We start from the raw sequence: 144,179 nt of genomic DNA on the forward strand, positions 1-144,179 counted from the left end.
AGCATATTTTGAACTTTAAATAGGCTACTTGTGCCGATAATCGTAGCTTGATTTAGCTAAGTTATATGATATAGATCTACTATAGGCCTATACATATTTAACTTTCTGTAGAATAGGAGTGCGATATATATCGACTTCCAAATAAGATTAGGTTAGGTTATGTTATATTATAATTATTAGGTGTGGTCTGCATAATACCAAAGTGCCAGGATATTAATATTATAGTTAATTGTTTTGAACAAACACTCATACTATTTTTTATATGATGATGTTTATTCTTAAATGTTAATTTTCTGCCTCGGAGTAATCTATCTATCTATACTATTATAAAGAAGAGGTGGTGTCTGTGTGTGTGTTTGTATGAGGTAATCTCAAAAACTACTGAACCGACTGGGCTCAAATTGCACACAAATGAAGCTACAGCTCCGAGGATACATATAGAACTATTCCCGCTTCGATATTTTCCTAGGGCTCTGCCCCGTGGGCTTTCAAAAATTTGAGGTGAGAGATTTAAAAGTAAATATTGATTGATGGTATCCATGGTAACAAAGAACAAACCTACAAAGTTTAAAAATGTAAACAAGCAGAACTAACTGTCAAATGAATGTTGATTTCATATTTCCACACAGCTGGTTCAAACATATTAAATACTGCACGAATATTAGAACAGAGAGGGTAAGGATTATAAATTTAAAATAATGATGTCACTAGCCCGAATGTAAACATTATTTGACATTACTTAAATGGAGCTGTCAAACCATATGTTAATATAATTTGAATTTCATTAGTATATGAATCTTTCAGTTACTTCATTTGTTTATGTTTATGATCTATTATACTGAGTCTGTTCTAATATTTGTGAAATGCTGTAATAATATTTTAGAGGGAATAATTCGCTGTAAAAAAATTGTTCATGGATATAGGAAATAATTAAGATTCTATAATCATTGCCCTATCAATCTAGGCTCTTATTCTGAGTTTTATGAGGTTTATTGTGATAGTTTTTCGTTTACAGTGCAAACCATGAAATACATTCTTTTATTATACCTTAAAATCTATCTTTGGTTTTGTATGGTAGGTAGCATAAATAAGTAATCACAGTAAGATTTAACAAAAACGTACTATTATCAAGTTAAGTAGTACAGTTAAATTTTGTTTCTAAATTTGGCATTTGGAAAACCATTTGGCATGTTTCTAAGAACCAACATTGTCTCTTTTGCATACTGACCCCGATGCAAGGCCCGGGTATAGCTCCTAGCAAATAGAATAGTAGCGCTGATTTGCAGTAGCTGTTCAAATGGCGCTACTAATTGCACCAACGATAACATTAGGTTTAACGAGTACCTAGGTTTTTGCTGCCTACAGGGAGGGCAACGAAGTGTGATTTTAAGGAACATATCATTAGCTTACTATGAAATAAATACATTTGCCAAGTTTGATAAAAATTGATCCATAAACAAGCAATATTACAACAGTTTACTTATCCTACTAATATTATAAGTAAGAAAGTTTGGATGTATGGATGGATGGATGGATGTTTGTGACAAGTAAACGCGAAAAATACTAACGCTAATTTTAACCAACTAGCAACAAAAAGTTGTGGTACACAATGAGAACTTAACTTTTTTTCATGGTTTAGGTGCAGTGGTAGAAAATTAGGGCTATGGTAGATACTGTAGGACACTATAGGATACCGTATAAATTAAAAGACAAAATTTTCTTAAACCTTGTCCTCTCCCATAACTACAATAAGCATTTATACTTATATGCCAACCCCGTACGAAGGACGGGTACTCTGCTAGTCAAAGATATAAGGGTATTGCATTGACCTGGGAGACGAGTTTTGGGCTCCATTTAAATGCGCAATAAATTCACGGGCCTACCGCATTGTTTATAAAATTGTTATATTAGAAGTAATCAGAACCACATATTGTGGAAACGAAATGTATCTTGTTATACCATCCTTAACAATACTGTACTACTTCTAGCATTGGAGAAACAGTTGTAGATATTTTAAAATCAATAAAATATTTACTAAATTAACCTTTTAGGTTAGTAAACCAAAGAAGTTAGCTCTTTGAAAATTATTGCATGATTTATTTAGAGGCAACATAGCTTTTCTCTTTACTACAACAGGTACAGACAATGAGAGTGTCAACTCTGGTGGGTCAAATCTATAACCTTCAGTACATCTACACATTTGTGACAAAATTCCCGTTTAATTGGTTTCAACTACAAGTTTACGTAGGCCAATGGGCTTATAATAACTAAATTATAACCGGCACCGTTAGAACTCCTGTAAATAGTAATTACTCGATAACAGAACAAAGATAGAATATCGCTAAGCCGTCTTTAGCCCAGATTGCAATATTGCATAACAATTACAGCGGGGTGGGGGTGGTGGAGGGAGGGGGAGGTGCCGCGACGCGGAGGACATGGTCAGACAGCGCCGCGGTGCCGGGACATGAGGCTGCCCTGTGTGCGGCCTGTGGCCCTGGTCCTACTGGTCATCCTCAGGTACTCGCCCCACACGCTCACCAATCAGCTTTTGCACTAGCACACGACACACGCAGTCAAGTACTGGCCCGTTGATAAGCACCGCTGTGCGTTAGGCCTGCACAGCGTCAAGGTGGCATGCGTCGGACACTCACAATGAACATTGTAAATTTACATTTATAGCACAAAAAGCTCTGATGAATCATCAATCTCCAAGTAGATGAAGGTCCAGGAAGATTGTTTGTAACGATATACAGTTTCAGCTAAGGTTTTTTTTTCAATTCACTTTTTTAAATCTAAATTTAACGAAATTGGTACACGAGTACTTTCAGCAAAAGCCTGGTTAAACGATACTATAAGAGCCCTAGCCACCTCAAAATATATGGATATCGCCTTAACATTTTGCTTTATATACTTATAACAGATGGTAAAACTGTTATTTTAACATGTACATTTAGTTTGGAAGAAAATAGGCTATTATTAAAAATGAGTCTAGATACGAGATGATTCCAGGAAGTTCCAATTAAGTACAACGCTCGATGTACAAGCAACCTGGATAGGTACACTAGATGTGGCAAGAATTAAACTCAATATTTAACGGTAAAAAATAAATATTGAAATACTATGTCTAAAGATTTAGCATATTAATTTCTACTATAGTCCCAGACTGTACAAAAGAGTTTTATTGTCCGTATTTTTTTACATCAAATCAAATCTACCAATAAACAATGAAAAAAATTATTAATCCCTAGGGCGTAAAGTAACTGTTTTGACACAAGCTCAAGTTTAACACGGACTATGAGCGAGGATTGAAAAGACACATTTCCCGTGTGAGGAACTATATTTCTCGTCATATTGCATCATTAACTAACAAACTGAGATGGAAAAAGAAAATACTTTTCATGTAATGATGGCCTCTCAAAACGACTTCCAGCTTGTTTCCGATTCTTCTAATGTAAATAAGTAGCTGTTTGTGATTCAATCATTTAATCTATGAATGTGTGTGTGTACCTTATACCATCAATATGTCAACACAATTTAAAATAATACAACAATTAGCTAAAACCTTATAACGTAATAAATCAATCGATAAAGAATGTCGATGCATGCGATAGCTTTAAATCGAAATATACAACTGATTACAACAACTGACTTTTGCTTCCTAGGGGACTGAAACTGTTATTAACTCCATAGGGTGTAAAAATGCTACTTTAGACCCGCACGCATGTATATGCCGAAAACATAATAAAGATATTGGAAATTGAATTAATACTGATAAACGTTGTTGAAGCATATAATAAACAAGAATTAGATGAACATGTTTGTACCTAGTTATTTACTGAACAAGCATTTCTAATTTACATTTAAACTACACCCTATAACCCCGTGTTAAATGGAAGGTTAACCAGTGGACTTGTTATGACCGCATAAACAGAATCGTCTAACACTTGGCAAGTTCCTGAGTTAACACGCCACAACTTGCGGTGTTGTCAAACCGAGACTGAGCCGTTACAATCTGCCGTGAACAGGCAGGTGTTCCCTTCACTTTACAGTGCAAAACATACATCAGCATCAGTAGTTATTTTGGGTAAGTTACTTTTCATGATTGAGGACTGAAAGTTCTAAACGAAATCAGAATAAAAACTGTAGAGGAACAACAACAACAACAACAAAAAAAACTAAAATAATATTATCACCAGCACACCATAACATATAGCAAGATACTAAGTTTCAGTTCCTAGTTAAAGCAGTAAGGTTAGGTTTATTTGATAGAATGGTTATCAATTTGCATATTATTTCAAATGTTAATTACACTGCCTTAGCATCGATAAACCCATAAATGTATCGCCTAGCTTAATAATAGCTACAATAAGCCTATAGTACTTAGTTACAACCCTCCATAAAGAAATAAAAATATCCCCTTGTGTAATCGAAGTGCAGTTATACCCGCATGAATCTTGTAAGGGTACTAGCTGAAGCATGTTGCTGCTAACACTGCATTAGTTATTGATAAAATATCTTCACTATGGGTATGGTTGGGATGACTAAGAGTAGACATTATAAATACGTTAATAAAGTCTACAGACTTAAAGAAAAAAAAAATAAAGAAAAAAACGTCATTCCCGTGTAGCTAAACAGGCCCTATACAGTTATCCAGTATAATCCTATGGCTTTAGATCAGATGGTAATTTCCAGATCAGAACGTACAGGTACACATAGTACTCACATTCAAAAGCAAAACACCACTCAAATTCTGAACTCATCATTTCATGGCAAAAATGTATCAAGGAGTAATAATTAATAAACGTATCGCTGATTCTCGTACAATGAGCGCATACTAGCTTGCAACCGCCCCATAAAGCAGGGTCTAGTTTCCGTCAAAAACTGGGGAAAACACTTATTTGACTATGAAAACATTCTTAAATATTAATATTTTGTCAAATGAAAGAGAAAAGTAATCTCAGCAAGCTTAAAAACATATAAAATGGAAACTTTCAACAGCCAACAATGACAATATTTTCACATAACCATTCTGCCAAAAAAGAAATGAAAATGGGAAAATATAACTATATACACAAAGTTGGAGAAATGCGAGAAGAGTTTTACTGCGTATAACACAGTGTTTACGCTATAATGAGTCAGAGTGGCGCTACACAACTCAAGGTGTTTGTCGTGTGTCCAAGGTTTCTTACTATATTGAAATCAGATATTCAACTGCTCACGCCACCACATCACGCACCCCGCCAAGGAGCCGCCCGACCCTTAACCCTCAAACCTCAACCCTGCACTTAATTAGTATTGTGAAAGCGAGCTAGACATGTTTTTAAACTGTTGTGAAAAGCTATCGTTAACTTACAAGTGCTTTCTAAATATTATGTTTTGCAGTTAATGCTAAAATTGATTAATTTGAAAGTTATATAAAGAAATGAAGATGAATGTAAGCCAGTAGATATAATAGGACAAAGATACCCCACTTTCGGCGTTTTAGAGGCACTTTTAGGGCACTTTTTATAGGGGAAAAATGAGAAAAATGAGTGGCTCATTTTTTTGGCCACTTTTTTAAAGACCCAGCTCTCGACCTATACACCCCTATATAAATTTTCTACTTTTTTAATACTGAAAAACACGTCTGGAATATGGCTCATTTTTTTGGCCACTTTTTTAAAGACCCGGATCTCGACCAATACAAACCCATACAAATGTTCAAACTCCATTAAAATTTTAAATCCACATTCATTCACAAGTATATTCTCAAAATCATGTGAGGTTTGCGCGCGAACTCGGGCACGCTTATGGCTATGCATAAACAATGCCTGACTCAAATGAATGACTGTGAGTGTAACCTAATGACCCCAATCAAAATCAATTGTCAACATTCTCTGCCTGTCTGGCGCCAGACTGTCTGGGGCAGGTTTAGACAATTACCAAATATGTTTGATTGATTGACCTCAATTATTCAATTGTTCAATTTCAGTTTGTTCAATTTCCATTGTTAAGTTCTAAATTAATTTAGACAATTTTGTGGTATATAAGGGGGGCATTCTACGGAATCATCACTAACTCTTCCACCTGGATCTTCTTGTTTTGGTAAGTCTTTGACATCTAAGCTAGACTATTGTAATATGTTGTCGCGTGTCGGGTCATGGGATCAATTGGTGACGTAATTGGTGCTTGTAGTCATACTCTGTATTTCTTTTAACTTAGGAGTGTAGCTAATTTCCCGAGTCCATTTTTAAAAACTTAGCCGAATTGAGTCACTAAGGAACATGTAAAAAATGTATATAAGTCTATTTTTAAACACTTAGAGTATTTTGAACAGTCACCAAGGAACTTAAAATGTATATAAATCTATTTTTAAACACTTAGAGTATTTTGAACAGTCACTAAGGAACTTAAAATGTATATAAGTCTATTTTAAAAAAACTTAGCCAAATTCACTCATGAGGGGGACTTTGAGTCAAAAGTTTGCACAAGTTATTATTTAAAAACTTAGCCAAACTTCACGCACTGGGGGACTTTGAGTCAAAAATGTGTACAAGTTATTATTTAAAAACTTAGCCGAATTATACTCACTATATAATTTTGTCGAGTTCCTTTTAACATAGGTAACATAGTCTTCTCTATAACTAACACTCACCATGTATAAATATAGACTCAGCATTCTGAATTGCTAAAAAGTATTTTTATTTAAGATTTTGGATTTAGTTTTGATTTAAAAAATTACAATTGCCAAATTTTATTGTATGAAATTGTTTTGAATATTAAAATTTAAAATTCTGATTTAAATTATTATTTCCCATTAATTGAAATTGTCTAAAATGTAATTTCCACCATATAGAAGATGCTAACTTTGTTTTTTAGTTACATGTCAACTGTGTGCTGCTTCTCTATCCAAAAAAGTAACTTATTTTGTTATTACTATTTTTAAGTGAGTCAAAAATATATACAAGTTATTATTTAAAAACTTAGCCAAATTCACTCACGGGGGGACTTTGAGTCAAAAGTGTGCACAAGTTATTATTTAAAAACTTAGCCAAATTCACTCACGGGGGGACTTTGAGTCAAAAGTGTGCACAAGTTATCATTTAAAAACTTAGCCAAATTCACGCACCAGGGGACTTTGAGTCAAAAATATATACAAGTTATTATTTAAAAACTTAGCCAAATTCACGCACCAGGGGACTTTGAGTCAAAAGTGTGCACAAGTTATTATTTAAAAACTTAGCCAAACTCACTCACGGGGGGACTTTGAGTCAAAAGTGTGCACAAGTTATTATTTAAAAACTTAGCCAAACTCACTCACGGGGGGACTTTGAGTCAAAAGTGTGCACAAGTTATAATTTAAAAACTTAGCCAAATTCACTCACGGGGGGACTTTGAGTCAAAAGTGTGCACAAGTTATCATTTAAAAACTTAGCCAAATTCACTCACGGGGGGACTTTGAGTCAAAAGTGTGTACAAGTTATTATTTAAAAACTTAGCCGAATTATACTCACTATATAATTTTTTCAAGTCCCTTTTAACATAGGTAACACTCACTCTATATATATGTAGACTCAGCATTCTGCTAAAAAGAGTTTTTATTTAAGATTTAGGATTTTGTTTTGATTTAGAAAATTTCAATTGCCAAATCCTATTGTATGAAATTGTTTTGAATATTAAAATATAAAATTCTGATTCAAATTATTATTTCTCATTAATTGAAATTGTCAAAATGTAATTTCTACTATATAGAAGATGCCAACCTAGTTTTTTAGTTACATATATAAAAATGAAGACTACATGTCAACATTGTTTCGCATCGCTCTCCAAAAAAAGCAACCTTATTCGCCACTACAATTTAAAACATCAAATGAAGGTATGTAAACTGTGTGATTTAATCTGTGATAATAATGTGGCTCTAAAATCTCATATATTACAAAGTCACAAGACTTGTAATTTCTGTAAAAGAAATGTTGTTGGCCATTTTAAAAGACACGTAAATTCTTGTAACAAATGTCCATATACAATGATTAAATTTGTTGGTGAATCGATTAAAACTGAACTTAAAAGTACTCTTCAGTCTTGTCCTCTACCGATAAAATGGACTTTAGTAAGGAGAATCAAATTTATAAAATATACAATAGATCAAAATGGAAAATTAGTTAATGAGAAAGAATGTATTGCAGATTTCAGAAGCCTTACTATCCTAACCATTGAGAAGAGAGATTTAAAGCCTCAAATTGAAAATGCTCTTTTAAAGATTGACGCTTCCACGCACAAATACCAAGCCGAAGGCAGCGGATGGATTTATGACCATACTAAATATTGGCAGTTGCACGTTTACAAGTATAAGCCTCTAACTCCAAAGTCATATATCCCCACACCAAAAAGTATTCAATCAAAACATGCTGTTTTAAATATAAAAAATTCAGATAATAAATGCTTCCTTTGGTCAATTTTAGCAGCTTTACATCCAAGGAATGCTAAACATGCTAATAGAGTCTCTAGCTATGCACCCTATGAAAATCAGTTAAATATGACAAACATAAAGTATCCTGTTAAAATATCTGATATAGATAAATTTGAAAGACAAAATAATATAAGTGTTAATGTATTTGGAGTTGAAGACCGAAAATTTATATATCCATTAAGAAGAACCAAACTGAATAGTAACACTCATATAGATCTATTATTATTACAACAAGGTCGTAAATCACATTACTGTTTAATTCGTGATTTTGATAGGTTAATGCTACGGTCTACAAAACAAGACCACAAGAAGCATTTTTGCAAGTTTTGTTTACAACATTTTTACACAAAAGATAAATTAGAACGTCATATAACATATTGTAAGAACTTTGATGCACAAAGAGTGGAAATGTCTAAACAAAATACATTACAATTTAAAAATTATAAATATCAACTTAAAGCCCCATTTGTAATTTATGCAGATTTTGAATGTTTTATAAACTCTAACAACCATACTCCATCTGGATTTGCATTTGTCGTAGTAAAAGATTCTAAGATTATTTCTGAAGAGTTATATAGTGGTGCAAATGTTATGGACGTGTTTTTCGAAAGGTTATTTGAGACTTATGACTTCATTAAAAGTCAAATGGCGATATATATTCCCCTTGTAATGACTCCTGAGCAAGAGGCATCTTTCCAAAACTCAACACATTGTCACATTTGCGAAAAGCCCCTATATTTTGATAGGGTACGGGAACATTGTCATTCAAATGGCCGATACCGTGGAGCTGCCCATAATGATTGTAATTTAAACTATAAAGTAACAAAGAAAATACCAGTATTCTTCCATAACTTGAAAAATTACGATGGACATTTAATAATGCAACACTTGGGAAAATATAATCGTAAATTAAATTGCATAGCCAAGGATATGGAAAAGTATATTTCATTCTCAGTTGATGATTTAGTATTTTTGGATTCCTATAACTTTCTGTCCCTTCCATTATACAAATTAGCTTCCAATTTAAATAAATTTAGATTCATAGACAATCCACTACTACAACGTAAAGGTGTATTTCCCTATGAATATATGACGGGACCAGATAAGTTTGCAGAGTCTCTACCTCCAATTGAAAAATTTTACAGTACTCTAACTAAAGAACATATCTCTCCCATTGAATATGAACATGCTAAAAATGTATGGTCCCATTTTAATATAAATAATTTACAAGAATATCATGATTTATATCTTAAAACAGATGTATTGCTACTGGCTGATGTCTTTGAGACATTTAGAGACCTGTGTTTAAAGGATTACAAACTTGACCCCGTACATATGTATTCACTCCCTGGACTAACATGGGAGGCCTGTCTTAGAATGACTGGTATAAAATTACAATTATTTCAAGATATTGACATGCATTTGTTCATAGAAAGTGCAATCAGAGGAGGAGTCAGTATGATTTCCACACGTTACGCTAAAGCCAATAATAAATATATGGGCGAACATTATGATCCCAATCAAGAAAGTGTGTATTTAATATATTTAGATTGTAACTCGCTATACTCTACAGCTATGTGTGAGACACTACCCATGGATGGATTTCATTGGACGAAAGAGATAGACTACAAATACAATCAAAATGATGAGTTTGGATACATTTTAGAAGTTGATTTAAAATATGATAAAAGCTTACATGATTTACATAATGATTATCCATTAGCACCTGAGAAAATGAATGGCAAATTAATACCTAATTTAAATGACAAAATTAAATATATTTTACATTATAAAACATTACAAAAATATGAGGAATTGGGTTTGGTTGCTACAAAATACCATAGAATTTTAAAATTTAGACAGTCCAAATGGCTTGCACCCTATATTAATTTTAATATTGAAAAACGCAAATGTGCTAAAAATGATTTTGAAAAAGACTTTTACAAATTGTTAAATAATAGTCTCTTTGGTCGAACAATTATGAACCAACGCAAGTTTCGTGATATATATCTCAAGGATGAATCACTATTAACAAAATATGTCAATAATCCAAGGTTTGACTGTAGCAAAAAGTTCGATAACAATTTACATGCTATACATTTAAATAAATTAGTTGTAAAGTTTAATAAACCTATATATTTGGGAATGACCATTTTGGATATTAGTAAAGTAATAATGTATGATTTCCACTATAATTATATGTCAAAATTTAAGAATAAAAGATTTCTAATGACAGATACAGATTCTTTAATGTATTCTATAGTTACAGAGGATTTTTACAAGGAAATAGAATGTGACTTACACTATTTTGATACCTCTGGATATAGTAAAGACCATTTCTTATACTCTGATAAAAATAAAAAAGTCACAGGCAAGTTTAAAGACGAATTAGATGGTCATATTATGTATGAATATTGTGGTTTAAGACCAAAGTTATATTCTTATATTCCTCTAAAATGGTTATATGAAGAAGACAAACAAGCTTTAGAGGTGAAGAAAGCTAAAGGAGCTGATGGTGCTACAGTTAAACATCTCCTTAGACATCAACATTATTTGAACTGTCTTGCCACTGGGCAAGATTACTATGAGAATGTGACAAGAATTAAATCTACAAATCATCATCTTCAAACCTTAACTATGAATAAGAAAGTACTATCGTTTGACGATGACAAGAGGTTTATTCTGGAAGATGGTATCAATACTCTTGCACTTGGTCATTATAAAATTGATCAAACATAAATCTATATTTGCCATTATTCTTTAACCTTTCTTTGTCTATTACAAAAAAGCCATATTTAGTTTTATCCCAACATTGATGACAGAGATTTCTAAATTGGTTAAATGAAAAATCATTACCAACATGATTGTTATATACATGTTTTAAATTCAAATCATCTTGTTTAAATAATATTAGGAAATTTATATTATCACGTAAATGTTTGTGTACTTTGCTGTAAGATTGACACAAGTAAAAACTGTTAATATTTTTATGTCGACCCATTGAGAAAAATTGTGTAATATTTGGACTATTTATATCATCAAATACAACAACTGACTGTGATTTTACATCATTTGGTGTGATTTCACAGTCAGTAAACGTGTGTAATTTCACTTCGTCACACAAACTAAATATTTCAATTATTTTTTTATATTTTTCTTGTTCTAAAGATTTAGATATTAAATATAGGTTTGTAAATTTTAATCCTTCCTTTCTTACAATTAAATTATAAATTACAACCGTTTTCCCACTTCCACTGGGACCACAAATAACACATCGAATATTGGTAGGAAAAAGACCCAACTTCTTTGGTATATTTTCCTTAGTATGTACTATTTTAAATTTGTGTTTTTGTTGAATAAAAGACATTTTTTATATAATAAAAATGGTAAAAAATAATAAGAAAACATGTAAAAAGGGCAAAGGTTTATTCCTAAAGCCTTACAGGGGTCGAGGGTTATTGAATACTCTTATAAATAACCTTCCATTTCCACTTCACATACCATCATATCGGTACTGTGGACCTGGAACGAATATACGTGAGAATTTAGCTAAAAATGTACTTCCAAAAAATAAACTAGACTCTTATTGTAAAGAGCATGATATATTCTACATGAATAATCCCGATACCGCTGCTCGGAACAAAGCAGACATGAGATTAGCAGACTTAGCTTGGACTAGAGTAACGGCCAAGGATGCAAATCTTGCTGAAAGAGCAGCTGCTTATGCGGTGACAAATTTGATGAAGGCAAAAGCAAAGATGGGAATGGGATTAAAATTTAATAAAAAATATGGACAACTACCAGCTGTTAGAGGCCGCAAAAGACGTGCCTCACTTCCGGGGGGTGTACCTAAAAAACGAGCTAAAAAATCTAACACCAAGAGTAAAAGAGTGCGGAATAGTTAATTTAGACAGTTCATCTGGCACACATTGGACAGCATATCGTAAAAATAAAGATATTGTAATTTATTTTGACCCATTTGGAATCCAACCTCCAAAAGAAGTAATTAAATATTTTGAGGGACATAAAATCTTCTATACTACTGATCAAATACAAGATTTAAATAGTTCCATTTGTGGAATTTTATGTTTATCATTCATAAAAAATTTTTGTTTATAAAAATGGATTCATTTACTATAGCATTTTCGGGTACAGAGCCAGAGCTAAAGTCAGTATTCTTTCCTCCCATTGAATTAAATGATGATTATGTAATTGGATTAGTAGATTTTCAAAGTTATAATTCTATATTTAATGTTAAAAAACCACTAAATACTTTAACATATTACAAAGTAGAGAAAATAACATTACCAAAGGGAGAGATCTTAGTTGATGATTTAAACCAATTATTAAATGGTAAACTTAAAGTTATAATAGATAAAAATGGAGAAGCATTAATTAATACTAAATCCAAACTTTTATTTAAAGGGCTTATTCCAAAATTAAATCAACTTAAAGGCAACAAATTAACCATTGGAGAAGGTGATGATGTTTTCTATTATGACCACAATGCTCCAGTTACAATAGAAATTTCTGAAGGAACATATGAGGTGGTTGAGCTTGCAAAGGAAATTCAAAAGCAAATTCCAAACTTTTTCCTTACAGCTAATAATAAAACTATGAAAGCGACATTACTTTCTAGCCATGTGTTTGATTTTACAAAACCATGTTTAGGGTCTGTTTTATTGGGATTTAAAGGTGTTTCTACTCCTGGTGTTCAGTTTGAATCTACAAATAAAATAAACATTAATAATGTAAATGTGATTAGAGTAAAATGTAATATTGCAAACGGGTCCTATTTAAACGGAAACAAATCACACACCATACATAGCTTTTATCCAGAAGCTCCTCCTGGCTACAAAATTATCGAAGTTCCAAGAAATATTATATATTTTCCTGTAAATAAGAGAAGTTTAGATGTTGTCAGTATTACATTTGCCGATCAGCACGACAAGGCAATTGACTTTAACGGAGAAGAAACTACAATTACTTGTCATATAAAAAAGATATGAGAATTTATAAGAATTTATCTATAAGTGCACAAAATGCTAGGTTCCTAAAGTCAATAGGACTAAAGTTAAAATTTTCTATTAATAAAAATGGAAGATTTTCTAGACGTTACAGGGAAATCCCAATTCGACGATAGTGTGGTTAAAATTACAAATCACTCCTATGTTCCCCACAACACTTTGGCAATAAATAATTCTGATGAAATTCGAATATGTATTAATAATCAAGATTTGCTAACTCTCCCATGTAGGAGTTATCTGTATATTAAGGGAGAAATTGAGAATCATGATAAAGGTCATTTTATAAATAATGCATTTGCGTTCTTATTTGATGAAATTAGATATGAAGTTGCAGGTAAAGAAATAGACATTGTAAGAAACCCAGGAATTTCTAGTCTTATGAAAATATTGAGCTCTTACAATAAAACAACTAAATTGTCAAATGTGGCATTTGATTCTGACACGAATTTAAAAGAGTTCCATAAAGGTGGCAAGTTTAGTACTTGTTTGCCATTAGAACTGTTAATGGGTGTATTTGAGGATTTTAATAAGGTATTAGTAAATGTCAAACAAGAATTGGTGTTAAAAAGATCCAAAAATGATTTGAATTGTATATTAACAACCACTAGTGCTCCAGCCAGTGGTACTGCTGATATGATTCCTAAAATTACACTTAACTCAATTCAATGGGTGATGCCACATGTAATACCATCAGATGGGGAGAAGTTACAATTACAAAAGATGTTACTGCAAAATAAAAATTTGCAAATTGCATTTAGAAGCTTAGAGTTGCATGAACTTCCATCATATCCCAATACTACAAGACATACATGGTCAGTAAAGACATCTTCAAGTTTGGAGAAGCCTAGGTATATTATATTTGGTTTCCAAACAGCTAGGGATAATAGTGCACGAAAAAGAACTGATGAATTTGATCACTGTAAGTTAAAAAATCTCAAAGTATTTCTAAACTCTGAATATTATCCTTATAGTGATTTAAATCTCGACTTTGAAAATGGAGATGTCTCTAAAGCTTATGAGATGTTTATGAGGTTTAGAGAGACTTACTATAATACTATCCCAGATCCTATGATTAGTAGGGCTGAGTTTATGAAGAAATATCCACTAATTGTAATAGACTGTTCTAGACAGAACGAAACAGTGAAGGAAGGAATTGTTGATATTAAATTAGAGATTGAAACTGCAGAAAATGTGCCAGCAAATACATCTGCATATTGTTTGATAATACACGATAAAGTGTTTGAGTACAATCCTTTGTCAAATGAGATAAATAAAATGTAAATAAAAGATGAAAAACATTCAACAAGAATTGGTTGACTCTGCAAATCAAATACGAGAGAAATATAGAGCTTTAAAACGTGGCAAGTTTCTAGAGGCTGAAGAGAGGTTTCAAACATTCCAACCTTTAATAGAGCCATTACAAGAATTAAAAAAAATCGCCAAAACAGAGAGGCCTCGAATGGAGATTCTCCCAATGACTCCATCTAGAATACCAATAATACCAAGATTACAACCATTACAACAATCTACTCCACAGAAATTAGATTTTGGTCTTTTAGCATCAGACTATTTAGGAAATTACCTCAGTAAAAGTAGTATGACAGACACTACATATGGTATTAGACGAGAAGCAAATAAATTTTTTATTGGAAATAAGGAAGTTGACATTGCCAATGATGATGTTACAATTGCAAATAAAACCTACAAGGGGACAAAAGGTTTGTGGCAATTGTTAACTTTAAAAGAACCTGAGGATTATACTCCGGCTGATTTGCAAAAATATAAAGAAATTTTGGAAGCTACAAATGGACATTTAAAGAGTTACAAAGATGGTGCACCAATTTCAAGTAATAGACATACTAAATATCTTAATATAATTAAACCTCTTTTTAAATCTGTTGGTGAAGGTTTGAGACAAGTGACTGGTAATAAAATAGACTATATTTATTGGGATGATCCTAATGAGCTTGTAGATAGGTTAAGACTTCTTTGGCTAAGTCGCCAAGCCGGTAACTCAGGAGTGGATAATGAAATAGATTCCATTATTGAGGAATTGAGAGAAAGTGGAATTATTTATTAAATAAAAATATGTTTATAGATAAATTTTACCGTTTATATAATCCATATAATAAGCCTGTAGAACCCAGGGCTAGCAGTGAACCTACTTTAAATTTACAAGACGATAGTTGGAATGGTTTAAACCGTAAAATTGGTAATGTTAAAGATGGGGAGTTTGTAGATGATGTATCAACTTTGGGACAGACATTAACTAGAAAAGGTGATGTCTTCTTACAAGGTAAAACTAAATATGAGTTTTTAGAATCTAAGAATAAAAATTGGAATGCTAAAAAACAGAAAATTACTAATGTGGAAAAGGGTGAAAGTTTAGATGATGTGCCCACTTTACAACAGACTTTAATACGAACAGATGGTAAATTTGTACAAAACAATAATAATTATGAATTTTTAGAATCAGAGAATGGTGTTTGGAATGCTAAGAAACGGAAAATTACTAATGTGGAAAAGGGTGAAAGTTTAAATGATGTGCCCACTTTACAACAGACTTTAATACGAAAAGAAGATGGTAAATTTGTACAAGACGATAATAATTATGAATTTTTAGAATCTGAGAATGGTGTTTGGAATGCTAAGAAACAGAAACTTAGCAATTTGATGGAAGGTACAGATAGTAAAGATGCTGTGAATGTTTCACAAGTTCCAAAAATGGAAGCAGGCTATTGGGATTTTAATAATAAAAGGTTAGTACGTGTAAAACCCGCCGTTGATGACACTGACTGTGTTACAAAAGAACAGACTATAACTTTTGATAAAAAAGAAAAATGTTGGGATGCCAAAAAACAATTTATAAGGAATCTGCCAAAGGGGGAATATTTAGATGATATTTGTTTAATGTCACAAGCTATGTATTATGATGGATCAAAATTTGTATATGCAGGAAGAAAATTTAATTTGATGGAATACAATCCTGATTTATTAGTTGCCGACCCTACATCTTTGAGTGGATTTAAGTATATAGATAATAGACCTTATATACCAGAAAACTATGTATTTAAAAGAATGGAAGATAATCTATTGATTGGGGCTAATGGTAATATATTTACAGTACAAGGAAAGAGTGATGTTATAAAAAATGAATGAAATTGCATACGAACTTCATAAGCCTGCAAGAAAGAATTTCATTAGAAGATCTTTTAAAGTATTAGGTATAAACGAAACCTTACAAATAGATTTAATTGATATGCAAAACTATGCTAGAGAAAATTCTGGCAATAAATATATTTTAACTTTAATAGATACATTTTCTAAAAAAGCTTATGCTGCTCCACTAAAGAATAAGACAGGGTTAGTGGTTACAGAAGCCATTAAAACCATTCTACCAAAGGGGGTTAAAAACATTCAATCTGACAATGGAAAAGAATTTTTTAATCAATATTTTAACAAACTAATGAAAAAATTAAATATTAATCACTATCACACATTTTCTACAACTAAGGCTGCAATTGTAGAGAGGTTTCAGAGAACTTTAAAGAATTGGTTATATAGGGAATTTAGTGCTCAGGGGAGTTATAAATGGTTGGATTTACTTCCAAAGTTAATTCGAAAATATAATAATAAAGTGCATAGATCTATAGGAATGAAGCCTAACCAAGTGAATGTTAAAAATAGTAAATATGTGCATGAGAGGTTGACTTCTAAAGTAGAGCAAGTTAAAAAGCCAAGATATAAGGTAGGTGATAGCGTAAGGATTTCCAAGTATAAACATGTTTTTAGTAAAGGTTATACTCCAAATTGGACAGGGGAACTATTTACAATAGCAGAAGTTAAGAATACAAAGCCTGTGACTTATATCTTGAAAGATGAAAATGGCAATATAATCAGGGGAGGCTTCTATACAGAGGAGTTGTTAAAGACCAAGTATAAGGACATGTATTTGGTAGAGAAGGTAATTAGGAAAAAGGGTGATTTATTGTATGTCAAATGGCTTGGATTCCCAAGTAGCCAGAACTCATGGATTTCCACTAAGGATGTCCAAGGGAGCGTGTCATGAGCCAGGAGCATGCCCGAGTTCGCACGCAAACCTCACATGATTTTGAGAATATACTTGTGAATGAATGTGGATTTAAAATTTTAATGGAGTTTGAACATTTGTATGGGTTTGTATTGGTCGAGATCCGGGTCTTTAAAAAAGTGGCCAAAAAAATGAGCCATATTCCAGACGTGTTTTTCAGTATTAAAAAAGTAGAAAATTTATATAGGGGTGTATAGGTCGAGAGCTGGGTCTTTAAAAAAGTGGCCAAAAAAATGAGCCACTCATTTTTCTCATTTTTCCCCTATAAAAAGTGCCCTAAAAGTGCCTCTAAAACGCCGAAAGTGGGGTATCTTTGTCCTATTATATCTACTTAAGCCCACTAGTAAGGATACAATCAATTAAAATATTACTATGATTTGAAGACCTATGTTAAAATTTTACGATATTTTCTATACATCTCGAATGAAGAATTGTTTACCATACGAACGAAAGTTCCAAGATCTAAATAATTATAAGTTTATTATTTTTACTTTCACAATATTTGTAGTTTGTGAATGGATAATTTAATCTATTGACCTATGTGTGTGCTCATGATTACGAAATTATGCTAAGCTACACCAATTGTCCAATGCCCGTCAAATAGGTATGTAAAATGTATGTGCGTTAATACTACTTTTCCGATTAGTTTAACTTCCTCCTCCTAGCTATACTGTACTAAGTATTTTGAGTTGGGTTTTGGGTGGAAATATCAATTTTGGGTTTCACTGAACACAAAAAGTGGTTAAAAGTGATGTCTGTAAATTTGTTGGATATTGTCAAAATATTAAAACAATATATAAACGACTAGCTGCTGTAAACGTAGTTTCCATCGGAAAGGAAAAGAAAAAAATACGTGTTCTTTTAATTCGTTGTACAATTCTGCCTTTGGTCCAGTAACAAAATTCAATTGGACTTTTTAATTTTAAAAACATCTTTCTCTAAAGCTCGGCTAAATTATAAGGCTAACTAGTAGCCTACGAAATATATGAGGCACTGATGCATATATGAAAATACTTTACCAGTAGGACTACTATTTCGTTGTCAAATTATACGATTAATTAAACGTTTATATAGTTGTAAAACTTACCTATTAATTCAATTGGTAAAAAAAATCGCATGACATCGGGTTGAACCGTAGTGAAGCAAAACTGTATGGTATGTTTTTATCCTAACCATTCACTTTTGTCAGGAATCTTTACCTGCAGCTGATTATGTAAATATCACAGAGAGCAAAAATTAAAAAATGGAACACTGTTTTAGGTACCTACCTGAAACAAATCTCTAATATTGTTATTCAGAGCCCAAATTCCATTAATTTAAATAGGACATAATCAACATATAATACGTAAGCATTCTTATTTTCACTCGTTCCATAGTTCATTATACAGTATTTACATTCATTTACACGCTAACCATTACCGGTAAATAAAGAAACATAGTAACAAAGCATAGAACAAAGCATATTTCAACAATTTCCAGTTGTGGCATTTTTAATTTACAGTAGCTTACATTAAATCATTGTATTAATAGTCAAAGGTTTAATGTATAATGTTAAATTTACTTAGTAACTTTAGCTATTGCAGTTAACATATGATAAATATAGAATGTGTATGTGATAATTATTGATTTACTAAATCTATCTTGGCTATATACTTGCATGTTAACGTAGGTCTTGTCCGTGCCACCCATTATCAAGTCATTTAAAACTATTGCACGCAAAACCAATTATTTCCTCTGTTTTAACTATGGAATATAGCAAATAGCATAAGGTTGTTTTCTCTCATGGATGAGATGCAGTAGTACTAACAACCATTATTTGTACAATATGTTCTTTCTATTTGATACATTGACTATGCAGTACGGACAGCTGACAGTAGATGTTGAAGATAAGACATTTCTCTGTTTCAGTGTGTCTCGCAATGCCTCCTGCAATCGAAACAAACTGTACATCCTCGACGACGACTACAACAACAATCTCCCCCCGGGTGAGTCTAACAGTCCTTTAGGACAAATATTTTATTTAAAACCTTTACAATGTCTATGCATAGGGATGAAAAGCAACAGTACACTGAATGTTATTGTTTAAACATTCATCGCGATCGTGCATCCTAAAATGTTGAAACTAGGAATCAAGCGTCGATCATGTTTACGCCTGTTTCAACAAATCGTATGGATTTCAATTCTTAAGTTTCCTAACAAAGCCCTAATAGTACGGACATTTAAATAGTTGTTCTAACCTTCAAAAGCTTCGAGCTTGTTCAGAAAAATATTGCTTACTGAGACAGTTGAAAGTTTATGTTTTCATCAAAAATCTTTTTGGGCTGGACAACTTTGAATTGCTTGAGCTTTGACATCAACACCCCTTTGTAAACGACGCTTTTGCACACAAATATCTACTGGTCGTCATACGATTTGTAAAATACAGAGAAATAAGTTTAGGCCGTAAAAATCATTTTGACGTTTAAACATTTAAAATTAAATGTATTAGACATACAAGTTTCAGTCAACAGAAATTGAATTTGTTAATTTTAGTGAAGGAGAACTATGATGAATATTAGATTATTATCAATAAAGAAAAGTGTGGCAAGTAGAATTTGAGTATGTGGTTTTTTCATAAAATGACCTGCAAATTGTTGTGGAAGATGAATGAACCTGTTCAGCATCGGATGTCAAAGCCAAGACGCAGACAGAGGTCGAGCTCTCTTATTAACAGCTCTGATCTGTGCTGGCGGCAACGGCGGGGTTTCCTCTTACCTCAGTTTTGCCTTTTCCAGTATTTTTGCACTTAATTCTACAAAATCATGATGTCATTAAATCAAATGGTTTTCACTTATCAAAGGTTTCTATGAGTTGAGGACAAAAGTACGCACTTAATGAATTATTTGTTGTAAAACAACGTTTACTATATCTAGAAGTGATAAACAAGTTTTGAATGTTGCAGGCCTAAGTAAAAAAAAATATTGATGGATCCTGGGCTAGGTCCTGTTTTTATCCAAAGATTGATGAAGTAGGCCTTCTACAAATTAATATTATATTAACATTAACACTTGGGTGAAGCAACGTATTTATCGATAACGCTACAATGAGCTCCAGAACTGAAGCTAATATTTTAAATTGTACTCAGACTATCATGACTAAATGACAAATTGGTATATGTTGTCTTGAAACACTCCATTTTCACCCCTCTACTAAAAGTGTGTGTTTTTATCCATATTCCATTAGTAATTTGCATTGACTGAGAAGTAAACACTCATTCGTTTACTATTAGTTTAGTAAGGTTTAGTGTGACGACCAAAATGTCTGAATAATGAACCCATACGTAAAATAAGTAAGTACTGATCCACCTCAAAAAAGAAATCCGAGATATATTATTTAAAAAGAAAAATACAATTCGATGAAATACGCTAAAGTGTGTGTTTTAGGGAATATCGCATAATAGGGATTGAGCTATTGCCGTAGATTCTAAGACCTAGACCCAAGGCCAACACAGATTTACTTTTTCGTTTTGATGAGGGCGAGGTCACAAACACCATCTGATCAAATATACTCAGGATATTATGAAATATGTAAATTAGTCTTCATTTATTCATTTGTTTTGGGTTTGTTTTATCCTTATAACTGACAGTAGTAAATTTTAGTATGATTATTTTAAATGAAAATGACACATATCCAACCAACTGTCACTAAGGTTATTTTATGTGGAAGTATATTATAAATAATACTTTAAAAAATCAAGGATTCCTTGGAAATACTATACTAATTAATTATTCTTCGTGTTTATTGTGGTCTTTTTAGCCACTGTTATCTTCAACAGATTAACATCTTAAAAACGTAATGTACCAGAATTATGTGTTGTAAAATATGTAAAATATCAAATTACCAGGTTGAATGAATGTCCACATATAATTTATAAAATATTTTATCACGTCACGTTATAAAGACGCCGATTAATTAATCAAAAGTAGTTCAAAGTGATTAAAGAAATTTCCACGCGGGAATCCAGCGTGAAAGTTTTAAAGCAGTTCAGCGTGTCATTAAGGCTGAGTAATGGGTCTGGTGCTTTGTTATCGACTGACATTTTTCTAGTAACCGAAGTTTGACAAACTCTATTTAAGGTGGTTTCTACGAGTATAAAGTACAGAGTGTTACTCTTTGAAAACAAATTCATTGGTCTATGGAAATGAAATAGCCTTAGTGGAAATATTTTAAAACATTACAGTTGTTCTTAGTGTCCACGGTATTTTTCTTGTATTTACTATAGAACCCGTGCAGGTCCGCATATTATAAAACATAACATCGGGGAAAACGTTATGCTTAAACTCAAGTAATTCTTCTTACATCTTAGTGACGAGTTGTTTGAAAACTTGTTAGAAACTAATTTTAAATTTCTCTATTTGTGTCGTCAAGGTTCGCCTACATTATTTCTGCTCTCAGTTTTGACTGATAACTTCTATTGTATGGTTTAGCTCTGCTTCAATTCAAGTTAACATGTTGCAACAAAGTTTTTTAGCATTGAGAATTGAAGAAACTGTTGACTTACTGATAACCTGTGTTAATTGATTTAAGTTGACTCATTTTATTTCTTTGATTTGAGACATTCCCCTAAACAAACGAGTTTTCTCCGTAGAGAATTCTGAAAAGTGGGGTGACATCAACCATTTCATGTGCTTTATTTTTACCCAAAAACTCTGGATTACCAACTGGACAGTCATAATCTGCTTTGAATAGGCTAAAGCAGCAACACCATTGAAAGTTGGTTAACGTATTTTAACGTGTTGTCTGTCAGTCGCAGTATATGCCCCGCATCAGAACATTCTCACGTTGTTCAGTGGAGTTTCTCTTAATACCTATCCCAAAGTTTTGAAAATATCGATTCATTCGTCGAAATAGGTTGGATAACTCAATACATAAACACTAATTCCTTCACTTATGTTTGGTTTAATATGTCCAATAAAACTTTCCTTGGCAAAGGAGTTTTTCAAAACTTCTGATTTTTTACTTGAAATGTATGGATTGTGTTGATGAATTCAGTAAAAAAACTTTGTATAAGTTTGTCCGAGGAACTGGCAACATAACATAGAATGTACAATCCATTTGAGTTTTTTCTCAATTGAAGTAGAATGAGTAATACAAACGTTTACAATAAAAACATCAGGATCCGACATCAAGAACTGAATACAAAAAATTCTTAATTTCTACTTTCGAGTATACTTTTGAGTCAGGTTATATAATCAACTGATTGCAATGGTATTACCGTTTGACAGAGATTCACCTATATACATTGTAGGTGGACGCTACCGTGACTATTATCACATAGCCAGGGGCAGAGTTGGACAGTTGAAGCGGTTATACAACTGATAACAAGTCTTGACATTTCAGACAAATGCGTTGGTAGGTTGCGTCTAGCCTTGACAACAAAAACCTTCATTCGTTACGTGCATTTTTAAATGTTGTGGTTATTACAACACAAACATTTTTTTACTATGCTCCAGCCCGAGATTGTTTATTAGGCTGCTATACTACTAAACCAGCTCATTTACATTACGTCACATTCCAACAATACTCTTTGGCTAAAAGATTTAAAAGTACAGAGTCAAATTATATAATCACGTTTGAAGATCGATGTTATATTATAAATCTGACGTCAAACAAATCTTTCCGTTATAGGATCATTGAAAACATTTTATTTTAAAGTGTTACCATGCGTTTATTTGTCTGCCATTAATTTTTTTTTGAATTCACATCAAATGCTTTTTATTAGTGTATTTAATTAATGTATTTGTCATCACTAGGGCATAATGTGACTCTTTTTCCCACTGTTTTAGAACCACTATTTTTGTCCTTGTCCTTCAGAAATATTGTCAGTCAAAATTTGTTTCAATAAACGAACTCGCTACCCCAAAAATTCTATTTCGTGAAGTTTCCTTGCATTAGTGTAAGAGAGTTGTTCATCAAGTTTCTTTCAATTCATATTTTCAAGAACTTCGATTATATTTTTAACCATACATCACATTCTTATAGAACCCGATATGCAGAGAATATAGGAATAACTGCCTCATATTTATCAAGGTCTCATTCAATGACTAATATCTCGTATACGGTATATCAGAAGTTTTACATCGTAATATTATATCCCGCTGTTATTCTCATCAAATTTTTCCCTCCATCTATTATTATTTTCAAGAAATGCATCACTAGCTGTTTAGTAGAGTGGGGTGTGGAAGAATCAGAACACCTTATCCAACCAGAGTACAGGCGGACTTGACCCTACTTTGTTTTCCTCCTCAACTATTATTTAACTACCGAACTTAACTACCTGAAACTTAACTCAACTTAACTAATACTTAACTAATAACTACCAACCATTACTTAGTGATAATTAGGTCAATTCCCTCAAAATTGCCTAAATTCAGTCATTACACCTCAGCCATATAAAAATCACATTTTGTTTATAAGTATTTCACTTAACATTCCTATTTTTGTCTTTCCACTACAAAATAATCCACTGATAGCAACTGAGTCTCCATGTATGCTTATTTCCCTATGTTTTATTTTGAACATTGCTTTCCGTGAATTATATCTATACATTTTTACTTTTGTGCACTAGTAAGTAAGTTTCTTTGTATTTTTTGTTCACTGGAAGTGGATGTTCATGATTTCTATTGTTTACCCTTTGTTGGAAATAAACTTTATTTGATTTGATTTTATTTGATTTTTTAACTGAGGTTAAGTTTTACGATCGAGGAGAAGCCGAGGTCGCAAAGTGAGCTAGGGTTAAAGGACACTTTTTGCCCATGTGGGGAACTATATTTTTCGTCATATTGCATCATTAATTATTAACAAACTAAGCTAGAAAACGAAATAACCTCTCAAAACAACTTCCGGCTTGTTTTCAATTCTGCTAATGAAAATAAGCAGTTGTTTAGTAAGTGATTCAGTCATTTTTGTCTAACGATTTTGTTTACCCTTTGTTGGAAATAAACTTTATTTTGATTTGATTTTATTTGATTTTTTAACTGAGGTTAAGTTTTACGATCGAGGAGAAGCCAAGGTCGGAAAGTGAGCTAGGGTTAAAAGACACTTTTTGCCCGCGTGGGGAAATATATTTTTCGTCATATTGCATCATTAGTTATTAACAAACTAAGCTAGAAAACGAAATAACCTCTCAACACAACTTCCGGCTTGTTTTCAATTCTGCTAATGAAAATAAGCAGTTGTTTAGTAAGTGATTCAGTCATTTTTGTCTAACGATTTTGTTATACACGTTACAACATCGATATGTCGAGTGATCGACAAAAACAAATCAATCGATAAACAATTTCGATCGATACGATTGTCGAAATTTACAACTGTTTACAAATGCTGATTTTTACTGTCTAGCGGCTAAAACGATTTGTACTCCATAGAGAGTAAAAACGCTTCTTTAGATCCGCAATGCTTGCATTAAAAATGGCTGTTTTTGCTGCAGTATGACGAAATAGTTATTAGTGCAACTAGTGAGCAAAGGGAGCAATTGACTCACTCGAGAGAAATACTTACTGGTGGTTTCTCGAGTAAGGCAATTTCACTTTGCACTCGAGTTCCACATTATATTTTTCCTACAGTTGCCATAAAACAAATAAATTGGTATTTAAACGTGATATATTTTTACACAAAGTAAACTTTTAATATTACATTTAATGATACAACAGTACATCAGCTAACCAGCTGATGCCAACGTATTTCGCGCGCATACGACCTTTTCTGCATGTTACGCGCTCACTATTTCGTGCCTTCACGTTGCAAATCTGGAGTGGGTGAGACAAAGTAATTAGAGTAAGACAATGTTAACATTGTCTCACTGATGAGCAAACTGGCCACTTTGCTTTCTCAAATAAGTGAGAGAACATGTACATCGTTAGGTAACTGTAGAAAAAGCCATTTATTTTAATATACAGGGTGGCTGAAAAGTAACTTGCACCCCCCCTTTACTTTTCAACCATTTGAGATATTTTAAATCGGTTTGCGGTAACCTTTTTAGATATGAGGGGCTACAATAATTATGGTCAATTTAGAAAATCTTTCCCTTAGGGGTATCGGGGGTAGGGGGTAGCTCAACAATTTTAAATGACAAGTATAGTCGAGTTTGGTATCATTTTACAGGTCTTGACGAAACATAAACATTGACATAAAGAAAACCAAAATCGGTTCACTAATAACAAAATGGCACCCTAAAACGTTTCAAATCCAAATAGCCATGAGGGTGGAAAAAATTAACTTGCACCCTCTTAAAATTTTTAACTATTTTAGATATTTGAAATCGGTTTGCGGCAACTTGTTTGGATATGAAGGGCTACAATAATTATGGTAAATTTTGAAAATTTTTCCCTTAGGGGTATCGGGGGTAGGGGGTAGCTCAAAATGTTCAAATAGCAAGTATAGTCGAGTTTGGTATCATTTTGTAGGTCTTGACGAAACATAACAATTAACATAAATAAAATAAAAATCGGAGCAATAACAACAAAATGGCAGCTAAAAATGATTGAGACAATGGTTATTTAAAATAATTTTGAACTGCCATTTTGTTATTAATTGTCTGATTTCTATTTTATTTATGTTAATTGTTATGTTTTGTCAAGACCTACAAAATGATACCAAACTCGACTGTACTTGTCTTTTAAAAATTTTGAGCTACCCCCTACCCCCACTACCCCTAAGAGCAAAATTTTCAAAATTGACCATAATTATTGTAGCCCCTCATATCTAAGAAGGTTGCCGTAAACCGATTTAAAATATCTCAAATGGTTGAAAAGTTAAGGGGGGGTGCAAGTTACTTTTCAGCCACCCTGTACATGACCAATAAGCTGATTTATCCAGTGTATTGCTAGCGGTTCATGCTCCATGCGGTGTTTCATTTTTAATACTATTGGTTGGTTATAAATACTCTCGAACTTATATCCTTGAGTATCCTATCGTTAATAATATTTTATTAAAGGCGAGAAAATCTAAACGCTTACATTGATAACATTTTGAATTATGTTGTATGTTTTGCTAATTGCGTCAGTAAACTTGAGATTTGTTATGGATAAATAGAGCCGACGTGTGACATGATCTGTTTACAATCTGTTTCTTCCAGGACAGTCTTTTGGTGACATGCGATAAGTTACTTTGTATTCATTTTGGATGATGTTTGCCCATGTGTTTACTCAAGTTAAGTTATACCATAGATAAGGTTATACGTTCGATAAACCAGTGATCCTAGTTATTCAACTCACCTGCTTCGCATGCTACTCGCTATATGTATCCCAATATGGAATGTAGCAAATCGTTATACAAGTTGTTAGGTACAACATAATCGTTTGGTAAAATCTGCCAAGTTGGACAATATACCTAAGATTTAATGTAGAAATACTGAATTAAGAGACATCTAGGGAGAGTTTTTATTGCCTTACCATATATAGACAAAGCCCATTGAATGTGTGGAGTACTTCAAAAAGAAACATACAGTATTGAGTTATCAAATTGTGAAAATATTTACTGTTTTATCAATTCCATTAATTGTATCCAACGAAAGAATATATAAACTATATGTTAACGTTACGAGTCCACCACAAGAAATATCAAGAAATAAAAATACTAAATATGCTAAGTTGAAAATAAAATAATCATGTTACGTTATTTCCTAAGAATTAATTTAAAGGAAATGCTGCTTTGTAGACACAAGCGACGATTGGGCATGCATAGATTCTCATACAGGAGACACATAGTTCGTGACTACATACCTTTTGAAAGCAAAACTTCTCAAATCAATAACCCAAAAGTATTACTCTTATAAGCAGCTCTGACTGACTTACATCCTCAACGATTTTAGCCGCCTCTCTTCAATCCACTTGCATTGATAGATTAGGGAATTAAAAATACTGTATAACAAATAATCTTTTTTTGCAATTCTTTGATTGCTGGTAAAGCAGTGCAGCTAAATTAAGACTATTAGAAAAATTCGTTCGTATTTTTTGTCTATTTTTGTCAACAAAACTCCTTTATTAGTGTCGTGTACTTTTATTAAACGTTGTACCTAGTCAATACGTAATTTTTACGCATACTAAAAATAATCTTTGGTCTTGAAATAAAAACAAGACTAGAGTTAAAATATTTTTCCTATAGTCACCTGGCCAAGTGGCCTTCCTTGCACTTATTATAGCACAGAAAGTTGCTAATTGCTGCATCTACTTACTTTTGCCACACACTTTTTACTTTTGCCGCAAAGTATTTTTACCACACACCAGTATTCCAACCAAAACAACATGATTTTATTAGGCACATAATTCGTGTACGCTTGAAAATAAGTTTGCAGCACTTAATGATATTACGACTACGATCAGCTGGTGTAGCGTTGCCCATTTCGTTTAATGTTTGAATTTAACGTAACCTAAGAACATGTTGTACAGTGTTCGAAAGACGAATTATATATATGCCTTATAGTAAGTGTAGGGAAAATATAATGTGTAACGCGAGTGCAAACTGCCTTTGCTGCACTCTAGAAACTCTCCACACTCGCCTACGGCTCGTGCGTAAACATTTATCTCGTGTGCAGCAAAGTGCCACTTCGCCCATTAGTTACACAAAAAACTATAGAAGAGCACAGAAAATATATTACTGCATACTTAAAATATAAGTCACTAGACACGTTATGAGAACACTGTTATAGGCCTACAGGGTATCCGGTCATTAGTGTTCAACATCATCCTCTTACTACGGTTGTGAACCTCAAATGAGCGTCATACAATCACAATTACCAAGTAGTTTATGTTCAACACTTATAACTGGACATCATCTATTTAAAATTGGACTTCAAAACAAATGCTTCACCTATTCTTCTTTTATATATTGCACTATTTTATAAAATATTTTAATTAAAAAATCTTACCGAACTGACATCTTTTTTAAGTTCATGATGTACTGCGGCGTGCGATGATTCGCGTGTGAAAGAACATAGTTTTAAATAACTTGAGTTGTTTTTTTTTTTTTTTGGGGGGGGGGGAAGGGAGGATAACATATACCGAAGTCAACACGCTGAATTTCCTAGGATTTAGGTTCCACTTTAAAATTATGTCCATCATGAGGCCAAGATTATCTTCATAACATATTTTAATTGGTCGATTATCAAGAGTGAGAAGCCTAGATGCTTGGCCAAGAGCCTTGTTGATAAAGCTAGATATAAGCCAAGTAAGGCATAGGGGTGGTTAAAGGGGGGAGGGGTAGAAAGGTCATAGTATGATACTCCCAAACCACGCAAATCCCCGTGCCATTGCCACAGTGTTAAAAAATAATGTTGTTGTTTTTCCTAAGTTTCTTTTTCTCTAGACAATTCATATAGGCTAATTTGCTTTGTTTCTTTCCATTTTTTTACTGATCTACTTATAATACAAAATAAAATGTCCTTTTAGCAAAATGTATAAACAAAAGTAAACTAAAGATGTATTGTAAAATATGATTTGACAACAACAAAAAAGGACCCTATAACAGCTTCACTTGAACACCTGGCTTTTGTATGTAGATTTGTCTCGTGCTATCACCAGCTACATTAATGTCCTATTCGTTGTTAAACAGATTAAAACCCCCATTAAAAATTGTGGAGTCTTTTAATGATCATTACTTTTATGCTCCTGAACCTGTCACCCTCTATCTCGTGTATATTAATTTTATGAAGCTTATTTGCATAAGATACTTCATTGTACTGAACTTATTTATTAACAAAGTAACTTTATAATTGTAAGAACAACGAAACTACCTGGAAAAAAAATTATTGACAACATTCATATTGCAAAATCTTAACACCATGACATTGAGAACTCTTGGGTAAGAAAAACGTTCAGTGCCTAATTTTTTTTTATTGAACCATGTTTTATAATTTGACATAAAAATGTAGAAGTTTTTGTTAGATTTAAGTAAATCACTATTATTTTTCAGCAGTCATGAAAAGTATTGAGGATGGTAAAACAGTGTTTAGTGGGTTTAAGTTACAAACAAGGACCAGTCCAGGGAGTTACTTGTGTCCAAATACTTGACCAAACAAATACGTTAAAGAACAATTTACAACATCTAAGTTTTATCCACACAGCAAAACACTTGTATAATATAACCTAATAACCAAATAACATATATAAATACTTTAAATGACATCATTACAATAGAGTTTCAAAAGATTATGCCTCATTTACATTGGGGTTAACACAATTACACTCAATTATTAAAATGTGTATTTGTTTAAATAAAATAAGTTCATACTTATAAGTCAAAGAGAATGTTAATTAAAATATAAACGCTGCAAATTCTTAAATAAGGTGATTTAAAAACAAATTTCAACTAATGGTCTTTTTTCAGCATTATCTATTATTTAAACAAGTACATCGGCAAAACCATTCATTCAAACCCTTACCTTGACTTTAAAAATTATGATTTCCGCTAAGCCAGTAGGCCGTTAGGCCAAGCTGTTTCTAGTACCTCTATGTTGGTTGTTACCTACTGTACATGACAAGGCTAGTGTGTTAACCAAACGGATTAACCTTGGGTTACAAGATGCTGACGATACATGTACATCATGTGGGGGATCATAAAACATGACGTCACCGTCAGCCAATCAGCCGTGTCAACAAGTCATCCGTTGTAACAACATACGACAACGTTCAAAATAAACCACCCAAGTGTAATACGGTTTTGAGATGGGAAGGAAATATATCGGATTATTTCAGTGAAAAATATGTTACTCGATAAATCTTTCGGTGGTTAAACGTACGGTATGAGTAAATATTCTCTAGGTATAGTAAAATCCATGTTCATTCCAATGTTACCCAACGAAAAATGGTACTTTGGTATTATACCGACTACACCGTAAAATCAATTTCCAAATAAGATTATAATTTGTTTAAATAACAAAATCTTTCAAACCTAACCGAAAATATAGTCCACTCTTGGGTTGGGTTAGGTTAGGTAATTTTTATTGGGCGTAGTCGGTATAATCCAAAGTACCGAAAAGTACTTGTGGTTGTAGATAGTATTATAGTTTTACCAGCATATAGTTTTATCATATAGTTTACTAACTGGAAAATATTAATAAATTAGTTCCTAATAATTGTTACGGTTGTTACAGGCCGTTTTCTTTAGAATAAACCATCGCGTTGTGCCGGAGCTGTGTAGCCTATGTAGGGCAATGTCTCGTGGCACGCAGCACGCAGCGACCCACGCAATGTTACGCACGTTAGGCTTACGAAAACCATCAGATTGCCTTCGTAACAAACCAATAAAACACTTGGGCTGTGCGTGTGCATTCCACGTTCAGCAATCATTATTGCTTTTTTTCTCATTGAATACTTACTGGAAAATATTAGGGGATACATTTGTTTAGGTTGACTGCCACTTGTTTACGTTGCATTTTCTCTTTCACGTAGGCCTCTGGACTGAGCGTAAAACTTATTAGTTGGGCCAGTACAATGTAACCACAGACAATGGAATAAACATTAAAGTATTATATTGTCTGTGATGTAACTGTATGCCTACTCTTGTAGAATTCAGTCGCGGGCTTCGGGACAGTGTGCTACCTACTGAGGCACCGACTCACCGTGCACCTCTGTGACTGTGCTTCTACTAAACATGGAGTTATAGAATGGATAATTATTAATTTTAACCTCTATGAGTAATGCAATTCCTACGAGTTACGATTGACGACGAAAAATATTATTCGATAACTTATTTGATTATAGAATGGAGTAGGCCTAATCATGGTAAAAGTGCCTTATTGATTGTTTATGTGACAGATACAGACATTAAATAAGAAAACGCTTATATGACTTCCCCTGATCATTCAGGCTTTGATAAATGATTTCTGGCCAACTAACAACCAACGTAATTTTTATTACGCTAACAAATAATTCTTTCATCCATCCTTGATTCTTCTCGCTACTAAAACATCATCTTATAATATTCACCCTGTAATGTAGTTTTAATTGAATGGAATAGCACTGTATAAAACCTGTGTGATATGGGCAATATACGTGTTGACAAATATAACAACCACATTGCTATACACATTGTTGATGAGGATACTCATCATGTAAAAAATATATTAGGTATTACAATATTAACGATATAGTTAATAAGTTAATACTGCCATTTTAGTCTATTACATTTACAATTAATACAAGTTATCAAACAATCAATACAGTACTATGTGCCCCGCACACCCACCATGCATTGCAACTGATAATATTAGATTACATGTTTATCAGTGAGCAATGTGACAGTTTAGTATCAAATTGTAATGTGAAGGTAATTGTTATTGGACATGTGTTATTGAAAATACATGCAGATAACGTACAGTTCTACCCTGTGGTTACCTACATAAATACAACTGCTACAATCAGAGGAATGTTATGTTCAACTGATATTGTGGGATGATAGTTTGATCAATGTACAACAATACGCCTATTGAGTAATGATTGCTATTTCTACGGTGGAATTAATAAACAACCTGTACATGTAAATAACACACATAAATGAAATGATCTAAGCTTCATCATTTGCCGCTAATTCAAGCAGAGTAATTTGCTGTATGCGACTTATAATGTGGAGTTGATAGTGTTATCTGTAAACAACGAGGTTAGTAAGTGTCAAGTTAAGGGTGTCAAATGTGATGACAGGGTCGTATCTGCAGATATCATGGAAACTTTACCTACGTCAAACTTTGTTATCATTTACTTTGACAATAGTGTAAAGGTTATGTTACATGTACTGTATTATGAACATATTAAGTTTTGTATGGTAAAAAGTTAATATTATATATATATATATATATATATATATATATATATATATATATATATATTATCTTTACGTCAAAAGCAGTTCTGGAATAATCTATTTACCAACAACCACTACGGAATACATAAAAAATAGTATAATTATTTAGTTTATGGCAAATTTCACGATTATATTATACTTTGATCCCCAAACATTGAACTAAAGTAAGTACAATAAGGTCTTAACTTTTTACCATACAAAACTTAATATATATATATAAATTATTCAAGTTAGAGATATTCTGGTTTACCTAAATTGAAGGAAAAAAATGATTTAGGTACCAAACTAAGCGGTAGTATTAAGTTTTGTTACTAAAACGAATGATAGATGTCATACCGTATTATTTTTGTCCGTGTACTCTTCCCGTTGTAGCACGGGTATAGCAGGTCGTGCTTACCTAAGTTGTAGTGCGCTGTCTGGATAGAGTCGGTAGGGATGTATTTTTTGTATAACAACAACTGTATAACAATAACTATTATTTATTTAAAATGTAAATTAACTCAGCCCTTAAGAAATAATTAGGACCAAGATGCAATGCCATTCTTAATAATAGTTATCATGACACACTTCCATAGATGTAACTTTTAATTAAACATATACGCAACCAACAAACGCGGCCTAATTTTAAAATTACTTCAAATTCTATGAAAATAATGTTTAGGGTATCATGGTTCACAGTGAGATGTTATGCTCAAGTTTTAACGACCATGCTAAACAATGTCTAACTTCCTCAACAAGCTGTTGGGATCAAAGGAGCCAACAAACTTTGAACATGTCCCATACAGGTGCAAGAGAACACCCAGGATACAAGGAAAGTGCTGGTACTGCTCAGGTACACGCCAGTTGTGTCAGTAGTTACTAAAAACATTTTAATATTCTGTAACCAACGTGTATGTATTACAATTCGTTTTAAAAGAAATGTTTTGACATTGTTTAACTTTAAATTTGAATCTTTTAAAATTTCTGAAACATTTAAAATTTCTTAAATACTTTTAAATCGCCTCTACTTAAGGACGAGTTTCCAATTGGGCCTCTAGTGATAAACTGTTAATACTGTTTGAAATCGACTGTCATTTAAATTTTTTTTATTTATTTTTGATTTACCATCTTGTAAATGTTTCAGTATCTACAAAATTTAAATAACCCTTGGTACCTTGATGAAAATAATCTAAATCTTTATGAGTGTAATCACAAGAATTAAGTAAATTCGCCATTAATTAACCTAAAACCAATAAAAAAAGCTGTTCCACTTGCTCCTCACAAAAAGGCTCTCCTAATTCTCTACTACTTGGGCCAATATTATCAGGCTTTTGTAGTGAATTGAAATTCGATACACAGATTGATAACGCAAAGAGCTATTTTGACGATATAAATGATTTGTTATCATGTTTCCGGTGTACTTAGATATATATTTGCTCTCATTGTTAACAAATAATTACAACAGCTCATTGTTTTAGCTAATTAAAAGTGGTATTATCTAAACGACTACAGCTATTTCTTAACACAGCATCTTATAAATTAGCTGTATCCTGGTAAGCGTTTGCCGCACCATGAAAAGGCTTGTTGAGATGCTTAGCGGGAGGATCTATGTGTCAGATTGATGATACCATTTATTTGCTATAACTATGGTTAAATACTGTCCATTTACCAAATTTTTCGAGAAGATGTTTCAATAATAGTTAACAGCTGAGGTTAAATGTAAATTAATTTTTGTCTCGCCGAAACTATATCATATATCAGCCTAGACCGTTATCATTATCATTTATTCATTTCAGTAGAATTTAATCGAGACTCGTTTAGAATGATTATTCTTCTAAAGTTACGTTTTAAAATGACATACAGTAAAACTTTCTTTAATAGCCGACGCGTTGTTAGGATAAAGCGTGTGGAAATAATCGATGTATATTATACATCGACGGTGGAAATACGTTACCTACAAACGCCTGCTCTTGACTGTATGGTTGATTTACGTTTCAGTCTGTCCACTGGTTACCACATAGCGTGGTACATACAGGGTGGGGGTGAAGCGGTGGTAAAACATCATCGATTATGACGTCATGCAATCACCTCTGTCAACAAACAACAGTGAATCCACTTGCACACGCTGTGGCGCGTCAACACAGCTTTTGGTCTAGTCATCGAGATTGCGTTTTGACAACAAATTAATACAACTCTAAATTTAAAAATTGGATCAAGATACAAAGAGACATTTTACGCCGCAAATTACGCGAGTGCATCACCTCTGTAAACAAACAACAGTGAATCCACATCCACATGTTGTGGCTATACCTTATTGTGGCCTTGCGTCTTCTTATAAAAATAACAAGGTTTATTACTGGGTGATAAGTGGATGTCGTGCTCAACCGGTAGTTATAATGTCTCTTGTGTGATTGATAGGAAAACAGCAGCTGTTTAAGGTTAGAAACCAGACCTGATTGTAAAACTTGTCTCTAAAAGAAGTAATTTTCTAAAAAATATGTAGTATTCAAATGTTTAGTGGGGTTGTCATTGTCTTATTAAATATCAACTACAATGATTGTCACAAACAACAATATTATAATAACCAACTATACTAAAAACATCTGTAGTTTTGTCATTAAAATGTAATTAACATTTAATTTATTGTTTTTTTTCCATCGAGTGTTATGTACTGTGTATTATAACACATGATTTACAATACTCAATATGGCTGGTGATTTATTAATAAATAATTTAGACTGGCCATTAAAATGAAACAATCTAACTATAACTTGAAATATCAATGTGTTTTATTAATAGGTCCCCGTTATGCAACCAAAAAACCTATTAAGCGCTAAAACCTTTGGTTCGTCTCTTGTAAAGTTGTGGTTTAACATTACCAAACTTTATTAAAATCGACTGATAAAATAAAGTGGTTGAAATCACCGCTGAGATATTACAAAGACTTAATGACACCCCAAACGACCTCGAAACTTTAAACCTCACTTTTCTTTCTTAAGTTTTGCGCAGTAAATTCACTACAAAACTGTTTTTGTATTTTTAGCAAAACCCTAAACTTATTTTTGAAATTTTTTTATGTTATAAGAATAATTTACGTGTTTACCTATGGCTCATATTTTAAGGAATGCATAGGTTTGAGGTTTATCTGATTCTCATGACTGCTATTTACACGGGTGGTGTGGTGAGTTTTCCAACAACCCAAGGCCTAGCTCATTAGTTTCTTTCCATTATTGCACAATGTGTAGAATAGACAAATATATAGGTTTTGTTTTTAAATAGAAACATCGCCCTACGATCTTATAGTTGAAATAAGTGACATTATAGGATTTTAATCATTGACATACACTGACCAGTTTTATACTAATTAAACTTATTTTAAAGGTTTGAACCTCCACAATGTTGTAAAGTAGTAGTTGTTTACCCCCTCCCCCCCCCACCAACACATTTACACAGTCGCAAAGTTTAATGTGAAGCCTCTAGGATCCCTTATGCTTAAACTTGAACAATACACTGCACGGACCATAAAACAACTATTGGCTACTTTGGTGTATGGCTAGCTATAGCACGATGTAAAGTTTACGTAGTCCCTTACAACAGCTGCTAACTAGTTTCATGGAGTTAGAGCTTTGAAACAACTTGAATCTACTGTTTAAGGAAGACTTAAACACCACAAAACTCTAAGAGATATAATTTTGTTTTGATTTGTCAGAGTTTACCGAATATAACATAATATAATTTGTTTCGTCATACTGCAGCAAAAACAGCAGTTTTTAATTCCTGCGTTGCGGGTCTAAAGTAGGATTTTTACTCTCTAGGGAGTAAAAATCAGCAGTTGTAAACAGTTCGATTGTGGCAATTGTATCGATCGAAATAATTAATCGATTGATTTATTAGGTATAGGCTATTGTTGTCGATCGTTACATATCGATGGTATAATGTACTGTAACACAATCGTAATAGACGAAATGATTGAATTACTTACTAAACAACTACTTATAGGCATTAGCGGAATTGAAAACAAGCTTGAAGTCGTTTTGAGCGGTTTATCTTTACATAAAAATTATTTCGTTTTCTAGCTTAGTTTTTTAATTTGATGCAATACGACGAAAAATATAGTTCATCGCAAGGGCAAAAAGTCACTTTAGGCCCTAGTGATTAAATACTGTTAAGTCTGAGTCACTAACATTGCTTTTTTTACGTTAAGTCGAAACAAACCTATATCAAACAAAAGAAAATCTTATATAAACTTATATCGTTTATATAAAATGTACACCTCGTAGCTTTTTAAAGACCTCTGCTCAAACTAAGAGGTTAGATATCTATTAGCTCAATGTTGGTTAGAACTGGGGAACGTACCATTTCTCACCCATCTTCATACATATACATACTTTAATTTCCAAACCATTAGCAATAGTAAAATAATATCCATCGTGAATTTAAATAATTATTAGTTTATTCTTAATAAAACAAATTATTATTATCAAATGAATAAACTCGTGTTTCCTATTTGAATAAAACTACCCCCGACGTAGCAAACATGCAGACTAAACGAATTTTCATATGATCTTACTGTTAAATTACCACTCGTGTCGCATTTTCTCCCCTCTTGTCATTGAAACACATTGTTCATAAACAAAATAATAGGTCTTTTACCTCTTCACACAATTGCTTTTATGAAAATTTGGGATTTTTATATGTGTAAAAAATTGAGAAAAAAAATATTTTATAAAAAACATGAAACATTTTTAATTAACTATCCATAAAATCCCATTTTTACTTTCTCCCCCTATACCATAGTATATGGAGAAAGTATTGTTTTCGTCAAAATTTTCGAGTTTGAGTTTTGAGAGGATATATTCGTTTTGGGTCCCCCTGGACCCAAAAAAGTGGTTTTCGAAGTGATGTCTGTGTGTGTGTGTGTGTGTGTCTGTGTGTCTGGATGTGTACAGAGCTAGGGACTACACCTGTGGTCCGATTTCAATGAAATTTGGTATGTAGGTTCTAATCCGTGGTATCTCCAGGCGGTTTTTTCATTTTTTTGAAATTTTGATTTTTTATGGGGATTTTTCCATAAAAACCCATAAAAAACTGGAAAAATCGGATTTTCTCAAAAATGGCCCGAACGATTTTGATAAAAATTTAGTATGTTGTAGCCCTTTAAATTCTGATCAAAATGGTACAAATCCCATTTCTGTAAACATTACGGTTCAAAAGTTAATGTAAATTATGTCATTTTCCCATAAAACCTCCATAAAATAACAGAAAAATCGGATTTTCCCAAAAATGGCCCAAAACGATTTTGATAAAAATTTAGCATGTTATATTCCTTTAAATTCTGAACAAAATTGTACAAATCCCATTTCTGTATATTTACTCTCACCGCTTACACATGATAAAGGTTGTTGACAAACTTATGGGAGAAAGTATGTGTCAGATTGCTGATACCGTTTATTTACTCAATCTTGCTTGTTCGCGAACTTATTGAAGTGACTCCATCCCTACACGTCCAAGCCAAATTTCATTAAAGTTGGACCAAAATTGTAATATGTTCCCAAGTTATCGTGTTCACATACACAAACAGACAGTTATGTATATATTATACATGTACCAACATTTTCGAGCAGGGTTATTGGCACCATTAAAATAACAGTCCCAGTAATATGTCTTTCCATGCCTTAGGTGGTAGTGACTTCATCCCTATAAGGAAATCTGGTAAAAGATACATGAACTGTATGTGAGTTTGTCAACTGGTTACAGAAGACACACTAAGACAGTTAGTAGGGCAGTCTGTCTATCGACTCAGTCGTTCTGTACCAGGCACTCCTAGTGTCACACTGTTGTGTCATGCCCCACTCGTCACTCGTCCACAAATACTTTGACTGTATCTATACAGAGAGAGAGAGAGAGAGAGACATGTGGTGTCTGTGAGTCTATCAACTGATTACCGAGGATACACCAAGACAGTAGGACAGTCTATATATCGACTCAGTTGTTCTGTACCAGGCACTCCTAGTGTCACACTGTTGTGTCATGTCCCACTCGTCACTCGTCCACAAATACTTTGACTGTATCTATACAGAGAGAGAGAGAGAGAGACATGTGGTGTCTGTGAGTCTATCAACTGATTACCGAGGATACACCAAGACAGTAGGACAGTCTATATATCGACTCAGTCGTTCTGTACCTGGCACTCCTAGTGTCACACTGTTGTGTCATGCCCCACTCGTCACTCGTCCACAAATACTTTGACTGTATCTATACAGAGAGAGAGAGAGACATGTGGTGTCTGTGAGTCTATCAACTGATTACCGAGGATACACCAAGACAGTAGGACAGTCTATATATCGACTCAGTCGTTCTGTACCTGGCACTCCTAGTGTCACACTGTTGTGTCATGCCCCACTCGTCACTCGTCCACAAATACTTTGACTGTATCTATACAGAGAGAGAGAGAGACATGTGGTGTCTGTGAATCTATCAACTGATTACCGAGGATACACCACGACAGTTGGACAGTCTATGTATCGACTCAGTCGTTCTGTACCTGGCACTCCTAGTGTCACACTGTTCTGTCATGTCCCACTCGTCACTCGTCCACAAATACTTTGACTGTATCTATACAGATGGAGAGAGAGAGAGACGGTGTCTGTGAGTCTATCAACTGATTACAGAAGATACACCACGACAGTTGGATAGTCTGTCTATCGACTCAGTCGTTCTGTACCTGGCACTCCTAGTGTCACACTGTAGTCATACATTTTTTTTAACTGTCATACAATTTTGTTTCTAATAATTAAGTTAGCAGATCTGAAGAACCATGTTTTTCTATTCCGTTGCGAAGCACAGTTAGTACGGCTAGTTTATAATAGGAATGATTCATTATAAAGTACTAGCTGTTGTACCCGTGCTTTGCAACGGGAAGAGGACACAAAATAGAGACATTTTAATCTTTATCTCTTGTACATAATAGTTACACATCCGCCAACGCTTTTAGAAACAAAATTCAACTTTTATGGCCTTAATAGAAACGTTTAAGTTATGAATTTTAAATCTGGTAAGTAGTGGATACCACCATTTTGGTTTTGATTATTAGCGAATTTCCCTATAGGGAAGTAGCTATTACCGTAGGTGGCACGGTAAGACCTAGACCCGGGACCGATTTACTTTTTCATTTTGATGTCCCCAGAGGCCAAAAACACCATTCGTTCAAATTTTTATATATGTATATATATATATATATATATATACGTCCGTGAACGCGATAACTTGAGTAATTTTTGTCCGATTTTGATGAAATTTGGTTAAAATGTGTAAAGCGGGATAAACTTGAATGAGTTCGTGAACCAGCATGATCGGACCATGGGAACGGGGCTTTACGGGGGGTTTTATGGGGTAAAAATTGGTTTTTCTCACTTTTGACCCTCAAAACACAAAATTTTCCAATTTCTCTTTAGACCCTTTTAAAGAGCTTAAAAAAAACAAATAATTTAGTATATAAAAGTATTTTTGTTCGGTTATAAGTAACGGAGAAAATTTAAAAAATTGTAAATTTAAAATTCCCATGTTATTCTCTTGGAGAATATTATTGTCAAATGTAGTTTGCTTGTTTATAGATATATTTTGATTAAACTGTGCAAATTTATTTATTTTGTACTAAGCTATCAATATTTTACTAAAAAACACACTTTATTAGTTTCCTTGTAGCAGCAAACCTAGGTACTCGTTAAACCTAATGTTATTAAAATATATTTAATTGAAAATCAATTCATACAAATGGAAATTCGCTTAGTCGGCAGGTTTGCTGCGGCAAGGGTATTTTAAATCTTGTGTAGGCTGATATGAGAAAAACTGACCAAATCTTCGAGTAAAACTTTGAGATAGCCTACATGATTTACCAGATTTACCTTCATCTCCCTTTTACACATCTTTTAATTTATTATTGACATTTTCAATTTCAATTTTGAAGTTGCAAAAATACTAATTATTAAATTTAAATATCTTTATATTAAACTCTTCTTTATATTAAATCACAAATCCTTTCATCTTCAGTTTTTCACTCACAATAAATAATTAGCAAAACTAAGTCAGCTGTTATAAACTTTACAAATATTGCTGTGCCTTATCAATTCAGTCTTTAGAAATGTTAAAGAAACTATATCTATATAGGTACTATAACAAATTTCAAAAAAATAATTTAGCATTAAAGACAGGAGACAAAACTAATATGACTATCAAAGCATCAAGGACTAAAAAATGTAATAGCAAATACAGTGTTTCATTGCATCTCTGATTCTACTCTACAAAAATATCAACAAACAACTTAATATACAAACCAGTTCTTTTAATCAGTTCCATCGTCCATTGCCTTTACATTTTCACACTTACCATTAAGAAAACATAGTAACAGATATTTCATTGATTTTAGAAACAAAAGAACACTGTGTACTGCTTAGTTTTATGATAATTTCCTTGGTTTAATTTAATCAGTGGTGTGACAAAACACAAATAATAAATGTATCAAATAAAGTAAATGTGAACTGAAAGCTACGTTAAGATAAAATAAGAGTATTTTGTACTACCATTTGATAATTAAATATAGTTACACATATACAACAGATTTTATAAAACAAAAATCAACGTACAATTTAGTTTTTGATGATATTCTTTAGTTTAATTTAAGCATGGGTTTAGCAAAACACAATAACTTAATTTACCTAAATATACATATAAAAAACCATGTGATGGGCTGATGTGCAAGTTATGTTAAGTTAATCTAACACACGTGAAGCAGTTAAAATTTATTTAAAGTAGGCTAGCCTCTAAATTCATACAAAACATCTATACATTGTAATTTTCATACTGTTTTCATGAAAACATATCAATAACATTATTTTCACTTAAGATTATTAACTTAAGACGCTTTAAAAATTCCAAAGCAGAGTCGGAGTTGATACAGCAACGGTTATAAAATCTTTTTTTTCTATAATCATTGACATAGTCTTAGAATAAATAATTCATGATAAAAGGTTAGATTAAAATAAACCTACCTCATAGTTATGGAAAATATTATATTTAATTTCTTTGTATCAGCTGTCTGAAATTGTGAAATATGCAGTTTAACAGTTCTTCTTGTTTATATTTAAATGTCAAAGCAAATGTAAACAAACATTGTTGGTGTTCTCATCACAGCCATGGAGACCGATCAATATTTACTTTTAAAATGTTCACCTCAGAACTTTTAAAGCCAAAGGGGCAAAGCCTACGGTCAGTATCGAAATGTGAATAGTCCTATAATGGTCCTTGGTATTGTAGCTATATTTTTGTAAAATTTAAGCCCAGTTGATTCAGTAGTTTTTGCACCTATTAGTAATACGCATACAGACAGACACCATTAGATTTTTATATAATAGTATAGATTTCCATGTACTATAGAGGAAGGGACCACATATAGTACAAAAGTGTATTTATTTTATATTCTTTTAACAAATAAAATAGTAATTTCTTATGCAAATTAGTGTCGTTATTGAGATTCATGGGGCCCACAAAGGTTTGTCACGAAAGTAGGGTCAGTAATACATCTTCATTACCTACCACTTTGTGTAATTGTAGTAGCACGATATCATCACGAAGGGTAAGTGTTTGTGCCACATCCTGATAAAGTGATACATTCACGCACACTTGATGAGTAATTCTGTACTTATGCTACTAGATCATTTCACATACCTCCTCAAACATGTACCAACACAAAGGGCAAGTGTTTCTATCGCATCCTGATAAAGTGATACATTTACGCACACTTGATGAGTAATTCTGTACTTCTGCTACTAGATCATTTCACATACCTCCTCGACATGTACGAACACAAAGGGTAAGTATTTGTATCGCATCCTGATAAAGTAATACATTCACGCACACTTAATGAGTAATTATTTACTTCTGCTAATAGATCATTTCACATACCTCCTCAACATGTACCAACACAAAGAGTAAGTGTTTGTATCGCATCCTGATAAAGTGATGCATTCACGCACACTTTATGAGTAATTCTTTACTTCTGCTACTAGATCATTTCACATACCTCCTCAACATGTACCAACACAAAGAGTAAGTGTTTATCGCATCCTGATAAAGTGATGCATTCACGCACACTTGATGAGTAATTCTTTACTTCTGCTACTAGATCATTTCACATACCTCCTCAACATATACCAACACAAAGAGTAAGTGTTTGTATCGCATCCTGATAAAGTGATGCATTCACGCACACTTTATGAGTAATTCTTTACTTCTGCTACTAGATCATTTCACATACCTCCTCAACATGTACCAACACAAAGGGTAAGTATTTGTATCGCATCCTGTTAAAGTGATACATTCACACACACTTCTTGTGTAACTCTGTACTTGTGTTACTTGTTCACTTCTCATACCTCCTTAACATATCCCAACACAAAGGGTAAGTGTTCCTGGTTCATACTGATAAAGCGATACAATCATGCATACTTTGAACTTTGTATACTATTTGTAGCTCTTTACTTGTTTTACTAGCTGCATGAACTTAGATGAGTTTAGATGAGTAGGGTCGGGTCATCAGAACAGGGGGTTATAGGGTTTCGAATCTTTTTTATATTTAAATATATTTAATTTCTGTTAACTGTGTGCTAAGTTTAGTAGGCTTCTCCTTCATTTTTTTTTTTATATTTAACCGTCCCGGTCTTTTTTTCTACCCTGTATTGTCAAATCTGAGTCAACAAAATTTGTCACAAAGCCTAAATAAACATGTTTTATAAGCAAAACATGCATTTATATTTATGTGACTTAGGACTGCTACGGGATTTATGGAGGGTATAGGTGAAGCTTTGGCGGGTGATCGGATAATCGATGGAATTACAAACACACCTGTGGCTTGCTGGGAAGGGAACGTTGTGGGTGGTTGAGCAAAACATCTTGGCACACATGCTCTGCGTTCAATATAAAACTAAGTACAAGCATTAAGCACGACTTCTCAACTTCATTTAAGATTATTTCCCCAAGATAACACTTAAGAATAGTATAGGGTCTAATAAAGTGGCTCTTTAGTGGCTATATATTACTAAAAGAAGTTTCTTCTTGCTCATTGTTTTTTTTTTCATCATGGATCGTCTTTTTACAACAATTTTAGTAAACCTAGTTAAAAAAAAAACTCATTGCTCGTTATGAATTTGATTTATTATTGGCTGTGCTTGTATATATAACTAGCTTGTACCAGCAGTTTCTTCATCATTCAACATAAGAAATAAACAGCGTGTAATCCAAAACATGTGACACAAGTGGATGATTTGCAGTTTTAATTTGTTCAAATTTAAATTTTTATTGCGGACCATGCCTTTAGTTCTGTTACGGTTTTGCTAACAGTTGAGTTATCCGTAGTCCAGAAGTTCCCTTAAAACTGCTCTCTTACTTCTGCTCTGAGCCACCGACTCACCTGAACCCCCCCCCCCCAAAAAAAAGAAAAAACACACACACACACACTTTCACAAAGTGGCGGATCCAGCCAGCAATTGCCATGCATTTGCCAAATGATGAGTCCTGGCCAAAAACATATTTTACATTTGGTTTCAGAGTGAGTAGTCCGAAACTCTTACTGGAAGGGCAGTTAATGTCGTAAATTAAGAAGTTTTCCTTTAGTTATAACTTTGTTAGTCACACATGCTTAACTAAATTACAGTAAGTGATTATATTAACGGATTTAGGCCTAATATGTTCTTTTTTGCCTATCAGATTTAAATTTAACTTTTTAATTGAAATTTTTATGATCGATGCCATGACGTGTTTGCTAGTATGTATATATATGTGTGTGTGTGTGTGTGTGTGTGTGTGTGTGTATACAGTATAGTGTGATCAGTATGATGAATATGCACGTACACGATAGGCCTACCACTTACCCTGGGGCTAGCTCGTCGATGAGGACACAATGGTCCACAGTGAGTGGGTGGACTCTTCACTCGAGGGCCCTTCTCTCTTCTCCCTTACGTGTCGTAATCTCTCCGTTAAATACTGATTTCTGTAACATCACTACCCACGTGTTTAGTTTTATCTTCATTTATTACAAACAACAACAACAACAACAATATCTACTGATTTTGAAGTAAGCCTTCAATAACGTGAGTTGATTTTTGTCGTACATTATGGTATCTTTTTGCAGTAATATTATAGTGTTTTCTTCGTATGAAGGTTTACAGTTATATTTAGAATTTTCGCAAGTTTGTAGGTAATATATTTTGTGGAATACAACAAACGTTTTTAATATTTTTGGTGTACTCTATTTCCTAGTCATAAAAGATTCAGCTTCATCATAATAATTGTAAAATATTACTCAGGTGTAATTCAATAGTAAGCCAGCTGTGAAGTCGGTAGTATTTTACAGGTTTCAAAATTGAAATTAAAGTAACATAGGCCTACTTTGTTTATGATCAGTTACAATATAACGTCAAGACCTCACTGTATTTATGTTGTGGTGTTTTTTACTCAACCCAAATGAATACAGCTTCCGTTGATTTTTAAAGACAAAACAAACTTAATTTGTTGGTATCCTTATTTCCTTTACTTCATTTCCGATCAGCTATATGCATTGTTGCATCGATTAATGTTAGGTTTAGTGTTATTGAGAATTTATTGTAAATAATAACACTCAACGTGGTGTTTTCGCAAATGAAATATGTATTGTAGGTCTACATTTGTTGGTTTTATTAGGATCTGGTATCCTTAATTTTTTTTTACAATTCCATTAATGGTTCATTTTGTAGGTACTGGAACTGCACATAGAGACTTAATTTCAAACCTATCATGCCATAAACTTATTTAGTGCCCAATACATTATCTTTGAGCTTACGAAAACCCTATGTTGAGTATTATTGACATAACATTTCCAATCACCCTAAAACTCATAAATAAATAATGCAACAACGCATATTAGCTGATTGGTAATGAAATAAAGGATACAGGGATGACAACATAAAATGGGCTTGTTTTGTTATTAAAACGTGTCTTCGATACTTGCATTTTGGATTGAGTAAAAAAACCCCACCTTGTATAATGTGCACAGTAAAAGGCCATGTTGTAAAATATTTACTTCTGAGCTTCCTTTTCCCATTTTGCTATGTTGTTTGTAATGGGTCTTTCTAAGTACTGTATAGCTTATACGTTGTAATAAAAACCCCAGTTGCGCTGAGATTTATTGTATACACACGTGTTGCTCAACATATTGACGGTCGTTATAGTGTTTAAGGGGGAGTTGTCGGGCCTGTGTAAGGGCCACATTACCATAATCAATGATCGCAAGGCCACTCACCGAGAAATGCTCACGCATTCTTCCACGACCGCGGCACAATGCTGCAAATCTTGCGCTCAGCGTTTGTCTCGACGGTACTTTATTTGAGCTTTGATTATGATTGATGGTGTTTTCTATCTGCAACGGTTCCTGATATTTCATGTTGTTTGTTTATATTACAGTATTTTGTTTATAAGCTGTCGATTAATATTTTCGTGAACATAGATCAACCTTTTTTTAAATCTATTTTGAAAACCGATTTCGAAGACCATTTTCGAAAGTATATTTTGTTAATGGATTCCTCTATCAGATAAAGCGAGTGTCTTCACTACATAAATATTTTTAACGCTTCAACTTTTGTGCCATCTTGACACAGAATTTTTGTCCCTGTTGAATTTAACTTAGAGTGAAAAACTTTAAATTACTTCTCCGTTGAAATCTCCGCTAGGGTTAATGCAAAGCCGCTTGACAGAAACCTGCAAAAAAGTTACAGAAGTAATGCAAGTGTTTCAACAAAAAAAAGTCTAAATATATTTTTGTGAAAAAATAGGTACACCTCCGGTCTATTAACTTTTTTGTTTCAGTATATATGATATACGTAAAGCTTTAGGACTACGCTGATACCGGCGTGCTATTAAATTGTGATGATCTAGTTTTATTATCTACTCTTTGATCTATTATAAACCACTATCATAGTTCATGATAATTTATTTATTAGTTTAATTATAAATACAATATATTTTACATTAAATGCGTCCATATTTCACAATAATAAAACGCATGATTAACACATAAGCAGATACAACAAGTTGCAATTCCAATATAGCATCGTTTAGTAAATAGTAGGCCTAAATAACTAAAAAAAATATTTTTTGTTCCAGAGAAGAATATGACAGTGGCCATTTCGTTGTTCATCAACAGGGTGTCTGCTGTCGACGAAAGTAAAGAGGTAACAATTAAATACACCACACCTTAATTTTAATAATATACTTAACAAACGGCGTCATTAACATTATTTTCATCACTCTGAATTCGAAAACAGCCCATTTCCATACAGCTGAGGTCTTCGGAAATCGTCAATTTCTATACTCAAAAAACAAATAGTGATCAGCTGACTTTTCCTGACATATAAATTACTTTTGCTACACAAAAAATACTTTGCCTGACATCAATAAAGTTACAACTGAAGTTTAATGAGCTGAATTTTACACTAAAATTAATTTTACAGCCGTATTTTGTTTAGATTCGAAAAATGAATAGATTACGAAATATCAGATACTTTGTTTAAGTTTGATGAAGAATTTTTTTTTTTCGTGATAAGTATCGTTCAATACTCGTCACGAAAGCCCCATTTTGGGACGAGATAATGTTTTACATGCGAGTCGAATAATATAATCATTGTCGCTTTTCATATTTTTATAACAGTTCCCTTCACAAAAATTAGACTAGTTTGTAATCTGTCTTTATACAAAACCCATTCAAAGAGGTATGTTGCTATAGCAAGAAATTTGTTTACTTTAAGAATTGCCGTAGCTAGTAAGGATTGTTATACTTAAATACCTAAATCCCTAAATACATATTGTTGACCTAAATAAATATTTAGATCAAACAGTCTTAATAGTTTATGGGAAAATATTGAGGTTGTAAAGATAAATTTTAAAATACCCCCGCTGCAGCATACCTGGCGACTAAGCGAATTTCCATTGGTCTGAATTGATTCTGAATCAAATCTATTTAAATAAAATTAGGTTTAAGGAGTACTGTACCTAGGTTTGCTGCTACAAGAAAAACTAATAAAGAGTGTTTTTTAGTAAAACATTGATAGCTTAGTATAAATTAAATAAATCTATCAAGCTTGATCAAAACATATCCATAAACAAGCAAACTACGACATTTGACAATACTCTCCATAAGAATAACATGGGAATTTTAAATTGACATTTTTTAACATTTTCTCCATTACCAATAACCGTACAAAAACCCTTTGATATACTAAATTATTATTTTTAAGCTCTTTAAATAGGTCTAAAGAGAAATTGGGATATTTTGTGGTTTGAGGATCAAAAATGAGAAAACCCATTTTTTTACCCCATCAAACCCCGTTCCTATGGTCCGATCATGCTGGTTCACGAACTCATTCAAGTTTATCCCACCTTACACCTTTAAAAAAATTTTAATCAAAATCAGATAATTTTGCCTATATACATATAAAAATTTAAACGAATGGTGTTTTTGGCCTCTGGAGACATCAACATGGAAAACGTAAATCGGTCCTGGGCCTAATGCCACCTACGGTAATAGCCTCTTCCCTATAGAGAAACTTTCTAAAATGTTGCTATGATTTTAAAACACCTCAGTTAACAATGGACTAAATCATGAACGAATTGGAATGGCCGATGCAACAAAACTTTATATTCGCAACAACATAAAAAATAACGTATTAGGAACAATTAGTGTAATACCCGCACTTGAAAATTGCTCGATTTCAAGCAACAGGTTTGACCAGTTAGTATAATGTTATTTAATGTTAAAGAATAAATCTGAAATATGTAACGATATACAGTATTTGAGTGACAATACAAACAGGCACATGGCTAGAAATTCGTGGATTCGGCAGGTTTGCTATGGTGTTGGTATTGTGATCAATGTTGTATTATTATTTATCACTTTTGTATCACGAGGAGTTACAACGATATTGAAAGATCACATCTCGAATCAATGTAAATATATATATAGCGTGGGAGAGAGATGCGGCACAGAGAGTTGATACAATTGTTGAGCCTCGCTTCTTCATTTAATGTCACTTATTTGCCGGATCTACATCTTGTTCCGTCGTCTTATTGGATACTGATACAGATTTAGTTTTGCAACGTCAAACATAGTTCGTTGTATACCGTTACATTTATTGTGGTTTTGAGCAAAGTAATCTTTTGTGAATTTAATGAAACTTTCGCAAAAAAAGAGTATAATTTGAAGTTATTTTAATAGCAGAAACAATTTAATCAAGTATACCCACTTAGATAAAAATTTCCCATTTATACCTAACACAATTAATATTAGGCTACTATGGTAATTATATTGTATTAATTCCCAAAGAACTGGACTTTTTGATTATACGTTTGTTCAATTTTTATTTGTGGGTAGGAGGATAAAATGTGTTTACGCACACTGAGATACTCAATGTCATGTCTGCCCCGGACTACCGGCTAAAAACCCCTCATCTCCTAGGACACGAGCCTGGAACTGTTAAGCACATTACTTCGGATAGGTCTTTTCAACTATGCCACTCAGGATTTCCTTTTTATTTTCTTCCGAAGGCTAAGGCCCCCGAAGTATGGCCTTCGGTGACTGATTGATACAGTTACAGGCTCCCTTTCCCTGGAGCAGAGCTCCGACTATGTCAGGAGTGATGTCGACGCCGATCTCAGTGATCAAACAGGCTAGGCTGACTCTTACGAAGGCACGGGTGTCATTTCAGTATAATTACTACGGAGAATAATTTCATATAAAGACATTTTTTTAGTTTGCTGTTATCAAAACAAAACGTTCTACAAGGGATAAATCCCGTGGTAACGTAACTTGCATAAACTACCACAGTAGTGTTTAGGCCTACACACTATTAACTGTTTGCGTAAGTAGGTCAGAAAATGCAACCCTTTAACAAGAGTCGACATGATGCAGTTAATACAATATACAAGTAAACACACCCCACTTTTACGCGAGTACTGCGTCTGCTCCCAGACTTTGGTCATGTACTTATTTATTCCATCACTTCCTAATTCGTAGTCCATTCAAAAAGTGGCCTATTAGGAAATTACAATTAATTTTAAAATATCATGGTTCGTTCTTAATCAAACAAAGGATTTGTGGCGATAAACTAACACTGCCACCTGTTTCACATCCAGCTAAATACAACAACTTTTATGTATCTGTGTCAACACTTTGAAATTAATGCGGAGAGTTAAAAATAGCCAAGACGCTACTATAGAGAGTCACGCAAGACATTTTGACAGTTGGTTCATCACGAAAGTAAGATCGCACGTCTGATAAGCGTCACGCTGCGGATGTCACTCATTAACGACCTTTCCTTCTTAATACTTCGTTTACATTTTCGAGCGGAGTGAGCGAAGCAGTAAAAGGCAGTAAAACGCCTTGAGCTCGGCGAGGGTATACTATAAAATTAATGTAAAGTACAAACTTGCAAAGCTCGCCAAAACCTCACATTTTTCGCTTTATTTTACCTATGCATGTTTCAAGAATAAATTTTAACGGCTGGCCGTCTTATTTTACAAGTGTGCGATGCATTTATTTTGTTAGCAGATTGTCTATATACCAACTGAACTGAATTATTGATTGATTGTTTCAACTTAACATCAATTGGCGGAAACCATAGGCACTTAATCAGAACTGGGTGGTCGAAATGTTACCCTCCGCTCCAGGCCTTTATTTAAACAAATTGTCAATAATGAATTGGATTGTGCGTGAAGTGCATTGTAGACTAGTATATCCAAATAAAAAATTTTGATAAAAGTATCACTTTAAATACTACTCTATCTGGAAATGTATGAACGTGATATGTTTAACACAGTTATCTATTGTTTTCTCCAACATCATAAATTACAAACATATATTAATAAAGTAAGGGATTATTATTAATTTTAAAATAATAAATTTATTTCAGTTAAAATGGTTAGGTTCGTTGCAAAGAAAAGCCGATTAAATAGGTACTGTTTTAATAAGTGATGCTAAATAAAAAAGAAAAATTATGTCAAACTAATGAAACGCAAAAGTAACCAGTTAAGCTTTATTCAAATAAACCAAACTGCTGCATAAAATAGACATTTTAAAACTCAAAAGAGAGAAGTTGAGGTGAAGTCAACAATATTTAAACTAGCATCGGTTCAGTTCTAAAATTGATTAGCTCTCGTAAGAGAAGTACGGTAATCAAAATATTAATTCGACGAGTTTATTAACCGTTTAATAAACGGTGTCAATAGCTTTGTGTTTCCTTTTGTCTAAAGAAGATTATTAAGTGTATAAAAGACGTTTTAGCCGTAGTAACCGTTTAAGCATTATCTAGCAGTACTGGTAGCATTTTATCACGCGTGGGACTAAACATTAAGACGTTTATATGTTTTATCAGTATAACGAAGTTTTGTCAAAGCTAGCTCGTACCCATGGCTTCTCCTGCGATGGTTATACAGCATTATAGGCCTACAGCATAAGAAATAAACAGAGTATTACAATCATTACAATAACTAGGTGTACAATGCAGTTGTCTGCTTGCAATACTGAGCGGAGCCAGCATAATAAACAAATACCCTTTTAAAGTCAATCCTACGTCTGTTACACGTACAGTAAATGGGATGTCTACGTCAGTCTACTTGCAATGGTAAATCTAGTCCACGTAAATGATGTCTCCTTAACGAATCCTAAGTCAAAGATACATATGGTTAACATAAATAATAGGTTGTCTAATTGCATTATCTAATGTCAATGTTACATTTGGTTCATAAAATGTCTACTTGCAGTATCCAAAGTCAATGGTACATTTGGTTCACGTAAACGAGATATCTACTTGAAGTTGAAGTCAATGACTCGTTAGGTTCATGCAAATTGAATATCTATTTGCATTATCTAAAGTCAATGGTTTATAATTCTAATTGGTTATTCAATTTGTTACAATAATAATGCTCAACTGTATCAATCCGATTGTTCTTCCCTTGTGTTTTCTATTTTGTAATGTACTAGTTTTGTGATTTATTAATACACATATGTCTACGATATCTCCAACTGGTTCATTAAAGAAATTGTTGATGTAATAATTTCACCATTGACTTACTGTGTAAACGCCTGTCTACAGGGGGGATTCTTTCCTGATTGTCTCAAAATTTCCAAAATTTGTCCAATTTTCAAAAAAGGGGATAAAAACTGCCCAGGAAACTATCGGCCTATTAGTCTAGTACCTGTTCTGTCCAAGGTTCTAGAACATATTATTCACAATCAGATTAACAGCTTTTTTGAAAATAATTCTCTCTTTAACAAACAACAATTTGGCTTTAGAGTTGGACAGTCCACTGTGGATGCAATTGATGCCATGGTTCAGGACATTCACAGGGCTTTTGAAAATAAAGATTTTGCCTGGGCCACCTTCATTGATCTTAGCAAGGCCTTTGATTGTGTTGACCATGAGATCTTGCCTCATAAGTTGGAGTTTTATGGAATCAGAAACAGTGCTCTAAATCTTTTGTGGTCTTATTTAGCAAATCGTAGACAGGCGGTTTACGCTGATGGTGAATGGTCCTCCATCGCCCTCAGCAACTGTGGGGTACCTCAAGGCTCCGTCTTGGGCCCCCTTCTGTTTTTAATTGCTATAAATGATCTGCCTATGAATCTTAGTTGCAATTCCTATCTCTATGCGGATGATACCACCTTGCTATCTTGTCACAGTGACCTTTTGCGTCTTAAGTCAACTGTCAGAAACACAGTCAATACTGCTGCTGAGTGGTTTTCAGCTAATAGTTTTCTTTTGAATAAAGACAAAACACAATCAGTCATATTTTGCCTTAGACCTCTACATGATATAGGCCCACTTGAAGCTGAACTGTCCAATGTGGTAAAGTTTCTAGGTGTCCATATTGACAAACAACTGACTTGGTCTGATCATATAACGCAACTCTGTACTAGGTTAAGTAGAATGATCTGCCTTTTTCGTAAGCTTAATGATTTAGTTCCTATTAGTTATTTAAGATCAGTTTACTTTGCTTTATTTCAGTCTGCCTTGAACTATGGTATCATTTTTTGGGGTAATAGTTCTCATGTCTCCAATGTCTTAATATTACAAAAAAAGGTCCTGCGCATAATGGCTAGGTTTGATCCTGAGGAACATTGTCGCCCCATTTTTATTGAATTTAATATTTTAACCGTTATTAATTTATATATATTTAATATCATGTTAACTAGTTTTAAGGAAATGGACTCACATGCCATAAGGAGTGATTTTCATGATTTTCAAACTAGAAACAGACATCAATTTGATATACCCCATGTTAGACTGAGCAAAACAAAGAAAAGTCATAAAATTCTGGGCCTAAAATGTCTAAATAAATTGCCCAACAAATTGCTATCACTTCCTTACAAAGTTTTTAAAGCTAAAATTCGTATGTGACTAGTAAAGAATCCGTTCTACAAACTTAATGATTTTTTAGAATTTCCTAAACCATTAAATATTGAGTAATGATTGTACTTTTTTCTATTATAGTTATCCTCATCTGCATGTATTATTATCTTTGTATATTTTGATTTGACCTTGTACTCTACATCTATTGTACTCTTCCTTGACAAATGTTTACCAACATAATACCTTCATTGACCATTCCACATGCATTTGTAATGTCTATTGGAAAATAAAGCTTTGATTTGATTTGATTTGATTAGGACTTTTGTTTACTTTTTTATTGTTATCTTACAAATACTGCCATGGCAACTAATTAACCCATAAACATGTTAAATTTCCAAAAGTTTAATCTCGTGTGGGGAAAAGCCGTGTTGTTCGATTTCTATCATTTCAGATGTATACCTTCCCACAGTTGGTTACTATGTCTGTGCTAAATTTCGTGCTGATCTATTCAGCCGTTCAAGAGAAGTATTTGTAAAACAACAGCAGGAGTGTAGTATAAGAGCTTTGCTTACTCCGCTCAATTATCCGTAGTGGCTTCGCCAATGATCACAAAAATAAGATATTATCATTATTCATTGCGTCACGCACAGTTAAACAAATCATGTTAACATAAGATCTTGTAACTGAAAATTCCACGACTCTTCAGCTTCTCCAAGCTGTATTAGCTCTTTCATAAGTTCTTTCATAGCTGTATCAGCTGTTCTAATACAGGTAAAGAAACTTTTCCACCAGAACAACACATTCCAGGAGGCCCATCTTTCCATTTTAATGCTCTGCAGTGTACGTGCACACTCTATCCATTCGATATATTTTTAATAATTTAGATTGACTATAGTTTATTTGTCCGTGGTATTCCATTGCATCATTTTGAAACCCACACCAAGTATCGATGTATCTCTGTTGAATGATTGTCACCAATTATTAAATTAAAACATAAACATAACTGTAAACAATCCTTCTTTGACAGTTGTCATTGTAATATTACAGCTTTTTGTTTTTGCTAGTACAAATTACATGTTTATTTATTTATTTATTTATTTATAAACGGTTGCACCATTTTTACAGAAAAATACAATTATTGTCTTACAGAAAGAAGGAAACAAAAATCACAGGCCAGTACAAAAGTAGTGAAAAAAAACTGGAAAACAAGACTTCAATAACAAGACATAAAAGATAAATAACAACTATAAATAAAAGCTATAAATAACAAACTATAAATAACAAACTATAAGTAACAACTATAAATAACAAACTATCTGAACAAGTTGACAAAACAATGGATTTGAAAAACAAAACCAGTATAGGAACAATTACATGCTGTCATAAATGCAAAATAAACGGTAGCAAACTGACACATACTATCTCCCATAAGCTTGCAAACAACCTTTATCATGGGTAAGCGATGGGAGTAACTACGATATTCTAAAGGGATGAATCACAAAATTTGCAGCTTTTGAACCACAATTGTTACAGGAATCCCGGTTGCACAATTTTTGTTTGGAATTATAAGGACCATAACACATAACTTTAATCAAAAACGACTTTTTTCTTAAAATCAGACATTTTGTTAACTTTATGGAGAATAACATAAGTTACAATAACTTTTGAACCATACTTTTTACGGAAATGCGATTTGTACTATTTTGTTCAAAATTTAATGGACTATAACATACAATTTTTTATAAAAATCGTTTGGGCCGTTTTCGCAAAAATCTTATTTTTTCCGTTTTTTATGGGTTTTATTGGCTAATCACCATTAAAAATACACAAAACACACACACAACGCATGACTTCAAAAACCACTTTTTAGGTTCAGAGGGACTCAAAGCTCAAACTCGAAAATTTTGACGAAACCAATACTTTCATGTAAGAGCCCCCTATAGAAAGTAGATTTTTAAAACTGTTAAATAATGTCATTAAAAAAAATTTTTTTGGTTCTAGTTATATTTTTAAGTAATTTATAACTTACCCAATGATAATAATATCTAATGATTTAAAGCCTATTTTGGTCTAGTTAGTGATTTGCACAGCTTGCAACCGTCGTCATCCAGCTTTTTCCGTTATTCTAAATGTTGCACACACACTTATACACGGTCAATATACGATTGTCATCATATCTGTTGAATCGCAGTTTCAAATCCAGTGATTGACGTAACAGATTGGCCTGTTCGACCGCCAAACAGAGTTTATTGGCGTTTGATATTCCAAGCCTCTGAAATAATAATGACATCTGCATGAGAATAGCGGTGCTATCTGCGATATATCTGATTCCCTGGACATCCAAGTCCAGTAAGTACTCGTTCTCGCGTGAGCTAGAAGTAGCGGAGGTTGTCTATTTATACACTACCGTTGTTACACGTTATCTGATATTATATTTTCGCACTACGGCACTGCTGATGAAACAGCAGTTAAATATTCATAGCAATTCGTAAGCCACTTCTACTTTCACATTCACCTTCTTCATTGCAGTAACTTAACGTTGTACTTGTATAATATCAATCCAGTTTAGCAAAAGATTAATACTTATGTCAATGAGTATCGAAACAGTCCTCTTGTTGGACAAGAATGAGAACACAATTTGTCAAATACGTCGTTGCCAATATGATTGGCATATGATAGTAATTCATAGAATCAACAAATATATGTTTATGAGTGACTTTTAACTTTTAAATATATCTTTTACTTGTTTAGCTTGAAACCCCATTTACCAATATTTTATTTACAGGTTGTTCCTGAACGCTTTGCCGTATTTTTTGTATTTTATATAATATTATTTTTCATTGTTCTATAAATAACCCCGGGGGTTTGAGCCAATGATGCTCAAGCTGATAATCTAGAAATACCCCTGTTACAGCAATCACGTTAGAGGAGACATATAATTAGTGCCAATTAGAATAAGTCGACTTTTATTAACTTATACATGCTTGCAAATAATAATATGAAACCCGATTGTAATATTTAATACAATTCTAGACAGAAATGTGTAATAAAGTTGTCGGAGAAGGTCGATGAAACTGACTGTATATTGGAGAGCAGCCAACAATCTGGTGTTACCAACTCTCTCGGCAAAATACTAACTTGCTCTGGAACACACAAAACACCGCTGTCTAGACGCCTCCAAATATTCTGCTACTCTATGGGAAGTAATAATATTTCTTATGTCTCCGTTTCTAAATCTAAAGTGCACGCACAACTCTTTTTGTTCTAAGTAGGCTACTTAGAACAATACTTATGATCTTCGAAATCATAAGATATATTTATTTATTGGCGTATCTAATTATTCAAAATACGCCATATTTAAAACAGCAGCTTCGAACTTTGTATTCATTATGTTCACGTACAATGTTATGTTCATTATGTTATGTACATGTTCATTAAGTTCATGTATTTGTCCTTTTTACAGAAGACATTCATCGTAGTTGATTTGGCCCAGGTTCAACTTTTTAGCCACGGTTAATGAAGTAGCCAAGTTTCGATAATGCCAAACCCAAAATAACAAAATTTAATATCTTATTCCTACAGTCACCTGACAAGGTGGCCTTCCTTGCACTGATTATAGTAAGCGAAGTAGCTAAGTTATTTCCTTCATTTAATCACTTATGCCGCATTCATTTTACTTTTTCCGCACTCCAGTATTCAAACCAAACAACACAAAACATAGTGTTTTTATTAGGCACGCTTGAAAATAAGTTGGCAACGCATAAAGATACTACGACTACGATTAGCTGGTGCAGCGTTTCCCACTTCGTCCAACGTTTGGATTTAACCTACTTTAAAAACATGTTGTATAGTGTTTGAAAGACTAATTATTTATATTCTTTATAGTAACTGTATGAAACATATAATGTGTAACACGATTGCAAAGTGCCTTTGCAGCACTCAAGAAACTTTCCACACTCGCCTGCGGCTCGTGCGTAAAAATTTCTCTCTTGTGCAGCAAATTGCCACTTCACCCACTAGTTACACAAATCACTTTTTGTTAACTATAATGCCAATTAGTATTATATGTATGGGGTGATTTTAATTGTTAAGAATCACAACATTCTAAATCACAACAATAATTAGTCTTTTCACAGTTAATTGATTACCAGGACTGTTGCAATAAATCAGTCTTGGGCGGATTACAGGAGAACAGTAGCTACGTGTCGTGTAAACACATACATTAATTTTCCTTAAGTAACATAACGAAACCTTGTTACGGCAGCAGCATATTTATCAGATTTAACATCCAACCTTGATACAATTTCGAAAGCGTCGCTTCTCTAATAAATTTCTCTTATTCTCTTTCGAGATAAATTTGGTTCCTCGCCGAAGCGTTGCCTCTTTAAACTTTTTTCAGAATAGGAATTAGTTCAATGTCACCTTGACAGTGGCTCTATAATTTGTCCATACTTAATGTAGTTGGTTTGAGATCCAATTACCATCCAAACCTGTTTTCGCCAAGTTTTAGTACATTTATTTAAGATCAGAAAAAAGTATATGAAAAATGTTTTTATCAAATATCTTTAGTTTTTTATATATTTCAATCAAATAAGTACATACAAATTAATTACTTCCTTAAAATTCGGGGTTAGTAATGAAAATAACCTAAGGTTATTTTTTATCTTTTTAACAAGTCGATTTATTGTTTTATATTGCTAAATATGGTACCATAGTCCAAGTGAATACATAAGTATTTATATATTGTCAAGCGTTTTTCTTGTGTTATTTGTGAATACAACCATGATACAGCATATAATTTACTATGCTACATTAGTGCAATGTTTATTCTTTAAAACACTAATGCAGAAACACTTAACAAGAAATATATTGTAAGCCATACATACAATATACAAATTAGTACAATATTTTGTTTTATCTAAACATAAACCAAATGAAAGTCCTAGATTTTGTCTGAAAGTGAAAGAACATCAGTGTAGCAATGTATTTTGTTAGGTAGTAAAAGTCAGTACAGCTGACAAAACTGTAAAGAGCGAGCATTGTGTAGCTGGCCGCCTGCAACTCCAATACATACTAAGGTTTACTGAACCACTCAGACTTGTTTATTGCGCAATGCTGTCTTGTATTACGTTTACATACAGCAGCGGTTTTATTATTTGTAAACATGCTAGTTCGCGCTACACTGCTTTGTGCCGTACAACGTCTCACTACTTGGATTTTTTTCAATGATTTTTGAGATTATATTGTATTGGTGTACTTAATGTAAAACTTAAATACATTTGTACAAGGTTGATTAATGTATTTGTTATTTTAATGTATATTTATTATTGATCCGGGACTATCACGTGAATAATAACATGTATTTATTAAATATTAAAAGTGTAATTATACCTCTTTACGTTTACCAGTGAACGGATGGAATTAATTCTACACCACTTTACTTGCTAATGAAGAAGTTATTAAAAAATAACCATCACTGTTGCAAATAAGGTCTACACGTGCGGGGGCCGAGCGCAAATTGTGCAGATACACAAGTCCACAACCTATTACTGAGGCAAAATGAATCTAGTGCTTTAACCATTTACCTTTTCAAAACTAAGATTGTTTAAAACAGTTTTAAGATTTTAATGCCTCAAAGAACAAACATGTTAATAAAGTGTGTCTTGAAGTCGAAGGAGGAAATAGTTATTTGTGCAACTAGTGGTGAAAGGCCTTTTTCACTCGTGTTACACATTATATTTTTCCTACAGTCACTATAAAGCATATAAATAATTAGTCTTTCAAACACTATACAACACGTTTTTAGGTTCAGCTGGCAACACAAATGGTGCCCTATAGAAAGTAGTACCCGCGGTCCGAATCACTCCGCTATTTTTCCTCTGCAAGAAATGTGCTCCGCGTTTAGAGAATATAGTTCCGTATGTTTTTGTAATTTGAAGTGGTTTCCACGCCTAAAAAATTGCTTTAATGGTATTTTCTTGTTTATTAAGAAGAGGAAAAACCTATTTTTACCCCATAAAACCCCCCATAAACCCCCGTTCCCATAGTCCGATCATGCTGGTTCGCGAACTCATTCAAGTTTATCCCGCCTTACACCTTCAAACCAAATTTGATCAAAATCGGACAAAAATTACTCAAGTTATCGTGCGGATGGACACACACACACATATATATATATATATATATATATATAAATTTGAACGAATGGTGTTTTTGGCCTCTGGGGACATCAAAATGAAAAATTAAATCGGTCCCGGGCTTAGGTCTTGCCATGAGACCTACGGTAATAGCTACTTCCCTATAGGGAAATTCGCTAACAACATAACAGACGCCACAAACACCGCAGCTTATAGACAAAACATTGGCCATAAATCATGTTTCTTTTTAACATGTCCAAGACATAGGAAATGGTGAAAGACGTAGTAAATGCTAGCAGTTCGGAGTGTGGGAAATGTTTGTGGCAATTAGATTGATGTATTTAAAATACTAAAATGCTGTGGAAAGAGATGAAAACAGGTCCACGACGTAGGAAGTAGTAAAGTTTAGCATCACAGAGTGTGGGAACCGTTTGTGGCAGTTAGATTAATGTACCTGTAATACTTAAATGCTATGAGAAGGGAAGGAAACAGATCCATGACGTAGGAAATGGTGAAGGAAGTAGTAAAGCTGGCATTGCAGAGTGGGGGAATGATTTTCCCCGAGCAAAGCTCGGTCCCCAGGTACTATGTTCATAAACTGTGTAGTCTCTTGTTTACAATATGGCTGTGGTTTATCATTCAACTGAAGGGACAGCTGTTAAATAACATAATTATAAACCGTTATAAAAAAGTCGGTCAGCATAACTGGATCTTTGAAAATGAACTCTAGGAATAAATTAAACGTGGGCGAGGCCCCAAGGAAAATTGCCTTTTTTATTACCATTCGCAAGTGTGCTAGCTCATAAGCCTTAAAATGACACCACAACCGTAAAACTCGATTAAGTAGGAAAGCTGGTAAAGGAATGTTACATGGAAAACCCTTATTGAATTTAAGTGTAAAGATTGTTGGATCAAACTGATAAGGAATGTCAATACGAATCATATAAATTACTATAAGTCACAAGAATTGTTTAAGGTCAAATTTTATATACGTAGTTTGATTGTTGTTTCATTTTTCCAGTAATAATTATTGGAACTACTGAGGCTTTCAGATTTATCTAGAAATTCAATTAATATCTATCCATTTAGTCTATTAACTATCCAATCCAAAGTATTTGTTATGTTTTATTTTCATTTAATAAGTTGACTCACACCTATGACCGATGAAAGTAAATAGATTACAAGAATAACCGTGTATATAATTTGTAGGTAAATAATACAAAATAATCACACAATAATATTTATTGTTTAACAAAAGCTTTTTATATGTAAATTTTTAAAGTGAAAGGAAATTCTAGAGATAAAGAGTGAAGAATTGAATATGATGACGCAGTCCCTTGATTGAATATGCATGTGTTTGCGTCTCTGAAAAAACTTAGCCTCAACTTGTGGATGAAGTTTTAAGTGCTGAGTTATAAAATGCTCTGATCACAGTACAGTTTATACACTTTTGTCAACAATTCATCACGAACACACTATGGATCACGATGATAAGAAATGCGGTGTTATTTATTGTAAAGCTACTTTTCTGTTTTCACCCGAGAAGACTCTATACAAGAGTATAGAGAGTCTTGTCTGAGGCACTGCAACAGGAGTTTTTAGATTATTTTACAGAATGAAGTTTTAGGAATATTTATCAAACATTGCACTGCCATTTACAAAGTTAGAGTATACGAGGACTAAAGTTAATTTTAAAAGGTTATCAATAAAAATAATGAGGTGTTAATATTTACATTTTGAAACGCTTGCCCAAAAATGCGATCCAAAGGCCAAAATTCGACATATGTATAAACCTATTCATTCCCATCCCTAATCATGTAAAAAACGTTCGATTTACAATTTTCTTTCTTATAAGGGTCAAACAGAATCTAAAATAATACCCCTGCCAAAGCAAACCTGCGTACTAGATGAATTTAAATCTGCTTGGTTGGCTTTTCAGTTTCATAACTTGTCCGATTTATTTCTCAATTACAAATATTAGGTTTAACAAACCCTTTCTGTTATGGGGAAAGTATTAACGTGTGTTTTAAATGGAATATCAAAAGCTTCGTATGAAATAAATTGATAAACTAAATGATCAAAATATATTTATAAACAAGCAAAGTACGAAGTTTTATTTTATTCTCCATCAAAATAACAAGAAAATTTTAAATTTACATTTTTTTTTGTAATTTTCTCCTTATCTATTAAGCGTACAAAATTGAGATAGAGGCTATAGTACCGCTCCAGCTTAGTCAAGTGAAACGCCTTCAAATCTCTCGAAGCAATCTAACTACTGCTGTAGTTTTGCAGATCCTTGTCAAGGCGCTTTGTCAACTTAAAGTCTTTTATTTATTAGTTCTTATTTATTTTATATTTTTCATTATACTAGACTTACATTTTGTAATACATGTATCTAAAAACCAGACTTTTGTATAAATATGTTTTAGGCTTACTCTCCAATGTGTACTTTTATTACATGAAATGTATGCATATTGTATATTTTGGATGGCAGTTTGTCGTCCAGCGTACAAATCTACTTTACTGGTCAAGTGTCTGTAAAATCCCCCCACAAACATTATTCAAACATTTCCTATAATGATAACAATTTTACAATAGGCCCTACACAAGTAAGAAAACTGTGTACATTAGATGTTTTATTATAAACATAATGGTTATAACCCAATGGTCTAAAGAGGTTCAAGTTTGACATTTAGCAATGTATACCCCTAAAATTATCGTGACAAGCAAAATTAAATCTAATTAATAACCAAAGTAGGATTACTTTGAAAGTGCGATGAATAAAATGTGAAATTGTAATAAAATATATCGAATATATCCAACACTGTTTTGCATTGAAATCCCGAGGAATTTTACAACCTTTGACTAGTATTACAACAACTCTCTGTCTGAGATAAAGATTATATTAAAACCAACCTCTGATAGTAAAGGTATGGAAACAACCACAGGTTAAAAACATATTTGAAGTTGCTTAACAAGTAAAAGGTAAACAAAAACGTGGAAGTTGGTGTTTGCCTGGGAGAGGGCAAACGCAGCGTCGGCTACAAATGAACATCTTCCATGTTGAACATCTCGATGTGGACGCAGCATTTACATATTCATGGAAGCCCAAAGTTCTGTCCACACCCACGTCTCGTTTTTGCAAGTTTCCTCGCAGATATAGAAGTTTTTTGCCGGTTTTTAAATTTAGAGGGAGAGTATTTCACATATACTCTCTTGTTGTTTGTTTTCAATTTAACTGCTAATATTTGTCAGAGTTTATCCATTTATCGTGTAACCATGATAAGAGTATTATGATGTTTATTTATTTAAAAGAGTTGCCTTTTTGTTGGTAATATCATTTAATTTAGATCGTTTATAATGTGTGAAGTGATGAGAGGAAGGAATAAAAATATGTTTTTAAACCAGTCCCCAATCCCAAAATCCTACACACACTTTAGGTACTTTACTATTTATGTTCAGAATTACAGTAAATACCAAAGTGATATAAAATATCCCAAAACGTTTTTATAACCTCGATAATTTCATCCACACCAATTCCTTTCGGAAATAAGCAATACGTTTTTTATGAAACATTTTTTAAGAGGTTGGCGGCCTCTTTTAACCTTAAATTTTCCCGTCCACATAGACTACAGATCTGTGCGTGGAACGTATCCAGCAAAGCAAGGTACAGTACGAAGGTGAACTGTACTGATAAAATGTTTGCGGCAGTGACAAGAATACGAACCCACGTCATCGCTGCCCTGGGCCGAAGTCCGTGACGCTACCAACCGAGCCATCGACTCACCTAAAATTAATTATTGACCTATTATAGCCTACTTATTATTAATTATTTTTGTAGAGGCAAATTATTTTAGTTCATTCACACAATTATTTTAAACTATTAAGGGTTCACCTGTCTAATAACAAAAGGCCGCCACCCATGAAGTGCTTAAAATGAGTGGGATTCTTCAGAAAAGACTGTTTTATAAACATACTTGTAACATTCTCAATGATCAATAAAAGCAATAGAATAATGCAAAACTAACGATTTTAAATTTCGAGAAGGCTAAACCAAGCTATGCAAATCGTATTGGTTTTTTGCAGAGAAACTTGTTAAGAAAAGGCTACGTTTACACAAAATTTCAAACATGTAAGAATTTTGAGTTTTCTCCCTTATAACGAGGGAAATTCAGTTTTTCCTACATCATGTGTTGTTTATTAGGATACATGCAATTCTAATTTTTCGGTCTGATTACCATGGACAATGTGTTGTAGGAGATATCGCTGGAAGTGTTTCTCCAAGTGTACTGGACGGACCGACGTATCAGGATCGCTGACAACATGTCTGATTACCATGGACAATGTGTTGTAGGAGATATCGCTGGAAGTGTTTCTCCAAGTGTACTGGACGGACCGACGTATCAGGATCGCTGACAACATGTCTGATTACCATGGACAATGTGTTGTAGGAGATATCGCTGGAAGTGTTTCTCCAAGTGTACTGGACGGACCGACGTATCAGGATCGCTGACAACATGTCTGATTACCATGGACGATGTTTTCTAGGAGATATCGCTGGAGGTGTTTCTCCAGGTGTACTGGACGGACCGACGTATCAGGATCGCTGACAACATGTCTGATTACCATGGACAATGTGTTGTAGGAGATATCGCTGGAAGTGTTTCTCCAAGTGTACTGGACGGACCGATGTATCAGGATCGCTGACAACATGTCTGATTACCATGGACGATGTTTTCTAGGAGATATCGCTGGAGGTGTTTCTCCAGGTGTACTGGACGGACCGACGTATCAGGATCGCTGACAACATGTCTGATTACCATGGACAATGTGTTGTAGGAGATATCGCTGGAGGTGTTTCTCCAGGTGTACTGGACGGACCGACGTATCAGGATCGCTGACAACATGTCTGGAGAGGATCACCTGGAGCTGACGTGGGGGAAGGAGAACAGCTTCTGGGTGCCAGACCTGTACATCCGCCAGCTGAGAGAGATGAAGGTTCTCTCGCTGTTCCAGGACATGACCTCTGTGCGGCTGTTCCGCAACCAAACCATGCGTGTCAGCATAGGGTGAGTACCATGACCATAGGTCACGTACAGAAAAACTAAATAATAGGACAGCATCATGAGAATAGTTATCAGTAACGAAGCATTTAAATTATATTTGTCAGCTTAGCAAAGCCAATGGTCAGCACTCGTGATACCATTGTGGTGTTGCTATGAAGGGGGTTAGGTGATTGTCTTGCAGATTTATCAGAATTTCAAATCTAATAATATTGCCAACCTTTTAATAAATTGTTATTGCTTCTCATTCAATATAAAAACAAAAAAAAATACGGGGTACTTTATACCTATTATATAGGGTATTACGGGGTACCGACCTTTAATACCCTGAATACATTGCCTACATTAAATATATATATTAACTTTATAGAATAAAATTAATTAATCTGTACATTTTCCAGAGCGACTGTGATAATCAAATGTGATATGGACTTCGTGTTGTACCCTCTGGATGTTCAGGAGTGTGCAGTGGACTTCAGCAGTTGTAAGTTAATAACTTTGTTATACAATTGATACAAATAGTTTTATTGGATGGTAATCAACACAAGCTAGGGCCAGAGACTCCGTTTCTGAAGCACACAAGGGCCAATGAGTTTTAATAAAAGTACCTTTTTAAATTATAAATCTGCAAAACATCAATAGTAATTTTTAAACTATTGACAATTAAAAACTGTTTAGAAAAACCATGTTCACAAATAAAACTATTTATACACTGTGGTTATTTTTTAGAGAAGTAGATTAAGGGGATATGACAGTGAAATAATGATTTTTTTTCAAAAAAGTGATTTTTTAAAATTATAATTTAAAATGCTAAAAATAAGAAAAATTGGTAAACAATAAAAAAATTTTAGTGCTTAGGTTATGTTTAAAAAATACCGAAAATAGTTTTGAAAAATCCGGTTATTGACTTATTTCAGTAATAATAACAAAAATAATAATTATTAATAATAATAATTATTAATAATAGCAATAATAATAATTATTAATAACATTAATAATATAATAATAAAGTAATAATTACATAATAATATAATAAATAATAATTAAATGTTTGCATAAGCTGCATACATTTATCCATAACTCAACAATAAGTAACACCATGGTTACACTGCCAAGTGTAACTTTAAGCGTGCGATTCCCACTAATCAGTTTTTTTAACATTTTTAACTACTAAATTTTATATACCTTTAAAACCGTTTATAAGCTACATGATTCAAATTTTTACCAAGTGTTTGGAATGTTATTATCTAAATAATTATGTAGAATTGTAAATGTATGCCTATTCTAAAGTGTAAAGTGTATTTTTATTTCCACAGAAAACCAATTTATTTTTTTAACTACAAAACGACCCATAAAAAAGTAATGAATCAAGATAAAGTTAATGTTCTACCTAAATATTTAGAGGGCATTATTCCCTGCAAACTGGTGGTTTATTTATTAAAATCCAATAATTAGAACTGAAGTTATATCAAATTTAGTTAATTACATAAACAAAAATATTAAAGGTGTACTTAACAAAAAAATTTACTTTTAACTATTTTTATACCTATAAACACATGGTATAAGTTTGAAAGGCCTAGTGATAATGTTAAGAAAGTTAGCTTTTTCACTGCCATATCCCCTTAATGTAGATTGATAATCAAGCTTTGATTGATGATCCTGTAATATAGATAAGCAAACAATTATTGATAATTACAAAATATAAACATAAAATAATATGTACTTCTGATTAATTAATAATCAAATTAATTTAACCTAAACGATGCAGGTTATATTCACCACCCAGTTAAAAGTAGCTATCAACATAATTTGTTTCATTCTACTGTATAATCCGACAGACAAATACACAGCTGATGACATGAAGTTTGTCTGGCGCAACGATCCTCCTCTCAGCTTCCCCTCAGACTTCGGTGATGGTTACCGACTGCCTAAATACGTCGTCTCCTTCGTAACTGAGAACAAAACACACAACGTCTTCTATGGCGAAGGTAACTTGTTATTTATTAAATTGTTGAATGATAAAACACTTTATAAACTCCGCACAGTTTCTTTTCTAAATACTAAATTAAAGATTGAATCAAGTATGAGATACTAATGTTCACCACATTATCACGTTATCTTGTTCATAAATTATTCACTGAGTCTTATTTTACTACAATTTTTCAATTTTCATTAATATTAAACATTAAGATTTTCATAGAGAATGCATGATGTAAAGCGACATTAAAAAAAATGTGTAATAATATTAGTTTCAACACTACATACTACTCATTTCAAGCTGTAGCTAACATGGCTTTACATTTTTTACTCTTTAATAGGTAAATTTTACTTTATATGAGAATTCAACCAAAATATGTTTTTTATTTGGTTTATTTCTGTAAATTTTCATGACAAATTTTTGGCAAACGGTATTAAAGATTTAGTTAGGGCATAATTGTGATGGTAAGTGAAGAATTTTATGGATGCCCTTTATTCATTTCTTATATTGTAGTTAGAGATTAACTATAATTTCATGGCTATTATTAAATGAGCCAGACAAGGGTAAGCATTAAAGTTCAAAATAGGATCACAAGCTTAGTCGGTGGATGCCAAAATATACTTTCAATTCGACCTCTAATCAGTAATCAGTATACATAAGAGTTGCAGCTTTGCAGCAAGTGGCCAGATTGGATCTAAATTAAAAAAAAAAATAGCAATCAAATCCCTACAAGTGAAAAACTTGCACTACTTAAAAAAAACTTGTTTTTAAACTAGTGACATCATAAACATAAAAAAATGTATTTCTTTATGATTCTAGAAAAGTTACTTTCTAAAATAGTAATGCCTTGGGGGGTTTAATCTGTTGACTTCTCCATTGCGAATAAGAAAAGCAGTGTGAAATAGTTGTACAGCTTATACATTATTTATTTTTTTTTTATTTGACCATAACTTAATTTAAAACAAAAAATATAGTTATAAGAGTCCATTTCAATAGAGTATAGTATATCAATGTGATCTCACCTGCATCAAAATATTCAGTAATGTACTTATAAGTACTTACACTAAATGCAAACTTAAAATAATATCAAAGTTGAATTACTGCTGAGGACTGAATTAAACACATTTAGCCCTAAGCCATATACTCAAAGGTTATACTGTCCTGCCTGCCCTTTTATAGTAGATCAATATGACCATGAGCAAACATTGTCTTGCATATAATAGTTGAACAAAAATATCCTTAATCTAAAAAGGACCATGAACATGGACTAAACTATTGTATCCGTTGAACCGCTATACTCCTATTTTTTTATTTATGTTGTACAATATATTAATTGTATACACCGTTTATTTTTAATACTCTATTCACCACACCATTCATCACGATTCATTTGCAGTAAGTTTCAATGTACTGTAAGCTATACACACTGTTGGCATATTTTATATTCTGCTTGTTAATTATTGATTTGCACACACAATTGCTCGGCTTGTTACAGTGTATCATGCTATCAAGGACTCTTACATATTTGGTTTCTCAGTTTCTACCAAGGACACCTCAGGACCATTCTTTAGTGACTCCTCAGGTATGTACAACCACTCCTATGGACTCCAATCTCAGTTGTGTCAAAATGAGTACTTTTGAAAAATACACATTTAACTACATCTTGTTGAAATATTTTAAGAAAAAAGAGCTAAATTATGTCGGTTGAACTTTTTAATTTTTTTTTTTTTGTAAGGGAACAGCTATTCCATAGCCTAAAATATGGCATGAAGTGCTAGGACGTTTAGATATTTCAACAAATAATAGATAAAGAGCTACAAAACTTCGTATAAAGTTACTAGACATAAAATAAATTCAACACATTAATCAGTGATACGCTTCCTCTTCAGGAGGACGGCCCACTAGGAGTCTGAAGAAAATCTTAAACGTAAGCATAGAGTTCAACCTATCAACCTACACATGTCGTAGATATGCACATCAAATTAAAGGCTTTCGTGAGTAAAATACAATGCCGTAAATATTAACTCAAGCGAGCTATTATGGGTCAAACATGACAGTGTCTCTTTCAAAGATATCTTAAATTTGAGAATTTATCTAATGACAACGTCGCGTGTGGTGATTAATTGTGATTTCATAAATATATACAAAGATAAACCAATTAAAATATTTTTTTTAATCCCTTGAGAAAAATACGACATTTGCAAAGCCATCATTAGGACTTTCACAACATGATATGATAAATAAATAAATATTTTGTTATAAAATAATGAGTCTTCATAAACTAACAGTATTTTAAAAATGTTGCAAATGTTTACATTTTCCCATCAAAGAGTAGGTTATCTATTATCATTGGGGGTATACACGAAAACCCGAATACCTGTATACTCAACAGTTGTAATCTCGTTCATGCAACACAATCGTTTACGAATCTCCTTCACCTTTAAATAGGTACTCACCCTGGCGTGGTACACTTGTACAAGTTACTAAATACACCAGAAAGTGTGGTAAATGGTTGAAACTAAAGTATCAAATGAATTATAGCTTTGTTACTACTGTATCAAAAAACATATGTGGCTTCTTGGTTCTTAGCCAGGATAATTTAAAGCCCAAAGATCAAAGATCAAGGACTCGCATTACATGATGCTCTACTCATATAAATTGTCATCCCAAAAGCCCGAATGTACATCTAAAGGATGGTATTGGTAGTTAGTATAATTGGTGTGTTACAGGCAATCACTCGACCGCCCGTATGAAGATGACAATGAGCCGAGAGATACGCAGCCACCTGCTAGAGACGTATCTGCCGAGCACTCTGTTTGTCATCATGTCGTGGGGTGGGTTTGTCGTCATCCCCGAGGTGGTGCCAGGCCGCATGGTGTTGTTGGTCACCACTCTTCTGTCATTGGTCACAATGTTCGACACTGTCAGGTTAGTCAACAGCTGAGTACCGGTGCTCGCTTCCATCATAAAATCCGTTGAAAATTGACAATACGGCTGTTTATGCATCTACTGGTTAGGAGTATGTTTTATCTGTAATGGTTAAAGCTAGAGGATAATATTTGCATCAGCTGCGTTAACTCTAAATGACAGAATTAAATAGAAAAGACAAATGCAAATATGGCTCTAACAAAATTTTAACTAAGTTTGTAGATTTACTACTTATAAGAATATCAGAGGTCGTTAGGTATAAGAGATGACGACTTAAGTTGTTACTGTATATTGTTTTAACTGTATAGAGAGAAGATTCTTGATTTACATCCATTAATCTGTTCTATCCGCTCAATTGTCGGTCCTGAGTTTGCATACCTAAAACGGATGATTGGATCCGTTTGTCTCTGTGGATTGAGAGGGGAGTTCTAAAAAACCTTTGGGTGTTAATAGGCTACTTTCTTACAGCTGTCTTATAGTAGTAGTATTAGTAAGAAGGTTACAAAGGTACTGATTTTTAGTAGGCCTAATTTGCTATTTTAAAAACAATAGGTTGACTAATTATGTATAATTTTATAATTTATTCGACTAGGTAATGCCACAGAAAATTTATCCGTATGATCTTTTCTATTCCTACACAAAACTGCAATAAAGTATAAAATAAACAATTTACTAAACATAACAAAAGAGTGGTGCATTAACTTCATCTGCATACGTGGTTCTGAGTCATGCAAACTAGCCTGTCGTACCTGGTGATTAGAAGGAATTGTGAGTAAACGGAACTCCCTCTTGACATGGCATATCAAACTTCTACTTATTCAAAACAAAGGCATTGTTGGCTGTGTTACACAATTAATTGTAGGCCTTATCAAGGATTTAAGATATTTTACATGTACATAGATTTTTATGAAACATATCAAAATAATCAACACCTTATATCATTTTTCAAAAGCTGGTCTTGTTTTTTAGTGTTTTCTACAAATGATTCCCACTCATAGCCGCATTAGGTTGTCCATAATAACGATTATCTTATATACTGAAAAAACTTTTGCAAAACTTATGACAGCTAGCCTGGCCATACTACTGGACCGAATTACACGCGGTTGGTACCGAATTAAATATATTTTACTGTAGATGTGCAGCATCTCTTTATAAAATAAAATAGTGTAAAAAATAAACACGAAAAATGAATTTTAAATTTTACAAAAACTAACATGGGTCTTATGGGTTGCCATGCTGGTGACAAAATAACAACAACATATAAACAGAAAATCAAAACAAATAGAAGAAATTCCTATCACATGTTTTTACAGTGTGAGGTAAAAATAGAGAAGTCTGAACATTATTTTATATTTTTTGTTCAAATTCTCGACCATGGAGCAACCTATAGTTACCATTATAAAAATTAACTTTTCTTATGGAGATTTAACATAGGGCCAGAATTAAAAGCTTATGACAGCTAGCCTGGCCATACTACTGGACCGAATTACACGCGGGTTGGACCAAAATAAAGGTTATAGGTCATATATGTGCAGGTTTTATTTTTATTTTTTTAATATTTATATTAATTGGTTCAAAAATGGTAGTTCAACTTTTCTAATGTAGATTTAAAATGGGGCCAATGTTTAAGCTGACGACAGCCACCCTGACCATACTACTAGACCGACTTGCACGCGGTTGGTACCAAATGAAAGGTTATCGATCCTATATGTGCAAGTTCGACTTTTCTTATGGAGATTTAACATGAGGCTAATTCTATCATTCTATAATAGACAAGCATGTTTATTGAAAACCTTTTTTCTCAGCTCCTGTGCATTGCAGTGAAAATCTAAGCATATTGTAAGAAAGATATTTGCCTGTAGATGTGTAAATTTAATTTTTAAAATAGGCCCACATTTTTTCAGCTCCTGAGCGTTCATAGAGAGATATCGAACTTAAACCTCTAAACAAAGTTTCCTAAGACCCCCCCTGAAAATCCCAAAATCCCATTATTAAATCGATAAAAGAAACGTAATGTAAAATATAAACCGTACAATTGATTTTGCCAATATTAATTTTTATTATCTTTTTCTCAAGAAAGCTATATAGTCAATTTTCAAAAGAAATTGGCTTTCATTTTAATTCTTAGCTAAATGTCTTATGTTTCAGGAACAATTCCCCCAGCGCACTTGAACTGAAGTGCATCGAAGTCTGGCTCATCTCCTGCACTCTCTTTGTGTTTTTTGCACTTATTGAGTATTTCATCGTCCTGTTTGGCATCCGCTATGACAAACACTGGCGACACAAGAAGAGGGATCTGGAGCTACAGCTACAATCGTCCAATCATGCGATGCCTCCGCCTGATAAGGCCTCTAGGTTAAGGCTCTTCGGCGGCAGTAAGGTACATCCCCATCATGCACGCTTAGAAATCCTCAGCGGCCGTAGAGGAAATCCAGGAAACTCTCGAAACTCCAACGGAGACGAGGCAAGGGTAAACAGCTTTTGTCCTTCCTCGTTTCGTACTCCTTCTCTTTCTATCCTCTTTTCTGTGTGGCATAGCTTTCCTTACACTTTTGGTGATAGTGCCAGTCTTTAACGATTCAACAGTATTTGTCAGTTGGATAAATAATTATTTTTTGGTTGAGTAGGTATTTGGGGTTGAGGTTCTAACAAAGTTGATATACATGCATGCCTATTATAGCCCAAAATGTGTCCCCTGCATAAACATCATGAAATACAATTATCCATGAAATGCATAAATATGTTGCCGAACCCACAACATATTTATATACAGGCAATACAATACATAAAATAAAAGTCAAATAATTCCCTGTTTAATTGATACATTAAGTTGTTACCTACTAGGAAATTTTTTAGAGAGCTATAGCTTATGGGTAGAAGAAGCATTTGTTTCTTTGACCATGAATCATTTTAAATTATTTCACTCAAAACACTTCCTGTATACAGGTTTTATAATGTATTGATGGCAATCATTACAGTATATCTGAGAGAATAGTTAAAAGTCCCTTTACTTTTTGAAGTATTAATGTTTGGTTTCTTCTTTGTACAAAACTGTCAATTAAATGAGCATCCATTGACCTAATGTAAATGAACCAACAAATAAAACATAAATGTTATCTTTTTCTCTTTTGATATTTGAAAAAAAAAATTACAATTATTCAGTTAACATAGATTCTATAAGACTGTCACTAACATTAAAAACAGTATTTTTGGTGATGTTTTCCCTTTTTCTGTCACTTTAAAAAAATATTTGTTATTTTTTAACAACTTCAAGAGGACTCTCTTGCTACATTTTAAGTAATTTTGGGTGAGTATAATTTAAGTTCAATAAAATTTTCTTAGATGGTAATTTGAAGTAGCAAGTAGGTGTAAATAGCTGTCATAGTTAGAACATAGAACATTTCCTAAATAAGTGGAAATAATATATTATTTGAATTCTTTAGTATAAGTAAAGTAGATTATTAGGACCTTGTAGTGTAAAATGTCCTCAATTTAAAATATACAATAATTATGCAAACTGTATTATTTATTTGAATATTTGGATTGTTTGGCATAGTTAGTAATTCACTTTTAATAAACTTTGACTATCAGTTGAAAGACAGGTTTAAATTGAACTTGAACATTACCATTACCGTACTTAAAATTTAAATTCTGACACATATTTTATTGTTAGAATCGCGAAAATCTATATGGAAAAAAGTGTTATAAGTTTTTAAGCTGTGGGCTACAACTTAACATTGAGTCTCTATACTGTTAGAATATGTTTTGTAACAAACGTTAGAATAGGTAGTTTATGTTTTTCAAGAGCAGCAGTATCAACTGGTTAGTAGTAACTTGGTTATTTCGAATAAGCACATAACATTTTTCACCGGTTGTTTTCAAAACTGATAATGTTAAAAAATATACAAATTTATATTTTTTAACAAAATTTCATACTACTCAGTCATTATCATTATTGAATATTATATATGGAGACATTTGTAATAGACAGCTAGAGCTAGAACAATGTCAACGTTTTGTTTAACATAAGCTTACAATTATACATGTAAGTAATATTTTAAGCAAGATATTCTCAAAAGCAAAAGCTATTGATTTGGAATGAATTGCAAAAACATCTATTCATTTTATAGTTTTAGGTGTTTGGTTTACGTGTTAAAAATTAAAAAATCATCAAGTTTATAATTTTTAAATAGGACGGAATACAAATATCACTTATTATATCTCATTAGATAAAGTTTTCAAGTGGTTGCTGGATATCAGATATCAGATTATGAAACAGGCTTAATTTACTATGTCTTTTAAACATATTCTGTATACACTTAACCATATTACAAAATAATTTAATCAATGCAGAATGATAATTTGTACCCAAACTGTCCATTTAAATTTATTGGTACTGATGTTTGTTAGATTTTTAGACAAACATATAAAAGCCAATTAACGACAATAACTATACATATTAAAAAAATCCATTGCAGGTAGAAGTGTCAAATTGGCATATAAAATTAATCTAGGATATAAATATGAATAGGTTTTGGACATCTAATCATCAGGTGAGATGGGCATCATCCTGGTAAAGTTTTTATGCACAAATAAATGTTGTGAAAATAAATTTAAGGTTTCATTGCAGGGATTCAACAAAAATCTGTTCAGGTAATATTTCATATTGAGAATTCTAATATCTTTTCAACTCAAGTTTTTCATGTTTTAATCATTACTGTCATCCTTTTCACCGTCTTGCTTTTAACTTTTTTTCTTATTTTTATCACTTATTTATCGTCACAAATTATTGCAGAATTTATTTAATACATGCAATGGTTTTTTTATTTTTCATTCCAAGCATCTGTTTCGAGAAAACAACTTCATGAGGTAAGTTAAAGAACAATAACCTAGATAACAGTGCACAGTAAGTTGAAATGTATGTTAGTACACTCTTAGACTGTTGAAGTGGGATGGATTCTGTTGGGTTGTACAGTTAAAATAATTAAGGTTCTTAAAAACTTAAAGTAAATAAATAAAAAAAAAGGATCTACTTTTGTGACGGGTATATCACTTAATTGCACTGTAATCTGTATGCAAAAACAGTTTTTTTTAGTTTTGTATGTATAGAACTTTACATAAACAATTAATTTTTATTTTTAGAAACATTTACTTTTCAAAGATTGTACAGGTATTTTGTAGTTTTTAAAAGTAAGCAGGTGTAAAACAATTGTGTTTACATTGGTCAGTATGAAAATAGTTACTCCTTAAATACAAGGCCGCGCCGAGACTTTTAGTGGGTATGCTTGAGGTCGGATGGATGTGTAAGGCCCGCACTCCACTCATGGACCGAGGACAAGTGTAACTGCATTTTACACCTCTCAATAAAACAATTAAAAAGAGAGACGAAAGTGGCACTGCTGCATACCCGGTCTACTGAAACAGCTGTTGCACTAATTTATAATGGAGCGTATGCGCAATGTTTACGTTTACAAGTATATTATTCCTGCTGTTACTATGGCAATAGGCATGCCGATGCGGTGCAACGTTGCCATACACCAAAGAGGAGGCTTAGGCTATGAAAAGGTTCTTCCCTATATTGTCCTAAAAAGAAAATATATGCCGGTAATAGTATATTTATTTGCCAAGAAAGAGTAAGTACAATTTATGAAAGTGTTATTTGTAAGTAATATCTTTGTACATACAGTAAAAAGACCCTGCCAACAGAGTTATTTGTTACTGTTATTTATAGATAAACAATAGAAATACCAGTAAACCTGCAGACTAAGCTAATTTCAACTTGTCTGATTACATATTTACTAAAATATTTCCATAAATAAGACATATTTATTCCCAATTTAAATAACACTAGTTGTTTCTAGTTAATAATCTTCACTTATTTCAATATATTAAACAAATTTAAATTACATTTTAACTCTTAACTTATCACTACTAAAAAAATAAAAAACTTTTAAGAGCTAAACTTTTAATTACAATAAATCAAAATGTTAAGCTCGATACTGTTTTAGTAAAGGTTCTAACAGAGTAGGCTTACAGAATACTGTCTGACAGACCAGTTATAATTGTCATCTTACTTTTAAAATGTTAAATGAGAAACTCTTCCCATACTATGTTTCTTGTTACACTTTAACGTCTTTAGCCAGATGACTTTGGTTTCGTTGTTCTTTAACCATTATTTTTAGATCATCAAAAGTGCGGCATCTTGACATTGCTACGTACAATGCCCCATGCTGAAAGCAGGGCTCTGGCATATAAAGACCAACTTTTTCAATTGTCTGTCCTTGACTTTTTGTAATGGTCATGGCAAAAGCGACTCGACATGGGAACTGTCGACGTTTGAGTTTTAGGGGAAAAAATCCTGATGGTTCTAAACTTAATTGGGACAGCAACACTTGTTTTCCAGCCAAACTTTCAGTAATAATTTCAAGATTTAGGACTTTTTGTTATTCATCTCTTTACCATTAATCTGGCTCCATTAACCAGTCCTTTTTGTGGTTTTAAATTCCTTAGTAAAATTACAATTACACCTTTTTAAAGGTATAATTTGTGAGGAGGTAAACCTCTTGGTGCTAAAGTGTGAAGAAATTCACCAGCTACATGTAACTGGTCCCTCTCTTCTTGAATCAATGTGTCCACTGAGTAGTAAACTCGACTGTCATTATTTAGTTGCTCAACTATTTTATTATTTATTTTGTCACAATGTTCATTCTTTGGTGAAAGTATTGCATGATTTGTTTTTCTTTTTTAAAGCATCTTCAGAGAATCCTTCACTGGAGATTTTGTCAATGATATTTTCATTCACAATACATTGTGGTATCAATGAATCACCAAGATCATTATGATAGCTCCCATGGCCATTCCCTATTCGTAAAAGATATTCAGCAAATATTGATTTTCTTGGATTTAAACATTGGCCATAAAGGTGATCTATCAATTTCATCAGTCATCATTGTATTTAAACTGATAAATAAACAGAAAAAGTAAATATTAAAATGACATAAGGGAAAGAGGTCATTTTTATGAAGACAGATGTTTTTAAAAGGAAATGAATCATATGTTTGATAAACCTAACTCAATTTTCACTTATATTTAAAAATACATGGAAATTTTAAAGTCCAGTGGGGCGAAGCACATTGAACTGAGCGTTCCAAAAATTATTCCATGACTTCTGCAGATAATTCCCTTTAATTTGACACATTAATCATCAAAATCGGTTAATAAATAAAAGAGTTTTACTGTGCACAAGAAATTCCTTACGGAATTAGAATAATAGATTTGATTTAACGAGTGCTTAGGTTTGCTTCTATAGGGAAGGTAAACAGTGTTTTTTTGAACAATAAACGTCAATAGTATAGGATTAAATAAATAAATTTGCCAAATTTGATCAATATATATCCATAAACAAGTAAACTACAATAGTTTTTATTTTCTCGGTAACCATTAGGCATACAATGCTTCAATATACTAAATTATTTATTTTTTAAGCTCTATAAAATTATTGGGAAAGAGATTCCAAAATTTTATGTTTTTAGGGTCAAAAATGGGAAAAACCCATTTTTACCCCATAAAACCCCCGTTCCCATGGTCTGATCATGCTGGTTCGCGAACTCGATTAAATAAATGTTGGTTTACATGTTTATACCAAATTTCATCAAAATCCTATAATTTTTGTTAGAGTTATCGTGCTAACGGACACACACACACACACACACACACATATATATATATATATATATAAATTTGAACGGATGGTGTTTTTGGCCTCTGGGGACCTCAAAACGAATAAGTAAATCAGTCCCGAGTCCAGGTCTTACCATGAGACCTACTTCTTAGCTTATTCCCTACATGAGAAATTCGCTAAAATAAAAAGCTTTGGTAAAAACAATATAATAATTCTAAAATTTCTAAAACGTCTCATGGAAACCACAATTAATCTGATCCGTGATCCTTTTTAGGCAACACCAGACTTGCTTCATTTGCTATGTGCCTAGTGTTCTTATTGTTCTGTGTGGTCTTTTACAGCTGATTTGATAATTTAACCCTTATCGTGCACGCTTGTTTTTTTTACCCTGAAGCGCGTGCAGGGTTCTAGTGGACCCCCAAATAAAAATGGGTATATAAAAAAAAGTTTTTGATATTTAGCTATTTTAACTTTAGACATAATATTAATATTAATTTTCTCATATTGTTACGTAAATTTTATGTTCCTACCATATCATTTAACTATTTTGAAAATATAATAGTTTAACCCTTAAATTTTACATGATGAAATGTAATAATGTTGTTGAAGAGGGGAAAATCGTAGTTAAACATGTTTTTATTGAAAACAAATAATTATTTTTAATTATTTAATTATTTTTAAATTATATTAAAAATCAAAATTAACAATTTTTTTAAAGACCTGAAGATACCATGGATGTTATTTACACACAATATATCATAAAAATCTGGTGGTATGTAGACACACTTTGTACACATACAGAGACACATCACAGACTTAAAAATATCATTTGGTTTTTGACATCACTTGAGACATTACTTTGAGAGACCCAAAACGCAAACGCAAAGATTATGATGAAAACCATACTTTCTCCAGATACTATGTTAAATGAGGGGGGGGGGGGGGAAATTAAAAAAGGAAAATTGTCATGATGTTATTATAAAAAGTTCATTAACTGGAAAACTCTCTACCTCAATTTTAGGATAGTGCCAGATAAACCAAACTAACATTGACAATAACAACCAACCCTCATTAGACTATTGATGATGACAAACGGTTGTCTATCCCAGTGTCAAAAATAAATGGGAATCAATAAGTTTCAAACTATTATTTGTATTTATTCTAATATATTCTTCTAATATATTACAATCAGAATCTTATAAGAACTGCCTCATGAAAACTTAATCTTCCAACTGCAAAATGTGGGAATTATAAATCGAATATGGACATTCAAATTTTATTGTTTATGGCAATACTGTATGTATATAGGCTGGAAAGTCTTGAAACAAACCATAACATTACAACAGGTAATTATTGAGAGTATAAATAATTTATAGTGTTTACATTTTGAACATCCATACAAGTAACAAATCAATTGATATTTAAAAATACCATAATAAAGTACTAGTACTACACATATAAACCACTTGAAACTGAGGCATTTGCAGGAGAACAACACGGAGGCTGGCCAGTCGGAGTCTGAACAGAAGCCTAAACTGCGAGCTGTCACTGAATACCTGATCCTGTACTGTGGATCACAGCGAGGTACAATTGACCAAGTATCTCTCGCATTGTTCCCTCTCAGCTTCCTGGTGTTCACTGTTGTCTACTGGGTCACGTACCTGAACGAGGCCAAGCAACGGCACGTCACGTGACGTCAGTCTTCCAAACAACAGCACCAAACAACAGAAAAATGCGAGACAATCGTTCTAGCACTAAGCTTTTAAATGAAAACTACACAGTTTATGGTTGTAAAAAGGTACACTAGATTTGCTTATTTGTTTAAGCCCAGACAAGAATTCTTTAGGATCTACTAGCGAGATATCATACACTTTTTGATAAACAAGTATGAGCTTAGAATAGTCCGAAGACTTTTGCTGATTCAAACTGTCAAGAGAATCAATTTTAGTATTTATCGGCCTGTCTGTCTGCCACCTCAGTGCTTGACCATCTTAAACCAGGCGATTTCTATCAACAAGTGCTTGCATTGTACTTTAATATGTCTGCATAAGAATTATTATTCAAAGTAGGGTACAGACTTTTTTATTGCAGCTTAAAGTTTACACCGAAGCTCAATTGATTGTACTCAGTAACTTTACTATTTCCAGTTGCCCCCTTGACCTAATCTTTGTTGTATTTGAGTGAATGATGACAGAAAAAAGAATTAAGGATGACTGATACTGTGGTAATGGAGTGGTTGATCTAAAACCCAATATGTGATTGGTGTACTCCAACCCTAAACAATTCTGATTCAATCAATGGAATTCTCTGTGCTACCGGCCATAAGCATTCATGTGTATATTTTTCATAAACTTACGCTGTAAAAATATTAAAAAAATATGGACATTTTGTTGTTTTGCATAAATGCTGTTATTGGAACAGAAACTAGAAACAATGCAGTTAAACTGAAATTTGTGTTCTGAGAGGTCTTAAAATTAGTGTAAATTCAATGTGTTTGCATGTCTAAGTTATGTCTCAGTCTCAGTATTGTTATCAAAATCAATATATGAGGATGGTGAAGCCATTTAAAAAAAATAGTGGATGAATCTCTTGCAACTGTGTGATACTGTCAACATTTGATCCCTCCCTTAGTGTTTGACACTATAGGTGATGTGGCATTAAAGATTCCATAGTTTATAATAGGTTTTTATTTAAATTTTGCTTGAATAAAAAGTTAGTCTATTTGATAGAATCAATACATTCAATTTGATTGAGTGCACAACACTCTGTCTGTGGCTTGTTTCAATAGTGTCAATTTTTATTAAAAACTTTCTAAAGCGTAACATGGAACTAGGATGTTGGTTATAATTGTCAAAGATATTGATAGTGTATGAGTATTCATCTATTTAAAAATGGGTTAGGAGAATATTGACCTAGGAATTCAAAATATTTTCTTGACAATAATTTCTGGAATTAATAAAAACATGCATCTAAAAGTTCTAATAATAAACCTATGACCAACAAAGGGCAAAAGACAAAAATAAAAAATATAGATAAAACTAAATACAGTACACTTGTATGGGTTTCCCAAACCACCAGCTATGAGTTGATTAAATGAATTGTATACAACAAATTTAGGTTACTTCTACAAAACTCTAAAAACGAATAAAAAAATATGTAGCTTGGTTATCAAATTAATATAAACCTGTGTATTATCAAATAACATATCCATATCAAAATATAAACATAAAACAAACTTCAACTAATATATGTCAAATGGTTTATCAAATCAAATAGCCAAATCAAAATATAAATTGGAAACGGACTTAACAAAAAAATAATTAATAAGTAAAATTGTTTTAAGACAATTCTTTGATTTTATTATAACTAAGTCTACGCTTCATTGTCATCAAATAATAAAGCGTAATCATAGATAACTCTCTAAGTTAGAACATTATGTTTACCTCTGATAATTATTTATGTGTCCCAATATCAACTGAAGATACACGTAGAATCAGATTAAGTTAAAATCATCAATATATTCAAATAATTTGAACAAAATTACAAATCACTTATATGTTTTATATAAATCAAAAGTATAAAGAATATTTGTAAATAAAGTGTATATATAAATTATAGTTAAATACTTAACATATCACTTCCACTGCTTACCATTAAAATGTTAAGTGCCTTTTGGTGTTTTAGATTTTTATATATTTAACTTATAGCTACTGTATGACGGAAACATTATATAATGTTCACATTTAAAGTGCCAAACCTGCTCAAGTACAAAAAGGTTCGAATTTTTTTTGACATTTTGATTTATTATGGGCATAATAATATTAGGGCCTACATTGTAAACTTTGCAAAACTTTACTTGTGATATAGCAAGTAATAAGATCAACAATATTATTTTGCAGTTAAGTTAAGAAGCAATGTTGTTGATACTGGTAGTTATTTATTATTGTTACTAATGTTTAAAATTTTAAATGTATCAAATTTATATTATTGTATAATTTCAACACATTAAGATTAAGTCATGTATTTACTTGATTAATATGTATTATAGGGCTAGTTGTTACTTGTGCCACAAAAGATTCTTTAAAGTCCGTTCACAACATTTAAGCAGTTTGAGGAGAAGGTATCCTGGGTTTCCACCACCTTTTTTTAAGCTTAATGTATATATCAGCTGTCGGCTGTTGTTTCAAAGTAAGGGTGAGGAGGAGGGGATGAAATCGCTCCCCCTTAAAATACTTACATTTTGTGAATGGAGTGTAGTTAAATGATAAACTGGTTTGAAATAAAGTAGGGGTGTGCAAACATCCATTCATCGGGATGCTTGTTCAAATATTGCAGTTATTAATTCACTTTGGGAAAAATCCATATTCAAGCGGTGCATTTAAATTGGTTCCTGAAGAAAAAAAATTTTACATATAGTTTGAAATTATTCAAAGCTACACATAGTTTGAGACTGAATTCTGCTTGAATATTTTGTTATTTTTACAACATTACCATTGCACCAAACACCAAATCTTTGAAAAATAATAGTCTAAATTACAGAAGCGATATATTTATAATAAATTAAGTCACAGTACATTAAACATGAACTGCATGATGGATTAAATGTTTCTTATTTACCATTTATGGTATTATACGGTATCAACTAAAAAATTTTGAGCACAACATTGGAAAAAAGATTGAAAGTGTTCAAAACTGTTAAACTTTGAATAGGTAAAAGCTATAAATCTTAAAAGCTTAGAAGACAAGTCCAGCTAGACTCTTTGAGTGAGAAAAAAAGAATACCATTTGCACACCCTATACATAAAATAATGTCCACTTTTACTTTCAGATGCCATTAGAAACAGTTTCAATGTGCCTATTGTATTTAGATTCTGAAACTACAGAACTGCCATACAAAATTTGTATAATTTGTCAAAAAACTACAGCGTAGTTTGATTTTTTACTTAACTATCTAATAAAAGGATAAAAATAAGCCAGGCTCCATCACTTAATTACAGTAAATTATTGAACTTGTTTATAGAGGTGGGTTGTTCGGTCAGGACCCGTTCGGTTCGACCAGGTCATCCAAGTGAACGAGTGACCCGGATCACACCATCCGAATAGGTTTGCGTACTCCGTTTCGTTCACTTTTTCTTTCGTTCCAAGACCGACCAAAAAGACTGAGGTTAGAGGTGATTGGTTACTTACTGACTGGTTCCCAGTGGCGGATTTAGAATAGTCACAAGGGAGGGGGGCAAAACAGGGGATCTGGGTGGTTTGGGAAAAATGTGTGTAAACCAAGTCTCCAAAATTACAGTTTTATACCATTTCTTTGTCCAAAGTTTGTGTGACAAATTATTCTACGCAATGCAGTAAAAAACATATGTATATGTATGCCCGAGGGGGGGCGGTCGCCCTCTTCGCCCCCCCCCCTCTGGATCCGCCACTGTTGGTTCCAGTGGTATGGTCTGGTGACTGGGAACTGGAAGTTGACTGGAGTGAAGAACTGACTGACCGATAGTTGAGTATTCATGTCGTAATTAAATTTAAACCTCAGTAGTCGGTCCACAACAAAACGGAAGCGAATGAAACTGGGCATACACAATAAAGTCATATAGTCTCCGCATTTCATTTTTACTAGGCCTATCTATACTATCATAAAAAGGTGGTGGTTATATGGAAACAAATTAAGTCAATTACAACAGCCCACTTATATATTGATAATATTCCATACGTCATCGATAATCGATTTAACCAGTATGGTCATGTCAAGGTTTGTAAAAGTAAGGTTATGTACAAATTAAATTATATAATTAAAAGTAAAAGATAGAGTTGTATATTTATTTCAGTGCTGAAAAAGGGAATTAAGTATAAAGTAACACTACACATTGTATTATTTCGGATAATGTATTTAGCTATCAATTTCATAACTGTTTATAGCTCAATATCGGAATCAGTTTGAACGATCCAAAGATCCATGATCCCACATTCGAACTAACCTCAACGTCGTGGTAGGTTTACTTTCAAATAACGAACAAAATGAAACAACTGCCTTTGGTTTACCGGACCGGGTCAATCGAACGGGTCACATTGAACGGGTCTTAACAGTGAACAAGACCGATTGATCCAGATCAGTGAGGTGATCCGAACTTCCCATTTCTAGTTGTTTTGTATTGGTTTATAATTGAATAATGTAGTTGAAAGGCTGACATATGTTAATTTACAATAATTAAAAAGGAAAACTCTTAACCCTACAGTGCTGGAGTCAACTTTCTGTGACAAACTGTCAGAAACATTTTTTATTCAAAGAAGCAAGGACTGGAACACTTGTGGATCATAATGAGGGGTTTTCCTGTTGGCAAACCTAGTTAATTAGTAAATAATATGTTTATTTATAAATACCAATTTTATAGCATAGCCATTAATCAATATGTTTTGGTAAATGTTTCTAGGCTTGTTGAATTTTAAGGTTGTTATTAAGGATACTAGTCTAAGTGAGTACTGTATGTAGGCTACTATACTTTTTAGAGGTCTATAATATTTGTTGTTTTACGATGTTACTTGACATGTTTTTGTGTGAATACATTGTTCTTAAAATGTCTTGTTAAATTGTCAAACCAAAACCACAACTATTTTTACTAATAAGGCTAGGCGCACACGAGCGATTATTTTGAGGCGACTATTTCATCAGCCAATCTGTGCATCATGTATTTGAATGGAAGCGCGCACACAGGCGATCGAGAATTGCGCCGATTTTAAAATCTAGGTTTTCGTAGGCGAGGCGAGGCGATTGTCGCCCGAAAATCTGTAACGTACAGATTGTTATCAGTCCGCGCACACGGTCGACTAAAAATCGGCCAGTCGCTTGTTGTTCTCCACAGGAGTCAGTGAACTTCAGTGTGAGTTGTGTTGTTTTCTATGCTAAAAAAAGGCCACAGCTGTTATAATAAAAACTGAAACTTTCAACAGACATTCTATAGTAATTAAAGGACTTTTTACTGTCATCACGTAAAGTGTATAGTTTATAAAACTGTCGATTTAAAAGTCCCTGACTTACTATAGGATGGACCCAATATTCAAGTTTTCTTCTTTTTTTTCTTTGATCTAATTAGAAGAGCACAAACACAGGTTAATTCAACAAAGTCCATTTTAGGATAGCTTAAACGCACTAAATAAAATCCATTTCTCGACTAAAAAATCACCACGTGTGCGCCTAGACACAAATCAAAGGCGATTTATTTTTGGCCGATTTTTTAATAGGCCGATCGAAAAATCGACCGTGTGCGCCAGGCCTAACACCCAATCTTTACTGATTTTAGTCATCCATTGTTGGTAATTCTTGCTCCAATAATTTTAACTTCTGGCAATTGTGTAATAAACTGAACCGCTATTTTTCCATCAAAGTCATCCAAATTAGATGTGTGATAGATTTTAAGACAAAAATGTAATTATGTTTCCGGTTTTTAATTATGATTATTATTTATGTTCTGCGTTCTGAATTTCTAACGTAATTATAAAGTAATAATCTTAACTATCAGAAGTACTCCAGAAAATCTATGAAAAGCCAAATTTTGTGAAACAATAGTACCTGTGAGGTTATGTTGATCAAATATTTTTAGACTTCGTAGAACAGGAAAACTATCAGAGGGAACATAAACATAAAATGAAGTTATCTAATAATACACTATGTTACTTTTGTGATTATTGGTTGGTTTCATAGATCAATTTATTTACATTATTGTTGAATGTATATTGTTTTTGTATATTACATTTTGTGTGTGTCATTTAAAAAAATATAATTGCATACATTACTACTTTGTAAAGTATACATTTTTCCTCACTAAAACTATCAAATAAAAACACAATTGAAATATAAAGAATATATAATCAATGACAAAACTTTATACACCTCAAGGTAATTTTAGTTTTCAAAATATACTTGAGGTATAATGTACAGTCTACATGTATTCTACCACTTTAACACTCTCATCTCACATCAAATATTTCACTCTATTTCACTTTCATCCCAACATAAATAAGGCAACTGATTTTGTAAACCCATATCATTCTTTGGTCAAATTTTGTAATTTATATTCAGTCACTGCATTTCCTATTTAGCTGAATATTTTATACAGAATTAAATTAGTTATCTTAAAGAAATATTAGACTTAAATAAAATTGTTTATAAAAAATGTTTTGTTAATTATTTATTCTCCTGGATACTTTAAATTTGATTGTTTTGATTACAATAGTTTGGGTGCAATGTTGGTACTTGGTCTGAAGAAGAGGTACTGTAAGCGTACGACTTGTTTGCGAGCCGGGTGTGCGGGGGGAGAGCGGGACCAATCTCCCACCGCAGCCAAAGTTTCCGTGGCATTGGTCGGACTACGCTTTCTAGAAACATTCGACCAGCGCTGTTCGCGTTGTTTTCCTTGCGTACATTTTTTGGAATTTAAATTTGAATTTAATTTGAGTACCATACCATGTTTCTTTATTATTGTTTTGGTACTGTAGTAGCAGGTCCGGTTTAACCCATACGCGAACTACGCGGCCGCATATGGCGCCACGAAAAAGTGGTGCCGTGGCGCCAACGGAAATTTTTTTTTACGTGAACAACGTAATTTTGTTTAATTTCGCTCAGAGTTCAAGTATACCACAATAAAGGCATTTATTCTGTTTGTACCAACAGCACTTGAAAAATGTGTACATTTGTACAGCACTACAACTCAAGGACTCAATGCCATTTGCAGTTTCGATTTTGTATTGAGCTGACGCTCGGCAGCGTACGGCGCGATGCTCGAGATGAGATAAGCAAGCGTGCAGCGCCAATTGTCACAACAAGAAACTTCCCCCTCCCTTCCCTCCCTTCTGATTCTTATCCTAGAGCAGAGCACTACGTTGTATTGCTCTCTTGTAGTGTATTAGCGTATTAGAGTGTATCGGTATCGTAATGGCGTTGTTTTGATTATTCATGATTGTTGATAAGTGAATGATTACGAGTGTTTTAAGTTTAATTTAAAATTAGCGCATTAAATAAGAAGAAAGTATAAACTGAATAAATGAGTAAAACATCTAGCGAGCCGATACTAAGAAAACAATGACAGAGAAAAAGAAAACGTCTGGCACTTATTATAAAAAGGGTAAGGTGAATTTGGAAGAGGCTGATAAAAAACAAGCCAAATCAATGAGTAGATTTTTGTTTAAATCATCTGGTGGCGAGTCCAGTCAGCCCAAAGAAGTCAAGATAGAAGACGGCAATGACGTAGGTATTTATTTATTTATTTTCCATGGAAAGATTAAAACAAGCAGCTGATCACAAACGGTAAAAATACGTCATTGCCGTCTTCTATCGTGACGTCATGCTTGACGAGCATTACGGATTACAGCCTGTTTTTTTTAGTGTGGCCTTGGTTTTGCAAAAGTTGATATGATGAGTAAAAGTGTAAAAATGTTAAATTTCTGCGAATATAAACAGTCTTTTATTGCAAGTATTCTTCTAACCTAAACTTATAAAAAAGTTCTTTCCAAAATTATTGGAAAAAATTAACAAATACGGTTATGTTATTGGTTTGTCGGGTGGGGGGGGTGGGGGGAATCCTATGTGGCGCTGATTCGGGTGTTCGCTTAACTCTGAAAAATTCCTAGAACCGGCCCTGTGTAGTAGAGTATTTAGTTTTGATATAAATATGTTTTACTTATTTAAATGTAGGCCAAAACCTAAAGGTAAAATCATTGTGGTCCTATTTTCCAATTTAATTGTAAAGTTTGACTTATTAGGTGTAAACCACTGAGTTTATAGGTGATATCTTAGATATAGTACTTTATCTAAAAACACATAGAGATATACTGTACCTATAAACAGAAAACCGCAAGGCTTAGTAAGTACATATAATTATGGAAACGTTTGTTTATTTTCATATTATGTACAATGAATAACACCTTAAAATATCGGACGGGTTTTCCGAACACCCTGTAAAACAGTTAATGGATTGCAGTTATTTATTTTATATCTGCTGTTGATAAAACAAAGTCGGTCTCTTAAAGTCGTAAAGTATTTTATGACATTAATTTATGACCTGAAGAGTTTTGTATTCTATCGTGTTTCTATCAACTATCAGTTTATTGGACTGTGTTGTGGAGTTGTGCCGTTGAGTAATTATTGAGTGATTGTTAAAAAGTTGTGTGAAAGTTAAAAAGTAATTATTAGCCGTGGGTTAAAAAAGTGTTAAGCTAACTTAGATTAATATAATGGCAACCGCCCATAAAAAGGGCAAACCATTTACAGTGAAGAGAGGGAAATTATAAGACCAACAGGTGCGGTGCTGCCGTGCAGTATAGACAACATTTTTAGGGCGACTAGTAGCAGATCGCAAAGCGCCCGTCTGTGGTGGGGGCCCCTCCTGGCTAAGGAGGCGGTGGAGGGGCCACGCGCAAACAAGTCGTGCGCTTACGGTAAGCTATTATAGTATTGAACAAAGTTAAATGGCGATCCCATTATGTTCAATACTCTTAGAAAACTTTGAAAGATGCCATAAAAAAAACTCTTAAAAAATGTGTTGATAACACAGCTGGAAACTATATTCTGTTAACAAATTATAGGCGGTCTCCACTTGAGCCTACCTTTAAAATAATAGCTCAACAGCTGAGGATTGCCAAAACATTATCAACTGTGCCATATATATTAAGAAAAAAAAGTAATGGGGGAGTTTCCTCTCAAACCGCCTGAATTTTGTGAAAGGAGTATAATAACAAACCAAATACAAATCACATCAACACATACTAGAAGTATTGAAATCAATTTTAAGAGGGTTCTACCCGGTCAATTCAAGATGGCGGCTAAACATGCTAATGTTTCTAAACATGCCTTTACGGTACAAGCTCTCAACACTATACAAATAATTTGTTTCCAACTATTGAGTGCTTTTTGTGCTCATAACATATCAGAGCAGTGGATGGGGATACATTAGTGTTTAACTATTATTTAGAAGCTAAAATCACATGTGAAAAGGACTAATTTACAGATTTTCTAAATTATTTTGTAAATATGAAACAATACAAAATTTCAGTTCATCCAGGGCATAGTTTGGACCTTTGAATATTTTACAATTTATTTCAACTCGATATACACTTTATTAATGCCACGAGGTTCTTTTTTGTAGGACCATGGTTAGGTGGTAACCAGCAGGTGGGCGGAACCCTCTTGGGAAACTAAAATCCACACCCAGTATAACTCAGATTACCTGAATAACTCAATGAGCAGCCTATTTTTGCCTTTGTGAAAAACACAAAATAAACTTCAAAATTGAATGTATATTAATTTGAACGGATTTTGTATTTGGCCTCTGGGGACATCAAATTGAAAAAGTAAATCGGTCCCAGGTCCAGGTCTTACCATGAGACCTAGGGTGCGTTCACAAAGAAAGCTTATTACAAGTAACTTACTTTCAGCGCTTGTTCCAAGCGCTTGAGAATGCTGTTGTGTGTTCACAACAAACGCTTGCCTTTCAAGCTCAGTGTAGTCTCAGCTCTGGTTGAGACAACATCTTCCTCAATTGATGAAGAGTTATTTTTGATTGAAAATGTAGAATTAAAAATTTGTTCAAGGAAAGTAGGTGGTCATGCAATTAACCGTGGATGAGGTAGGTTTGGAGAATACCACCATCTATTTAGTAAATTTAAATTGAACAAAGTGAGGTTTTTTCTTTTATGAGAATGTAGTTAACAACGTTTAATTATATCCTCAAGGAAATTGAAAGTGTTTTAGCGAAGTTTTGGGGGTATTGGCATAAGCAACGTATCCATGCATCAGAACGAATTTTGGACCAATAATAAAACTTAAAAAACAATCAAAGGGAGTTTAAAACACCCTATGCAGCTGGTTAATTATGATGCAAATAAGTATAAGTAAAAGTATACAAGTTTCATCTATCAAAAAAACCAACACTTAATTAATATTAAATTAAATGTGTTTGTCTACCATCTTAATACATGTATGTTATATTTGTCCTATTGTTTACGTTATTGAACACTCTAGGGAAAAACCACAATACGTGGGTAATATGTATTTTTTTTAAATTGAAAGCTCTAAATACTTGAGCTATCAACTCATCGACATCCATACTGCACTGTTAGTAGTTTGTAACTGACTGGTTCGGCCAACAAGCGCCAGAAAACAGAGCTTGTAACAAGTGCTTGCTAGCCGGCACAAGCTTTGTCTGTGAACGCACACGCTTGATACTATGTTAACTTTTCTCACGCTGGTTCGAGCTTGCAAGCGCTTGCCAACAAGCACTTGTAACAAACTTTCTTTGTGAACGCACCCATACAGTAGTAATAGCTTATTCCCTAAATGAGAAATTGGCTATTAGGTAAAAAATAATCAATCAATAACATTTAACAACATATATTCTAGACAATCTAATAAATACGAGTAAGGAATTAACTATCAATATCTACGTATCCATAGAAATAACCATCACTGTAGGCATAACTCATGTCAGCGCTCCGTGTCTTGCATCGTCTGCCGATGGGTTCCAAGTCATTATAGCAGTGGGGGAAGACTTTATCAACAACTTTTTTGGCTTCATCCATCCCAACATTTCGAGCCACCATCACAGACCACATAGCTTTGGACTTGACACACTCCTGAAATGATAACAAGTTCTTTGTAATACTTGTCATTTAATCAGAAGATTCACAATTTTACTCAATTGTTGAATATAACGATTGACTACTTTAAAATCAAATTAAGGTAGCTATTTACAAACAAAATTTTATACCAAACAGCAAACTCTACATATAAGGCTTACACAAAAGGTGAATACCTTATTTGGTTTGGAGGTACTAACTAATAATATATCAAGAAACACAAATGTAACCAAATTTATAAAAAATTTATAACAAATTTAGAAAATCATATCACGAAGCATTGTCATACAAACCTCATCATTGCGACCTTACCTCAAAGATATGACCTAAAAAATCAAGCTGAAGAAAATATGATCATTGACGACATAAACCATTCCTTAAGAGGTCTCTCTATCTAAGTCACCGACACCATACCTCTCACGGCTTGCACCTTAAAAAATCAGGGGAAAAGGAAGCAGCCTGCCTCAAGGGACATTTTGATATCCGACAGAGTGATTAATCTGGACTCAAGAACAAGAGCAAATCAATTATCCTACTAAACTAATATTATAAATGAGAAAGTTTGGATGTATGGATGTATGTTTGTGACAAGTAAACGCGAAAAATACTGGTCGGATTGGGCTGAAATTTGGTATGATGATACCTCACATTCCCAATTAACATATAGACGCATTCTTATCTTAAAAGTCCTTTCGGGCTCCGCCCCAGTGGCTCTGGAGTTTCCCATGTTAACCTTATGTGTAATCATATTTAAAAGGAATAAAAGAATTTTGTCAGCTGTTTCAACTACACAAGTTGGTTCTATGTGAATAACATTAAAAAGTTACAAGGCTTACCAACAGGGTGCAGTACTATTATTTTTTACATTTATGACAACATCTATCCTATAAAGGCCATAAAGGTTAAATTTTGTTTTTAAAAGGCTTATGTGTAACTATTTTATCAACAGATGTAAAGATCAAAATGTTTCAATTTTGTGTTCTCTTCCCGTTGCAAAGCACGGGTACAACAGCTAGTAAAGTAATAATACCCCCGCCGCAGCAAACCTGCAGACTAAGCGAATTTCCATTTGCCTGATTGGATTTAGACTAAAATGTCTCCTTAAAAATATCACATTTATTCCCTATTTAAATAGAATCAGTTTAACACATACTTAGGTTTGCTGCAACAGGGAGGGTGAAAGTGTTTTTTTTATGTAAAATGTTAATAGTTAGTAAGAATTAAAAACATTTTCCAAATTTGGGCAAAATATGTTAATAAACAAGCACACTACAATGGTTTACTTATTCTCCATAAGAATAACATGGGAATTTTAAATTAACAATTTTTTGGAATTTTCTCCGTAACCATTAGGCGCATTATAACGCTTCAATATACTAAATTATTTGTTTTTTTAAGCTCTACAAAATAGTTTGGAAAGAAATTTCAAAATTTTATGTTTTTTGGGTCAAAAATAGGAAAAACCCATTTTTACCCCATAAAAGCCCCCATAAACCCCTGTTCCCATAGTCCGATCATGCTGGTTCGCGAACTCGTTCGAATAAACGTAGGTTTACACGTTTGTACCAAATTTCATCAAAATCGGATCATTTTTGCTCGAGTTATCGCGCTAACGGACACATATATATATATATAAAATATATATATATATGAATTTGAACGGATGGTGTTTTTGGCCTCTAAGGACCTCAAAACAAAAAAAAAAAAATCGGTCCCGGGTCCAGGTCTTACCATGAGTACTACGGTAATAGCTTATTCCCTATATGGGAAATTCGCTAAAAGGCAAAGCCCTCACTGACTGACTGACTGACTCACTCACTCATTACTAATTCTCTTACTTCCCATTTACATAGGAGGCTGAAATTTGGGACACTGATTCTTTAGGCTAGAATAGGAAAACTAAGCTGTTTTTATTCTGATCGAACTCTCGAGCTCCGCCCCAGTGGCTCTGGAGTTTCCCATGTTAACCTTATGAGTACTTGTATTAGTCGTATTTAAATGGAATTAATGAATCTTAACAGCTGTTTCAATTAAACAAGTTGGTTCTGTTCTATGATGTTCAATAGCATTAAAGTTACAAGGATTACCAACAGGGTGCAGCACTATTATTTTTTTTACATTTATGACAACAGCTAATTTGCAACCAAAAGGTGAGTGAGCGTAGCGAACGAACTTCAACCAGGAGGCGAGTTAGCATAGCGAACGAGCTAACCTGAAGGCAAGTGAGCGCAGCGAACGAGCTCCAACCTAAAAATGAGTGAGCGTAGCGAACAAACTTCAACCAGGACGTGATTGAGCCATGCAAACGAGTTCACTTATAAAGTTAAACGGGGCAAAGCCTGCGGGTACAGCTAGTCAATTATAAAGTAACTGTACAACACCTTCTATCTGGGCTACTCAGAACTCCACAGAAATGGCAGGTTCATCAAATAAATTATCTAACTGCCCTCAAACAGCCTCAGGGCCTCAGTTAATACTGAAGTAACTGTCAATCCTCAAAAAGTAGCTCCAGGACATTGGCTATATAGTGAGGTGACAAAGTAGGGGCAAGTATGGAATACTTCATATATGCCACTTCTACATCCTGCTCCAGTGTCACACACACACCCTTCTATACCCAAGTTCATCATATAGCTCCAATCTGTTTGCTGCCTACACAACTACTACCTTCTCAACATTGGACTTCAGCAGCCACCGAGTTCATGGTGGGGAAGTTTGCATGACCATCCCAATAGCAAGGAGTTCTTTGATCAAGGTTCCAGTTCTGCAACTGTCCAGCCCCTTGTTAGTTGTTAACCAGTCAGATGTTCACATATGTAGAAAGAAATGTATTTGTAACAAAACCTGTGAAGGTCTCGTAGCTTTAGATGAACTAGATCGAATGACAGTCAACAAAATAACTCAAAGCTAGCAAATGAAATATTTGTGACACCTATCTGAATATTACTCCTGAATCAAATGAAATAATGAAATGTTTAACCCTAGCAGTGGCCAAAGATCGTAATACGCTCGTTTGACGTGACGCCTAGAATGGCCAAAATGAAAATGAATGAATGAATGAAAATGAAAATGAATGGCCTAGAATGGTGACGTATGGGCAAAATTTTTTTATAATCAACTCTGATGTGATCAATATATATATCATTCGAAAGATCACATTCTGAACTTTCATTTTATTATATAAACAAACCCTGTAGCAGGTGTATAACAATGTCACGACGATTGGAAATCAAATGAATTTTTGGTGCGGCACGACTTTCGCATCTGACACTTGGGAACTGTCAAAACACGACTTGTTTGGCATTACCCTGCTCGGGTAATTTTCGTCTTGGGATGTTGTGGGTGGTACCACTGGATAGCCATTGATTTTATCTTCATTGTAGTATTGATATTTAAAACGAAATATTGATTGCACAACAGGCACGATTTTATGAACACAGCCGTTTTCAAAATTTATAACAAATGGCTTACTAATTATAATGAAGTAAAATAAAATATATAATATAATGTATTTTGTTATGAAAAATTGACGTGTCATATATTTACTGGTAATGTATCACAATTATATAAATTCTATGTGACAAATAAACATTTAATTTGATTTCAATTCAATCAAATCTATTGAAAGAGAATGACACGATTTGTTGATTATAACACAATAACACAACTTAAACAGCTTGAGTGCTTGGTTAACTCCAACAGACTATTACCATACAATTTCATGGCCAAGATCTATTTCAAACCAGCAAGAGCGTTAGGACAGGTACTTTACAAAAGCTAAACTGACACTAGGCTGATTGATAAAAATTCTGTACTAAGCCATGAAAAAAAATTTCAGCAGCCAACTGCATCAACCGGCCTTGCTGAAGTTTAAATACAAAATTATATTAAATGATGACTACATCAGTACCTAGTTAAAAGTAATAAAACTTAGTATGTTGTGAGTCAGAAGTGGAGTGTTCGCAGAGAGTTCTTTGCCTAACATCCACTCACCCCCCGCCGCAAGGCTAAGTGCAGCTTAGATGTAAATACATCTGTGATAATGACTTAAAAGATTATTTGGATAGGGGGGCGGGGCCCGGTGAACAATCTTGCGAGGAGGGGGGCCCGGGTTCACAGCCACTTCTCCCACAATTGGAGAACTAGAAAGGAATTGCCTTAAAGCCCAGAAGTGTTTAATGAGAGAAAAAAAGGTGATCAAGGGGCCTGGTGCCAGATCGGCTAAAATAAGATCAGCTAAAGTAGAACCTAGCACAAACCAGAAGAGAGCTCAAAAAGGAAATTCTCAAGTCCATGAAACGCTGTTGGAGAGAATGAGCTTATAGCACTCTGATATCGTCAATGAGCAACCTTAAGACACTGAATACCAGGTTGTTATGAAGAAAATGGTGCTCCCACTCCCCCCCCCCTCACAATGTCATCTGAGATAGGACTGGGTATAATCAGCACTTCGTTTCCTAAACATAGGACAGTATCCTATGAAAAGATAGCTGCTACAAAGATTCCACTTTTTACCGAAGAAAAGTTAATGGTAGCCTGCAAAAGAATGAAAATATAATACCTTGATTTATAAGTCAACCTTGATAACAAGTTGTATTTCTTAATCTCCATGGGAGACTGGTCATTGAGGTTCTACTGTATACAGGGTGATCAACTCAAGGAGGACCCAGGGAGGGTTGGGAGGTTGGGATATCGGAAACGGTAAGAATTAAAGAAAACTTTTTTGGCAGTTAAAAATATAAATTTAGTTTTTTGAAATTGAGCAGCCATTTTCCAATATGGCAGCCAACTTTGAAAATTTCTTATGAAACGCCCTATATTTTGTTATGTTTTCGGATAGAACATGCAATTTAAAAACTTTCTTATTCTTGACATTTTTTCCATAAACCCACTCGTTTAGGAGTTACAGCCTATGAAAAAATAACTTCCGGTGTACATTTTGCATCATGTAGCTTCTAAACGAGTAAGTTTAGAGCAAAAATGCAAAAAGTAAATAAATCTTAAACATGCATCAACATTCCAGAGAGATCACAAAATACAGTTTTCCATTTTTCAAGTTTGCTGCCATTTTGGAAAATGGCCGACATTTTTGGAATGTGGATGCAATTTTAAATCTTATTTACTCTTCGAATTTTTGCTATACAGTATACCATAACATAACACCATATAAAACCATAATATAGATAACAAATATTGATTCCATTGAGTGCTGGATTTAAGGTATTTGCGGCCCTAGGCCAAATTAATTGAGCGGCCCCCAACCCTGTGGTAGAATTCCCTCTAATAGCGGTGAAATCATTAGAATCTCCCACAGTCATCATCATCATCGTCACCAGCAATCGTGGATAAAATCGTGAACATGTCCCTCGGGCCAAAATCGCATCATATTGCCACCCACGATCGCAGAATAATCTTGAACACTTACCCTTAAACAATGGAGACATATAGATATTATCGTCACTTACATCCACGACTGCGGCAAAATCTTGAACATCCCTTTGGGCCACAATCAGGTGGACATAATCATTGACACTCTCTCAACTACGGCCAAATCAGGGATCTACAGACCAAAATTGTGGGATATTATCATCGTCACTCACAATCGCGGAGAAATCGCGAACACTTACCCTAAATCAAGGGAATATTGTCACCGACCGACACCTGCAACTGCGGCAAAATCATGAACATCTCCCACGGGGACATCATCATCGACACCCATGACCACGTAAAATCATAAACATCCCTTTGGACCGCAATCGCGGGGACATAATCATTGACACTCAAGACTATGGCAAAATTCGGGATATCTCCTACAGGCCACAATTGCGGGACATTATCATCGCCACTCACGGTCGCGGAGAAATCCCGATTACTTACCTTAATTTAGGGAATATCGTCACCGACACCCACAACTGCAGAAAAATGATGAACATCTCCTGTGGGCCGCAATGCCGGGGATATCATTATCGAATATCGTGACCGCGGCAAAATCATGAACATCTACCGCGGGACACAATCACGGAGACATCATAATCAACAACCCCGGCTGCAGAAAATCATGAACATATCCCTCCGGCCGAGTTGTGGCAAACTGATGGTCAAAAAATTAAAATTTGTTTGTACTGAAAAAATATTTCTGTCAATCCTCTGCCCCCACCCCCCTTTATTCCATTTGTTTGCGGCCCTAAGCCGCAGCCTAATCGGCCTAGTGGTAAATTCGGCACTTATTCTATTGTTTCAAAAATGGCCACCATTTTCCAAAATGGCAGGGAAATTTTGTTAATAGGAAAACTGTATGTTATTGTCTTTTTAAAATCTAGATGCAATTTTACGACTTTTTTAAGACTCTTTGCATTTTCGCTCAAAACATACTCATTTAGGAGCTACATGATGCACCGCAAGTAATTTTTTTCTTAGTTGTAACACGCTGTAACTCCTAAACGAGTAGCCTCAGTGAAAAAATGCCAAGAGTAAAATGTTTTTAAATTGCATTTACTTTCTAAAACAATCATAAGTATAGGGTCTTCAATAAGAAAAAATAAAGTTGGCGGCCATATTGGAAAAATGGCGGCTAAAATTATTTTTTTAATTTGGCCAAAATTCTTTTAATAAAAAAATTAAGGCAGTTCCAATTTAACACTTTTTTATATCTTTTATAACTTTTGAATAAAATAGCTGGCACACTTATATCAATCACCCTGTATTGAGTTGTGCATGAGTAACCTACCTGGTGTTGAGCTCTGATATTGAATGGACTAGCGTCACCCTGAATCATCGCACTTATGAACCCACAATGTGTCAGGTTGGCCGCTCTGATCTCTGTACAAGCGAGGTGCTCTAAATTCCTGAAGTCCAGTTTGTGACGACAATAATCAAACATGTGGATCATCTCATGTGTCAAAACACCCTGAACCATCTTCTCACTCCGTGTTCTATTCTGACAGATAACAACCTAGAACACAATATACATCTAGTGATTGTTTGGAAAAATACAGAAGCAGTTTGATGTAGCCAGGGTATCCAAAAAGTCCCGGGTTGGTTAAATATTTTTTGAAATATTAAAAATATAGTTAAAAAACTGTGCACAAAGTTACTGGATATAATCCTACTATAATATTATAAATGAGAAAGTTTGGATGTATGTATGTTTGTGACAAGTAAAGGCCAAAAATACTGGTCGGATTTTGGTGTGATGATAGCTCACATTCCCAATTAACATATAGACGCACTCTCAGGGGTGCCCAGAGGGGGGGTACTGTGGCGCGTTTGCGCCACAGGAATTTTTGGGGGGGGCTTTTTTAAGGGGATTTTGGGGAGGGATATTTTTTTGCTAGCTGTCATAATGAATGAATAATTTTGTATAAGCAGCCCGAAAAAAGTTTTTCTAAATACGGTAGTTCACTATCAACACCAAGAACATTTTGCCATTCGTAATTAAGATTGCTTCTAAGAATGGTAAAAACGCATCTTGTTAGACAATCCTTAACATGTACGGTAGGGTCAAATTTTACTTGCTACATATGTTTTAGCGGTTGTTTAACTCAACGATCGTCAGGTTTACAAAAATATCCACTTCTGGAGGTGTAGTCAGAGTAAGTTACGATAATTTAACGCAAAATGATTACAGATAGGAGATAGGCCATCAATTCAAGCGTGTACATTGCCTTCGGCAAGACTGGAAGTAAACTGAATCAGGATAAGGTTATGATGGACCGACGTGGCGACGTGGTCTCTGGATTGTCGTCTGCGTTTTCAACAGCTGATATTGGACTATTGTAGTGAAAGTGACTGAGAAGAGTGTTGAAAATATAATTGGATTCATATTTAATCGAATGTTTTCATTAAACATTTGTGTGCTGTCCCTAGTATTATGTATTTAGATATTTCAAACTCTTCCAAAGTAATTAATAAATTTCCTTTCACGCAGTAATGTAGAATTTTGAGACCATCATTTATATCCAGCATATTAATATTAATATTAGGTTATTGTTGTCAATAATTTTGAGTGGAATACTCAATTATGAATCCCTTTATATTTTCAACACTCTCCTGCTCCTCCGTCACTACACTACAATTAGTCCAATATAAGCTGTAGATAACGTGATCGTTGTAGATAGCACAGACGACAATCCAGAGACCACGTCGGCCCGCCATAACCTGATTCACTTTACGTCCAGTTCTGCCCGCGGCAATGTACCCCCTTGAATTGATATGCCTATCTGTTATCGTTTCGTGTTTTTGTTTAATGTTTGTAACATATTCTGAAGAAACCTCCAAAAGTGGATCCTTTTGTAAGCCTAACGATGGTGGAGTTAAAGAACCGCCAAAACACTACCATTATTAGTCATAAAACGCAAACCTGGGGCTATTAAAATGAGTTATAAGATTACCATACCTCGTCACAAAACCTTTTGTGGTGCTTGTATTGTGGGTATTTTGCCCGGCGATTATTGTAGAAGGTAGCCTGGGAGTGGCAAACAACGCCTCGTAAGTCTGCCCTATTTAGTGACCTAATTTTGAAACAAGATACTTTTTACTATTCGTGCAATTAAAGTTATTTGAATTCTTAAGCCCAATAATTTACACCACCTAAATATATTGTACAGTTACAGTACTGTGTTGGAGTAGAGTAATTCACTGAGTATAGTGTTGAACGTTTTGAAGACGTTGCCTTTAATACTGAGCGCGTGTTGGCTGACAATACAGATTCTAATAATTGTAAATTGAAAAACTTATAATTCGTCCATTAATTAGATATAACTTTGTATTGTTAAATGACGTTTCCTAATAAACATTTAATTTTGATTATCAGCAAGTTTGATTTTCTTTACCTCAAGTTTACTAAATACTTTAAATGCTCGTTTTATGTGGTAAAGGGGAAATTGCCAGGTAAATTGGAGGGGGGGGAGGGTAGGTTGAAATAAAGAGCAGCATAAATGGGGGGGGGGATTTCGCCACTGGGTTTGGGGGGGATGGGCACCTCTGCGCACTCTTATCGCAAAAGTCCTTTCGGGCTCCGCCCCAGTGGCTCTGGCTGGAGTTTCCCATGTTAACCTTATGAGTAATCTATAATATTAAAACGAAACAGGGTTTTTTTATTTCAGGGTTTATTAATTCTGAATCAACCACTTGACAGATTTTCATGATTTTTGTGTTGAAAGAAAGATAATTTTGAGAACTAGGGAATTTTGAAGCTATAATTTTAGTTAAGGGTTTCAGTTTTTTATAAGTTAAGTTTTAATTTTTAAAAAGTCTAGCAGCCGACGCTAGCAATTTAAAGTATTTTCAATGCTGGTTTAACTAACAGCTGGTTTATAACTGTCATTGAAATGTTTATGTTACGAGTTGTTTGCTTTCAAAAATATTGTTCGTTGGTGTTTGCCTACATACTATTTCACTTTAAAATGTAGGTAGTTTTCCCCTACCGTGAAGGATCTGCATTATCAGGAAATGTGTGTTTTTGAACTAAACATCTCAAACACTTGCGTTTAATCAAGTTTTGTCGTAAATGCAATCTGTGTAAGTATTTAGTTTATGCATTGCAAATTTCAACTTATATTTGGGAAATATTTTTTCAGCAGTTTATCGCTTAATTGTTTAAGATATAAGTGGTTTACGTGTTCATACTTTTTTCTGTATGTTTGAATGTGAGTATGTCGGCATACTAAAATTTTGGTTAGTAATGAAAGCGTCAATCGGTGTAGTAGGTCTCTATAAAACTGTCAAATAAACTGCAGCAGAAACCAAAGTCGAGTCATACCATACCAACTATCCCCAAAGTACTGATGATTCAGAAACTTGGGCACTGACCAAAGAACCTAAAAACCTTAATGTTGGATTAGATAATAAAGTGCAGAGGAAATATACAGACCAGTTCAAGATAACGGCCCAGAGGTGGAAATAAAAAAGAACAGAGAGCTAAGAGAAATGTGTTAACATCCAAATATAGGGATGCTTTCCAGAAGTAGGTAAAGCTTGGATGGACAGGCTCTGCATAAACTTTTAAAAAGTATATTCCAAGGAGTACCACACGATAGACGGGAAATATCAAGTTGTGAAATGCATCCTCAGACTGGGATCTAAACTTTGAAGAGGCAGGTGATAGAAGAGAATTCTCATAAAAGTTTCAGTGGTCACGGAGGTAAGATAAGGTACGGTAAGTACATAAGTAGTACAGTATGCAATTAGAGGTGGCATGTAGCTACTCTACTCAAAACCATTGTGAATCGGTCGCCAATCTCACTTCAAGATTTTTCAAATCGACACAAATGCTGTTTTATGGTAAAATTCTCGGATTTAAAATGCATATCGCCATATTTTAGGTCTATATTCGAATGGAATAAATAGGTGGCCACGTTACATTTGTTTGTAAGGTGATCTTCCCCATAAAACTGCCAGAATTTGTGGCTATGCGTGTAAACTAGATGTTCTGAATTATTCCGTTTTAGTTGACAACTCGATTCCCGTACGTAGGACGGGCCACCAGCTCGTCATATTTAAAAAGAATAAAATAGTTTCGTCAGCTGTTTCAAATACACAAGTTGGTTCTATGGTATTAATTAGCATTAACAGTCGTTCAAAGACTTAAAATGGCAGATTCAAGAAATCTTTGAACATGTGTAATTTTTTACTCAGTTAATTGTTATTTTGAGCTCAAATTTGCGGCATTGTATTCTAATAAAGCCCTTTAATTTGATGTGCATTTCGACCTATGGTTTTGATTTTCTGCAGACTTCTGGCGGGCGCCCCCCTGAGGAGGTGGCGTATAACATCATTGCAAAATCAATGCATCTTTGAATAGCTCTCATTTTTAACTCAGTTATCCATTTAAGTTCGGGTTTGCGGAATTGTATTCTACCAGACCTTTTATTTTATATACATATCAACCTATGCAATGCTTACATTTAAGATTTTCTTTTGACTCCTATCGGGCCGTCCCCCTGAGGAAGTAGAGCGGATCACTGAATATGTGATAAAATAGATTTTTGTGTCCAGTAACTTTGTGCAAAGTTTGTTAGCTCTATTTTAAATATTTTGAAAAATATTCAACCGCCTCGGGTTTTTTTTGACATTCTGTACATATTAAATATTAGGATTTAAAAAAATTTCAATTATTTGATTTGCACTTTTTTATGCTGCCACCTGGAAGGTATACAGGAGAACCCTGGTTAATCGAAATAAAGGGGGAAGAGCCGTTTCGGATAAGCAATTTTTTGTTTAACCCCTCATCATATGCTAAAAGTAGACTTTCTTTGGACACCTCTACCAAGTTTCTACGCCCAGCCATTCTCTCAAATTAGTGGAGACAAAGTTTAAAATTAAATATTTAAAGTCGGGACCACACAAGTTTGCAGTTGAGGGAGGAGCCTATTTACCATATGGTTTGGAATCAACCAATGAGAACAGTGCGGTGTTGCCAAATCTAATAATACCAGCTGATTTGAAAATATTGCTTTGTATATTTTAATTAGTGTTGTCAATGGACGATGTGGCAACGTCGCACTAGCCTTGTCTTGTGATTGGCTGCCACCAACTGCAAACTTACGTGGTGCCGACTGTAGATTCCCCCGTGTTAATCATTTGGGAGAAAACCCAATTTTGATGGAAGATCCTGCCCAAACTACATAATAAAGATTTAAAAATGAAAAACACTTATCAAAACTACAGATCAGGGCCATTTTTTTACACTTTTACTTTAATCATTAAAATTAGGCTTAGCGTATTATATATATCTGAAAAAACAAACAAATTATACGTCTAATAACACCAGTAATAATATATTTACACTTATACTGTTGAATCACACGACGGTAAATACATATGAAAGATGGTAAGTGGTGATCGATTTCGATTGGACACTCCAATCATCATCAGACCCGATAGGCGAATGACCCAACATAATAATTTGTTTGTTTTTCAGGTAATTACTTGTACGATGCTGATCAAGAAGTTATTCATTATATATATAGATATATGTAGGCTATGGGAAAATAAATTAGAAAATAAAACTCTTCAGAGCATTCTACAACTTACTTATTTCACACATCGAAAATCAGAACAAAATAACAAACCTTCTTTTTTTCACCTTTCAAACATTCATTCAACTCTACCAACTATTAGTCACCATGACAACCAAAATATCCAAAAATGTAAACATAGCAAACTATTAGTCAGCTGATGCTAGTTCACAACTACACGCCCATGTGTCCGTGAACACGATAACTTGAGTAGTTTTTTTTCAATTTTGATGAAATTTTGTTTGAAGGTGTAAGGCAGGATCAACTTGATTGAGTTCCCGAACCAGCCTGATCGGGCCATGGGAACGGGGTTTTACGGGGTGTTTTATGGGGTAAAAATTGGTTTTTCTAATTTTTTACCCTCTAAACACAAAATTGCCCTCCCCTTTAGTCTTAAGCTCTATAGGGGAACCGAGCCTCAGGTATAGGGCGGGTCGCAGGTTCGCGGGAACGCTCCATCAGATATGATGGACAGCTGCGAATAAGGGGTAACCCGAATAAGAAGTCCCGGACCGAGGCGGCAGCACCAGAGGGCGTGGGAGGGTGATCTGTGGCGGGGTCACACTCAGCAAGTCCTCATGAGCCCGATGACAGTGCTGCGTCATGGCGAGGAAGTGCCGCCATAAAATAAGCACTGTCCGTACTGCCTTGTACGATAGGGTTTGGATACCCAAAGGCTAAGAGAAGGACACTCTGATGTAACACCGAGGTCAGGTTGGGATCTTGGAGCTGTGGTGGAAGCCACCAACCTACGAGAAGGCGACTCGGAAAATAAACCCCTGGTCCTCCAGGTTGGGGGTTGGACGTTGGGCCGACAACCCACTCTGGAAAAAACAACTGTTACGAATCATAGAACTAAAGCCTCGGAAACCGGACTGGAACAAATGGAAAAGACTAGGATACGCACAAAGGACTTTCGAATGGGCACATGGAATGTTAGAACATTAGCTGTACCGGGTGGCTGTGATATATTAGATGTAGAATTAAGTCGATATAATCTAGATATAATAGCTCTACAAGAGACCAAATGGCCTTAGGCAGGGAAAATCAACACCAAAGAATATGTGATATATTATAGTGATACAGACAATGGTAGATACTACGGAGGAGTTGGCTTTGCCATAAAAAAAATATATTGCTGTGTCTGTTATAGGCTTCACGCCAATAAATGAAAGAGTGTGCAATATTAGAATAAGTGGAAAATTTAAAAATCTATCCATATTAAGTATTTATGCACCAACAGAAGAAGCTGACGATGATGATAAAGATAGTTTCTATGAAATATTAGAAGAGGAAATAAATAAACTACCATGCTACGATATGAAATTAGTCTTAGGAGATGCTAATGCAAAGGTAGGGAGAGAGGAGATGTGGGCAGAAGTAGCAGGAAAGGAGAGTCTTCATGAAACCACAAAAGAGAATTGGCTTAGGCTCCTAACGTTGGCTAGTTCAACGAGCATGAAAATTAGCAGCACAATATTCCCTAGAAAACAAATTCACAAAGCGACTTGGTCATCTCCAGATAGAAGAACTGCGAATCAAATTGACCATGTGCTAATAGACAACAGACATGCTAGTAGCATTATGAATGTGCGAACAGTACGAGGAGCAGAATTTGGGACCGACCATTATTTAGTACTTGTTAATCTAAGACAAAGAATAGCGTTAAAAAGGAAGAAAACATCAAAAAAGGAAATCTTAGACACAGAGAAATTGAAGTTACCACAAGTACAAAAGGAATTCAGGATTAAGCTAGAAAATAGGTTTGAAGTACTGGCCGGTGAAATCGCAGAACCACCTATAACAGAACCAAATCTTGTCCTAAAACAATGGAAGAGAATTCAAGGAGAGGTTAACAATACACTTAAAGAAGTGTGTGGTAAGAAAAAGAAGACTAAGAAAAATCCATGGTTCTTGGACGAGTGCCAAACTTTGGTAAACAGAAGAAGAGAAATCAAGATCAAATGGATTGCAAGCAGGAGAGCTGACAATGAAGAAGAGAAAAGGAAATCAGAGCAGCTTAGAGTAGATAACTGTTAAATTAACAGAAATACAAAACAAATGCTTAGAGCATGTAAAAGAAACTTTCTGAAGCAAAAACTGGCCAAAGCAGAAAACGACAGAACCACTAACAACGCCAGGGATTTTTATAGAACAATTAGATTTTTCAAAAGTGGTTTCTCTGCAAGAACCTATGGAGTTAAAAATAAAAGGGGAAATGTAGTAGTAGATAAAGAATCAGGCATTAAAGTATGGAAAGACTATTTTGAAGAACTTCTAAACTGTGATTGACCGACAATTAGAGACATAGAAGAAAATCTAAGCTACCACAACGTTGAACCAAATGTTTTACCACCCTCAGAACAGGAAGTAGAAGAAGCAATTAGGTTACTCAAATGCAAAGAAATTCATAGCCTTTTAAACAAATGTATGGAATAATGAAATAATACCAGAGGAGTGGGCAGAAGCGATAATAATCTCATTACATAAGAAAGGTGACAAACAGTCTTGCTCAAACTACAGAGGTATCTCACTTCTAAACACAGTATATAAAATATTCTCAAAAATTCTATTAATGAGACTAAATCCGTACACAGAATCAATAAGTGAGGATCAACAAGGCTTTATGAAAGGTAGATCGACAGTAGACCAAATATTTTTGCTTAAACAGGGAATCTCAAAATATTATGAATATAATAAGAGTTTTATGGGATATTTATTGACTTCAAGAAAGCTTTTGACAGCATTGATCGAAGGACCTTATATAGGAAAATGGAAAAACATGGCATACCTAAAAAGTTAATAAAATTTACAAGATTATGTGTTGACGAATCAAAAGCGAAAGTAAAGGTAGATGGAGAAATGTCGGAGAGCTTTAGTATAAATACAGGAGTGAGACAAGGGGACGGGATCTCCCCCACTCTTTTCAACATAGCGATTGAAGAAGCTCTACAAAAAGTAAAAAATCTAAAGAGAGGCTTAAAATTGAGTGTAGACTTAAATGTCATGGCCTTTGCAGATTATGTGGTGATATTGGCTGGTAAAATTGGTGTCCAATTTGGTAAAATATTGGTGATAAAAGTCGGAGGATTTGTGTTTTCTAGCCTACAAGTTTATTCAAGAATGTAAAAAAGTGGGTTTGGAACTAAATGAGGAAAAAACCAAAATAATAAAGTTTGGACGACATCCCATCAATAGAGGCACCAATTTCAATGTAGCCAACTATTTAATTGAGCCAGTAGAAAGCTTTAAATACTTAAGAGTTACTGTAAATAGCTTTAACATAGAAGATACAGAAATATTAAGTAAGTTAGCAAATGCCAATAAATGTTTAGGTGCATGTATGAAGCTCCTGTCATCAAAACTCCTATCATCTGATACAAAAATAAGAATATATAAAACCATTATTCAACCAGTGTTATTGTATGGAAGCGAGACCTGGGTCCTACCCAAGAAAAATGAAGGACGCTTGATTGTTTTTGAGAACAAGGTTCTAGGAAAAATATTCGGCCCAGTAAATGATGAAGGAGAATGGCGGATTAGAAAAAACAGAGAGCTACGAGCGTTATACCAGGACCCTGATATAATAGCTTTGATAAAGGCAAAAAGATTAGGTTGGCTAGCTCATGTATTGCGAAGGGAAGAAGGAACAAGACTGAAGGAAGTATGTTCTGCTGTACCAACTGGAAAGCGTCCACTGGGTAGACCAAAAATGAGATAGTATGACCAAGTTAAGAGAGATGTGAGTCAGTGTGGAGGGACAGTGGAGATGGCATCGGACAGAGAAGCGTGGAAGAGGCTGATCTACGAGGCGAAGAATCAACTGCGATTTGTAGCGCCCCATCAGTAAGTAAGTAAGTAAACACAAAATTTACCTCCAGACATTTTTAAAGAGCTTAAAAAAACAAATAATTTAGTATATCAAAGTGTTTTTGTACAATTATTGGTTACGGAGAAATTCATAAAATTGTAATTTTAAAATTCCCAAGTTATTCTTATGGAGAATATTGTAAAACGTAGTAGTTTGCTTGTTTATGGATATACTTTGATCAAACTTTGGCAAATTTATTTATCTTTATACAGGGTGACAAAAAAGTCTGGAAACGGCTTAATATCTTTTTAACAAAATCCATTAGAAAATTCAAACCTTTCACATCAGCTTATATGTATGAATTCTACTTTTTGCAAGCATTACCATTTTTTTACCTTCACCAGGGGACGGCCCATGAGGAGTAGGTACATAATCTTTAATGTAAGCATAGGTTGATATGCACATCATTTTAAAGGTCTAGTCAAGTGAAGCTCATTGCCGGAAACCGCGTCTCAAAAAGTTTATCCGTTACAAAATGGCGGCAGTCCAAACTTATTGCGGAATATACCTGCACAGGCCTTAGTATTGGTAAATACTCATAGTCAACATTAGGGTACGTCCACGATGCACGCTGGTTTTCTGAGTCAGACTGTCGGCGCCGATTAAGTCAGACTTGGCGCGCTTATCATCCCATGCTAGTAAACGTAAGCGGCCATAGTGCACCTGCGCGCAAATTTTCTGCGCGCAGGTAGTCTGACTCAGATTTTTACCGGAATGAATTGTTCATTCTGGTTTCAGACAACCTGCTTATATCGGACTGTTGATTTTTGTTTTTGTATTGAGTGTATAAGTTTTTCATTAACCATGGATATCGACAAATTGCTATCAAACGTTCAACACGTTCCAGCAAATTTCAATAAGCACATCAAAGTGCATAATTTTTAATAAATATAGTAACATTGTACCTTAAATTTATCTGCTGATTGAATTAAATTGTTTGTAATATTGAATTTTTACAAAATAAGCAATTTAACTTACGGAAATTAATTTAGTTACTTCAACGGGACATGCTATTTCAAGGTTTTGTGATATTTTCCCCAGTTTTTGGCAAGCTTGTGCTCATTTTTAAGAAGGTGTTCAAGCTCATTCTTAAACATTAAAAAAAAACCTGTTGTCTTCTGTAAGAAGTTAATAATATGTATAAAACCTGTATAAAATATGTATAAATATGTATATAATATGTATGTATCAATGTACAGTATCCCTTAAATAGGTCTCAACACAGACAGGTCCGGCTAACAACCTGCTTGCATTATGGCCACCTCATCTGAGTCAGACACTCGGCACCGAAAATCTGAATCTTACTTCCTGCTTATACCAGCGTGCATTGTGGACGTACCCTTAGCCGGGAAATCTGAAACTCGGTTAAATTTTTTTGAAGATTGAATAATATTAGTCTATGAAATAGTTGACTTTAAAATACAAATTCAGCTATCAAGCTAATGTTTAGTTCAAGTATTTACCAATTCTAAGGCCTGTGCATGTATTTTCCGCAAGAACTTTGGACAGCCGCCATTTTGTAACAGATGAACCTTTTGATACGCGGTTTCTGGCAATGAACTCCACTTGACAAGACCTTTAAAATGATGTGCATATCAACCTATGCTTACATTAAAGATTATGTACCTACTCCTCATGGGCCGTCCCCTGGTGATAGTAAAAAAATGGTAATGCTTGCAAAAAGTAGTTTTCATACAATGTAAGCTTATGTGAAAGTTTTTAATTTTCTCACGGATTTCGTAAAAAAGATATTAAGCCGTTTCCAGACTTTTTTGTCACCCTGTATATTAAATAAATTGGTTTTTCTTTTCCGAGTTCGTTTGGCTCTTCTACACGACCGATTTGATTGAAGTCTCAAATTAAAGATATGCACGCACAGATTTGCCATCAAGCATCAGCATATGTTTATCTATAATTCCACTCGGCGTATACGTAAACGAAATTTGCTCCCCATGTATTTCTTATGGGAGTTAAATTTGATATCTCTTTTCCGAGTTCGTTTGGTTCTTCTACCCGACCGATTTTCATAATTGAGGTCTCAAATTGATGGTATGCACGCACAGATTTGCCATCAAGCATCGGCATATATTTATCTATTATCCCACTCGGTGTATACGTAAACGAAATTTGCTCCCCATGTAGTTCTTATGGGAGTTAAATTTGGTTTTTCTTTTCCGAGATCGTTTGGCTCTTCTACCCGACCAATTTTCATGATTGAGGTCTCAAATTGAAGGTATGCACACCAAGTTATCACATCAAGCATTGGCAAATATTTACCTACTGTATTACTCGACTAAAACACAATTTGATTTGTGTTCGAATTCTTACTTCAATTTAATATGCATTTCACCAGTTATAATTATATAATCCTATATATTTTAGTTTAAGAACCTTCAGTGAAATACCAGCTTTCAATTAAGCTAATCGTTATTCAAATCAGATGAGTTTCAGCAAGCAAACGCATGGTGAACAACCAACATACAAATTATTTTTCATAAGGTTTTTCTATGATTAAAAATATTATGTTTTTCCCAATGTTTTAGACTCAAAATAATCAGTAAACTATAGGCTTTAAATTGAGCTATTGATTGTTTGAATCAGTTAACCTTGTTTTTGTTTACTTTCGGGTCAAAAAACGTCATTTGTTGATGTTTATGATCCAAACCGGGTCTTTTCTAGTATTCGTGAACCCTAGTTGCATTGTAAGAAGAAATTATTGTTAGTCTTAAGCAGTCCCCCAACAGACTAAAGTCCCAGCCAACACCAAGGGTTGATACGCCGATAATGTAATGTCACAAACGTTTGTTCCTATACGCTCAAACCAGACCAAGCAGAAACCCGTTGAAGACAAATTCATAAAGGAGAAATAATGTCATGAATTTTACTGTGTTTATATTTGTTTGTTTTAATCCATATGCCAATTTGTTTACCTGTTGTTTTCTCTACGTTCATGTTTACCAAGGCGTATGAAAGAAGGTGTGTGCATAGTGACGTCAGTGCGAGTAAAACGTGTTTTATTTTACCAAATCATATGTTTTCTTGTAATTTCCAAAGACTTTCGAATGACAATCATTACGAATTAGCATTGAATATATAACACCACGAATACTACAGTAGACAAATGTGTTTTTCTAGTATTTGTGTATAACACTATTTAGTTATATATACAACACGAAATAATTACATTTGGTTTTAAAATAATAGACAGTTTTCGTGTCGTGGTATGCTTAATATCATCGCAATTATTTCGTGTTTGGGCTCAATGTTCTTGTTATTTGATGCAGGTTACAAAAATGGCGTTATTTAATACACATTATGGTGATATACAAACATTTTACCAACTATGCATTGAGCCCAGTGGGTATTGTCAAAGCCCCGAGCAGCCGAGCAAGGGCTAATTTAGGGACTGGGACACCACCCGACCATCCTAATCCTTCAGCCGCCACGAATCTTTTATTGGCTGAAGAGGACAAAGTCCTAAAACAGCCTCAGTCCAGTAGGGTTTCAGCTCTCTGGATTAGAACGAACGAATCTTTGCGGAAGGTATCCTCACTGACTCACTCACCCCTACCCCAGCACTGCAAATAACCAGTATCCGTAAGGCCGTCGACACACGGGAAGACTGTTTTCCAACCGAAATCGGCAACTAGTTGGACAAACTAGTCGCCAGCGTCCCGACCAATGTAGTTAGGTGGGACAGTGCACACGGTGCGACTGCGATGCGACCAGTTGAGGACCAGTCGGCGATCAGTCGTTAAGCAACCGGACCTGCCGGTTGCTAGGTGATTTCAGTCACCTGGTTTGAACAACTTTTCGCATATTTGTAATTGCGCTTTTCAAGGATCGGGCATATCAACTGCGATAACTCTTCGTAAGTACTTTTTGACATCCTGTTCATAGACTGAAAATTTTGCGTCTGTTTCTTTTAATGCAGCGGCAGCTACAAAGAGTCTACATTTAATATTTGTTTTAACATAAGGATGTACCCAATACCTTCTACGCTCTTGATTGTCTATAAAACACCAGGGCTTCTTAATCACTACCACTCATTTCAAACAACATACACAGTACACAGTATCGTTATAACAAAATTAGAACTCATTTACTGTCTCAACTCAACTACAGTCGCGCCCGTGTGCGGATTTAACCAACGCAACTGCAATCGTAATCGCGTCACAAAAAAGTTGGTTCAACTTTAGTTGGGTTTCAGTCTTCCCGTGTGTCGACCGCCTAAGTTGGGCTAGCGACCTGTCCGCGCGCACGGAAGTTTTGGCCGAACTGTATGTTTAGTGTATGTCATTAAAATGTTATAAAATCCCTACAACTTAAGCTATATGCCATTTTGTGCTGTTTTTGTTAAATATATGTAAATACAATCTTGCCGATTTATTTGTAACTATTTATCTTCCACTAAGGCTACTTAAATGAGAGATTTTCAATTATATAAACCATAAGTAGGAGCTGAAAAACGGTATTATACTTACCGTAAAACTATTAGGTAGTATATTGTCACCTAAAAATATGTTGCCTGTTAAGGCAGCCACAGTTATATAGGTATTTACTGCTTTACTGTTTTTCGATTAAAAGGTACTCACTATCAAAATGCTATATCCTAATACTACCACCATTGAATATACTGTATATTCAATATTGAATATAGTCATAGTGTGACTATATTCAATATTGAATGCAACACTATACTGGATATAAAACGCTAAATAGTGTTATATATTCAATGCTAATTAATTTGAAATGATTGTCATTCGAAAGTCTTTGGAAAATTAGCCTACAAGAAAACATATGATTTGGTAAAATAAAACAAGTTTTACTCACACTGACGTCACTATGCACACACCTTCTTTCATACGCCTTGCATGTTTACAAGTTTACTTCTACTGATCATTGGAATGAGGACGCCACCTATGTGCATATTTTAACCCAAATACATGAGTGAAGGGTGGCTGTAGAATGGAGTTTTGTGATCTGACTAAGATCTGCTCTTTCATTTATAGTAATCATTTATTTAGGCTAAATCATAATATAATAATCATAATATAATTTATTTAGGTCCAATGACCATAGACAGCGATCTTCTATTTAAGAAAATTTAATTTAATGGCTCTACCACTTAAGCTACTGTAGGAGCTAACCATGGCCTACACATATTTAAACAAATCATCATAAACAGAGCAATATTACGTAGTACGGTTACTCAGGAACTTATTTTTTTCTTTTTTAAGTGGATTCTTGGTGGAATAAATTGTACAGGTTACATACACCTAGTCACAAAGTTGTGTATTTTAAAGTGACTGAAATATCTCTTAATACCTATACTTAGTAAAATAATAGTTTAAAATAATAGCCTATTTTACCTGATTTGTTAAGGGATCATAGCCTCCATTGACCTCTGGACCACACCATTCACAAGCAAAATGTCTTCTCAAGTCCACATCACTTAACAAAAACATTTAATATTATTATTAAAATTTTCAAAGTATTACATGGACAGAATATGCTGTATAATCAAGTTAATGTCGGTATTAATGAAAAATGATACCGGCCTACTTTCACCACAATTTGGTTTGAAGCCTTAACACATTTGCTTCGACACCTCAGTTTTAAAAATGAGCTACCGGTACTAGAAAGAAATACATTTCAACCACAGGTATAAAAGTTTGGAACTTTATTTTTAGACTTCCCAGACACCATTTTACCCTATACAACAAGTCCATTGTATGACGGGCTGAGATTGTGCAATGTGCTTTAATGGTCTCCTTTAATACAAGGCCCTGGCATCGGTGGCAACGTCGCACCAGCTGGCTTAGCGGTGGGGCACACGGGACGGGAGGGACGATGGCTAACAAAGTGTCAGCGTTTGCCGCTAGAATCGCTAAGTTGAAAAATTTAAATCAGGCTAATTTTATAGTTTTTAGTTATAAAATTAACTTTTTAATTATAAAATTAAACTGTCATAACTGATCATAAAAAAGATATAAGATAAAAATCAAATAAAGCAAAATCTGTGACAAAAAGTTAATGCCCTGAGAGGTTTCGCACTTGGGACCTCCTGCTCACTAGTCTAATGCGCTATCAACTATGCCACGAACACCGCTGGAATCACATCGTCTCGTTACGGTAATCGTGTTGCCTCAAGAGAAGATATTAGCCACTATAGGTATGACGTCACCACACCTTTAGCCATCATCCCTCCCGTATGCCCATCCGGCTGGCTTAGACCATGACAAAGCTGTTTGTATATCTTAGGCCTTGTTGTTGTTGCTATGGTAATAATAAACATGTAAACATAAACATTTTGCAGACACTCCATTATAAATTAGTGCAATTTAGTGCTGTTACATTAGACCTGGAGTGTAACGTTGCCACTATACTCTCGCCAGGTCATTACAGAATCATGGTAATACCTGGACCTGGGACCCATTTTCTTTTTCATTTTGAGGTCAACATGGAAGGATGCAAGTCAGTACTTACTCCCATAGAGAAGCTCATTGCTCAAAAACCAGGGACAGCCTCCTATTTTCCATACCAATCGGCAGTTGAAGCCCTACTTTATGTTGTCCAAGGTACCCATTTTTACATTGCATATTCAGTGTAAGTGTTCTGTCACGTCACTTAGAAAATCCTACACCAAAGGATGTCACACAAGCAAAGCGTGTTATAAGCTATTTGGCCGGCCCTGTGGGCTAGAAAATAGTGTACCAATCTAAGCCTAAAACACTCTAGTAGAGGGCTATAGTGACACAGACTTTGCGGGTTGTCCAACTACAATGCGTTCAACTAGTGGAGTTATTAAGTGTGCAGCTATCAGTTGGCTTAGTCTTCCACAGGAGTTAGATGCAGATTAAACTTGTGAAGCTAAATTCATTGCAGTTAATTTCAGTTTAAAAAAAGTCTGGATTTCTAGTTTGTTAAAAAACTTAGAAACGATTATCTGCTGTTCCTATTCTAAAAGTCGACAATGAATCAGCAAGGAAACTCTGTAAAAACCTCGAGTTTCACTTTCATACAAAGCATATTCAGTGGAAGTATCTATTCATTTGAGACAGGATAAATATAATGTATGCTGACTGTAAAGCATGTTGGTACGGAATATTAACTAGGTAATAGATATAGGCTACTGACAAAGCCTATAGCCTACCTCGACTAAGACTTCAAGTCCTGCGAGAAAATCTTGGACTCTTGGCATGACTATGCAAATAAGGGAAAGTATTGAAAATGCCTGCCTTTTGTTATTTGTAATAGGCCAAGTCATACTACAGATGATAAGAATGTATATTTATTATCAGCTGTCTGTTTTGTTGGTCAAATTTTGTTTCACGTTTTTTAAATATTTGAGAAATAGGTACATTTGCTTGTTCTATCGTTTAAATTTGTTTTTACATTCTTATTATAGGCTAACTATACTCACCCTAAACACCATCCACCCTGTAATTCAAGAGTATTGAGCTCATGTTTATCAATATTTACTGTGTATGTGTGCGTGTGACAACCAGAACTTGTTTGAGAAAATACTTAATTTTTGTGATCTTAAAATAGCCTAAAAAGAAAAGGTAGGTGATCAGTTAATTAATAGTTATTATTCCATAACTTGATCAATAGAAAACAGAATACTTACCAACCGGAGGATTTTAATGCTCCAACCATCAGCTTGACCAGCTTACCTACCAGCAAATAAAAATAAACAACTATTCCTGTATATATTTTGGGATGGAACAAGAAAAGTAGGTAGGCCTATGTAGTTATCAACGAAGTATAAATTTTAACGTTATCAGCTTATCACTGAAGATTTATCAATCTACAAGAGTGACAAACCATTATTTACATCCAACAATCACATGAAACTAATAGCCTAGATGGAGAACGAGTGGCGTGACGTCAAGCAATGGTATTTCACGTTTCTGCAGCAAGATGAGTGCAACTGCTGTTGGCCGAAACGAGCGCTACAGATAAAAACAATTCAATTTCAATTAATTTATTTTACGCATGCGAAAATTTTTGAACCCTGCAGTGCCCTATTTACCTCTCTAGCTTCAAGCTTTGAGATGAAAACTCAATTGCATTCCTACATGAATCTAATATAATTTACAAATACATAATATTAATACATTTTGTTTCTGGTTTTCAAATAACTTTAGAGAACCTGTGCAGCTCAATGAGCCGCATAGTATGAAACATAAAGTCGAGGAAAACGTTGTTAGGCCTATGCTTAATTCGAGTAATTCTAGTTACCACATCTTAGAGCTGTTCGAAAACTTGTTAGAAACAAAAGAAACTAATTTTAAATATCTGAATTTGCGTCGACAAGGTTCACCTACATTATTTCTGCTCTCAGTTTTAACTGAAAACTTCTAATGAATGCTAAACGCTCTGCTTCAATTTAAGTTAAAATTTTACGTAGAATTTTCATTGATGTATACAAACAACAACAAATGTCATGCCATTTGAGTAATTATGGATCGTTGGACAGTACAAAACCGTGCATTTTGCATTGAAGGCTATTTTAATCATAAGTAAAAGAGTATTTGACAAAACATGAGACGTAATCTAAGGTCACCTTGATTGAGCTTCTGTGCAACAACCTGATTGTAGGGATGTAAATTAGAATAGCCTAGTCATGTAAAATATGATGTAAACTGGTCCTAGAAACACCTAAAACAATAGTACTTAATGTTTACTTGCCGATTTTCTTGGACTTCGGAGAAAACACATTCCCAAACTCTTTTACGATGTTCTCATCTGTACGTACACACTTTGACCTCCCCGGAGGTTTATTCTTGTTAGTTCTTAAATTAAACACCCATCTCAAGATAGGCATTGTATTCCAAGAGGGAACCGCACCATGGTGACGGACAATGAAATTATTTCAAAATAAGTTAAGTAACCGTAAGTTAAAATCACACTCTTTTTTTGATAGGTTTAAATTCAATACAAAAGTCACGGTGTTGTACTGTCCAACGATCCATGATTTCTCAAATGGCATGACATTTGCTGTTGTTTAATACAATAATGAAAATGTTACGCATAACAACAGCTGATTGACATTTGTTTAAAAATGATTGTTATTTATGGACCACTCCATCTCGGTCAGTAAGCTGCACAGGTCATCTCACGTCCTACCCCAAATACCTAGGCCTAGTTACCGATAGTTATACACCATTCCTACTAAAATTGCAATAGAGACTCAATGATGTGTAGGCCTAACTCTAACCTAGGCCTACGTTGGGCAAGCTTCTGGTTTAAGTAAATTACTTACTTCTTAAAAAACAGTTGTATACATTTATTTCACAGTGAGTTTTCTCTTGAGCCAAACGTCCTTCGCCAAACATCATTTGACTTAAACTGGCTTTAAACCCTCCTTTTCTTTCGGGATAGAGATCATAACCCCACTTTTGTTTCTCTCTAATTTCATCATCTGTTGGTCTTTGCAATTCCGGCTCCTTATTTTCAGTCATGATACACTAGGGTTAACGATATAAGTTGACTAATAAACTAAAACAAATAAGCAGGGCAGGACTAAACAATAACTAGACGTTAGTGTTTGTAGTTCTCTAGTCTATAAACATTCGAACATAACCTCAAAGTTAAAGTTTCAAAAAATAAAATACAGAGTCGTCTGCACCATAGAGATAAAAAAAATGGGACTTTTGGGTTCAGGCAGATTATTGTGATTAACACCATAGATTAAAGATGCTTTATCTATGTTAACGACTAAGCTATAATAATAACAACTGGAGTGACCCGGGGCTATAGAATACAGGAGTAACCACTCTGTGTTTAAAAAAACGTCCCGCTGTTTTGCTGGTTTTGTTTCAGTTCAGAGTTTCGTGTTGTTAGGTTGGCCGTGTGATCGGTTGGTGGGACTCGTCAAAATTAGAGGCAAGATCAAGATGGCGTCATCCTGTTGTTTTGTTGATAGTAAAAAAATAAGGGCTAAACCTAAGAATAAACCAATATCTCCAAAGGAAACTTGACTATTTTCACCATTAATCATAGCTTGAAAAGAGGTAAATAAGTTAGTATTTATTTACTATCAAAAACAAGTTATAGTGTTTTAAAATAACTTTAAATACAAAATAGGTTTTAACGTGCAATAACTTAAATAAGTTGTTGATACAAGTCCTTGAAATAACGGATAACCCAAAACAAATAGTATGGTTAGGTTAGAATGAATTGGAATTTGACAGCACCCCACCAACCAATCAGACGGCTAACCTAACAACACGAAACATCGAAAACAAACCAGCAAAAAAGTGGCACGTTTTTCTCTAATGTTTAACAAGAGAGTAGTGACTCAAGTTATGATCATTTATCTCAATGATGTTAACACGTCTGCCTGCGCGCGCTGCCCGCTGCACCTGGTGAGCGCTTTTATGTACCTACCAAGAATACATTTTCAGTTCTTGACTCCTTGCCCTCTGACAATCCCTCAAACTCAAGCCATAGATAAAAGATAGTCCATGCTCAAACTCTGAAAGCACTACTTTGTGTGAAAGTACAAACCTGATCCAAACTCCTGTAGGGAAAAGAAAAAAAACTGTTTCTGGTAGTAAGTGTAAAAATAATTCTGTGAAACCCCTGTGCATCAATCCTGGTAAAGAAAACACAAAACACAAATCCTGGTATTAATTACAATAAAAAAGTGTGTAAAGATAATCAGGGACAGCCATGGTAGGTTCGTCGAGGACCACTATACGCAGTCTGCAGGTAACCTTCTTTTTTATTTGCATGAAGTTGCCTAAAAAAACAACAACAACATGCAGCTACTATGACTAAAGATTACACTGTTATTCTGATAGGAGGCACAAATAACATTGTAAACGGACTCTGTACTGATTTCACAGTGGGGCTGGGTGATTCCCTGATGGGTTCGTTGTCTGGACCGAGGTTTGTCCTGGTTGGAGTTATGTTAAAGGTACGATCATCCCATTCCTAAATACAAAAATCTCTAGAGTCCGCAATCTCCTTCTAAAAATTCTTTCTGGTCAACACAAAAATACGTCCTTTGTATGTATTGAATACTTTCAGAGTAATCATTATACCCGACATGACATGGACTGCATTTTAATCACGAAGGAAAGGCTACGTTTGTGTAACGTTCTATATAACGCTATGAATAGATCATCCCCCACTTCATCCGTAACGCCCATCAACGTAGTTTTTCATTTTTTATGTTGTTTTTTTTTATGGGGATTTCCCATAAAACCCCATGAAATAACGGAAAATCAGATTTTCTCGAAAATGGACCGAACGATTTTCATAAAAATGTTGTATATGCTATACTGTAGTCCTTTAAATTCTGAACAAAATGGTACAAATCCCATTTCCTTCAAAATTACTGTTCAAAAGTTATTGTAACTTATGTTATTTCCCATAAAAAAACATTAAATAACAAAAAATCTGATTTTTGGAGAAAAGCTGGTTTTGATCAAAATTAATGTGTTATGGTCCTTATAATTCTAAAAAAAATAGTACAACACCCCATTGTAAAAATTCTGGTTCAAAAGTTATTTCGACTTTTGTGATTTTTAACTATAAAATATCATATTTACTCTCATCGCTTACCCCATGATAAAGGTTGTTGACAAACTTATGGGAGAAAGTATGAGTCAGAATGCTGATACAGTTTATTTAAAAATCTCTGCTATCCAAACAACCATTCGTGGCTTTCCTAAAGCGTCTTGAGGATGGGATGCATCAGGGAACTCACCCAGAATTCGGATACAATGTCATTGAGATACCACAGTATCTATTGGTTCGGAAATGCTGATGCCAATATTCCACGGAACATATAGGCCTGCAATCATTAAGAGCATTAACATAATTGATCATGCCATTTGATGTTCCAAAACAGTAAATTAATACTAAAGCACAATCATGGACAATATTCCTGGGCAGTAGCCTACCAGCTAAATTGAAGCAGCTATGAGATAGTTACGGAAAATTAGGTTGGGCAAAATAGTTGGCAGAATTTCATAACATCCATTCTGTCAGCGGTCTACCACCTCATAAGCTCAAAAAAACGTCATTGTTGTGTTGATCAGAAATCTTAGCAGGCTTGATTAAAGGAACGCGTATGCGTTTTAAAAGATATGTATGGCAACACCATCGAGTGTGAGGTGCTCATCGTCTAGCTAGCAAGTTATACTAATTCCTAGGATCGAGCTGTGACCTTTTAGCGAATTTTCCATTTAGGGAATAAGCTATTACCGTAGTACTCATGGTAAGACCTGGACCCGGGACCGATTAATTTTTTCGTTTTGAGGTCCCTAGAGGCCAAAAACACCATCCGTTCAAATTCATATATATATATAGTCTATATATATATATAGTCTATATATATATATAGTCTATATATATGTGTGTGTGTCCGTTAGCACGATAACTCGAGCAAAAATTATCCAATTTTGATGAAATTTGGTACAAACGTGTAAACCTACATTTATTCGAAAGAGTTCGCGAACCAGCATGATCGGACTATGGGAACGAGGGTTTATGGGGGGTTTTATGGGGTAAAAATAGGTTTTTCCAATTTTTGACCCTAAAAACACAAAATTTTACAATTTCTTTTCACACCATTTTGTAGAGCATAAAAAAAAACAAATAATTTAGTATATTGAAGCGTTATTAAGCGCCTAATGGTTACGGAGAAAATTCCAAAAAACTGTAAATTTAAAATCCTCATGTTATTCTTATGAAGAATAAGTCAACTGTTGTAGTTTGCTTGTTTATGAACATATTTTGATCGAATTTGGAAAATACATTATTTTCTTACTAAACTATTAACATAAAAAAGTTTTACCCTCCCTGTTGCAGCAAACCTAAGTACTCGTTAAACTAATACTATTTAAATAGGGAATAAATATGATATTTTTAAGGAGGCATTTTAGTGTAAATCCTATCAGGCTAATGGAAATTCGCTTAGTCTGCAGGTTTGCTGCGGCGGGGGTATTTAAACTCCACTTAATTTTACTCTCGTAAGAAGGAACTTAGTTCGTAGTTTTCCTTCATTTTCCATGAACATCAGTAAATCTCAGGTACAGTCTCTAAGTTTCGTTCGAGTAGTGCTAAAAGAACCTGTCTTGGGGCGTGGAATACTCCCTTTTTGCTTTCCTGGCACACGAGCATGTCGATACACATGTGGTGCAAGCAAGCAGGCACCATTTTCAAATGTTCAAATCAAGCAAAATCAGTGTTTTACTACATAGAAAACAAAATTAAAATATCCTGACGAATCATTTAGATCATCACTGGGACTGATTAATCGAAAGAGATCTATAGCAACTTGAAAAAAATTGCCAAGATGCAAACTGTGAACTCAAAATTGGGCCTTACACCATCCCTTCATTTACTAACAAAACCAAGATTCCCGAAAATACAAAATAAAAAGATAAAGAAAAAGTCCTTCTCCTCTGTCCAGATTGTGCACGATTACATGACCCAGGCTAGCTAGTAAATATTTATATAGTGTATATATAACATATATATATATATAGTATATATGTTTTATATATTTATTATATGCACACATATATATATATATATATATATATATATATATATATATATATATATATACTAGCTGACCCGGCGAACTTCGTATCGCCTAAGTTATAGGTTTCCCCTAAGACAGACCGATGGAAAGAAAGTACCGTTACGTTTAATTTTCAAGATGATCTCGTTCGCATCGCTCAATCACGTCCTGGTTGAAGTTCGTTCGCTACGCTCACTCACCTTTGGGTTGGAGCTCGTTCGCTACGCTCACTCACCTTTAGGTTGGAGCTCGTTCGCTGCGCTCACTTGCCTTCAGGTTAGCTCGTTCGCTACGCTCACTCGCCTCCAGGTTGAAGTTCGTTCGCTACGCTCACTCACCTTTTGGTTGCAAATTAGCTGTTGTCATAAATGTAAAAGAAATAATAGTGCTGCACCCTGTTGGTAATCCTTATAACTTTAATGCTATTGAACATCATAGAACAGAACCAACTTGTTTAATTGAAACAGCTGTTAAGATTCATTAATTCCATTTCTCATAAGGTTAACATGGGAAACTCCAGAGCCACTGGGGCGGAGCCCTTTTAAGAATTTCGAAACGGGAAATAGTTTACGTCCGATTCGCATACCTACAGAATTTACACACCAAGGGGCGGTTTGGGAGCTCGAGCCCAGCTAGTACGCGCCTAGTGTTGGACGCGCCTAACTTTAGTCCCCGGACCAGAAACCAGGCTTGGGAGCTCGCGCCTAAGTTGAAATGGTCGTAGATCAAGTATAGTCGCGCCTAAGTTGCAGCGCGGCTAGATAAACAGGGAATCGCGGGGAATTCAGGTTTTGACGTTGGCAACGGCCATTGCAGAACCCGTTACCGTTGACAACAACAAAAGATGAACACTTATTGAAGATGGATACAATTTTATCTTGGTACTACTAGCTGTACCCGCGGGCTTTGCCCCGTTTAACTTTATAAGTATTCGCATGGCTCAGGCTTGATATAACCAGATCTGGGTTTATAGGGCCAGATTTGGAATTATATATGGACAGATCTGGCTTGATATAACCAGAAATTTCCCAGTATAATATAGGGGTATTGACAAAAAAAAAAATAAAAAGTAATTGCGGAGGTTATGATTGTGTGAAGCCAAGGTAAATGTAAAAAAAATCTTTTAATACAGTACTTAGAAAAAATTGTTGTCAATTTAAAATCTTTTTTTACATGACACTCTTTTATCTAACTTTCCTAGGGAAGTATCTATTACCATAGGTAGCACTTAGTTCCGGGACCGATAAACCTTTCCATTTTGATGTCCCTAGAGGCCAAAAACACTGTTCGTTCCAAATTTTATATATGTATAGCCTATATATATATATATATATAAATGTATTATATATACGTCCATAAACGTGATAACTTGAGTAATTTTTGTCTGATTTTGATAAAATTTGGCATGAAAGTGTTAGGCGCGATTCTCCATAATGAGTTCGCGAACCAGCATGATCAGACCAAGGGAACCCGGAGTTTTATAGGATAAAAATAGTTTTTTCCTCAATTTTAACCCCTATAACATAAATCTTTGTCTTTAAAATATTTTAAAGAGTAATTTAAAGAGTAAAGAGTATTTTAAAGAGTATAAAAAACAAATTAATATCTTAAAATGTTTTGTACGGTTATTGGCTACAGAGACTATTGGTAAAATTGTAAATTTTAAATTCCCATGTGATTCTTATGGAGAAAAAGTTAACTGTTCTAGTGTGGTCGTTTATGGATATATTTTTATGAAACTTGGGCAAATTTATTTATTTTTTATAAAGCTGTTAATATTTTGTAAAAAAATACACTTTATTACCCTCCCTGTAGCAGCATACCTACACCGTAGGTAGTTTCAGGTGCTTGTTAAACCTAAAGTTATTTAAATAAATTTAATTGAAAGCTCTATTAGGTTATTTGGAAATTCGCTTAGTCTGCAGGTTTTCTGTGGCGGGTTATTGATATACTGTATATATTTTCTTATACTCCAAATAATCTAGGTACCGTACTCCATTTTGATGTAACTAGCACTTGGTCAATGACACTGAACTGAGCTCTATCACAACGCAATTAAAAGATAACGGTTATGACTGTGAGCTATTTGCAGTTTTTTATGTTTTGTTTACTATCTCTTCACTCTTTCGTAGGGGGTGAGTGGGGGGTATGCATGTGGTTGCTAATTATTTCCTTACTAATAAAATATTTATAATTAAGTTACGGGGGCTTATTATAGCCAAACTCTCAGTTGAAAGAAATTCTATTTAGGGTCCATATTTGTATTGCAGTTAACAGTAAAAACAAAAACCAAATAATCTTTCGTTAAATTTAGCTTTCTGCAAGATTTTCGTTTTATTTTGAACAACAGAGAACTAAAAAAAAGTTTTATCAAATATACTTTGAGAGGAATGAAAATGTTCGGAATTTAATAACGAATTCCAATATAACATTCTTTTAGTTAATATGAAAACAATTAACTTGCTAATGAGCTAATACCGGCATGATGTCGACTTAGACCTGCCCCATGGCAGGCCTAAAGTTGGGGACTAAACTCACTGATTTTTATGACGAAAACATATCTCTTAGTCCCGAAATTGGTCTCCCAAACCCACCGAGACTATCTCTTAGGCTGGCGCCTAAGTCTACTTGACTCCCAAACCAACAATTTAGGCACGAGATTATCCCTGCACAAGTTAGGCGCGCGCCTTACTGATCCCGAGCTCACAAACCCGTTTTCGAGGCGGCAGCCTAAAATACCGGAAATATCCGGATTTAGTCGCGGACTAGCGCTAATACCGAGCTCCCAAACCGCCCCCAAATGTCATAACGATCGGTGAAGTCGTTCCGGAGGAGTTTGCAGACAAACACTGTGACACGAGAATTTTATATATTAGATATATATATATATATTATACTGTATATATGTATATGATAGTGTTTATGACCTCTGGGAACATGAAAATGAAAAAGTGGAACGGACCCGGGTCTAACTAGATCTTTCCGTGCCACCTACGGTAATATAGCATCATCCCTTCAGGGAAATTCACTAACAGCAGCAAAACGCTTGTACAAACATTGAAATAAATTTGGATTTTTGCATTCATCTTTATTTTGTAAATCTGTAATAGGCCTACCTTACCTAATACTTGATATTTTATCGAAAAACCCCTAGACGGTGGAAATATGACAGCTGATATTTTGACACAAGAAAATATGAAAACTGTCTGAGGGTGAATCTTTTATGAGTTGGAGAACTCTTGGTAGATTACTAACGTGTTGGAAACCTTCATGATTATCGAGCTACGATCACCATGAACTGTTCTTTGTATCATTTTGTCGGTCAACATAAAATGAACCATGATTTTTTTTATACATCCTCTTTAGCACGAAGTAAATCATAGTTATCCGTCAGATTTCTTACTGTAGCCTAACACATTTTAAACGAAAGAATTTCAGTTTGATCAACTGCACAAACAGATGGAGTGAGTAGATTTGCTGCAGTAAAATAAACACAAAGCTGTTAATTGTAATACCAAATTAGCATTTTATTATTAGTAGACTAATAATTTATCAAAACTGATTAAATAATACCCTCACCACAGCAATCCTGCAGACTAAGCGGATTTATACTTAACTGATTGGATTTTGAATTAAATATAATAACAAAAGGTTTATCGAGTAAATAGGTTTGCTGCTGCAGGGAGGGTGTATTAAAGAGCTTGGGATAAAATGAATAAATTTGCCAAGTTTGATCATAATATATCCATAAACAAGCAATAAACTAAAACAGTTTACTTATTCCTCATAAGAATAACATAGGAATTTTGAATTTACATTTTTTTGAATTTTCTCTGAAACCAATAATAAAAAAAAAAATTAAAAACTAATAAAGTGTGTGTTTTAGTAAAATATTAATAGCTTAGCATAAAATAAATAAAATTTTCAAGTTTGATTAAAAATATCCATAAAAAAGCAAACTACAACATTTTACAATATTCTCCCCAAGAATAACATGGGAAATTAAAATTAAAATTGTATTTAATTCTCTCCGTTACAATTAGTCGTACAAAAACACGTTTATATACTCAATTATTTGTTTTTTCAAGCTCTTTAAAAAGGCCTAGAGAGAAGTTGGGAAATTTTAGTTTTGAAGGTCAAAAATAAAAAAAACCAAGTTTTACCCCATAAAACCCCCCGTTCCCATGATCCGATTATGCTGGTTCGCAAACTCATTACAAGTTTATACCGCCTTACACATTCAAACCAAATTTCATCAAAATCGGAGAAAAATTACCCCTGCGACAAAAAAATTTGCCTCTAGGGACAACAAAATGAAAAATCAAATCGGTCTTTTATAAAATTATAGTATTTATGGACTCTGTATCACGAAAACTAGAAATATATGTTTATCTATATCTAAAATATAATATTTTTTTATATACAATGACAACTGTGTCTTACTGATTTTTTTGCTTAAAATCTTTAATAAATGTTTCTTTCTAAAATATGTTATACAAAGAGCCATATTCCACTATATATATTTCATTTAACACAACGTGTTTTCCGGCTTCACATGCTTACAATACTACTACCCTATCTATACATTTAAGTCAGATTAAATCCACCATTGTCAAAGCCGTGTAATTATAAAGTTAAACACAGGCCCCCATCCACTCACCACAATAGAAAGTGTAAAGACCTAAAGCTCAGCTGAGCCTCATTCTATTGACACAGGGCTGAACTCCTATTGCCACCGCTGCTTTTGATAACAATACACTCTTAGGCATATACCTGACCTGACGATGAACCATTCCGAATCATATCTATTAGCTGCACGCTCATTCTTCCCGTATGTGGGCGAAACGAAAGAAACGACCTGGGCTCATGGAACTATTGCACACATGTAAAAAACGGCTGTTTTCGCTAAAGTATGACGAAATAGTATATTACACATCTAAGACGAGCATGGGAAACACTATCGAGTCCCAAAATAGGACTTTCGTGAACAGTAATAAACGATACTTTTTTATCACGATAAAAAAAACGTACGATGAATTTCTAAATTTCAGTGTTCTCTACTCTATGTTCTAACAGATTTAATCGTGTTTCTTAACTATTTAATCTATTCTAAATTTGATATTTATGTAAGTAAAGTTGCAAGTTGTTGTTGGAGAGCGAGCTGGTCTAGTGGTTAGAGCTCGGGACTTCGGTCCAAGAGGTCCCGAGTTCAAATCCCACCAGATCACCAATGGATTTTATCTAAGTGATAATGCCGCAACTCCTAGGTTTAGCCTAAAGTAATGTGCAAAACAATCCCAGGCTCATGCCTAGCGTCCTAGGACAAAAAAACTCTGTAATAAAAAATGTATTTAAATAAATCAATTTTCTGTTTTATTTTTTACACAATGGTGCTCGCTCCTTTTGAGCTGACCGGGAACTTCAGTTGTAAATTTAGGGATGTCAGGCAAAGTATTGTTTGTGCAGCGAAAGTAATGTTTATGTCAGGAAAAGTCAGCTGATCACCATTTTTTTGTATGGAAATTGACGATTTTCGAAGATCTCAGCTGTATGGAAATGGGCTATTTTCGATACAGAGTGATGAAAACTAGTTTACCTAACCCGCCATGTTAAACTTCCCTATCCCAAGCGTGATGTATACAACTTCCTTACTTCTCGAGTGATGTAAAGTTGAAAAAAAACTCACTCGGTGATGTAATGAAACCCATTTAAATAACATTGAGTGGATAACTTAAAAAATATACCTCTATGGAGCCAACGACGTTCAACGCTAGAAATCAGCTGTGTGTTTGAATTTTATTGTTATGCTTTGAAGAATGTTCCTAACCTAGCTTTTGTTTGTAAATGAACGTTACTGTTAGAAGATGAGTGAAATTTATAATGAAGCATATTGCTCGTAACCTCCTGAATATTGTCGGGTCAGGTAAAATCTTGTACGTTACACGTTACGCAAGGTCGTGTTTACATCACTTCGGTGAATTATGCAACTCGCTTCCGCTCGTTGCACAACATTCACCTGCGTGATGTAAAAACGCTCTTACTACACTTGTAATGTAAATAGCTATTATTCTCGGTTGAAAACATAGGTGATATGCAGTGTTTACATTTTAATAACTAGAAGCTTGATCAGCTTGATCAGCTTTGGTCAGCTTGATTTTTGGTAATTTTTATGAGACAAATAATTTCAATTAATAATAGAATTACATTTCAAACATGTCTTAAATCTTTTATTTTGTAGGCCTATTTTTATCTCTTATAATTGTTAGCAAGCAATTGGTATAAATTATTGTTCTTATATCGTCTAATGTATGATAAAGCTTCGTAAAACGGTACATTTAAGATCAAATATAGCAATATATTCTAATTTCGCTGATACAAATTTAATTGTAAAATCACCTTGATTTCATTAAAGGGGAGATCGTATTGTAGGCTACATAGAATATCGTTGTCTGGCCTAAATACATAATATCCCTTCTTGTCAAAAAGAACGACTCAGATATTTCATCTCTCTATAAACACCTGCGCCTATACAGATGACGTCATTTGAACCCTTCACATTCTTCTCACTTCCCAGTGATGTGAGGCTTTGTTTGGTGTCACCAAAACTCACTTTTTAGGATTACACAGCTACAAGAAAATGTTTGTTTGTTAATAAAGACATTTAAAGATCAAATGTTACCTACAGGTTTGATTTTTCACAGAATCAGTTCATCTTATAAAACTACTCCGTCTTTTCCTTTTAGCGAATTTCCAATATAGGGAATAAGCTATTGCCGTAGTACTCATGGTATGACCTGGTCCCGGTACAGATTTACTTTTTCGTTTTGAGATCCTTAGAGGCCAAAAACACCATCCGTTCAAATTCATATATAGGCCTACAGGGTGTCCAAAAAAGGTGGGGATATAATTTACGTGGTGATTCCTTTGGTCAAGATAAAAAGAAAATCATGAATAAGAAGAAGAAGAAGAAGAACCCCATGTTAGAAAAAAAATCATCTTGATTCAACGCAAAATTTCAAAATGACAGTCATTTTAATTCTTTAAACTTAAATTATTCATAAACGGCTAGTGTTATGAAAAAATACCAAGTACACTTTTATTTGGCATTTGATATTCCGTATCAAACGATACCAAGTTAAAAAAGATCGAATAAGAAATACCTGAAATATTACGATTATTAGTTGTAAAATAGGGTAGAATAAGGCAGAAGTTAGTCAGATTTGCCCCAAACCATTTTGTAGAGCTTAAAAAATATATAATTTAGTATATTCACGAGTTATTATGCCTTATCGTTACGGATAAAATTCCAAAAAATTGTAAATTTAAAATTCCCATGTTATGGAGAATAAGTAAACTGTTGTAGTTTGCTTGTTTGAACATATTTTGATCGAATTTGGAGAATGCATTTATTTCTTACCAAACTATTAACATTTTACAACAAAACACTGTTTTACCCTTCCTGTTGCAGCAAACCAAAGTACTCGTTTAACTAATTATATTTAAATAGGGAATAAATGTGATATCGTTTAGGAGAAATTTTAGTGTAAATCCTATCAGGCAAATTAAAATATATTTTATATTATTAATCTACACAGACGAAATTAATATTAGGCCTACTTTTCTTGTGACTGGACGAGTGGCACGTGTCTTAAGGGAAAGGGATTTTTCATCCAAACGAAAACTAACAACTAATTTCTTGGTTATAAAGATTTCCAAAATACAATTAGAATTTTTTTCAAACTATGAACCTTACTTGGCTTATAAACTTAACTGAGTTCTGTAATTATATTCAATAACCCACGATAATAATGACGAAGCAATCCTTATTTTACGGATATTTTCATTTTTAAATGTAAAGAAATACATCTAAGACAGGGGTTTACTCTGTATAGATGTATGTACCTTGAACTCTGTTTATAAGAACACAGTATTGAAGCCTAGTAAGAGGTATCGAGTTTGGTGGTAGAAATTAAACTCGTAAACCTGAACAACTATTTACTCATAGAAACATGATTAAAAAGTAAGAATTGCGTATACTGTAAGTACTAAAATCACTCACTACAAAAAGTGTAATTAATTTCATTCTGTAACAGAAAAGACGTTTTCAAGAACACTTAAAGTGAAAAACAACATCGACGTGTTCACTAAAAGGTTTACTTGACTTGTAATCTCTCAGGAACTGGCACAGTTTATACGCCTATGATGTTCCATGACTAAACTAGTGGTAGTTTTGAGTTTTATACTTTTCTACTAAAAGGAAGAAATTGTAATCAAGAAAAATTAATCGAAGTATTGTTTTGGCGAATTTTTCATATATGCAATAGGCTATTACCAGGACCACTTAGCCTTTTCTTTTTTTTGTCCCCAGAGGAAAACAAACAAAATCAGTTTGAATTCATATATAGACCTAATATGCATAATAAAATATGCGGGTAAAAATGGAAAAAACCAGTTTATTACCCCGTAAAATCCGTTCCCGTAGTCAATGGAAACGGGGTTTTGTGGGGTAAATGTTGGTCTTTCAAAAATGCACTTATTTTGAAAATTATTTTGTAGAGCTAACAAATTAACAATTGAATATGTTGAGGCATCGTTGTACGTCTAATAGTTACGGATAAAATAAAAATAAACTACATATAATTAACAATTCTTAAGTTAATCTAATGAAGAATAAGTTGCGTGGTAGCAGTCTATGGAAATCCTGTTGGTTTTTGAAAGGGGGGGGGGGGCGCTTGTGATGAGTGAACTGAATGGATAGATATTGCTTCACATTTTAAATATTGTATAGCTATTTCTCTTACCAGGTAATGTGGGCCTATATCAGTTGTATCAATAGTAAACATCAGCTGCTCCACTTGGGAGCACGAGTTTGCTAACTTCCGAGATAAATGTTCGTAACTTCTTTAAATACTTTTAAACAACTTAACAGGATCCAATATTACAGTAGTTGTAGGCGTGTATCGATGAAAACGTGGTTTATTACCACTCTCGTTCGTGTACAGTTATACAAACAAGGTGCAAGTCCAAAATAATGTGTTATTCCTCATTTAAAATAATGTCAACATTTAAATTTTTCCAAAAATATGGTTTTGTGTATTCAGAAAAATCTAATCGTACTATATTTTTAACATACGTTGTAAATTTACTATTCATCTTTATACTCTCACATTGGTATAAAAAACATTTATTAAATAATAAGTAAACGCTATTGAAATTTAAAATACACACAGCTAATCTTAGCTATCGTTGTCTAAATGCCAAGCTCTGGAATTTTACTCTGTTAAGTAACAGCTATGTCTGGTTCCTCCGACTAATGTCAGTTAATTAATTAAACGGAAACCTGCTGGCCTGTAAGGCTTCAGACTTGATCAAACTTAGGGTTTCAATTTACAATAGAAGTGAACGGAACAAATTAAACGAATGATGCATCGCATTTAAAGAGTGAAAACAATTCTCAAATCAAAACTGGCCAATATGATTTAAAAAATGTTGATTGACTAGGTGTAGACCACTTAGTGTGTCAGTATTGTAGTAAATCCCAGTACAACATATTAGTAAAACAACATTCACCTTGCGCTATAAACTAGAAACAGCCACAAAAAAGTAAACCGATTCGTAAGGATTTAACATTATGGAGGGATTCTTAAAATTATGAGGGTTAATTTATCACAGTGCTTTTTAAAACCATACATATCAAAGCAATAAAAACAATTGAAAGCTTACGCATCAAGTATCTAACCCATCCAATATACAGTTTAATTTTATTTAATAATTTAATACAGTTTTTTATATATTTCCGAACTCTTAGCTAATTGTTTTGAAACCAGGTTTGAAATTATCGAGTGTATATTGAAATAGCCTACCTTAATTGTTCATTATAACCATCAAGTGTTGCTTACAAAACCTAGTTGTCCCAAGATTAATCTTGTAACAGCTTCTGCTCCCTTAACTTCATTGCATTGATGAACAATCTCTCATGAGAACAGACCTCATCTCTTGGTGAGGATCAGGACTGCGCCGAAGGATGCATTGCGAAAACACTCGTTTTGTGATTATCAGCATTGTTAGCATTAATACATTTTTATAAGAGTTGTCTGTACCGTATACGCTTATTTGTGTGATTAATTACGGCCAAAAGGCGTACTGTAATGGGGTCTTTGGTGATACATAACACGGATAAGATAAATTAAGATGGATTAATTGGAATGATTATCCAATTTATTTTTAAAACTACCTTTCCTATTTTCTTCTAAGTTGAATCGGAAAAGAATTGTGGCTTTTTTAGAGTTAAATTCGTTATTTTAAAACATTGGTTCTATGGGTATTGGTATGCCTTGTGTTAAAAATTGTCTTACAATCATTCATGACAAATATTAAATAATTGCCCCTAAATTTAAACTAATACAAACCCTAAACAGAATATAATGTAGCTGACATCAACGCACCCCAGCGTGGGGTGATTTTATGAAACCTATAAAGAAGCTCAATATTTTATAAATCAATAAGAAATTTGCTTCGAGGATCCTAGTTTAACAGTTCCATAACACATAGATTGTTTTTAAGTTATTATCAACAATTAATTGGATTAGTAAATAAGAAAAGGGCTAAGTTCCAATGTGACCTGGAGGATACAATGACTTTGGCAGTTTGCCGCTCCACGATGTTCCGAGAAATGCTTTAAACTTGCGCCAACTCAATGAACTTCAATTAGTATTCACCAATCAGCCCATTATGGGTAATAACGGTTTTATTGACTGTATAAATGGTATTTTTTAATTGGTTTGAATTTCTATTATTGGTTAATCGGTTTATAATTCGAGTACGAATTGCCAACATTCTACACTCAAGTTATTCCAGAACAAACATATGCAACTCAAACACTTAATAAATTTCTCAAAGTTTGCGACTATTTCACTCATAGTTCAGACCATTTTAGGGAAAAATACGCCTCTACCTGGAAATAATTCCCTAAGAAGTGAAACTTTGCAAATGTGTTAAAAATTAATATATAAATTAATATATGATAAGTATTAGTACCCAGGAACAACATATAAAAAATCAACATTCGTGCATGCTGTGCTACAGCTGCCATCTTGGGAAATGGCCGCTGATTTTCACATTTTGCCCATATTTCACTAACCATTGGGAATACAGATATCTCGTTCAAGTTAAAGAATACACGGAAATACAACTTTAACGCTTTACATATTTTAGATGATAATCTAGATGATAATAGGCTTTACATATTTGCATAATCTCTAACGATTATTAAGAAAAATTAAAATTAATATTTTTAAAAACCTGTGTACATTAAACTATTAACGCATTGTTGTGCGATTAAAGGTCAGGATAAAGTTCCAGAAACTGTACATTTAAAATAAAAACGCCCATGTTACTCTTATATATGGTAAGAAAACTGTTTAAGTTTGCTTGTTTATGGATATATTTTGTTCAAATCTGGCAAATTTATTAGTTTAATCCTAGACTATTAATATCTGATAAAAACGCCGGTTCTCTTCACTATAGCAGCAAACATAGGTACTCTTCAAATCTAATGATACCTATTTGAACAGGTGATAAATGTTTATATTTAAACAGGTAATAAATATTTAAATTGGAATATTTTAGACCAAATCCAATAAGAGAAATTTAAATTCGCTTAGTAGGCAGGTTTGCTGTGGCAGGGGTATTTTTATTGCCATGAGCCTTTTAGAAACAACCCCCAGAGTCCATTTTGAAACGTCATACATCATAATTGTAACAGCAAAATATTGATGGTCCAGAATGGGATTAAGAATCCTTTATAATATTCACAAAAGGTGTGTGACTATCAGAATTTTTTCCAATCCAATAAAACAATGTACACTTTTTACGAAATAGAATTCAAAAATATACAAAAGAACGCCTCAGCTTATTTATGTAATTATTCAATTCAGTTTTAATTAATTCACTTTCATGTTCACATAGAATATAATTTATGTCTAACATTTATTAATATCACCAATTGATCCATAAATCATAGACACACGTGCCACATCATAATACTGTTAAATCCGAGTTAATTTCAGGTTTAAAGACGCTCAGTTATGCATTGTAAAATAACTATAATGTAGCTTTAGAATAACATGAGCTATTTTATACTCCCATAAATAATATAAAATCCCCGCCGCAGCAAACCTGCCGACTAAGCGAATTTCCATTTGTCTGAATTGATTGTTTAACGAGTACCTAGGTTTGCTGCTACAAGGAAACTAATAAAGTGTGTTTTTGAGTAAAATATTGATAGCTTAGTAAAAAATAAATAAATTTGCCAAGTTTGATCAAAATATATCCATAAACAAGCAAACTACAACATTTGACAATATTCTCCATAAGAATAACATGGGAATTTTTAATTTACGAATTTTTTAATTTTTTCGTTACGAATAATCGAACAAAAATACTATTATATACCGTACTAAATTATTTGTTTTTTTAAGCTCTTTAAAAATGTCTAAAGAGAAATCGGTAAATTTTGTGTTTTGAGGGTCAAAAGAGAGAAAAACCAATTTTTACCCCATAAAACCCCCCGTAAAGCCCCGTTCCCATTGTCCGATCGTGCTGGTTCGCGAACTCATTCACGTTTATCCCGCTTTACACCTTTAAACCAAATTTCATCAAAATCGGACAAAAATTACTCAAGTTATCGCGTTTACGGACGTATATATATATATATATATATGTATATATAAGTCTATATATATATATATACATATATAAAAATTTGAAGGAATGGTGTTGTTGGCCTCTTGGGACATCAAAATGAAAAAGTAAATCGGTCCCGGGTCTAGGTCTTACCGTGCCACCTACGGTAATAGCTTACTTCCCTATAGGGAAATTCGCTAAAAGGGAAATGATATAAGAAGAAGAAAGAGTTGGTTAATTTATTGACGACATCTTGTTTTATTCAAGCTAACAGAATCTACAATTGGGTAGATTGTGCAGAATGAAGCAGCCTCAGTGAAGTGGACCTATACAATGGTTGGAGCAGAACATTCATAACCTATCGGAAATATTATGTAAAGTGGAAACTCACAATGCACCATTATTTCCTTCAGCAAATTTTTTAAACGGACGAAATACTTGAGAGCATGCTTGAAGAGCCAGGTGACTAACCCCAGATTTTGTAAGCTTGGTCATTTATTTACTGGCCAATTGTGATTATTGAGGTGCAGAATTCATTCTAATGTGATATTAAGGTATTTGCACATAAGCTAAAAATATTGCTGTGCTCCAATTGACTTGGAGTGGTGTTTTTCCATGGACGTTTTGTTTATTTTGAGTTTATGCAAACAGTAAACCATTAGTACACTAACTAAACTATTAGTAGAAGAGTGGATTTAATAGGCTTAATACTTTAACAAAGTCAAGCGTGATCAACTATGGATCAAGTATGATATGGTACTGGTTAAGCATAGAATTATGTGTTGCCGCCGTAGTAGCTAAAATAACCTTTGATTATTTTCAAATACAGATTTTAATTGATTTCATTAATGTATTCTCAACCGTTTTATATAGAAATCTGAAGTCATTCAGTAATGGTTCTTCGAACAAGTAACCAGTTTCAAAGAATTAGAAAAACTGTCTCTGCCATTCATAAATTTGATAGTTGATTATAAGGTATTTTTAAGAACTTTCGTTGTGCTTGAACTATTTATTCACATCTAGCAAATCATTTTTTTTTAGTTGTAATCTTCCATATTACAAGACCGCAGTGAAAATAAACAAAACAATGTGTTAGAAAATAATAACTAATCCAATGTCGTATTGAAAGAAAGATTTTGTTGCGAATTATCACTTCTTGACTAATACTATAGTATTGACTACAATAGTATTAGTTCTATAGTAGTTGTATGTTGCAATGAATTGTAATTGTAGAGTTCGACGTGTGGTTTTTAGAGGAAGAAAAACATAATTCTTTGTCGTGATTTTCGAAATAGAAAATATAAATAGGTTGTAGAAAATTACTGTGAAGAGTTTTATCATCGTACTAAAGGTTTCAAGTAATAAACATATAAAGTCTGCTCTTTCATTGTAAAAAGCCTTGAATTTTTTAAGTTGTATTATTTTTGTAAATTTTCAAATACAGAGTAAACAGAAATTCTTTTTAAGAATATCTAAAGAGTCTTACTCTAGAAATTGCATAAGTCTGTATAATAGATACTTCAATGTTCAATTGCATCAAGCATATAGTAAATATCTTAACCCAATGGAACAAACCACAATTTATCGCCAAAAACTCGATGGACGAATTTGTTTTACTCTGAAATAGCACTTTGTTCAGCACAGTCGGCATACAGCTGATTCTAACTGCAACGTTAGTTCGTTAACACATGAAGATTGATTACATAATCTGCTATGCGTTATTCGGCTCTATTTACAGCGTTCGTGTTTGGTTGCTCCATTTCCAAGCCATTGAATTATTGCGATGCTGTTATTTCACCACCTTTTTCAAATGCCATAAATGATGGGATATTTATATATATATGAATCATAATTAATATGTTTTCTAAAATACACTTTTTAAGGTTCACTTTACTAAACTGAACAAACCTGTTTGTAAATTTATTGCTGTTTAATGCTTTTTATTTGCATTTAACGAAATAAGTAAAAAATGTTAAATAATTTGTTGTGACATAATTACGTTTAATGTATACCTCATACTCATACAACAATACAAGGATGTACTCATGTTGCAAATATGCATTGTAATGTGCGTTACTAATCATTAACCTGTAAGTAAACTGGTTTAAAAGTCTCTATTTTTTAAACTTAAATACTTATTCAAGATTTTATTGTGCAAAACATTTAGATATTTTACAGGCATGTAGTTAATTTATGTATGATTTATAAATTATTGTAAATTATCAATCATCAATTGAGATGGGGACGTCACCTGGGTGCGTATTTTAACACAAATATGTGTAGAATAAAGTGAGATGATCTGTGTAGCTTTGTAACTGACTACGACCAGTGGATTCGTAAGCCAGGATAATTTATTAGCCCAATGATCAGGAACAGTTGGGTTCAGTTTCGAACCACCAAAAAGCCAACCAATTGATGTATAGCCACTCAGCTCCCCAGTCAATCCCTCTTACGTTTGACAGATCTGCTTGAAGAATCATACAGCACGTAAAGCCGTTCTGTATGCAGTGTAAAACCACAGGGACGGTCAGTAGGGCGACAAAACCAAGGCAGTGACGTTGTGGGTTGGACACTCAAAACCAACCTCACATTTTGTAGAAATAAACCAAACAGTGTTACCTTAACCAGCAGCTGCGGCAAGTTGTCAGTTCGTAATCACGCCAAATTCGTAATGTACATGTGTGTTGTCACAGCTGCAATCCCATCCAAGGCTCTAGCTAGGACATAGTCTTAAAGCCACGGTAGGTTCTCAGCCCACTGGAAATTCACGACAACGCACTACGTCCCGGCGTAGGCACTAATACTTTAAGAACCAGTTCATCCCAACGATGTAAAGAACTCCGTTGTTTATATCGTTGGTTCATCCTCGTACTGTACCCTGTACCCTACTCTCTCTCTCTTTGCCAGTAATGAGATAGTGGGAGAAGAAGCCACGACAACACTAGCAGTCTGTTCAGTGTATCACAGTGGTCTGGACTGTGTCGGCTTACATGGGCTACGACATTAGATATTACGGTAGACGGGTAGACTAAAGGTCCATTTCCTATCCTGCGACTGTTACGACTCTAGCCGCGCGGCTCTAGCCGCGCGTCTAGAGCCGTACGGCTGGAGACGCTTGTCTTATTTCCTATGCCGCGACTCCTGCGACTCCCACGTCTAGTGTGACTAGTGCAGTTGCACTTTGACCGTCATGGTAGAAGCTTTGGCAGCGTACATTTTAATGGAAGAAGAGGAAGAAGAAGAACTATTAACGTGCCTTGTTAAAGTACACATATGCATCCTTGTATTGAGTGTGTTTGGGGCTAAAAACAGATGGGTGTTGATGAACAAGTTCAATTAACCTTGAATCATCCATGATTTTGAAGGCACACACTTGAAACTCAGTATTTAACTATCAAAAACCACACAATCAAACAACTCAGTATTCTATCAATTTGCACCTCAACTCCGTAAGTATACCGTATGTATGAACTATTTCGTTACAGCCGCGCGACTGACCAGTCGCGACGGCTCGAGCCGCGCGGCTCGAGTCGCTTCAGTCGCGCGGCTGTAGACGCTCGATAGGAAACGGTTGCATTTACTTTGCATTAAAGCAGTCAATTTTTTCAGCCGCGCGGCTCGAGCCGCGCGACTAGAGTCGTAACAGTCGCAGGATAGGAAATGGACCTTTACTAGCGTTACAGCTTGCAGCCCTCAGCCCCAACAATCGGTTTCTTACAATGGCCTTGATAATTACTATACAGTTAATATTTTGTGCCTAAAGATCGTATAACTGATGTAAAAGTCAAATGTATGATAAAATATTGATGTTGATATTTACCCGTTTTTTTTTTACAAACACATTATTATGCTCTTCCCAAAATATTATGCATACAACAGTGGGATGTACAACGGCTAAAGAAGTTACTCCAGGTATTTATTAGTTTACGCAGATTGAAATGTCACAAGAAACAATATACAAGAGTCATAAATTGTTGTTCAACATTGAGACTGATGCTCTTCGAGTAAAAAGAAAATAATGTAAAATATTTTCCCCCATTTTTTACTAAATAAGAAAGGATTACAGAATATTTGCATAACTCCAACGAAAGTCCTAACCAGCATGATCGGGCGGCAACAGAGGTTTTATCGGGTATAAATGGGATATCTCTATTTTTGATCCTTAAACATAACGGTTTTTTATTTCTTTCCAAAACATTTTGTAGAGCTTAAAAAACGAATGATTTACTGTATATCAAAACATTTTTGTACGTTTAAAAATTACAAAGGAATGTTAAATAAAACTATAAATTTAAAATTCCCATGTAACTCTTGTAAGAATAACTTAATTTGACTTTTTAAACAATAAGCAGTTGTCGTTTGCTTATATATGAATATTGTTTAATAACAACAAGGGATAAATTTTCTGATTTATTTACTTCATACTTCTAGGCTATTAACATTTCATTGAAAACTCACACTTTATTACCGTTCCTATAGCAGGAAACTAATCAAGTTAAATAAAAAGATTTATTTAACTTATGTTATTGAAATATGGAATGAATCTGATAGTTTTAAGGAATCATTTGAGTGAAAATCCAATCAGGCAAATGGAAATTGGCCTAGTCTGCAGGTTTTCTGCAGCAGAGGTAGTTATCATTACACTCTGCATTATCTCTGTTAAACGTAACACATTGGGGAAATTACTTTTATGGTTAACAACTTATGCCAAGATTAACGTCGTCAATGTACGCTGTACACTACTATGTATAATACCAGACCCCTGTTGTATGCTTCCTTCCCTATATACATCTCCTGGTTATTATAGATTCATCAGTATTACATTCTCACTATCATTATCGTTTACACAGAACACCGTAGGGCGTGCATTGTCATCATTAGTCCTTTGTTATCAAACACAATGACCGTTTAGTCATCTAGTTAATACGTCAATTATCTATGTGTGGAACGTACCCATATGGAACTATCTTCGTATTTTTAATAATAACAAGCTGAAACTGTAGACCTTTCCAATGACGATAGTTTCTTAGCGACTAATAGTACAATGACCAGTAGCACAATTAGTACAATGACTATTAGTACAGTGATTAACTGTAATTGTAGATAGTGCCATTTTGTATTCGTTGCCAACAAATATATTTTTAACAGTAACCTACCCTCACACTTATTTCTATCAAGGTTTCTATCAATTCAACCACAACCCTACATCTCTCTTAGAATCAGTCCTCTGCAACAGTATCACATTAGCCAAGGGAAAGACTGCAGGTGGAGGAAGTTTCTATATCCTTGATGAATTAAATGATGTGGCATACCCATGTTATTCATTCTTCATAACGTTACTGATAATGTTATTTGCAGGTAAAAGCGAATCAAATAATTAAAACACTGCCAATCTTAATTTATAACATTTTACTGGTGGGCTAATAATTATTTTGACATTAAACCTATTGATCAAACAATCTTATAAATGATCAATTTCCTCTGCAGTTTGTACAAAAGTCCCCTCTTCAGATCTTTCTTCGTTGTGTGCCAAGGATTTACTTGTTGATAACGAAGCTAGGAGAAAGTAAGCCCAGCACGGGGTCAGTATTGGCCAGGAAAGCTGTTGGTGGCATTAATGGCCAAGTTGAGCAGACGTTTCTGCAGGTGACAAATATAAGGAAACCCAATAATCAGTCGAAAAATGAAAGCTGGCTACAAGGAGCTCTCGGCGGGATTTCCGTTAGGCCTAGCATAGTCAGCAATTTAATCACACACAGTTTCATAAAACAACGTACCTTCAAATTTCCATACTTCACCAAACTTCTTTTCATGGACACATTTGATGTATAGTACAAAACTTTTAATGCCTAAAACAAAATTATGTATCATCCTAAATTACTGTTCATCACTGTAGTAGGATTACGGTAAAGTTTATTAAATTAAATTTTCTCTGTTCATGTGTTGGACAGGTGTAGTCATTGGTCGTCAAAGCAAAATATAAGTTTATTACTTGATTAAAGATGTTTAAAAATATGTGATGATTTACTCTGAATTGTATTTTAATTGAGTATATCCCATGACAGTTTTAACTATTGAAATCAGATACTTTTTTGCGTCGTGATTTGCAACGTACACACATTATGACAAAGTCAACAATGTGGTTATAAGTTCAATCGTACAAAACGTCGTGGTGGTGGTGGTGGTATCTATACCAAAACACAATTACTTCCATTGGTCAAAGTTAAACGTGATTGTACATAACGTCGTCGTGGTGGTGGTGGTGGTATCTATACCAAAACACAATCACTTCCATTGGTCAAAGTTAAACGTGATTGTACATAACGTCGTCGTGGTGGTGGTGGTGGTATCTATACCAAAACACAATTACTTCCATTGGTCAAAGTTAAACGTGATTGTACAAAACGTCGTGGTGGTAGTGGTATCTATACCAAAACACAATCACTTCAGTTGGTCAAAGTTCATTAAAGATGCGGCTATTCAAGGATTTGGATTAGTTTAGATAGTTTATAGAGGCTGTGGTAAGTATATTAGGGGCGTATATATGCCATATCTAAAAACTTAAAATTTGTAGATACTCCCTAATGGATATTAATGAAAATACTGAATATGAAAAAAACTGATAGTTGTAATTACTCTACAAAATATAAAACATTATGGCGTTTAAAACACATACAAGCCATTCTACTAAATAATATAGTCTAGTATATTTGAACAACAATCCCTTACGCGCTTAACTTTTTCAAAGCTTGATATCATATATCATCGGCTCCAGCGAGTGTCACGGAGGTACGGTACGGTGGATCACACTTCGAGGAAATTAAGACATTTATCATTGAAATGGGAACAAAAAATCGTTTACATTTAAGTAGCTTGTAAAAAAAAAACAAATTAGAATATTTATAATTTTTTTTGTAAGCAATCTTTGGGAGTTTTAATTGTTGTTTGATATGGAATTTAACAAACCTTCAAATAATGTAAAATTATTATCATTGGTTTTGTTCAGCGACTTGAAAACTTAGTACATTCGATGTTCTTACATTTGTTATTCCTTGGAAAACAAGTTACACTACAGTATATATTAAAATCTGTACATTTAATCCATTGAATGGTTCTATCCGTCTATATTCATTAGCTCGCAGTTTCATTAGCTCAGTAGTTTGTTTATACACAGAAGTAAGATCTTACTTCTTATTTTACTTATCTTACCTCTCTGTAGCTATTACAGGGTGTTTTAAACGCAACCCAAATTAGATGTAGGGCTTACTGTGAGATACTGTTTAATGAAAACAAGCTTATATGTTGGAATACGTGTTTTCTTTACTTCATTGCTGATCAGCTTATGTAAGTTGTTGCATAGTTATATTTGTTCTTGGGAATTTATTGTAAATAAGGCTCGACATGGTGATTTTGCAAGCTCAAATAGAGTATGTATGTATGTAGTAGGTACAGTGTATTTATGTAGGTCTACGATTCTTTTCTACCGGTTCGGTTTCCTTATTTTGTTTACAAGTCAATAAATAGTTTATTTATCAGGTGCTTGGATCAAACCTGGAAACTTAATTTCAAACCTATTGGCATAACATCAATTATTTACTTTTATAGTATTCTATTAAAATACCTACGCTTTAAGTTTGTGAAAGCACCATGTTCGGTTTTATTCAATAGAACAAAACTTTTATTTTAAAGACAAATAAAACCAACTAAAGATAGTATAAGAAGTTAGTATATAGCGGTGTATGTGGATACTTTGTCATTGATTGCCTTTCACGCTGTTTCAAAGGTACATTACAACTAAATTGCTTTAGCAAATATAAAAAGTCTACAACATCTTGCAGCTTCATGAAAATCAACATAAATGATCTATGTTGTAAGAGTATTAATTAATTGTTCCACTAACCTCACCGGTCTGAACAGTGCTTACGTTAAGCCCAAAGCTGACATTGTATTTGCCTCTTCACTATTATACACTATAATGAGCATTGATTTTTATTTTATTTAAATCTTCCTTTTTATTAGAATTAGGAATGGAAAGAATATAATTTTTGGAGTTATATTTAGGTATTTGCTTTGTAAAATTATACTTTCACATATATAATATTAGTAGAACTTTCTTCAAATGGTAGCCTCAAAATGTCCGTAACATTAAATAAACGAGACTACGTAGTCAACGCACGTATGAACAGCTGATTGTTTTGTGTCTGGTTCTGGTTATGTCTCATCCAGCTTACAGTTCTAAAACACACTAGGGCTGGTTATTGTCTTTTCCTATAAACTTTATATCATTAATTAATTTAGTTTTGTTAAATTCCAATCTGAATCTCAATTCGAATAAAAGTTGCCGTAGCCAAATCTAAGATGTAACAAGAAGCTATAGCTAGAAAACGAACATAAATTACATTTCCAAAAAGGATTGATAATAATGAATCCCTTGTGTGCGGGGGAAAACTTAATAACTTAACAAAAACACCATCTTACAACAAATCGACGATACAAATTGTGACGACACCAGGGTTTATACAGTTTCCTCTGAAGAATACAAAAACCAATGGTGTAGAACAAAACAATAATTAACAACTAAATTCATATTTATCTTCAATTTTATAGTAAAGATACCTATATATTTTTAAAATCAGTTCTGATAGCTATAGCAATCCTATTCCACTCCAAAACCTTAAACTGCTCCATACACCTAAGAGGTAAATGGTCTAGACTCGAGGGCTTTACAATGGGGCTTGACTATGATATTTTGTATGCTTGTTATAAAAGATTCATTTAATATTGCAGGAGGAATTTAGTAGATTTTTTTTGAAAAAATAAAACATAACTTTCTTTTGTTTTCATAACGCAACTATGGTGTTACGTATTCTATGTACGTACACGTACCTTACCCCTACATAATATATAAGGGAAAATAAATGTACATGTACATTATATATGTAAGGGAAAATAACTAAACCCCCAGACAATAAATTCAATTACCATTTTTATTTTTGGCCATACTCGGTGCCGCAAAAAATCTTACTAGACCTATATTTGGTCTATTTCAGAATATTATGTTCAAATCTTTTCGGACTATATAGTTTTCCCAAACGACATCAACATTTGAGTTAATTTCCCATACGGGGAATAAGCTAAACCTTAGAAACCAGCATCAAAACGCTTGAGTTTGTTACATGTTTTTGTATATTTCTGTGACCATTACAATATTGAGAATATCTTAGATAAGTATAAACTGTAAATAGAGCGGTAAAAACTTTATATAAGGGTAGACCATCAAAAATATAGTCGATCAAAATATTGTTTAGGTACTAACAATGGCAACCGGTTTCTTTCAAAATGTCCAATTCGTTATACAACTATTGACTGACCCTGTTAAAAATTATATGTCTAAGCTGAATCTTATCAGAAAAGTCGGCATTGTTTAAGTTAAATGATAACGTTACAGGTTATCAAGTAAATGATAAAAGTAAATGATTTTAAGTAAAGTATTTAAGTAAATAATTAACTAATCTGCATTTAAAGAATACTACAAGCCAAGCTATTGGGCGTGTGATAGGATGATGAAGGTGTTGTATATTTAAACACTAAAGAAGATAAAACGCTTCCTCTTAACGCAACACAAATATCTGCACCATTTAAGGTGAAAAACAACATAAGCCGCGTCTTACTAAAAGGTTCACTTGACTTGTAATCTCCCAGGATCTGCGAGGGAATCTATCTTCTAAGTAGCTTTGGATAAAACGTTCCTCCCCCAGGATTTCTCAGTAGACGTTTTCTTCTAAACCCAGTTGTCACACACTTAGTATGCAGCGTACAGGTATATAAACTGTTTAGTTTATTTGTTCCTCTTACATACATGACTATATTATTTAGTAGAACAGCTTATATGTGTGTTAAACACCATAATGTTTTGATTTGCAGAGTTATTTTATCTATCAGTTGTATACATTAGGGAGTATCTACGAATTGTAAGTTAGTACTGTATGACATATATACACACTAAATATACTTATCTCAGTCTCTATAAACTATCTAAATTAATGGTTTTTTTGGAGCCTATTTTAGTAGTTTCTAAACGGTAGGAAGCATTTATTGTGTCAAAAGCTGAATAAAATAAGTATACAATCAACTGGTGAAAAAAGTAAACCGCTTTGTCAGTACAGTATAAGGATTATGAAATAGTTAAAATTTGATTTATAGTTTTATAAGTGGGTATCTTTTTAAACGTCCAAAGCCTATGTGTATTAAAAAACAATGTATCTAACTACCGTATTTGCTGGACTTGAAGTAGTTTTTGTTGGCTTAAATTAGTAATTGCCTGACTGTAGAAAAACATTTTTTCATGAACATTTGGAATCATGCTCATAAACAAAATACAGTATGTAAATTAAGTATGTAAACAAATTTGCATTTTTTAAACCGAAATATATAGTAATATTCTGTTTATGACATTTATTGTTAACAAAGGTTCCGCAATTTCTTACATCAAAAATGTTTTTAACCCCCCTAAAAGGGCAGTGGGCAGGTTGGTAACTTTTTCTCAAATAGCAACCCCTATTGAGTGACCCCTCATTTCGAAGGGATTGTCAAAATAAATACAATGATGCAAACCCGAGGTAGATATTTCACCCCTAGCTTAAATGGTTTTTATTCCAAAATTGGATTTATGTGAAAAAGCACCCGTTCGACAAATTTGAATGATAATTAAAAATTTGCTATGTCATAGGAGACCGAATTAAGTAAACCTGCATTTTATAGCCCTTGTGACACTAAAAATAATGATTAAAATTTAGATACCCTTAAGCTCCAAAAATGGTGGCCAAAACGTTAATTATGATTAAAGTTATGTATAAAAATTTAATAAAAGTCATTTTATTAAATTTTATGAATTGAAAATAAAAAGGGAAATAGCAGAAATAAGAAATCGGAATTTTAAAAATAATTAATTTAAGTAGCTCTGGTTGTCTCAGCTCCTTCGGAATGCATATGCACAATGTAGATTAAATGGAGATTGTAATGATATAAACGAAGACGTTTGTGACCGTCATTTTGATTAGGATCCACAGGTTTCAATGTATCTTAAAAGTTTTAGGTTCACAAGGTCTATAAAATTAAGGGTCACTCAATTTCGTCTACTATTCCCAAATTTTGAATTGGTTGATTGAGTGCTTTTTCGCGTAAATCAATTTTGGAATACCCACCATTTTGGCTAGGGGTGAGATATTTACCTCGGAATTGCGTCAATGTGTTTCTTTTGACAAACACCTTCGAAATGAGGCGTTGCTCTTTGAAAAAAAAACAGGTCACTCCCTACCCTCTTCCTCTGATATGGGGGCTAAAAAATATTGTTGATGTATAAAATTGCAGAACCTTTGTTAACAATCAATGCCATAAACGGAACATTTACATCTACTTCGGATGAAAAATACAGATTTGTTTCCATACTTAATTTACACACTGTATAAGCTCATCTTTGATTTATCAACCGGTTAAAGAATGTAAAATTGTTTAGGTTTGTAAATTGACAGAAAAAACAACATCCTTATTATATGAGTTTTGTGTTTTGTTATTACTGTATTATGTATGCAATACATTGATAGCCATTGTTGAAAAAAATTGACCCTATTGATCTACTTTCACCATTCAAAATTTTTCTTGTCTACTAGTTTCAAGATTAGTTAGTCATAAGAACTTTATGTAAAGTATTTTTGTTCAGTCATAGTTTCTGTTATAAATCTGACGTTTTTTGCAAAAGTGGATAGTTTTCTAAATACCGTGATTTGATTTGTTGTTGTTATTGTATTTGAGTATAACACAGTTTGTTTGCTCTGACTGTATTAAAATGTAGGTTAAGAATATTTTTACGTGTCAATAGTTTTAGGAAACCCCTTTATGATATCTGTTGTTTGGTATTATTTCCCGAACACCAAAATAAGTTTTGTGGTTGACACAACAAGTACACGAACAATTACTTAGATAGAAAATATAGAACTTGGAAACTAATGGTCATTGTAATGCTTATTGCGTTTAGAACAAGTTTAAGATCTAATCCTTTACGAGAGTTATTTTAAATTATAGTTGTGATAAATACAATACATTCAATACCTTTCAAAGCTATTACAAAAATACAATAAATTGATATACTCAAGGGCTACGTTGCTTCTTTTTAAAGCTACTTACAGGATAAATTCCCTCGCAGATTACAAGTCAAGTGAACCTCTTACTCAAACTCAGCTGTGCAGTATTTCGCTTTAAACGGGTTAAACATTGAAACTGCATTTTAAACAGTACTAAACAGTAAAGTTTAGTTTAGTTTTATAGATACTTCGTACTTCGCAAATAATTCCTAAATTTGTTTATTGGTCAGTTTTTACAATATAAGTTTTATGGTTTAGTCAACACTTTCCTCAACATTCTTTAAATAAAATATGGAGAACTTGTTGTAGAATGTTTCCGATAAATGGTATTAACAAGATCTCATGATAGTGAGAGGAATTTATTTTTTTAGTTCCTTTAATTAATCTATCTTTGTTATCAGGTCCAGTTGGTTGAAAGCCGGAGCTGAAGCTAAACGTTAGTAACCTGTTGCATCACATTGTGGGAAGGTTACAGTTTTGGAGTTGGTGAGTGAGACCAATCAATGGGTGTTCTTTGTGGTTGTTACAGTTGGTGTTTCTGGTGAATCTACAGCGGGTAAGTTGGGAAGGCTGGAGCGGTTGGTGAAACACTTGTCAAAAAACTGTTGGAGCAGAGAGGATGTTTAGGTATATTCGAGGAATTTGAGCTTCAAAGGGTTGAGAACATTTCTCAAAACTCAATTTTGCAATTCAAA

The 144,179-nt window shown here is 33.8% G+C and overlaps 2 protein-coding genes across 2 annotated transcripts; one reads left to right on the forward strand and one right to left on the reverse strand.

The window, feature by feature from the left end:
* Positions 1 to 2,464: 2,464 nt before the first annotated feature.
* On the forward strand, positions 2,465 to 78,391 carry LOC128983587 (glycine receptor subunit alpha-2-like). The gene is made up of 9 exons (XM_054402922.1): positions 2,465 to 2,517; positions 19,475 to 19,551; positions 46,571 to 46,638; positions 63,786 to 64,015; positions 64,411 to 64,493; positions 65,848 to 65,997; positions 68,717 to 68,915; positions 71,064 to 71,385; positions 78,087 to 78,391. Exons 1-9 carry the CDS (start codon positions 2,465 to 2,467, stop codon positions 78,288 to 78,290), a joined length of 1,386 nt encoding a protein of 461 aa, XP_054258897.1. The 3' UTR covers positions 78,291 to 78,391.
* Positions 78,392 to 88,971: 10,580 nt separating this feature from the next.
* On the reverse strand, positions 88,972 to 114,757 carry LOC128982362 (mitochondrial inner membrane protease ATP23 homolog). Its single transcript, XM_054401324.1, has 5 exons — positions 114,383 to 114,757; positions 112,745 to 112,790; positions 110,484 to 110,565; positions 95,951 to 96,175; positions 88,972 to 89,220 (listed from the first exon to the last, which is right to left on the reverse strand). Exons 1-5 carry the CDS (start codon positions 114,579 to 114,581, stop codon positions 89,014 to 89,016), a joined length of 759 nt encoding a protein of 252 aa, XP_054257299.1. The 5' UTR covers positions 114,582 to 114,757; the 3' UTR covers positions 88,972 to 89,013.
* Between the last annotated feature and the right edge of the window lie 29,422 nt (positions 114,758 to 144,179).

This window comes from Macrosteles quadrilineatus, unplaced genomic scaffold (assembly GCF_028750875.1).
Source record: "Macrosteles quadrilineatus isolate MER2022 unplaced genomic scaffold, UCM_ALF_1.0 Scaffold_1__1_contigs__length_201487025, whole genome shotgun sequence".
NCBI lineage: Eukaryota > Metazoa > Arthropoda > Insecta > Hemiptera > Cicadellidae > Macrosteles > Macrosteles quadrilineatus.

Excerpts from the sequence above, each read along its gene's own strand:
- LOC128982362 (XM_054401324.1), bottom strand. The coding sequence starts at position 114,581 with ATGACTGAAAATAAGGAGCCGGAATTGCAAAGACCAACAGATGATGAA. Across the intron at positions 112,791-114,382 it reads ATACAACTGTTTTTTAAGAA|GTAAGCTGGTCAAGCTGATG; the intron begins GTAAGTAATTTA and ends ATTTGCTGGTAG. Across the intron at positions 96,176-110,483 it reads ATGATCCCTTAACAAATCAG|GTTGTTATCTGTCAGAATAG; the intron begins GTAAAATAGGCT and ends ATTGTGTTCTAG.
- LOC128983587 (XM_054402922.1), top strand. The coding sequence starts at position 2,465 with ATGAGGCTGCCCTGTGTGCGGCCTGTGGCCCTGGTCCTACTGGTCATC. Across the intron at positions 64,016-64,410 it reads ACCATGCGTGTCAGCATAGG|AGCGACTGTGATAATCAAAT; the intron begins GTGAGTACCATG and ends TACATTTTCCAG. Across the intron at positions 65,998-68,716 it reads CAACGTCTTCTATGGCGAAG|GCAATCACTCGACCGCCCGT; the intron begins GTAACTTGTTAT and ends GGTGTGTTACAG.